This window comes from Amphiura filiformis, unplaced genomic scaffold, assembly GCF_039555335.1.
Source record: "Amphiura filiformis unplaced genomic scaffold, Afil_fr2py scaffold_25, whole genome shotgun sequence".
NCBI classification, from domain to species: Eukaryota; Metazoa; Echinodermata; class Ophiuroidea; order Amphilepidida; family Amphiuridae; genus Amphiura; species Amphiura filiformis.
The window spans coordinates 597,985-742,163 of NW_027305489.1; the positions used below are offsets into that span (position 1 = coordinate 597,985).

Sequence of the window (144,179 nt, forward strand, 5' to 3'; positions counted from 1 at the left end):
AAGAAATGGAAAATCGCGCCAGAAAAATTGAAATCGTGTCAGACCATGGTCAAACACTGTCTGATTTCGTTTCGACTGGGAGGCGGCGAACCGGACGCGCAATACCTAACATGGACAAGATATGCGTGTTTTTAACAATGTTATGATCATTTTAGGATATTATATAAAAGTTGATATACACTAAGGCATTGTCGGACATGCCCGGCGGACATGATATCATCGGACATGAAACTTGGCGGATTATTTCAATGAAAAATGTTTGTGAACGGGTCGATGCGCCGCCCTGTTCAACCCACCCCCTACTTCGAAAAAAAAGAGCGAAGTTGAAATTGCCGCCTTTTGTTTGCTCAAATATGGATAAATTCTGATTTCTGTTGTTAAATTCATCAAAATATAACAATTTGATGCGCTAATGACGTTCGCGTAGGCCTACTCTTTTTTTAAATAATGAAAATAACTGCTTGAATATTTTAACTTGATCTTCAGTAGATAGTAAAATGCATTAAATTTAAGCTATCTTCGGTAGATAGCAAATGCTCATGAATTCATTGTAACAGGAAAAGCTCAAAAATATCAAATTTCAAGTGTTGAGATAATTAGAATCATGTTATTGGTGTGGTATCTTCTGAAGATCAAATTAAAAGTGTTGCGACATTTTGTTCTGGTTTAATTTTAAATTGATTTTGATTGCTACGCGTTATGGGTGCATCCGTTACGCTTATGACGTTCCCGTAAGCCTACTCTTTTTTTTTTTTTAAATAATGTAAATAACTGCTTGAATACGGTATTTTAACTTGATCTTCAGTAGATATCACTATACTGGAGACAAGAATTACACCATCAATTTTAATTTAAGCTATCTTCAGTAGATAGTAAAAACACGAACCTACCAGAAGGTTATACCAAAGAAACAAACATCGCAAGACATGCCGTAATTTACTCTATTCTGGTACCAGTGTCTGTAAAGCTCTTGCAATGATTTACATGGTGAATGTATAATTGAAATATTTCAAGAACGTAATACCGACAACGCTGGAACAAACTTTGAATAAAACCTTCACATTTCTCTATCTGTTTATTTCATTTGGCATGTTTGGTGTATGTTGAATTCGTGTGTTTTTGCTATCAATTGCAGATAGCTTAAATTGAAATGTCTGTTGGTTGTCATTTTTGCCTGCTGAGCAAGATAAATCGATAATTTATAAAGCCATTATTGGTGTGCTATCTACTGAAGTCAAGTTAAAATTCCATGTGTTTTCTTTCTACTGAAGATAGCTCAAATAAATTGCAGGCCTAATATGTTGTCATTTTGTCTCCTGCGCGAGATAGATTGATATTTTAGAATAAAATTAGGCCTACTGGTACTACATCAAATTAAAATTTCAAGCAGTGATGACTTGCTTTAAACATGTTTACTCTTTGCTTTTAGAATGTTTGTTTTTGAACACCATGTCTTTGACATCAGCAGCAAGCACGGTAATTGCTAAACAGGCATTTAATTTGAGTTATTTTCAGTAGATAGGAAAAACACGTGGATTCAACATAATTATATAAGCTTACTAAAAGAACATACTGCACTTTAATACCTTTAATAGACATTGATATAGCACCACTATCACAATTCTGAAAACATCAATCTATTTCGTTCAAGCGATAAAAATAACAAAATGCATTAAATTTAAGCTATCTTCGGTAGATAGCAAATGCGCATGAATTCATTATAACAGGAAAAGCCCCATGCTATATGCAAGCACATTTCATGCAGAAATATTTTGATAGAATGATATTATTATTAGGCCTCCTATTGCTATATCTGTACTGCAAATCAACTTAAAATATCAAGTGTTGTGACATTTCGTTCTGGTTTAAATTCGTATTATATTTCCTTTCTATATAATACTGAAGATAGCTCAAATAAAATACAGGCCTGTGTTATCATTTTTGTCTCCTGAGCGAGATAGATGGATATTTTAAAATCGAATTAGTCTGACTGCATGGGGCTACATCTACTGAAGATCAAAGTTAAAAGTGTAAAAGTTAAAATTTTAAACTTGCTTTATACATGTTTATTTACTGCTTGCTTTTAATATTTGACAGCCATATCGTATAGGCCTATATTACTTTGTCTTCAGTAGATAGCACCACCAATACGGATCTAAAATAATAAGCTATCTCGTTGAGGAGAAAAAATGACAAAATGCAAATTTGAGTAATCTTCAGTAGATGTGACATGCACGTTGATTCAACATAATATAGGCTTACCAAAAGAAAATATGGGAACACTTAGAAATTCTAATTTGATTATATCATATTACATTATTCTAAAAACATCGATATATTTCGTTCAAAAGATAAAAATAACAAAATGCATTAAATTTAAGCTATCTTCGGTAGATAGCAAATGCGCATTATAACATGAAAATTTTAAAAATATTAAATTAAAAGTTCCAAGTGTTGCGACGTTTTTGTTAATGATATAATTTTAAATTTATGTGTTTTCTTATCCTCCGAAGATAACTCATTAGATATCATTATTGACATAATAATTATCTAAGGGGTTAGCAACCTTTTTGAAGCAACATCGGTTTTCGTGATACTGATAGCCTACTTAGCAGGTTATCAGTATTCCGGGGGTATTATGATAGTCGGCGGAATTGGTAAATAATACAAAAGATGATAGAATAGACGGTATAGCTATTTTGCAATCCCTTTTAATTGTAGGCCCCCTAATTGTCTTCTGTCAATGAAGGCCGTATAAAATTAATGTTTTGGTTCTCGTCCAGAGGATTTTCATGAATTGATGAAGGGGGGATTTTTTTTCAATGTAAAATTAGCATTGTAAGTAGTTTTCAGTCTTTTCCAACAGTGCTAGAGGAAAGAAGGGTCTTTTTTCTTTTATGTGAGATGCGAGGATAAACCCCTCGAGTACCACAAAAAGTCTTGGAAATGATTTTTGAGAAAAATGGGGGGGATGATGCTGTGGATCACAAAATGCCCTTTTAAGTATTCGAAAGTCTAAAAAAATTGAAAAAAAACATTAATTTTATACAGCTTTACCGCCACTAGTGCCGATGTCGTGGGCGGCACTTATTATTATGATTTTTTATTGAATTGACAACATTTGATTGAAGTCATGCATATCTCATTACTACATACATGTAGGCCTTCAAGAAGGTTAAGGTCAGCTGGCAGCACATAATATATATCTATATTATATATTTTACCAGTTGTTTACCAGGCATATGCATGTGCCATGACTGCGGAGATTCCTCGTCGAATAATTGTACTTGTGGCTTCATTTTGTTCATTTTTGATATGCACTGGTTCGCTTCAAACCTTTGGCGTTTACATGCCATCATTTATACAGGAGTTTGATGACGGATTTGCTGTTTTGGGATGGATTTCTAGTTCTGGATTTGCTATTATGAATTTAGCAGGTAATTGGTATAGGCCTAGATTTATTTAGCCTTATCATGATAATGTTAATGTAGCCGTAACCTTAAGGTAACGTAGTGAAGTTCCGAGCATCATAAAACATAGAGATTAATATGATTAATAGTATATAGGCCTAGGGCAAAGTACACTTAGTATGCCTTACATTCGGTTTTCAGAATAATCAATTTATATTTTCTTTCTATTGTTTTATCAATAAATGTGCTAATATGTGGTAAAAGCCCATCAATATGTAATTTTTGGCTATATTTTGCTAAAAATCAATGCATAAATGTTCAGGGTATTTGGAGAATTTTGACTTGGAAGTGTTTCTAATCACAGTGGTTTCTAATAATGCTGCTAGCTGCCATCTAATTTTGCTCATTTGCATAATTAATGAGCTAATTTGCATTAATGTTAATTAATTATGTAAATTAATGCAGCTAGCTAATTGATTATGCATAAATTATCTGGAACACTTTGACCAACCAAAAAGGTTATGACCAAAATATATGAACGTTTTATATCAATTTATATCAAGTTTTATATCCATTGTTGAAGCTATACATGTTCAAAGAATTCCATGAGATAAAGAATGAGCCTATATATTGTTGGAATATCTTTTGTTGATTTAGAATGACTGTCAAGAAGTCATAAATTTTATTAGGTCGAATTCCAAAAACCCAAAACAAAACATTGCGACGCAGATATTTCCCCGGATATGTAATTTCATCATCGTAAGACTATCGTATCAGTGTCTTCATTATTTGTTTGAGACCTTCTCCAAACGTTCGTGCTATTTATTTCGTAAAACGGCCATTTCATGTTTACAAAATGTGATTTCTATGTAAACAGAGATTGTGTTTTTACACTCGTCTCCTTCCGACCTTCCATGCAACTGCTTCCGTGGTTGGATTTTGGATATATGTTCTTATTTAAGCATCAAGCGGCAAGTTCACGTAAAAGCTGGCAACTAAATTATTTTGGTTAATTCAAAATTTTGACTGCCAAGCTGTATTCGAACCCTGTAGTGACCCTAAAAAGACCCCCCCCAAAAAAAAAACAACACCCCTACATGATCATACAAAGGGCAAAAATTAAACATGCTCCAAATTCACTAAGAAACATGTCAAATTATTTGTCTGGGCCTAAGGATTACAAAAATGTAACATATTCGCACGTAGGACATATTATATTTACCAAGTTATGAGGCTCAATAGGTCCAAGGTCAATTTGCATGTTGTACAGGAGTGAAATATAAAAGTTGCTCCAATGTTCGTAAAAATGGAGGCAAACTGTTCCTCAAGGGATTCAAGAAAAGAATAGTTTCTACTATCTGCGATGTGATGTTCACAAGATAGATGATAAATAAGTACAAAAGCCATAGAATCCTATGGAATCCTACATATCTTTTAACTCTTTGCTGTGTAACATACTAACTAGACATCGCAGATAGTGCAAACTATTCTTTTTCTGAAACCTCTAAGCTAGGCGAACGATTTGCCTCAACTTTTACGAAAATTGGAGCAACTTTGACTTTTGACCCATACACAACAAGGAAAATAAACTTTAGACCTTTTGTGCCCCATAACTTCTTAACTATCCGTGGGGCAAGACGAATAATTTGACATGTTTGAATGTGTTATGAATAAAATTATTTTTCCCCCTATACGATAGGCCTACTACAGGGTAATTAAGGGGTATTTTTGAAGGACACAGTCTCAAAATACTGCTTGGCAGACAACATATTCCAGTTCAGCATACCCAAATTAACCAAAATTAGCTGGTTGCCAACTTTTAATGAGCGTTATTGGGTATAGCAAATTGTTACAAATGATTGCTTCTATATATCAAAAACAAAACAACAACATAGCTTAGGCCTAAATTGTATATTTATGGGTTACCATATGCCTATTATAATAGCATCATAGCATGTCATTACATATCACCGGGGCGACAGGTGAAAGAGCTTTAACAAGCTGAAAAGACTACCAGAAAGGTTTGCAAGGCATGTCATCTGAGAAGAAGGAAAGCCATACTCTTACAATATTAAAATGATGAATCCCTACATGTAGGTTGTGCTCTGAATGAGCTCACTCACATGACAGTAAATATTTGCATGTTAAAAGGGCATTTCGTGATCCACAGCCTCATCCCCCCACTTTTCTCAAAAAAAGTTGAGATTTTTATATCACTGGAAACCTCTGGCTACATAATGTTTATGTACAAAATATTTCTTGCAGATTAATTCGTTTAGCAAAGATATTGTGAAATTTGAATTTCGTTCTGATGTACCAGAACGAAATTACAACGTATTGTCTATGGAGCAGTGTAAACTAATACACATAATCATGCATAACTCTCAAACGCAAAATCGGAATCAACTGAAATTTTGGGAATATGCTTTTTCGTGGATATGTACTGAAAAATGTCATAAAAAGAGGATGCTAGGATCACGAAATACTCCTTTAAGCCAGCTAAATTTTGTTTCACTTTCATCTTACAGGACCATTTGCCAGCATATTTGTGAATAAGTTTGGATGTCGGATAACGACGTTGATGGGAGGGTTGCTTCTCTCTACTGGTATGATGCTAGCATCTTTTGCAAACTCAACCACTGTCTTGTTTCTATTTCTAGGTGTTTTGACAGGTAAGGGACTGTGTAATAACATTATGTTCCTCGCGTAAAATTGCCAAGTGATGTGCCAAAAATTGCTTGTCCTCCCTCAGTGTAAAAAACAAACAAACAAACAAATGGGATTATAACCCTTCTCGATGTACCAAAGAAATCCCTGCAGATATTGGTGATCTAGATAGCTGTTGAGAAAGTTTTATTGTGTGGTATTAACAAATTCTTGACCCCTCCCCAAAATTGCTTGTCCTCCACTTTTTTGGCTTGCCATAAATAGCTTTCTCCTGCCCCACTTTTACCCCACCCTGGACATAAATTGTAATGCCGCCCTTTTAAGGACTCTGGTAGGAACGTTTGGACAGTATTTTTGTGGGACCTGAGAGCACATCAGACACACCAAATTGCATTCTGATTATGGGAATATCCTTCTGATATCAAATAATTTAGATTTTTTTTTAAATTCGCAATTATAGGCCTGATACAAAATTTATGAAAAATTATTAGAAAAATTATATTTTTAACATTTAACAGTCCTCAAAGTAAACTTTATAAATCTAATGATATCTACTTAAAGGAGTATTTCGTGATCCTAGCATCCTCTATTTATGTCATTTTTCATTAGATATCCACGAAAAAACCTCTTCCCAAAATTTCAGTTGATTCCGATTTTGCGTTCGCGAGTTATGCATGATTATGTGTATTACACTGCTCCATAGACAATGCGTTGTAATTTCGTTCTGGTGCACCAGAACGAAATTCAAATTTCACAATATCTTTGCTAAACGAATTAATCTGCAAGAAATATTTTGTACATAAACATTATGTAGCCAGAGGTTTCCAGTGATATAAAAATCTCAACTTTTTTGAGAAAAGTGGGGGATGAGGCTGTGGATCACGAAATGCCCTTTTAAACTGTATGTAACTGGGATGAAAAGCTGTCCATCATATGAAAATTTTGACCTTTCGTATTGAAATGTATATTTTTTCCCAAAGAGACTTCAAATATTTAGGTGTTTGGGGGAAATGTGTATCTTTAATACAAAACGTCAACATTTTCATAATGAACGTCTTTTCCTCCCAGTTACAAACACTTTTTAAAAGTATATATTATTTTTATTAAATTTACTTAAACTTAAGAACTGTTAAATATATAAAATGTCAATTTTTAATATTTTGCCATAAAATTCGTATTATATCACAAATTTCAAAAAATGAAGAGTTATTTGATATCGGAAGGACATTCCTCGTATTCGGAATGCAATTTGATGTGTCTAAAGTGCTCTCATGTCCCACAAAAAATACTGTGCATGGGGGTGTCCAAGTGGAACGGTGTTCATGGGGTGTGCTGGTGAAGCTGGAATGGTTTGTATTTTCAGGTTCTCACTCAGGTATAAGATGGGTTACAAAATTAGTAGAACAATGGTTTAGGGAAAGTGTGTTTACAAAAAATATTCTCCAAGAATCTGACAAATTTGCTCATTTAATATTCTTGAAAATGATCATGCAAAATTTAATTATAAGTTTCTGACAATTATTAGTTGACTTTCATAGGATTTATTGATTTCATATAACCTGAGTGACCATCAAATGCACTTGCATTCCATGGATGGTTCCCTAGCTGGAGTAAACAAAATTGGGTCATTCATTTTTTGCTTGAAATATAATTCTTTTATGGATTTCTCAAATAACAAAAACCGAAATGCGGTAAAATTGCTCCAAAATTTTCCTAATTGTTTCCTTTTTCCTCAGGTATTGGTGCATCATTGGTATTCTTATCAGTACCAATAATCCTGTCACAACACTTCACTAAACATTACAGTACCGCAGTTGGCATAGCCTACACAGGATGCAGCATAGGGGTGTCAGTATTCCCACTTCTGACGACCAAGTTGATATCTGTGTATGGCTGGAATGGTGCTATCTTACTTCAGGGTGCACTTTCTTTAAATATTGTACTTATGGGTATGCTGTTCAAACATAAACCACCGAAACACCAAAGGAAAACAGTATCAGACACTAAGAAGTGTGAAAATATGGAAATCAATGAGTTTCAGAGTAGCTTCCAACCTCTGCATAATAATGACATACATAGATCAAGAACTGCTTCTGATCAAGATTGCAACATCCAAATGGTTGTAAAATCTGATCTGGAACGATCCAATTCAAATCATCCAAATTCTAAGCATCTAGATGTTGATGAGGATGATGAGGTTCATATAACTTCCAAATCCAGATTGAAACCACAATGTACAAAATGCCCTGGTGTACTCCTACTATGCACAACTCCCATCATACTCTTTGCTTATATAACAACTTTTCTTGTCAGCATATCATATGCTGCCGCTTTAACACATATTACCAATCAAGTTGTTTTAATGGGATTTCCTAGTCAGAAAGCAGCCTTAGTGTTATCATCTCTTGGTATTGGCGGTGCATTTGGACGTGCCTTTCATGGATGGTTTGTAGACCATAATCTCTTGTCAGCATCAACTTTGTACGAGTGTGCTCTTTTAGTTGCTTCTGCTGGGACATTGATGAATCCAGTCCTGAACAGGTACTTTGGTTGCGTCATCTCTGCTGTAACTATAGGTAATAATCTATTAATTTTTATTTCATCTTGGCCAAAAAAAATGGTTGTTTTTTGTCCACATCGCTTCAACGCTAAAGTCTTGAAGAAAACTTTTTACAAAAGAGTACCGACCCCAATTTTGGAAATTCTCAATATTTCCCCTTCAGAATTTTCCCATCCTGAATAATAACACATTTCAAAATATTTCTTCACACTTACAAAACATGACAAAATGAACTTGAAGTGATGAAGCGCTGAAATAGTGCATATTTCAATCCAAACCTATTCGCCTATGCAGGTTTTGGTTACGATGTTTCAAAACAACAAAAGAGTGGCCCTAACACTCTTTTCAACAACTCTTCCTATACCTTTGTACATGAGCCAACCGTTGTTAATCCGTGATGAATCCACAGTTCAGTAGCGTTACGCATGAGCGCGTAAAATTCGTCATGCCTAGAACGTATGCGTAAACATGAACTCTCTCATGTTAGCGGTAGCAGCGCAGCTAAATATTACCGCTTTATTCTTTAGTTTTATTGCTGATATCAACAGAGAAATACCGCGATCTTTTTGTAAGGTTGAGTGGCAATGACTAACGGACATTCCGAATGAAAGAATCATGTGAATTATACATCTTTAGCTTGTTTCGTTGTTGAAAAGGATTCAATCATGTTTCACCGTTGTTCATCACCGATTAACAACTCGCGTCCAGCGCGTCTACATGGTTTACTTCGCTCGGGCAGTTTAGCTGCCCTCGTGAAGTAAACCACTTAGACGACGCGGACGCATCGTTGTTAATCGGTGATGAACAACGGTGAAACATGATTGAATCCCTAAATGTATTTGAGAGGTAGAATGGACACATTTTCTTCTTCTCCAAATAAATAATTATTTCTAGGCTCTGCATTTGCTGCTTGCCTGATGAAAATTTGAGTTGTAAAAATGTCAGTTTTACTTACATAGTCTTCTTGATGACTTATGACGCAGGTCAGTGAATATATTTTCATTACATTATTCAGGCGTCACAGTTGGTATTCTCTATCCATTATTTTATACCATAATGAAACAGATGTTAGGATTACATCAATTTGTTACTGCATCTGGGTTGGCACATTTCTTTGATGGATGCGGTGTTATGACTGGAGCTTACATGGCAGGTATGTGCCGGTCAGAATTTTTTGTTCTCAAGTAACCCGTCTTTTTTGTGACTTCCCTATGCATAAATCAAATATTTTCTCACCTTGTATGCTCCTAAATTGAGTACATCTTTCTTCTCTCTCTTTTCAGGTTTGATTCATGACAAATCAGGCAGCTACCAGACTGGAATTTACATTTTTGCTGCATTGTTTTTCTTGGCAGCTTGTGTTTTTATACCAGTAGTTATTATGCTACGTAGACAAAAGGTACAATGAACAAGTAAAGCCCATAACATAATAACCGCCCCTATGTATTATTCACTCTACTATAGATTGGTCTTAGGGTGCGATCACATAGAAGTATACGGTATACTCACTATACGCTCATTCGATCAGGCTGAGTTCACATAGGAGCATACTATGTGAACTCAGCCTGATCGAATGAGCGTATTTCGTATAGCGAATACCGTATACTTCTATGTGATCGCAGCCTAATGGACGAATGGTGCAATAAAGGAAATTCATATTCTACACAGGAGTCTCACATAATTTTCGGAGACCTTGGTTAAATCTAGTTTTGTTTGGGAGGTAAACTACATGTAGAGATTACATTTCTCCTTTTCTCTTGACCCACTTCGGGTAAGGGATGGAGGGGGTCAGCTATGAAATTCAACTACTTACATTTCGTTACTGGGCGGGAAAAACCTCATATGTACTTTTGGCCCTTGAACATGGATAAAGCCATGTAGGTGTAGACTTTGTATTAAAGATGTTGCTTCATCCATGTTCAAGGGCCAAAAGTACATGCAGGGAATACCTCGTATTTACTTGTGGCCCTTGAACATGGATAAAGCATTTTAGGTGTAGACTTTATATTGAATGGTTTGCTTCATCCATGTTCAAGGGCAAAAAGTACATAATGGTTTTTCCCGCCCAGTGACGATTTATAGGATGTCCTCAATCTTTTGGATTATTCCCTAAGCCATAAATTGATTTTCAGTACATTCACCCCTTGCATGGTTCCACCATAATGGGTAGAGCCTCAAACTGGCCACAAACATGAAAGGAAGAATTATAAACATCTCAAAAAAAGTAACTAACCCTTAAATAATGGCCATTATTCAAAAAATCAAATCTGTAAAATGTGTTGAAAGCAGAATTTATTTCTGCACATTTTGACCCCTCATTTATAGCTATTGTCTCATTTGTAACAACATACATTTAAATCAATGTAACCCAAGATTTGAAAGTTGCAGTAAATTCTATTGATTTGTATTCAGTATAATGGAAGGAAATCTGTGTAATGATATCCGAGTGTTTTTGTATTGTTGTAAGTGCAACTTTTAAATCTGGACCTCACTACATTAAATTGACCGATGTTTTATTGTTTTCTGAGCTATCGTATCAAATGAGGTGTCAAAATGCGCAGAAATAAATTCTGCTTCAACACATTTTACAGATTTGTAATAGCCCGTTTTTTAATAATGGCCTTTAAGGGGAGTTAGTTACTTTTTTTTGAGATCTTTAGAATTTTACAGAATGTTAAACAACTGGTTCCGTTCCCAATTCATGTATACTTTCAGTTTGAGGTTCCGCCCTCAAACGTGACCATGCAAGGAGCAAATAGTGATACCAAACCTGTGTTTGACACAATCAATTCCTTACTTGATCGAAGTCAAAATCATTCCATAAGGGAAAAATGGTTGTTGCCCTTACATTGGCTGACAATGAAAAATCAATGTTTTCAATTTTCTATTGAAGTTGGTTTCACCAACAATTAAATACCGTAACCGTTCGCCTAATGGCGCACCTGGGCTACTTTCTTTGCCTTGGTGTAAATTTCATGTACAAATAGAGAGCCCCCTCCTCTAAAAATCCCAACAAGAATTAAGGGTATGTGCCCTTATTAGCTGGTGGGATTTTTATGGAAGGGCACTTTTAGTTTGTGTCTAAAATTCCAGTTATGTCAAGGGATCACATAGCGCCATTAGGCAAACGTTTACGGTATTAGATGAGATTTTGACATTTGAGACATGATCGATGTGAATGAGCCACATGACGATCCTGGTTGAAAATGAGTTTTACATTAATTTTAGAGCTTTCAGAAGCTGAAAACCCCATGTTGATACAACTTTTCTTTGTGAATTACATTAATTTAAAAACAATCGCTGAAAACAATACAAAACAAAAGAATTTTAACATATCTCAAAATCAATGTTGGCAACATCTGACTCATTTCCCTTGATCGTGTCACATTTAAGCAAAGGAAGTGATGCCTCTATCAGAAAAAAAGAAGAAATAAACAGCCATGATTTTGCCAAAATTGGGTCTGTCTGGTAATGACAACACAACAATTTGTTTGCCTAATAATCACACATAGACATCGTTTGTTAAGTTTGATATTCTGGTAACCAGTAATATTTTGCCTAATAATCACACATAGACATCGTTTGTTAAGTTTGATATTCTGGTAACCAGTAATATTTTGCCTAATAATCACACATAGACATCGTTTGTTAAGTTTGATATTCTGGTAACCAGTAATATTTTAATGCTGCATCATCCATGGAAAGCATAGTGAACAATTAACAGGAGAAATATGTTTCACACATACAGTCATTCAATTCAAATTTATGATTCAATTTTACCATATCACCTGTATATAACTCGATTGATCGCCAAACAAAATAAAATAACACAAACGTCTCGCTCGGGGATTGATTGACCAACATTTGTTTTGAAGATGATATCATCTACACATTATTCTGCTGCTGTTTTTTTTATAATAAATGTTTTAATTTATAATAATAATGATAATTTCAAGACACAATCTAATTTTCATTTTTTACTATATCTAATGAAGACTCAAAGTAAGGGGGGTTTTCTTCCGAAATAAAATGATCCTCTAATATGTTACTCACCAAACAGACAAAACCCCCTCTTGCTAATAAAATCGTACCTAATTGATGGCAGCAAATTTGGGTTACGAAATCCAGCCAATCACACTGCTGGTTTGATCAAACTAGCAAACTCATGGCCCAATCACAGCATGTTTTACATTTCATTACCTTCATATACACCCAATGAGAGCTCATGTTAGAATTTTTAATCAAAAGGTGTTTGCCACCAATCAACTGACCTTATCCAATACCTTTTCAATTTTGTGTATTACATCATCGTTGTCGTCGTCATTTTGTTTCATCTCTTTGGGGGCGCTCTATAGTCTCAATCACACACAAGACAAAAGGAATGGAAGGCAGTACTAGTACATGTGATTATAACATTGAGTATACATAATCTATCTTTCCATACGCCAGCAGACATTTTTTTAATAATGCTTCTCATAAGTATAATAAGGGCATACAGGTTACAATAAGAGTGAATAATAGGGGGGTACATACTACAGGACATTTCCGCTGCATCGAGGAAGGGAACAAAGAAGGGGAGAGGGAGTAGTAATGAACTGTTCAACACATAGAACTCGGCAGCTAGGCAACATCGCTGCAAGTTTTAGACTACATAGCTGATTGGCTCCAAACACCCCACATCATCTGAAATAAATAAATAAGAGAGTAACAGTTGAGTAACCAGGCACAAACAATATTCAACGTTTACAGGGAACAAAGCAAAAGATCGATGAAGCTCTATGAACATAACTATTTCGTTGAGGGCATAATATATCATACTAACAATCGCAGCATGCGATTCAACTAGTGATCAAACGCTGGTAGTATTTTTACAATCGCTAAAGTATGCAACGGTTGGGGAATCAAAGTTGCCTGGCAGTCAACTGGCTTGTGACGTAACGCTTTGGTATGCTAGTGGCTTATCAATTAGATATAGGCGTCACTCTGCCAATCAGCAACGGAAGTGACATCGTAAAAAATGCTACACAGAGCGATTGCTTCATATGATATACCCTTGAGCATGTTTAGAGAGAGCAATGTTGACAATTCCAAATGTTCCACTTCCAAATTTCTTCACAGATGGGTAAAGGGGTCAGTTTCTAATGAAACTATTTGTGTTTCTATGGCTTCACTGATCTTAAATTTCAGTCCCTTAATCTGTACATTATCCCTAGGGAGTGTACTCAAGTTAAGTTTGGGTAGGATGTGCTGCCAAGAATTTGGCCTAGAAATAGGGGTCATTGATATACCAAATGGCCAAAAGTGCTTATTTTTTTCTATACCCAAAAGGTAGGGAATTATCAAATTGTACTTGGGAGCAGACTGGTAAAAACATTTCCCAAAAAGTAATAAGGCAAAGGACACTGCTATGGTCAACCCAGGTGGATTATTTGTAGTGTTTAATGCTAAAATCCAGATGAAAATGTTGAATACCGTTTTTTGGTTTTCCTTCAAATGTTGAAATACAGTTGGGTTTTCCATGACCTTTCCCTAAAAACTTCAAAAAATTCCATGACAAATATTTTCACATTACCACGTTTGTATCAGGGTGTGGACTGTTTCAAAACTTAAAGATGGAGAATTCTTTCCAAAAGTAGGAAATATGAATTCAGTTTACCACTGGTTGGTTGCAGTACAGTTTGGAATTATGTGTTCTATGCAAGACCCGTGAATGTCAAAATGACAAGAAAAAGGTTTTCCCTGATTTTGGCTGTTTTTATCAAATTCCCTTACTTTTCCTGACTGGAAAAATGGATTTCTATACTCCAAGTGGCTGGGAACCCTGACTTATGTTTGACTAAATTTCGGCTCCATTTGGGAAATTTTAACTGGAATTCAAAAAATGACCACTCCTTTTCCATATTTTGACAACAGCTTTTGGATCTGGAATGGCTCAAACTGTTGAATTTAGGTTGGAATAGTTTTCAAATAGAATAGCCCAATTTCATTCTTGCTCTTACCTGATTTGGATCTACCCCCTCTGGAGCAGCATTCATGGTGCTGTTCCACATACCATCTCCCATAGCCATTTGAGCCTCGTTAGGTAGCCCTAGTGTAGGAGGGGGTAGACTACTGGGCATGACATCTGGACCATCTCTCCCATAAGGTGACTGTCAGGGTGAAAAAAAAACATCAAATTAACTTTAAATTTCCACCTCTTCTAAGGGCTGATACCTTTTTCAAAAGAAAATTTGGATGGGCAAGCTGGTTATTGATAGAAATGAAACGGAAGACTCAAGGAGAGGACTTTTTGATAGATGACAAAAAATAGTTATCTACATATTTTTCACTTCTTTGATTTTTCATGATGCAAACTCTACCCTGGGATTAGGTATAGGGGTAAAATGACAAATTGAACGGTTTGAACTACTGTCTGTTCAATTAGCTTAGATTCTTGTATTTTGAAGATATTTGAAAAAATACAAAAATTTGGTCAAAGTCATCAAAGGAAAGTGTTAGCACAGCCTTAGACCCAATGTGATTTAAACTTTTCAAATTCCAAAGTTCAATTTAAAACCCCATTTCTTTTCAATTTTGCCTCATTTTCGGCAGTTACTTGGGTCCACCAAAAGGGTTCGCGACCTTTTCACAGATCGAGTGGGACGGTCCATTCTCAACTTAGGGCATAGACCCTATCCAATTTAGCAAAACAAGCTGTCCACCAATCTGTCCTGCCATTTCAATTGTAGTTCCGTTCCGGTTATTGGTTAGGATCTATATAGTTGATGACGGTCCACCGGTTTTTGTTGCACGAACTTATATGCGTGATTACGTTTTATGCATAACATTATGCTGCGCATTATTTTTTTCCTAAAACAATGACATTAAAATTATGGATTTCGTTCTTATTTCAACTGGTTTACAATGTGAATTGAGTTTTGTTTAACATGTTTAATACCATCATTCCTTTCCAAGAATATCAGCATTCGCTGGACATTTTCAGATACAGTGCCTTTACAAGAATTGTTTTCTGTAACCTCACTGTTTTAAATTAGATTTTCTTGTACAAAAATTCTTTTGTTTCCAAATGTCCTTCACATAGTTTGTACTCAACAAACAAAACGAAATAACAAATCGAAAATAAATGTGTAGTTTTATAATAGGCCTATAGGCCTACACTTTCACAGACCCATTCACAAAATAAATAAATAAATAAATAAACATATATGTAAATACGCAAGGAATGTATTTATATAAGCTGGGCCTATTCTGGAAATCCTTAGTTCATCTTCACATTTTTATAATAACGTAATGTTTCAACAGTAGGGTTTCAACACAAATTAGGCCTTCTGGCAAATATAGCTATTTTGCCTGACAATATTTCCTGATGCGGATAGTCGAATAAATACTATCTCAGCGCATGTAATTATTATGACATTCGTCCCCATTGCACTAAATGGATTGATTCAAAAAAGTTTATGGTACCCGACGTTCTCTGGCTTTTTATAAAAATATCGCGGGAAAAGACAAAAATTGAAAAGAAATGGGGTTTCAAATTGAACTTTGGAATTTGAAAAGTATAAATCACGTTGGGTCTAAGGCTGTGCTAACACTTTTCTTTGATGACTTTGACCACAATGTTTTATTTTTTCAAATATCTTAAAAATACAAGAATCTAAGCTAATTGAACAGACAGTAATTCATAACTTGTGAATATACTGACAGTACCAAATGATCGTTGCACTGTAACTTCTTCAACAAAATTGATCTTTCAGAATGCAATAAGCAAATGGTCAAATAGCTATTCCACTATCATGTAGTAAGTAGGGTTGTATGACTTTAGCTTTCTAGTAGTCGACTAGGTAACAAAAAATAGTCCCAATTATGACGAATATGACAATTATTTTGAAGTCAAAATCCGAATCAAATCAAAGTAACTTAGTTGTACACAAAATGTTGAAGGTTTGATCAAAAGAACAGATGGTGTAAACAACATCAAACTAACCCAAAATGTACTCATCAAAAATATCAACATGCATTATGAGGACACAATAGATTGTTGACTAAACCCAAAAGTTTGTATTATGGTGGTTATCTCTTACCATGTTCATATGTGATGGTAGATGAAAGCCATCATCCATGGGTGGTGGCTGCTGGTGTGTCATCGCTGACGGATGGTGTGACAGCTGATGAGCAGATGGATGAGTCTGCTGTTGCTGCTGCTGTTGTTGCTGCTGCATGGAAAGCTGTTGGGATGACATGTCTTGATACTGTGAGAACCCAGATGTGGTACCACCTGTTGCCACCATAAAGTCTGGTGTTCCTGCTGTCATGTCCTCCATCCAATCACCACTACTATCACCACCTGGTTATCAAAAAAAATAACATGTACACAATTACAAAAGTCAAAAACTCACTGTGAATCGTGAACCAAAAGTACTACAGTGGAAACTCATTATAACGGTTGTCGGGGACTGAGAAATTAGTTCTTTATATCCAAATTTCGTTATATCAGGGTTGTAAAACAATCAATAACAAAAAGAATTTTGTATCTTGGTTCTGGAAAATACTTCTTTGTAACAGGGTTTTTCTTATATCAGATTTCGCTATAATGAGGTTTTACTGTATATAGTGCTGTGTTGTCCCAAATATACTTAGTGACATGCTAAGCCCCAAAATAAGTCCAAAATACATCGTAACTTGAACATAGTCCAGAACAAATTTGATTGCATGCCCCTTCATATCATAACATGTTTACTGAATGCACCATTGTATACACACCAGTCATAATACACAGCACACATGGGTGAATTTCATTGTGTTCCACTTCAAATCGTAAAATGTTAAATCGAAAAGCTGTTATTCACACAGCAGATGATGTTCAGATATGAGTGTGGGGGAATTTAATGACATCTCTTTAGAACCTCAAGGTAGTAAATTGTGATTGTATTTCCAAAACGTACCAAAAATGTTATTTTGAGCGGTATGGGCACATTTACAAAATTAAATTTTAATTGTTTATACATTTTGTTGGTGCCAATTTAGGGAGGGTGAGTTTCAAATGGAGCTGTTAATGTGATCATTCCATTTGAAATTCATACTCCCCTGTGCAAGATATTTCCAAAATCCTCCACAAGGGGAGTTTGGATTTTAGATGGAATAGCCCAATATATGACTTTGATAACCTTTCTGTTAGTCACATTTTCAAGAACCACCTAATCTAGAAGAAATCTGTAATAACTCACCAGGATTATAAGTCCAGATGCTACCCATAGGATTCACCATATCACTGCCGATGCTAGGAAACCCAACTGGTGTCTTCCTCTGTTGTCCACGAGATGTCCTCTCATTGCCGATTGGTCTAGGCAGACGCCGGTCTTGGCCGATGGCAGGGGGAGGATCAGACGTCAAGGCCACTGGACTCGGGGTGGTAGTGCCCGAGCGTGGTGAGGTGCCTGGGGATATCGGGGAGCTGCTTGTAGACATGACAGTGGTGGGCGGTGTTGGTGGTTGGGCGTGCGATGTTGGAGTGGGGATGGGATTGTACTGGGCGTTGGCATTTAGGGAACCAAGCGAAGATGGGTAATCAGGTTGGTCTTGGATGCCGCTGTTGATGTTCATGTTGTACGGTTGCGATGCCGTGAAATTAGAGCCCGGTGCCCCATAACCAGCGTTGAGAAATGCCGCGTTGACCGAGGGTTGAATCTGAGCTTGTATGGTGCTGCCGATGCTACTGCGTTTATACCCCGGAGCTTTGGCCATTTCTGGTGCCGAGAAATTCACTTCTCCGTTAGTCTCCATCCGTGGCATCTGCTGTTGGTTCCTCTGCTGAACAGCTGTTCCCCAGAAACCCATGCTGTGCGAGTTTGAAGGCTGGTTGAAGAGACTGAAACCTGTTGGGTTGGAAACGGACGTGGCACTTGTCGGAACTGGCTGCTGGGATAGCTGCTGCGCCGAATTCATGGACTGCACAGGTGAGAGAGTTGACTGCGACTGATTACCGGCAGATGCAAGCGGAATTTGCACTTGAGGATTCTGCTTCTGGCTCACTGGTTTGCTCTCCACTATCTTTGATGCAAAGGTTGGAGGGTTGCCTGTGCTTCCTGCATTACTTGTTGGCACCATGCTAGCCGTCTTATTATTTCCTACTGGTACTGAATTGATTGTTGGAGACTGCTGTTTCCCCTGAGGGAATAACTGCCTCACAGCACCTGCTGACCTTGGGGACTTGCTGTTAGTTACCAGCACCTGTGCAGACGGTGATGTCATGGACGTTGTTGTTATTGTCGACGTAGCATTTGAAGTGCTTGTGTTAGCTCCATGTCTCGATGCCGCAGCCAATGCAGCTGCTGCCGCGGCGTTTTGTCGCTTCTGCGCTGCTGCCGTGGCTGTCGCTGGATGGACCGCCCTGACTTGAAAGCTTCCCCAACCTGTAGTCGGCACGGTGGCTGCCTGCGGGAAATTAGGTGTGAACTGCGTCAGCGGGATACCCGTAGGTCTGAACTGTGGGATGGCATTAGGAAAGACAGCCTGCGCCAATGAAGGGGCATAGGTTGCACTGAGTGGTACACTCTGCGGTGCTACAGCTTTCAGAAGCCCCTGATTTCCTTTGGAAATGACATTCTTTATACCCGACATGGCAGTTCCAGAGCCTTTGGAAGTGGTCGAATTGCTCTTTGAAGGAGGGTGGTTGCTGGACGAGGCGTTGTTGTTTGTAGACGCATGATGACCAATGCTTGAGCTGGAGTGAGAGTAGGTTTTCTTGAGCTTGCCGACAATGTCAGCGATATCCTTATCAGGATCTTTGATGAGCTCCATTATTAGTTGATGCGCTTGACGGGTGGAATCGGCAGAACCCCTGAAAGTAAAAAGAACGTGTTGGACACATTGATTAGTTCTGGTAAGTTTTAACGAGATGCACTTCACAAATTTCTCCAATGTACCATAAAGACAATTACCTGGAAACAAGTCAGATTCAATATCAGTATGTAATTATGGCTTATGAATGAAAAATTTGAACTTTAAGTGACTTTATTTCTCATCTCAAAAATGTTTCAAAACAGTTGGGTCCCTTATATTTGGAAAGGTTCAAAATTGGTTCAACATCATCTGTGATTCTGGAGCGATTTGAACCCTCCATATCAAGCATTAATTTACACATCCCCCACCCCTACGAACACACCCCTACTTATAAACACCTGCAAACGAGGACCTACAACTTTTTCCTACCTAACTGTTAACCATGCACACTCAAAGTTCAGCCCCAAACTGTGGATCATTCCAACTGAGACATGACCCTACAGCTAAAAAGACATGGCCATATGCATTTTTACATTGTTTGTAATATGTTGGTATGTAGTGGGAACCGCTGACGTCCTCGGTTGCAGGGTGTCCTCAGTTGCTCTCCTATTTTAGTGTGTGTGTCCTTGTTTGAAGATCTTTACAAACTTACCCACACACACCCCTACTTGTAAAACGTGCTAAACGGGGATGTGTGTGTAACTATCCAACCGAAACTATGTTACTATGTTGCAATACATATGTGGATTATCCCCACTTTGCTGGAAAAAATCATGTGTGTGTATCCCCAGTTAGATAGTATTGAGTAAGATTGGTCGGATTATGTACTATGCAATAAGGGATCTCACCCCTTATGCAGGCCCTATGCCAAACTAATGTGTTTAGCGCACTCTAGGGGTTGTATAGTCCTATTAGTGTGAAAAGTAAAGCAGGGATATCCCCAGTTTAGAATCGGAAATGTATCCCCGTTTTACGCACACACACCCACAAAACCACCCCTATGTAGAGACAAGAATGGTTGTAGGTAATTATCAACTTGATAGGCTAAGAAGACTCGACTTACTTGATATTGATGGTCCTCTCTCCTCCTTTATTCTGCCTGTCTACATCAATATGTGCCCCGGTAGATTCTCTGATAGCATTGATGTTACATCCTCCTCTTCCAATCACTCTGCTGATAGCTGAGGCTGGAACGCTAACCTTCTTGGACCTAAGAGACACAAAGGTAAACGATACCACAATGAATACGTCTAGTGGAAAGAGTGATGCTGTTTATTCTTTTTACACATACTGTGCACATTTCTTTAAGATATGAACAATAAACAAGAAAACAAGTTTTACTGATACATTTGTGATGTCTCATGTCAAAAGCAGACACTTTTGGGCAGGATCGTAAATGGAGAAATAGCCAAAAATCTGCCCGGGTGTTTTTTCACAATTTGTGTTTGTTGCGTATTTGTGATGTTATCAATGTTAAAAATATTGTCTGATAGTTTCAGACCGAATATAACTGCCATCTTGTATTTTTTGAGCCATTTTTCAAGGAAATTCCTATTCTCAACATTGGCAATAATATTTTTAAAGGCCAATATCTCAATTTCCAATCTTATAATACCATAACTTACAAACTCAATATCTTCGCTTAGGAATGTCCGATTTCATAGGGGAAAATGGCATTGTGGAGCAAAATAATCTCTATATTTAAGATATGTAAAAACCTCAAAATTGATAACCTGCTCAAAAGTGTCTGCTTTTGACACGTCACATTTATTCTGTATAAATCAATACCTTACTGTCACCAAAATCCTTCAATTAATGAATTTTCCATTTGAATGACAGGAGAGGAAATCCAAAAATGACAATATTGACTTTTTCTCAAACACAGCAATAATGAACATAGCGTCTGTAACTGTCACACCACAAGAAGTTGAATTCAAATGGGTTGAAAATCACCATGCAGGAGTGATTAGCTGATTTTGTCATTTTTTATATCTTCCCTTTTATTCATACGAGAACCATTATCATTTTGGATATCCATTGTGAATTTCATCAAAAAATTGCCCCTCATTTGTAAAACGAACGAAGTTATGATGTGCAAAATTATGCTTTTGCACAATTCTATTAACAGAACAGGCACAAAATAGTTTATTAAAATGTTCCCAGAAATGCTAATGACTATGAATCGGACACTTTCATTGTAATAGCCCATGTGTTTCCATAAACACAATGCAAGTAAACCCCTTTCCTTCTGACAACTATCCATTATCTCTCATCTATCCTCTTTCAAGGCTTGCCACAGTGATATGATAGGGTTATTACATGAGGGATGATTACCCTACTATTTTGAAACTCAGAAGTGTATGTATGCATCATTCTTTTGATAGTCCCCATTGAATAACTAGGCAGCATAATTCCTTTTACAAAATTCACAGGTATACTTGAAGCAACCAGCGCATAATTACACAGTGCTGCTACTTGGATGCTCACTCCATCTGCCAATTACAATCGACAACAATATTAAGCCCCTCCCACTTTGCAAAATGACAGTGCACACTCCCTGTAAAAGGAGTCCTGCTTCCTACTAGTACTTCAGAAGATAATTCAAGGAGCCCTTTATTGGAACTCACTTCCCCAGTCTATCAAATCTTGTAGTTCAGTACCATCTTTCAAATCCAACTCTAAAAAAATCCTCATCAGCACATATGTACAACACTGATTAGCCTACACCTGCAGTTGTTGTTTTTGGTGTGTTTTTTTTTCTCTTCTCATTTGTCAGGATCTACTTTCATAAAATTAATTCAGTATATATTTTCCACATCATATCGGACCCGTTTGTCTGTCTGTTTGTATTGTTCCAGTCTTTAGTTATTAGTATTATTATTATTTTGTTACATTAAAAATATGCTATTTGATCAATTTTGTCAACTCGCTTGGCCTTGTATGCAGACTATCACTTTTTAATTGTTTTTTTGCTCTGCAGAACTATACACCATTTACCATGTTAATTTATCATTGCATTGAATATCTTGGTGTAGATTTAATTTAAAAAATATTACATTAAATAGTTACCTGCTATGTAAGTTATAACTTAGCTCATTATTTAGACTCGTTGCAAGTGCACGTGCAATCATGTGCTTATGCTTTCACCCGGGCTAAATACATTTTTGTTATTATTGTACCGTAATACTGTAATGCCATGCCTGAACTGTTTTATATTATAATGGGATTTTACAACCCCTTTACACCTACTGTGTAGGTTTGGTTGTTATTTTCACCATCATTACTCATTGATTTATAATTGAAAGCTTAGCTCTTGTGATAATAAGTTTAATATACCTAAACCACAAGGCATATATCTTGCTATTGTATTTATTATTATTCTAAAATTTTGTTTATCATAATTATTTAATGCTAACTTTTGTAAAGGGTGCCACAACAACACGCGCTGCGTTCAGTGGCATCCTCATCATTTTCACCATATTATACGATGTTTGTAAAAGCTTTTTTATATTGTAATTATTTAATGGATGGAATTTGATGAAATAAAACTGAACTGAACTGAACTGAACTGAATCTAACTAAATTGCTATAATTGTTAACCCCTTACCTTCTAACAACCTCCTTCCAGCCATCATCCCTCTTCTGTCCTCTCTTAGGGCTTTGTGCAGTGATAGGGTTATTCTTAACACTACCTCCTTCAGACTTATGACTGCAACCATGGTGATGGTGATGATGGTCAGACCTACAAAAAGAACACAAACCAATAACAATCAAGTTCAGAGTCTTTGGTCCTGCCACCGCCTACCAAGTTATGGCACTGTTCCCCATACGGCTCTCCAGATATTGGGAAAAAAAAACACCTAACCAAATTAGAAAATACACACACCCGGAAGGAATACACTATCGCAAAATCCACCCTTCATTGCTAAAGTCAGGGGCATAAAAATTGGCAAAATGTGGATTTTTAAATTTTTACAAAACTTACATGGAATGCTCCCCAATCTTGTCCTTGACTTTCTTCTTCTGCCTGTCTTTGTCCTTCATTCTCTCCTTCCTGTCCATCAATGATGATGACGACCCCACCAGCTTGGACACCTCAATCTCTTGTTTCTTGCGAGTTGTTGACGGATGCTGATCGCTGATCACCTTGCCCTTTGGTTTATCGATGCTTACGACGTTACTGCTGCTGCTGTTGCTGCTACTGCTGCTGTTATCTTTGGTGGTAGTGGTAGCTGTTATCTGCATCGCTGATACAGTGGTCTTGACTTTGTTGATGGATGTTGTCGTCCTGATGTTCTTACCCTTCTTGGCGCTACCGTTAGCCATGGTGGTTGTAGGCTGGCTGGTGGTCAGCACCTGACCGATAGTGGTGGTTGTGGTGGCTGTGGGAGGCTCCATGGGCACTGGTTCTTCAACTGTGAACAAGAGATAAAATCATATTTTATTTGTGCAAGAACAATGTATCTACATTTTTACAGCTACTATCATTGAAATAAGGTGAAACCGTACAAGTTGGCATGTCTGCTACCTGCACTTGTAGGAGGGTTTGTCCGGGGAAACTGCTGCAAGGTATCACCCCTCCTAAGAAAGATTTTTTTGCTCTTTTCATGATAAATTATCATCAACCAATTCCGGAAATGCAAAACACTTTTTTTTTTCACATTTCCGGATTTTTTGTTTTGCCAAATTTTTGGAATTCTGGCAATTTCAGGAGGATTTACATCCCTGTACACAGAATGATAGCTTTTAACTTGTGATGTTACAATTTTTTTATAAATTTGACATTAGTTTATTTGTTCTTTAACTAATCAATGCCATTCTGAATTCAATCCTTTCACACAGTAACTCATCTTGAATGACTACTCACTCTGTGGCGTCGGACTCGGTGACTTGTCTTCCTGCTGCGCATCCTGGTCTTGTGAAGGATTAGTTGTGACCTCCTTCATCTGCTTTTCTTTCTTCTTTCTTCTTCTTTTCTCGTCATTACGGCTGCAGCCTTCGACTCTCTTCTCGAGACTGAAAAAAATAAACCAGGGTAATGGTTTTATTATGTTTGATGTGGGATGAGACGTAACAAAATCATTATCTTATTCGCTGGCATAGTGCATGTTCGAATATGACCGTTGCTAGGTCAACTGGCTCACGCTTTCTTTGTTATGAACCACTGATCAAAATGATCACAACACAAAGCCTATGGCATGTCATAATTCAGAATAGGTGTGTGAGCCAAGGCTTGAACAAGTAACCAATGGATACTAACATGCACTATGTCAGCGAATTTCTCTTATTTTGGATTTTGGTTGTGTTTCAATGCTTGCGCAAAACACCATAAATATCAAAATTACAACATTCACTTTACTTCCACGAGGGTGTCAAGTTTGATGTATTATATAAAAAAAAGTTTGATGTATTATCTTATGAAATCCCTATCTATTATGATACCAAAATCATGTTGAAAGTCCCTAAAAGGTATCAATTATTCAAATTATTTCTGTAAGAGTCATAGATATGTTTAGGAATAATACTTTGGGTCCTGCAAAGGGGTGATTTTCATCACTTTTTTTAGCCATTTAAGGTCATTTTTGACACCCCTTGCACAAACAAAGCCATTTATCAAAGATTCAAGAACCTCCCTATGGATAGACCAAGGTGTAGACTGCTCACCTTTTCAGACTCTAACTCCTCCAGTAGGATACTAGCATTCTTGTTAGCCTCAGCTGCTTGCCTGTCTTTGGCTGCCACGATGATCTCCATACATTGATGGCACTTCTTTAACAACTCCTACAAAAACACAAGAGTATATAAACTTGGTTAAAATTTATAAAATTGCAAACAAAATGTATCACAGTTTATAAACTCAAGTTTATAAACTGTACAGTGTTTTTCCTGCTAAAACACACAGTTATATAAAGGGTAGGTTCAAATGTCAAATCAAATATGTAATATGGTTAAGGGGGTACTACACCCCTGGCCAATTTTATGCCTATTTTTGCATTTTTCTCAAAATTTATAGCACATTGGTGACAAGTAAGATATTTATATTATAGGGACAAGGACTACAACTACTGTGCTGAAAATTCAGCAACTCAAAGCAAGTGGTTATTGATTTATTGATCAAATATTGGTTTTCCCTCATTTTTGACTGTAACCCCACAACTGTTGTCTGTGCTGAAATAAAATTTACAGTGCAGTAGTTGTAGTCCTTGCCCCTATAATATACATATCTTACTTGTCCCCAATGCGCTATAATTTTTAAGAAAAATGCAAAAATGGGCACAAATTTGGGCAGGGGTGTAGTACCCCCTTAATAGTTTCTGAAATTCAAGTGGAGCCCTGGAAGGATGCAATGGGCTATTCCAGTTGCAATTCATATACACCCCTACGGAAGACATGATCTTAATCTCCCACACAGGGAGTGTAGATTTTAAATGGAGTCACCCATTTAGGTAACCCCATTTAAAATTCATATTCCCTGGAAGATTAAGGTCATGTCTTCCACATAGGGTGTATGGATTTCAACTGTAATAGCCCAATTACCCACTTTTTCATCAGCATTAGCAAAAAAAATGTTACTTGAACAAAAGCAGACTGAACGTCAAAGGGTTTGGGTCCCCCATCCGCAGGAAGTTTAAATTGTCACATAAAATTCCAGAGAGTCTCTACCTGTACTCAAACCCCTGCCATGTATGGCTTTCTAACTTGTATCTGTATCAATTGTTATTCCCCTTCTTCAAAAGTTAAAAGAAACATGCTTTGGTTATTTATCCTTATGACATGCTGTGCCAAAGTTGTAGACTCATCAATGAATTTCACAGATTCAAATGTGAAAGAAATAGATGTTTATTTCCCATTTCACAGGAAAATGGCAAGAGAGTAACATGAGTTGGTGTAGTCTTACAATTAGGGAATGCTTTCCCCCTAAGCCACCCATTTTGCCCTACAAAAGGCTACATAGTAGGACTACAACTGGTCAGTTAGGACTCTCACTTCCACATGTTTTTTCATGTGATGGCTTTAAACTCAAGACAAACCAGACAAACTTCTTGATACAGTGCCAATTACCTACACATAATTGCTACTTCATTCCACTTGACATAACATTTATATTAGAGTATACAGCAATCATCACTTTTTGTATGAACACTTTACTTACCTTGTCTGAGATGGTAGCAATAAATCTCATACACTCAGTATCAGACGGGAACTGATTGACATGTTTCACCATCCAACGTACCACCTTCACATGACCCTGTCAAATTTAAACAAAGTGTGTTAAGTTTTGTTTTCCAGCACAACCGTTAATTTTTGTGGATACAAGTCTTTCAAACAAATTTTAGATCAACATATCATGCAATATTTTATCATTTTATATAAATAAGTAATATATAACATGAATTCCTATATAATTTGTTCAGATTTAATTTCTCCAAAATGTGTTTCTCTTAAATTTGCATTAATAACATGACTGGTAGTTTCCGATTAGTCATGCAGCAGGTGCGGAAATGCATGGTGCTGTCTGGTTTGGCAGTTACATTAATAAACTAAGATCAGATCTTAATATAGTGTCTCATCTCAAGGTAACACCATGTTGGATTTCAAAGTGGCAGTTTAGAACCACGCACTAGCCTAAACACACAGGGCATATACACACATGTAGAAGAGTAATTTGTCCACACTGATGGCACGCTGAGCCACTCTCAACAGCTCTCAACTTGAGACAAGACACAGTATGGGCACGACTCATAACATCGTGGATTGATTTAGATTGACATACACACAGCTGGGGGCAGCATCTACGCCAACTCGCCCAACTGCCCTTTGAATTACTGATGCACGCTTTGTGAATTTCCGCGGCCATAAGTTGGGACTTTATTGACGCGGCAGTAACAAAAGCCAAATAATTCTCACCTATTACGCGCTGATCATAGTATACATATCTCAGATATTTTTCCTTACCTTTCTAAAGGCTGCCATAAGACAAGACACTTTCCTGTTATCTTGGCTATCAATATCAGCACCAGCATGAACTAGTAGCTGCACCACATCAAGATGACCACCTGTTGAAAAGTCAACAACAAAATAATCATTTGGTACAGTGGTTACTTACTGCATTAACTGAGTAAAATAAAAACTCCCCACAAAAATAATGACAAATTGAACCATAAAATTTTTATCTGAGAGGAATAATTGAAGTCATTATATGTTCAACTCGATTAAAAAGGTTTTGTTGATTCTGTCAGGCATGAGACTGCACTTTCCTAAAAAAACTGAAAATGCTTGCGTGAAATTGGGCAAAAGTACCAAAAACAGGCTGAAATTAAATAAAGTTGCGGAAATTTTGACTATAAAAAAAACTGAATTCAGTTTTTAAACTGAAAATTCTCATGCCTGTTCTGTGAGTTCTTCCTGTTCACACTTTTTATTATACAAAATAAAAATTTTATATGAAATAAAATTCATGTGACCAAGCTTCTGTCATTCCTTTTCACCCTGGCGATACTGGGGATAAGTGGTGTTGTTGTTAGAAAGTAATGTTTGCCCATCATTTTAATAATATTGCTCATCATAAATTTTACCCCAAAAATATTAACCAGCCTTTATCAGCCTACCAACGATTCAACTGGTCCTATTACCTTCATTTCTAAATTTAATTTAATTTAGATTTCCATAAACTAAATAAACAGCTGCTATTACAATTTAAACATTCAAAGGCATTCATTATGCACATTTCCTCAAAACAAAAACTGCCTGGTGGACATGTGGCCCCAAGACATCTGGAAACCCTAAGATTATTTCTTCTCATTGGACATCCATCCTTTAACACACCGAGAACTACTGCCTTTCTTACAGCGTGGTTGGTTATTTATGTAATATATTCATATGAATGACCAATTAAAATACAGCTTCTAAATATTTAAGCCCAACCCTCTTCAACCCTCCCACCATTCTAACCATGTTACTGATTGGCTCAATAAATCATAATAGTCTACTTGTAACCAATCAGCAGTCAGTGAAACATAACATATAAGAGCAAATAAAAGTCCTTACCATTGCAAGCTAGCCACAGCGGTGAGTTGCCCTTCTTGTTCTTCACATCAACAGCTGCACCATGAGACAATAGCAGCTCCACAAATCGGTAGTGACCCTTGTCTGCCGCGATGGTCAGCGCCGTGTCACGCGACGATGGGACAGGAGGTGCGTTCACGTCTGCACCCTTCTCGATGAGAACTCGTCCGACGTCGGCGTAACCACCAGATGCGGCTTCCATGAGTGGGGTTAAACCAGTCTGAAAATGTAAGGTATTGAGTAGCACATGGTTCAATTACGAATCAAGTTATCAAACCAACAAATACAAGCATTATTGCATTATTATTTATCTGCATTCTGATGGACTGCCTTTTGGAATTTGCAGGAGAGCATTAAATAGCTCTTCTGGAGCCTTCAAGGAGAGCTGTTTAGATCATTTATCATACAGAAAGAATGGTCAACTAAGGAGAGCTAAAAATCACTCTCCTTTATCAGATTTAAGGAGAACAGTAGAAAGTGATTGCTCTAGCTCTCCTTAAAAAGGCAGTCCCTGCATTCTTTAGCAGTTTGAATCTAAGGTAAATGTTTACAGACCACTCAAGTTGCTCTTTCAAAGCAACATGGGGCATCTGAATCTTATTGGCAGTTTTAAACTAAAGGTAAAGTTTCACAGGCCAGACTGCTCATCTCTCCTTTGAATATGCTGTTGGGGAATCTGTTTAAGATGATGGTGCTACACGGGTTTGAACCTGCAACCTTATGGTCACGAGTTGGAACCTGCACTCCTGCCTTCTCAATAGACACATCATAAGTTGGTTACCATATCATCAATTTATAATATAAGCTTTAGACAAGTTTACAATATTTTTGTTAAAATGATCTTAAGTTAATTCTTATTTTGTGAGATGATGCAATAGATTATAAATGGACCTTGCATTGGATAAGTTTTCTAATGTGTCCAATGTTTACTTAAATTCTTCTACCTCATCAAATAATTTATTATACTTATGCATCCCTGCACTAAATGTTATACACTTCAATTAACACTCATACCTTTGCCCGATGTTCCACATTAGCCCTACGATCTACCAATAGACTAACCACCTCGGTCCTGCCTTGGAAACAGGCTAACGTGAGGGCGGTATTGCGATTGGTCTCAATTTGTGCGTTGATGTCACTGCCCATGTCCAGCAGAAGTTTCACTGCTGCTGTATGGCCGTTCATCGCCGCTAGCATGAGTGGGGAGATGCCGAGTTTACTACCAGTTCTGAAAGGGAAATGATGAGTTAACGAACTTTAGAAAATATCCGATCCTCTATGATTGGTAACATTCCACAGTATTTTCCTTCCTAAATCTTGTTATTATTTTTGCACCACCATTTGATAAGCTGATATATGATAAAGTTTTTGGTGAACCACAACGTACACAGAAAATCCTAAATTTAGAATTGAACCCATTCCCTCTGAGTAAGTGGACATTTTTATGTAATCACCTTTTGACAGGGTATCTTTTGCATATATTTTTTTAATATGATACTGGGACTTTTGCCAGTATTTTAAATTACAATATTAGCCTGAAGGAGATTTGGGTAACACACAAAAAAAATGCAAATATTCGAAATGTGTTGAATCAACTGAGCTAGGAAAAATATTGGGAGAGGTTTATTTTCTTTGGTTATCGAAGAATATATGTGATGCGATCAAGCAAAATCAGTCGAAACTCGCAAATATTGATTTTGAGATATAGCCAAACAAAGGAAATTATCCCCTTTTGTTTCCTGTTGTTTTGGAAACTCTTTGATTACTCATATCTTTGGAACTGGTTGTTCAATTTCAATTGGGTTTTCTGCAAAATGCAGCATTGTGAATGATTTTAACCATACTATAAGAAACTGAAAATTTAATATTTCTTGAGTTCCGACTGATTTTGCTTGATCGCATCACATATATAGAAAAGAGGCTTAGATCAAAAAATGCACATTTAATACTAGTACCCTTGATCGCATCACATATATAGAAAAGAGGCATAGATCAAAAAATGCACATTTAATACTAGTACCCTTGTGCACATACAAATATAATGTTACAATGAGTATTCAGCATGTGGGTACATTATGTACATATCCTACATAAAAGTGACAAAGGAAATATTTCCCAGGTTAATATTAATCCTTCATTCTCAAGTTTACGCAAAATAATAAGATATCAACTGATTAAGTTGCCCCATATTGTGTTCACAAATTTGATTAATTGAGAAATTAAATAATCTCAATTTTTCAGAAGTAACACTTTTTGTAATGATTTGCTTATTCGTTAAGGGATCTGGAATGAGCGTTTTGAGCGTTTCGACAGTATTTTTTGTTGGACATGAGAGCACATCAGACATATCGAATTGCATTCTGAATACGAAGAATGTCTTTCTGATATCAAATGATTTTCATTTTTGAAATTCACGATATAATACAAATTTTATGACAAATTATTAAAATTTGATATTTTTTCACATTTTTGATATATAACAGTCCTCGAAGTAAATTTTATAAATCTAATGATATATTCTTAAAGTGTATGTAGCTGGGAGGAAAAGCCGACGATCAATTGAAAATTTTGACCTTTCATATTGAAGATATGGATTTTTTCCCAAAAGACCTAATTTGTTTTGGTGTTTTGGGAAAAAATTTCGTATCTTCAATACGAAAGGTCAAAATTTTCAATTGATCGTCGGCTTTTCATCCCACCTACATACACTTTTTGTATGAATCATCAGATTTATAAAGTTTACTTCGAGTACGGTTAAATATCAAAAATATCAATTTTTATTCATTTGCCATAAAATGTGCATTACATTGTGAATTTCAAAAAATCAAAATTATTTGATATCAGAAGGACAGTCTTCGTATTCAGAATGCAATTCGATATGTCTCATGTTCTCTAATGTCCCACAATAAATACTGTCCAAACGTTCATACCCCAGCCCTTAAGATCATCAAGCCAATCAATTTTTTTTATCCAAATTGCAATCCTTACCTTGAATTGATCTCAGCATCGTATCTTAAGAGTAGTTTGATGATGTTGACATATCCACCAGATGCTGCAAGACTAAGAGGGTGTAATCTGACACATTGCGATGTTCCTTATTGGCACCACGGGACAACAAGAGGTCTACCACCTATTCCAGGAAAAGAAAAAAAGAATATATTGTAAGAAGCTGACACAAGAAACACATAATGTTGCAATGGAAATTTACAAAACATGGTAAATGATTTGATATGATTTAGCTAGAATTTTGCCTTAAATCCAGGATTCTTGTGAACAGATTTGTAAAATGAGTAAGATTTGATCTTTCCCTGAGAAGTCCTTTTCAGAGGGCTGAGCTTTCGAACTCTAGCAAGTGCCATCTTCAGAGCAACTAAATAAACATGATGATGCGCGTTATATACACTATAGGGTATTTAATCCTTCCTAGTATGACTCAAAGTATGTATGCTATTACAGCAGTACCAATGTACCAACAAACATTGTCTACTTACATCATATCTGCCACCAGAACAGGCCAATGAGAGGGGAGTATCCTTGGTACGCTCTGACTGTGCCTCAATGTCCGCCCCATGATTCAGGAGGATCTCTACTGTCTTGTAATGACCTGCTGTAGCTGCCAGGATTAGCGGCGTAAAACCTAACAACAAACAGAAACACAGGTATGATTAGATGAACTCCTATAATCATTCATTACTTTGGTTGTCAAAAGCTCAATCATTAAGATGTAATTTCTCTTTACAATTGTGATTTTTATTATCGTATTTATTTCAATTTTATGTTGTTAGAACTAAGATCCTTGAATCTGTCTAATTAGATGAATTCTCTTTTGCAAGGACAAGACTTATTATTCACATTATATCCAAATTATAAATGATTTTGTAAAATTCAAAGACACAATCCTGATGCAATAGTCTACTCTGAAGAAAGTAGACATTCTTGTTTCAGAGTTAGGCAAATTTAATCAAATCATTTTGTGCAAATGAAGGATAATAGACAAACCCACATTCCAGCTTGGTCTGTTTAACAAGATGCACATTTTCATTGGCATGGAGGACAAATAATTTATTTTAAGCTCATTGTGTAACACCACAACATTTCTCCATTCCAAATTGGCTTGTATTAAACGGGTCCGTTATGGGGGAACCAAAAGAGTATACATTCATTTTTTTCTGTACAGGTCAAAATTGATCAATATCAGTATCTTAAAAAACAGCATGTTATTAAAAAAAAGTGTGCTAAAGGATCAAGGATGTAATTGGCAGTACAATGCATAATAATCTTAACACTTGGACAAGTAAATACTCAAAACACAGTATACAAGATACATGTTAAAACAATCCAGGGGTACGCTATTGAGCTATTCCAGTTGAAATCAATACACTCCCTATGGAAGACATGACCTTATTCTCCCACACAGTGGGTGTAGATTTCAAATGGAGTCATCCATTCAGATAGCCACATTTGAAATTCACACTCCCTGTGTGAGAGATTAAAGGTATGTCTTCCATAGGGGTGTATGGTTTTCAACTGGAATAGCCTCCCTCCGTTAAATCAGCAAAATGCAAACATGGGTGTCTGTATTCTCCATTTTAATTCAATTATTGTCTTACCTTTCTTATCCCTATGCTCCATATTAGCTCCCTTGTCCAGCAGCATTTGTACCAGCTCATCATGTCCACCGGCGCACGCAATGGTCAACGCAGTGTCGTGGTTACTCTCCGTCTGCGCATCAATCTCCACGGGAGGGTGAGGCATAAACGGAGCAGCGTCAAACCCTGCCCCTGGAGAGGCCGGGTCCGACAGGTGACTGGAGGGGGATTGATGGGAGGTGGTGAGGGGGAGGGGGGAAGACACTCTACAGGGTATGGATGGTGAATCACACTGCGTGCCTACGGATTGAGTTTGAGGGGCAGGTTTCTTGTTCTCGGCTGTATGGTTGTCTTCTGTAATGCAAAATGCACATGATACCGATTAGTTTCCCGCCAGTCAATTTATTACAATTAGAACTTTAGAAAGTTTCTTTCATGACCTCCCAAGTTTTCAAGTTTTTGTTTCACATATCTATTATACACAAACAAAATGCTTATCCAGACTTTTTTTTTCTTTTTCATTCTGCACTTAAATTTCGTAAGAATCACATTACGATGCATGATTCACAGTATAGTATTGGTTAATGTTCTTAAACTTGATTTCAAGTTGAATTTTTGTCTAAACCAGTATTCAAAACAAACATCTTGGTTTTCTTCAACCATAACCTACCTCGTTCTCCAGTGTCATGCAGTGAACAAGCTGGTGCTGCCACCATCAACCCTGCATCCACATCAGTGCCATCTCCCTCTTCATCCTTTTTACCTTTCTTCTTCACTACCTCTACCTCCTCCTCCTCATAGTCTACATCATCGCCTCGCCATCAATTAGACCAAGATCTGAAGGTGGTTCCATTGTTCCCAGTAAGGTCTGCATGTCTGGTAGTGGAGTGGCAGCTGCCATTTCTGCAATTCGTTGAAGGTTTGCCACATCTTCCGCACTGAAGCTGACCTGGTTGCCAGCGTCAGCCATCTCGGATGCGGTTTGTCTGAGTAGCTCCGCATCGCTGGTCGAAATGCCGTTCGGGAGGGAATCAGAGCGGGTAGGTGGGACCTCTGCACCAGGCGGTGTTGTATCTTCTAAGACAGTATCGATGCCTCCATGTTCCATGGCTGTACCTACATCATGACTTTGAGAGCTGAGATCTTCTTGGGAGCTGGCACTGGTACTGACGTCTTCCTCTGGTGTGGTTTGGTTTACATGGTTGAGCTTTATCTCGCGCATATCCAATGCAGAATCATCGATATCCTCTTCTGCACCATCGCCAATTCTTGGACTAACTGTTCCCACAGAGTTTGCTAGCCTTGTTGTTGTTTGCTTCAGACCCGCTTTTGCCCTCTTGCGTTGTTGACACTTGGCCTTGACCCATAATGACATCGCCTGCAAGGCGGGAGGAAACGTTGAAGTCGTGCGTTTGCTGCCCTCTTGAGGCTGCAGCTGCTAGCGCTTCTTGACTCAAGTCCGTCAGCGACTGAACTTTAGTCACATCCATCCTCTGCTGCAGTTCTCGTTCCACCTTCTGCAGCTCAGCAATGATCTGCTGCTTTTCAAGAATCTGCTCTTCGGCAGACTTGGAGCGTTTGCCGTGTGGTTTACCGATCTTCATGTCCGGTAAGGATTTGGCCGCTCGTTCGAGGATGGATGTTGGGAAGTTAGTTGGGAGCACAGAAGCAGCTATCTCAGCATCGAGGTCTTCCGTTGAGGAGGAGGAGGTGGGTTTTCTTTGGCTCAAGTCATCAGTATTGGTTGGGGAGGTATGAGTAGCTGCTGATGAATCAATGGAAGAATCTGTGAGAGTAAAATATCAAGAAGACAAAATCATGACCAATGTTTACATCTTTCAATTTCAATGTAATGAGATTGACAAACGTTTGTTGTAATTACTTCAGGGAAGTTCAGTCTGCCACACAACAAATAGAATTAAGATTTTCAGAAAATTACCAAGTTGAAATGTCCAAAGATTTGACCAAAGTCATAATATGCTTCACCTCCTTACACAACCTCATGATGCTCATTGTTTGACCCATTACAGCTAAAGGTATCTTACTGGTAATATTTTGAAAGTGGAGATTTAATGCTAATTTTGCAAATAATAAAATTCCCATTGTGACGATATGAAGAAAAAATAAGTTAATTTTTCTTATCATTTTCTTCACATTTTGCAAATTTTAATCACCAATATCTAAGAACTAATCTGGCTAACATAAGGTAACTTTAAAAAAAAAAAAATTCTCTTGGTCAGGCTGACATTATACACAAGGGGAATGGTGCCGAGAAAGCAGTGAGCATGTGTGTCTGGCTGCATGTCTTCTTTGCTGACCAGGTTGCTTTGTGCTTACCCTGAAATTTAATCTAAAGGGTCAACATGCCTGGGTGTCAAGTTTTTTGATGTCTATTTTCTTATGCTTGGTTAAATTTTATGATTGCCAAATCCATAAAATACTCACTAATTTTAGACTTTCGCCATCTCGGCTGATGGCTTCTTCAGAAATGACCATTGGGATCCACTTTTCCCATGCGGTTTTGGCCGCTGCTTTTCTCATCTCTCGGAGGCTTGGTTCTTATAAGTGGATCGTATACATGGTCTAGAGAGTAGCTGCCGATGTCCCTGTTGACTGTTTTGTCCCCCCGCCTTCTAATCCAAATCGCTTCTCTGATGAGTCTTGTTTGCTGGTTCCCGTCTTTTTCAAGTAGCTTAGGCTCCTCCCAATTGATGACATGGTTCTCAATGGCAATGTGGTCGGTTATGGCAGATTTATTTAATTCCGAAGTTGAAACAGTTCTATTTTTTCTGGTGTATTTTCTGTTTGCGACTTTTTCCGCATCAGTTAAAATATTTTTTGATGAAGTGGGTGTTGTGAATCGAAATTCAAATATTGGTCGGTATGTGTTTTCTTTCTATATACCAGAAGCTTAACTGTACCATCTTCCTTTCTCACAATCAGTGTGTCTAGAAACGGGATCTTGCCATCACACTCTTCCTCATAGGTAAACTTGATGTTTCCTGTTGTGTCTACCGTGTTTAGGTGCTCAGTTAGCTGTTCTGTAGTGTCTTTCTTTATAATTTCCAGGACGTCATCGACGTAACGACGCCATAGCCGGGGTTTACATTCTAACGGAGCGGTGGCGATGGCCTTCTTCTCCAACCACTCCATGAAAAGGTTTGCGATTATCGCACTGACTGGCCTTCCCATTGCTGCGCCGAATCTTTGTCGGTAGATCACCCCTCTGAATGTGAAGTAGGTAGTAGTCAAGATGAACTCTAGTAAGCCCATAATGTCGCTGGCAGTTAAATTAGTCCTATTTGATAATGTTGTGTCTTCTTCTAGTCTCTCTCTTATGATTTCCATTGTCTCCTGAATTGGTGTGTTGGTGAATAAAGCGACCACGTCGTGGCTATTAAAAATCTCTCCCTCTTCCACGAGAACGCCAGACAGCTCCTCTGCGAGGTGCTTTGAGTTGATGACATGATGTTCTGATTTACCCATGATAGGAGACAAAATTTCCGCCAATGCTTTTGAGGTCTGATATCCAATACTGCCCATGTAGTCCACTATGGGGCGGATGGGGTTACCCTCCTTGTGTATCTTAGTAGTACAATACAGCCTGGGTATTGTTTCCGAAGTAGGATACAAAAGTCTGTATTGGTTTTCCTCAATCTTCTTTTCGCTTTTCAGTTTTTGGAGCAAACCTAGAAGTTTCCTCTTATAAACTGGTGTGGGATCTGGGAGAAAATCACCGGAAGCAGCGGCCAAAACCGCGGGAAAAGTGGATCCCAATGGTCATTTCTGAAGAAGCCATCAGCCGAGATGGCGAAAGTCTAAAATTAGTGAGTATTTTATGGATTTGGCAATCATAAAATTTAACCAAGTTCAATTTCTACAATCCTACAAATGCATCTATTTCATATTTTCTTATGTATTTTATTGTTTTTTACTCCATATTTTTACCTTTATTTCAGTTTCAAATTTGCCGCCTTTGGCCCCCATGGACCAGAACGTGTCACATATGGTAAATTCTTTGCAATAATTGAAATATTTATATGATCTGTTTGTATAACATCAGGCATTTGTAATGCTCCCTAAGAGGAACTTTTGTACAAACAGATTTAGTGTAATAAGTTTACTGACCTTGTTGCCTAGCCTCTTGAGTTTCTTCAGGATGCTTATCGGGTTCCTGTGGAGGGACCACCGTATGAAGGGCTTGGGTTGGCACTCGAGGGATCTAGAAAAAAATTGTATTACAATTGATATAGATGTATCAAAGTGCTTGACTATCATTTCTGTTATAAAACCATCTTGTGAATGGAGGAGTAACAATTTAACTTCAACAAAAATGAGATTAATATGTTGCAGGTGTCTTTTGCAAACACAGTTTATAGCACTCACAGGAGGATGGTCCAAATTCACCAAAAAAAAAGAAAAGAAATGTGGTTGAATAACTTTGAGGCTCTAACCACCACTTGCATTTTCATGCTGGTTTTCAATCCATATTTATGAGAGACAAAACGGCCCATTTGAAGGTCCTATAATAAGATTACTAAGTGAATAATTAATAGGTAAACGTTTTGATTTAATGCCAAAATCTCCTTTTTTTTTTTTTTTTTTTCGGGTGAGGCTGTTTATCAGGTCATGTGATTACTTACCTCTCCACTTTCAGGCGTTGGAGGAGTGAGTGTTCCTTCCAATGGACCCGATGAAACTAGATTGTGTGGGTAGCCCAACACTAAGGCCATCACACCAGAATGCCCACCCTTAGATGCTTCGATTAGACAAGTTGAGTTGTCCTGTATAATGAATAAAAGTAAAACACAATGACAATGATGATTACAACTTATCAAAACTGACAGGAAAATAAAAGCATCCTACATCTTGATTCGCTTTATATTTAAAGCCATATTATAACATTTTCATAAGAAATAGAATTGTATTTTTTCGTATAAAATGTTAGTTTTCACTGTCAGATATGTCCTCTTTTAATTTGGGCCCAAACAGACGAGGCAATACAAACAAAATCACTATTTAATACCAGCGCATATGTCACCAATGCGAGCCACTCACTCGAACATGAGAATTACTTGTTTTTTATTACTGTGCATATCAATCAAGTCCCAACTTACGCTTGCATAAATTCACAAAAGCGTGCACCAGTCACACAATATGCAAAACATGGTTCACGTAGGTGGTGCGCCAAGCTGTTTGTACGCTATGATATATCAATCTACGATGTTATGAGTCCCACCGATTACGAGCTGATCAGAGTATAGTCAGATACTGAGTCACCTCAGCCTGATTGTTGGCAACGCTTTTCAGAAATTTCAATACGGGCTATTACAGATACAATCACACACTCCCTATGGAAGATGATTTTAATCATCCACACAGTGTGAATTTCAAATGGGGTTACCTGAATGGGTGACTCCATTTGAAATCTACACCCCTGTGTGAGAGATTAAGGCTACGTCTTCAACATGGAGTGTATGGATTTCAACTAGAATAGCCCTATAGCATTTTCAACTCAACTGGTCTTGTGGTTCCTGTGACATGGGTCTTTTTTTTACATATTGTTTTAGAAATGAGACAAATCAATGAACTTGCACTCAATTTTGATACTAATCCAATGCCCTTGCCCCTATGTTCACTGGATGCATCAACATCTCAGCGCACACTGATTTGCATTCCTCTTTTAACAAGTAACATTTAAAACTTTACCTTGAGTTTATGCGAGGGATCAGCTCCATGAGCCAGCAGTAGTTCCACCACAGGTAGATGACCACCTGCACAGGCTAGAGACAACACGGTGTGGTCGTTGTTGGACGTGGCACGATTCACCTCCGCTCCCCTGCTGATTAGGTATTGAACGGTACAGAGGTGGCCTGCCCTGGCAGCCTTCATCAGTGGCGTTCTGCCACCTTCAGATTCATGCTCCTAAACAAACAAACAAACAAACAAACAAACAAGAAGAATCAACTTATAGGCTTCATACTGCTTGATTATTTAATGCACTTCAGAATACAACTACACAAAGCGATAGCAACATCAAACATCCCATGTGATTTGATTGCATAATCATTTGAAATCAGATATACACACAAACTTTTTGACTGGGCAATGTTCACACTCAGTGGTTCAAAACTGGGGAGGAGAAAACAACATTTCTCTTCATTTTCTTCCTTCCTCCTTTCCTTTCCCTTCTCCAAAAAGAAGATAGGTATTTAGAGTTAAAGGATATCTAGATTTGTCTTCAAGACAAGGTCTTACAAAACAAACATTAAGGAAACCCTACATAAACCAAAATCTGCTAGTGAATAGAACTGTATCCACCGCCATTGATTCATAATGAAATATCCTTTTAAATGTCATTGTATGAATGCTGACTTACCAGGTCAGCACCAGAAGCCAAGAGTACATCTGCCACATCGGTGTGCCCATTCTCACAGGCGTAAGTGAGGGCGGTATCCCCAGTTGCAGTCGTAGCATGCACATCAGCATCTACACACACAAGGGAAAAACAGAGGAATACATATTATTGCTATGATTCATTTTAAAATCTTCACAACTCTCTCCTTTTTCCATTTCAATCCTATAGCAATTTAACATGAGAAATCAGGGCTTAAATTACATGGGCTATTCGAGATTAACCCACAACTTTCACAAAAATGCTCCTGTGAAAAGTACATAAAAGTGCTACCTTTTATAGAATCTGTTCAACTAGCCCTCATAATCAGAAATGTACTTTTCACTATGAGAAATCACAGATAATCAGCTGAGATTTATAGCATTACAGAATGGTTTAAATCCACCAGAACTTGAACAAGAGTTTTAAAACACTTAGGAATGCTGTGAAACTTCCCAATTTCAAGAAATTTCCCACTTTTAAAATGGAACAGGATAAGCAATTTGTGATGTTTGTATGCAGGTTTGATCTCTGAATTGATATAAAAATTCTTTTTTATAGGTTTTACTTTAAAAACCATGAGTAAGGAGAGAATTTCAAACCATTTTTTGAGAGAATAACTTACAATTAAAAAAAATAGCATAAAACACAGAAATATTTGTTAATTAAAAGGGAAAAAAATTGAAAAGTTTAACAAACTACCTAAAAATTTGTTCTTGTCCGAGCAACTTGTTAAAAGGCACATGTGCTTATTATCAAATATTTAGTATAGAGTCAACATACCTTTGCTGAGGAGGAATTTGACCAGTTCAACATGACCTTCCTGGGCAGCTTCCATGAGAGGTGTGGAACAGCCGAGCTCAATGTCTGCTCCTACCTCAATAAGAAACTTGGCCACTTCTAAGAAACCACCGCAGCAGGCTAACGTCAGGGCAGTCTCCTGGGTTTCCTCCGTTTGCGCATCAATGTTGGCACCTGAAAAACGTATACGTAAAGAAGAAGTTAAATAATTGATTATGGGGAATGATTAATGCACAGAAAGTTGGAAGATTCCATTTGCTACCTACAATCCAGGAAAGAAATAGTTGGCACACTTGCACTAAACAATGGAAATGTGTGCCCTATCAAAATTGGAGAGGTGAGTGAAACATGCATGCAATATATGTGAAGTACAGACTCCCCCTCTATATCTCACCCTTCCCCACTAACCATCTTTCAATGTTGGAGGGTCTCACGGACCTGTTGACAACATGGCTTAGTCCAACATTGAATTGAGGGGAGCGGGGGCAGAGATATGCCAAAAGACAGGCAAAGTGTGCCAACCTTTTTTTCCTGGATCTATTATCATACCCTATGGATCCTATAGAAATTGCAACTTGACACTGGGTTTGTTGTGGATGGACACAATGCAATCTGTGTTCCCATAAAAACAATTGTGCTCCCCATCCCCTCTCTCCTGGTATAAACTTTGATAAGTCCTTTACCTTGGGCTAGTAGGAGTGCTACCATCTCTTCATGGCCTTCTCTGGCTGCTTCCATCAGAGGGGTGTAGCCTTCATCATTGACCTCCTCTATATTGGCTCCTCGCTCTATCAATAGAGCAGCCAATTTCACATGGCCACCACAGGCGGCAAGGGTCAGGGGAGATTCAAAGCTGTCAGCCGGCATGTTCACCTGCAGTGAAAAATACAAACAAAACAATTCATGGTAATGTTGTAACTTGAGTAAATCGTAAAGCATATCACAATAATCCAAATTACAACTTTCAAATGTGAGCGTTTAGTCTAGTGTAAAACTCAATTTTGCAGCAAATTTAAAAAAGTTTGATGGCTCATTGTGAAGTGTTGGTTAAAAATTTATCTCAATATTTACTATTTTTACATAAGCCCTTGCTAGTACGAGGAAAATTATAAGTTGCAACAATTGAAGGCAGGTTATTTAGTAAATATATTGACAAAAGTGTCTTTCGGTAACAAGTGTTACACTCTATGAGAGTACCTCAAACTAAGTATTGACACAAGTGTAAATTGAATTTTACTTATTGTTTCTGAAAAACTTATTTCCCACACTGCATATATACATTGTAGGCCTATTTTTTTATAAGATTGATCCCAACTCTAAAAATAGAGCCAATTGGTAAAATTAAAAACATAGAACACATGACTTTTTCCCCCATTCAAAGCACACTATCGGAAAAGTAGACTTTTTCACAGTAAACAATATCCTAACAGGTTAATAATTTTTTCCCTGACACTTGCATGTGTTTGGAATGATATAAAAATAAAAAATGCAGTACTGGAGCAATTTCATTTTTTTTAGATATGTCGAATCTTTCATGGAATTGCCCATTTTAGAAACTCAACAAATGAATACTGCTGTATTTAGAAACTTATCATTTTATAGGGTATAACAATAGAGTAACTACAAAAGAAACTATTAAACTGTCAATTTTTAAGAAGAATTGTGTCAATTATCAGCTATCGCCAATTCAGCCAAATGGCCTATTCCTACTGTTCACATTTTAAAGTGTTTTATGGTTTTATGTTGCTAGTCCGAAGAGTCAATAACTTGGTTAGAAACCCTAATCATTACCCTAATAAACTTAACCCTAGCCCATAACCTAAGCCCTAATCCTAAAATTAAACCTAGCCCTAACCCTGACACTTAATCCTAACTCTGACCCTAAATCCACAGATGTACAACACAACTAACCTGAGCGCCATGGTCTAGAAGTAGCCTCGCGACTTCTACGTGTCCATCCATGGAAGCTTCCATGAGGGCGGTGTGCATCTCGTCAGTCTTGTGCTCGTGGTCTGCACCTGCTTCTAACAGGAACTTCACCATCTCAAGGTGGCCTATAAAATACACAGAAACAGATTAGACATAAAATGCACCATGGTGGAGTTTAAAAATTGTTTGCTTGCCCTCAAATGAATTTTAACAATTGGATCGGTTGGTCGGGAATTCTAACGTGCACTACGACAGCGAATAGAAAAGAAAAACTTTTTTCTGATTTCCAAAATTAGGGTCTGTTGGTTGAGGAAAGCAAACATCTTTTTGGGGGCTATATAAGTATAAACATGTGCTTCAACAACATTTTCTAACAATAAGTGCCTATTATTACAGTAAAGTTGAACCACACAAACTCGATTTTGAACAAAAACGAAAGAGTAGCATGGCAGTGGTTAAAGATTTTGTATATATAATGATATGATTCATGTTTTCATTCAAAAGTAGAGGCAAATTCTCTCCATAATTTCGTATTTTTAATAGAGGTACGACTGAAAATTGAGTTTAGTTACCTTTATAGCAAGCTAGCGTGAGGGCGCTTTCCTTGAATTCATTGGAGTGGGTGTTGATGCCAGCACCTCTATCCAGCAGTACTTTGGCAATCCCAACATGACCACTGCTGGCAGCTTCCATCAGCGGCGTGTGCCCGTTCTCATTGTGGTCTTCAATGTTGGCGCCGCTATCCAGTAGGACTTTGACGACTTCTTCGTGACCACCGCTACAGGCGTACATCAGAGGGGTGTTGCCTGAAGGAAAATGAAAAACAAAAAAATTTAATTATGTTCACTGATCTTCACCAAGTATAAATGACATATGGCACTGAAAATGTGCCCAGTTACCAGGTCACAAAGTTCACCCTATTTGAAGCTGAGGAGCAATATTTGTTAGAAAATGGAATTACAAAATGCAATAGAATGCTTATTTATTAAAGGTTGTGTCGCAATTTGCACTCCACTTTTGCAACAGGCAAATTTAGGAGACAGCAATGCAACACAGCTTAATTTGAGGTCTTGCAGTTATAAACAAGTCTTACTTTTAATATACTGACACTATCTGGCCAAAGGAGGCATTTTTGAAATGTGAGTTACTTGAATTAGTACCTTATACAAACATTAGGCTACCATATAGTGAAAACACCAAAGGTCTAGCATACTTGGTTCTAAAGTTATTAAGTTTTGTGATGTCTATTTTCTTGTGTATTTTATTGGGGTTTTTTTACTCCATATTTCTGCCTTTATCTCAATTTCAAATTTGCTGCTTTTGACCTCCATGGACCAGATTGTGTCACATATATAATTGAAGAGAAAGAAATGAAAAGATACATCATGGGGGAAAATTCAATTCAAAAACAAAAAGTTTCTTGGTATTCAAATCTTCCTTATTCAATGTTAATAGTATGGCATAGTTGGATACAAAAAAATTGTCAACCTTAGCCATCCTGGTTTTCAAAGCACTGCATTTGTTCCAAGAAATCTTCCCATAGCCTTCCTGTTTTCCTTGAATTGTTCTTCATAACCAGGCACGAGTGCATTGTTATGAATTGCTTAAATATGTATACATAGGCAATTGTTTTAAATCATAATACTGTGAGTGGAACTTTTAACATTGAAAATCCTCTTTCTAGCCTAGCAACTTCAGACTTGTCATAAAACTTCAAAATTTTGCAACACACATGCATGATCCAAAATTAAAATTCCATAACTTTCCATGTTTGAACTGATTTTTAAAATGTGTGTGAAATATTAAATAACAATATTAAAGTATACCAATGTGTTTCCCCCCTTTTTACAAAACACCCCTAATAAAACAAGTTTCAAACTATCAACAAAAAGTCACTCCCTAAACAAGAATATTATAGACTACATATTGCCACCAAGCAAGTTTTTGGCCACCAAAACCCCAACATTATTTGATGCAATTTACGAATGCTTTGGAAAAAAGTAAGTTGACCAGGTTTAGAAACTTAAGGCACTCACTAATTCCCAGGTACCTGATTTCCCGCCCGTCCTTCAATAGAAATGGTCTTTTCAACCTTGAATAAAAAGTAATTTTAGGGTCTACAACTTCTTCAATTTTTGTAGCAAAGACATTTTTATTAAATTTTTTTGATGTGTTTTTTCAGGTACCTGGATTCCCGCCCAAAAATTCAACCGGGTACGCGAGTACATAATTACCTGTTAGGTGAGAGCCTTGGAAAAAATACCCTTTTTTTTTTTTAAATCAGTCTTTTTAACACCTGTTCACATCATGCAAGTTACTTGCCTTGTTAAAAAAAAAAAAATCAAGAGATTTTTTTGGTCATACATGTGTACAGTGTCTTTCTTGAGTGGCATGTTTCTTAGATTTTCACCACTTGGATCCCAAAAATTTAACTTCAAGTAGTAAAGACCCTATGGACACCTCCCTGGACCCCCAAGTTTTAGAGGCTAGTCAGGCCTTATATTAAGTATGCCTGGACCAGGAGCTAAAATGATTATTGAAATCTCCCTGTGTTAATCTGAAATCGGCTGGTGAACGCTCCTTTCATTTCGCTGCTCCGGCTGTTTGGAATTTGCTTCCAAACAGCCTCAGTAACAAACATTCGCTTACTCAGTTCAAAAAGCAACTTAAAACTCATCTTTTTCGTCGTGCTTTTCCGGATTCACGTATGTAACTTGTTTGTCTTTATTGTTTGTGCGCCTTGAGTTCTTTTGAAGATTGTGCACCTACTAAGAACCCTCCATTATTATTATTATTATTAAAATGAGCTCCTGGTCCCAAAGATGGCTTCTGGTCCTGTAGCTTGTAGTGTAAAATATTGGATACACCAGGAGCCAAAACTGGGCAACTATGGGGTAAAAAAAGCCTGGGTGTCTGGTTAATATAAGCCTTGAGGCTAGTACTGCCCCATGATGTATGAATTACTTACCTGCAGCAGATGTTGCATTGATATCAGCCCCATACTCCAGTAGTAGTTTGACAACACCTACATGGCCAGCACTAGCTGCTTCCATCAGTGGGGTACAATCCCCCTTATGACCCCTGTCTTCCACATTGGCGCTCATCTTTAATAGCACCTAGAAAATATATAAATCATGTTTAGAATCATATCAACACTTCTTTTTTTTTTTTTTTACCTGTGATTTTTGTTGTTGCCACTTCCTCTAAACATTGAGAATTTGAGATGTCATGTTACCACAAACCTATGACTGTAGCAGTCAAGTTAGCTCAATCGATAAGGCGTTCGACTATGGTGCGAGAGGTTGCGAGTTCGAACCCTGGTGGTGCCTAGTATGCTCTCGTGGAAAAATTGAGTTAGCTTGAAATTCCCTTGGACAAGGAACTCATTGCTAATTTGTCTCGTTGTAACCCCTACGAAACTCGGGAAGCTGATCCTGGTTGCGATGGTTATTTGTGGAATGTCCAGGGTGTGCACTCTTGAAGCAGCAAAGTCCCTGAATTGTTGTTTAATGGTTTATGGAATGATGTGGGGCCATAGTGGTCAGCGACAACCTGTAAAGTGTGCTGAGGCTTGTGGATCAACGTCTAGGCGTTGTGCCTGTGCGTAGCGCACTATAAATCACTGCGCTTTTTTTTTTTTTTTTTTTTATATGAAAGGAACAAGCCAAGAGATGGACGAAGTCCTGTACGAGGGAGGCAGTAAAATGTTGAATATCGCTGACAATATGATTTGATTCTCACAGAATTTTATTGCCGAGTACTACTACAAGTAGAACTAAAGTGTGAAAACTGTAGTCTTAAACAAACTGCTCTTAAAAAGTGCTCTTACGTTAACTTTCTATCTCAAAATCTACCTTACCTGTGCTAATTCGTAGTATCCGCCTGAGCAAGCAAGCGAAAGTAGGCTCTCTCCTTCTTCTGTATTCTCATGGAGAGCTTTATCGTCAGGCCCTCGCTTCAAATTTCCAGCTTCGTCTATGACCCCGGCTTCAAAGAATGCAGCTCTGAAAGAAATTTCATAAAATAAAGATTTGCCAAACACCCACGATATCGTACATTTTTCATTTCAAGGAATTTAAAGAATTTGTTACTATGCAATTGATTGACTAGACCATAAAAGATGACAACTCATTTAAATAAACAAGATTAATGCACATCTTTGTCAGAATCAATATGTTGACATATTAACGCGGCTGTGTACTCTAGCCATTGTTTCTTTCTCAAAATTGAGTTTTTATGATATGTTTGTACCTTGTTATGTTTTTTATAAATACAAGGAATGAAAATCCAGATTTGTAAACTCCAACTGCAATATTTTAAGGATTTTATTTCACTATTCCACTCGTGTTTGAAATTGAAAAGGAAAGAAAATCTTTGTTGTACCAGCAAGGTACACGCGCGCAACAACTCATCGCGTTAGCATCGCGCAATTTGTTAACGCTACAAATACGCTGACGCATACGCTGACGCTTATCTGCATGCGCGCGCATCTTATGGAAACACCACGGAAGCACTGATTTCACAAAAACCTAGTGGTCAAATGGCTCCGCTTTTAGCTGATAAAATGTGGGTTTTTTCAAGTTCTTTCCCCGATTTAAATATCAAGTTATGAATGGATTTCGCTCAAACTTCTCAAGGGGCTGTGGATTTACCCGATGTTCACGTAATATAAGTTACAAAAACTGTCGCATTCTCCTGTGAGATTCGATGAAAGTGCAAAATGTGACCACTTTAAACTTCAACGGCCATTATTTCAATGTTCATTTTCTCGGTAAAATGACGATTTAGGTACACGATAACTCAATAAATACAGCATCTATAGGTAAGCAAATATGATCATCGTAAAAAGCATGATCGACTCAAGAAACGGTTTTCTCATTTTTTTATATTTTGGCCTATTTCCGATTTTGGGCATCATTTTGTGCAAATAGGCGTAAAAAAAAAAAAAAAAGTTCATTTTGATGCCTTATATGGTCAATATCTCAAAAATAAGGCCAATATCAAAAAAATAAAAAAAACGTTTTTGGAATGGAGCCTCCAGATTGAGCTAAAAACAAAATAAAATATTTTGGAAAGAGTGTTTTTTTGTTTTGTTTTACCTAACAAATATTGCCAAAAACTAATTTTTTTGTGATTTTCTTCAAAATTGTTGTTTTTACCCCAAATCTGTATTTATATTAAGATTTATTGATGTCTTGCCTTCATAAAAATGTATACTTTTATATGTTTTTCGCGAATAATTACAAAGTTATTGCACTTTTACTACATGCATGTCTGAGAGTACACAGCCACCTTAAAATACTTTGAATTGAATATACCGTAGAATTCTGTCTTAAAGCATACATGCCTCTAAATAAGGTTTTTTTGACCAGAGACAAAAGGCGGACATCCTCCACAAAAAACATTAAGTGGAGTTTGAGCAACTTATTACTGATACAGGTGGCTGTACAAAAATGCATTATTGTAAAACCAATCTATTGTACTGTTTTTGTGGAGGATGTCTGCCTTTTTGTTTTATGAGGATGTCTGCTTTTAGTCTCTTCATAAATAAAACGTTCCTAAAGAGGCATATGTGGTGTGATCAAGCAAAATCAGTCTGAAGTCGGGCATATTCAATTATTAGTTTTTTACATGATTGTATACAGCATTTGCAAAGCTACATTTTGCAGAAAACCATTGAAATTGAACAGTTCCAAAGATATGAACAGTTGAAGTGTTTCCAAAACAATGCAACAACAGAAATTATTGTCTTTGTTTGGCTATACCTGAATATCTGATTTTGCTTGATCGCATTATATTTATGCTTGTACATGGAATTCTACTGCCGCAACGCTGTATAAGCCGCACTGACTTTTGACAGCTCCAAAAATTAAAGTATAAGCTGTGGCTTATATTCTAGAATTTACGGTAGAAGAAGAAGAAAGAAGAAGAAAATGGCAAGAAAGAAATAACACAATTACAGAAAACACTGAACTAGCTTGTATGCTGCCAATTATGTAAAACATTGTGACAAATTTTGGTCTCATTATTTAAAATTTGATGAAATTGTCAATAAGTGCCATACTTGCCACACTTTCTACACAGAATTGTAAAAAAACCTTATTTTAATCTAAATACTGTTACATCCACATGGTGAGTGATGTTTTTGGTTTGTTTATTTGTTTGTTTGTTTGTTAATCTTGGCATGTCCTAATCTCTAGTATGGTTTTGTGAGCATGCATGGAGATTAATGAGACAGAACTGATATTTATTATTAAAGTGTAAACTGAATTCATACTGGTATATAATAAATGAGAATGTGCAGCTCTATACCAATATCCATTCAGCATACTGGATACCAATTAATTGAACATCCGCATATAGCACATTATTATATGATTATAATATCTACAGAAAATATTATGGCCATGTTCACTGCCTCTTGCTGTGAACTGGAGAAAACATACAATCTTTTGTTATGACAGATTGCTATTTTTCTGCTCATTCTAGTTGTCATCCATTTATACAAAATGTATAATTGTGGGTGGTAAAAATACTTGCTTTATCTTAATTGTATTTTACAAAGTATCCTGAACACCACCAACGCAACTTTGCACACAATTCTAAATTCATGTACATCCTGTATTACACAATTTCCCCCTGTAATTTATAAACAGTGATTGCAGGAAGCTTTCAAATAGTCCACTTTCTTTTTTAAATAAATTAAAGGTGGTTCATCAGATTTTTTCATATGCTGTTTTCCATCTTATATTGAGACCTACCATTAAAACAATCTGTCCTTAAATTGTACTGCTTGAGCAGTTTTGATATGAGAAGCAAAAAACGTGCATAACAATGCCCACACAATAGTACATACTTCAGGTGGTGGTTACCCCTTTTACCACATTTATTCAAATCATCTGAATGAAACATATCTTATGCGCATTAAATTGGGCCAATGAGAAAAATACAAGCTTTCTTCTGATAACAAAATCTCAGTTTTTATTTAAGCCATATTTAAGCCATAAACCATAATCTAAATATAGATTTCTATTTCTTTTTCACAAAATGTTAGTTTTCAATATCAGATGTCCCCTTTTAATTTTGAGCCAAACAACTGAGATAAAGTAAAGAAAATCACAATTTAATTCCAACGCTAATGTCGCCAATGCGCGCACTCCTTAGATCATGACTCAGTTGGTCCTTTTGATGCGTTATGCCCATTAATGTACATTCTATTACCTCCACGACCCATTATTCAAAATTGCGCACTGTGATTTGTTGAAACGCATCACGTGAAAGACCATTAATTAACAATAAAGTGGCCAGGGCAACAAACTATATCATATGTTCTTCTCGCATCACAGCGCACAGCAAAGCGTGATGCACTATATTAGCGCTGTTACGCACTCTCCGCAAAGCATTACGCTTGGTTACGTGTTCAATAATTCTGCAATACTCGCTATCACTTACGCTTTGGCTACGCGTAGGCGCTCCACCTTGAGGTAAACAACTTCAAATATTTGCGCAAAAAAAATGGATATTTTCTCTTTAAAATGCACTATATTTGTGGTAATAGAATAGAAATAAAAGGTGCAGCATTATCCTCTACACACAAATAATGTGTCCTCACCCATTATTAACGTTTTACTGCCTTGGACACATTATTTGCATGCAAAGGATAATGCATTACCCTTTATTTCTTATTACAATCATGTAAAAACAGAATTTTGACCAAATTGAGGGTGTCCTCCTCAGCAAATGTTACAATATGGCTTTGACAGAAAATGGGAGATGAGGCTGCCGAATAAGCCACACACCTTTAAAACTAGAGGGAGGAAAATAGGGGGATACCTACCCTTCAGCTCCTTGGCCTACAAATGAGCCAGCATTCTCTGCTCTCATGCGAAATAGAGCTGCTTCCGCCTCATCAAGGGCTGAACTCACCGATGAGGTCAGTCGCCCAAGAATCTCAGGGTCTGTGAGGGCTTTACCGTCAGCTGTGGTCAGTTTATCAATACCTATTATAAGAAATGACAAAACAAAAGGAATGGTGGTTAGAGATGGCTATATTCTTTATGTTATTTGACGTCATAGTGTGACTTCAAATTTGATCTTTATCAGGTCAACTGGTTTATGGTATCTGTTCGGAACCACAATCAAAATGATCACAACACAAAGTCAATGAGTTGCTAACAGGTGTGCAAACCAAGGATGAACCAGTAACTAAGATATGACATAATCTGTATAAACCACTACGATGATGAACAGGCCTATTTATGATTGGGAATGGATAGAACAAGAATGGCCTGTGGCATTAATTTTTTTTTAAACAATGATTACATTGAATTTCAAGAGGGCACTTAAACACATTATTTTAAAATATCTTAACAATGGGATATCATATTTTCATAAAAATATGGAGTAAAAAACAATAAAATACATAAGAAAATTGATATAAAAAAACTACATAACTTTAGAACCAAGTACGCTAGATCTTTAAGGGGTTTTCAGTAAATGATACCATGTTGTATGTATAATGTAATAATTACAGTAACTCAATTTTCAAAAATGCCTCCTTTGGCTTGGCCCCCATGGACCAGATTGTGTCACATTTGCAGCCCTCGAATTAAGGATCTGAAGGGGCACGGCAACTTTTTAGGGCAAGTTGATAATTGCCGTGGATTTTCATTGAAAAGGCAAGGCAGCACGGCAATTTGTAATATTTCAAAAGGGCATCAAGGCAACTGTTAACAATTTGAGAAGGGCACCAAGGCAATTTTTCAAAAGCGAATAGATGCATTACCGTCAGCTGAATTCAACACCAAAGTAAAATTCGACTCTCAACTTTACACTAAAACTAACCTGATTGCTTAAAAAACCTGCTTTATAATACAGTTTAATTTACTTAAATTTTGAGATCCCTAGTTCTGAGCTGCAAAACTGACTCGAAATGTAGCGATGAAACAGCTGTAACTTTGGTAATAATATTGATCAAATTCGCCGGGATAAAAACTATTTCGTGCAAGTGCAAAACATATCTAGAGATGGGCTCACATGTACAAGATAAGACGATACTGGAAGGGTATCGCCATCGGTTTGCAATGGGAAGTCAATGTTTGATAATCGAGAGAACAATTGATTTGCCCAGCGCTCAGATTTTGTTCACAACACGAGGTCGAGGAAGCTATAGTTACTAACAGCGTTTCTGATTGGTCGATAGTACGTTGAAGGTATTTCTCTGACCAATCGAGAAAATGAAGTCAGATTTCTAGTAACCAGATAATGTATAAGCCGATGTGATTGGCTGAATATGTAAGCTTACGTAGGGGTAATGAATATTAATTCACAACAAACTACTGTGTATACTGTGATTGATAGCTGGGTTACGATGCTCAAAATAGCGATCGTGTTCAAGATTTTCGATTTAATTTTCCACAATTTTGCTGGGATTTAACCAGTACTTGTTAATGATTTTATAATGAAGGGGCAGGGCTGGCGGCTAGGGCACCCACGGCAACTTCATTTAGGGCACGACAAGTGACTGCCGTCGTAAAGGACATATTTTGAGGGCATTGCGGCAATGGGGTGGGCACCCACGGCAATATGCCGTCGGTGCCGTGGGTTAATTCGAGGGCTGCACATTTGCAGATGATCTTATTAATACCCCTTTGACTGGTTCAAAATTGGACACAATATTCATTTTGGCCAATCGGCAGGTAGTTCTTATGGGGTTAAAACTATAGGCCTACATTGTCTTCTTCTTCTGCTTCTGCTTAGATACCCCAACACTACAATTGCAACCAGATTAGGAGGAAACTTAACCCTAAAGTTAAAACCTCAGCTGCAGTCTGGTTTTACCATCTTGTTTAGTCAACTACTTTTGAATCTTTTCCACATGAGAGTTTATTACATACATGTACCACTTGCTTCCAAAAACTATCAAAATGTCACACATTTCTTTCTTTCGTTGCACCTGAATCCAAACTGTTTGATATCTACATTCAATATGCAGCCTATACTTGCCATAGCTAATGAATGCACACACCTCATATGTAGGGCTTGGGTCATCCGTTCACTACACATAATGAATGCATAGTCATACAACAATCGCAATTGTTCCCTTTTGCATGGGCAGATTATGCTCTGCAATGACCATCCAACCATATATTTGATTAAAATAGCAGGACGGATACACCTTACCACTTTATTTTTTAATTTTTAAATGCTGTTTTTTATGTCTTCAATTTCACTTCATTTGTGCCTCGTTAGAATGGCCTACATTATAATAATGGGCATGACAGGCAGATTTGTCAATACAGTATGTGAAAGACGATAGATTTGCCTGGATAGCCTAGCTAACTCATCCGACATACAACCAGGCCAGCCACTTAGCACACGAAAGATTACAATTGAACCGTCTCCGAGAGTCTGAGTATGGTTTCACATATTGAACGGTATACAATTTGGGTCAACTCCATGGCTTTGTACCGGTACGATACTGATATACATTGTAGGGTCTATTACATCATTCTTAAATTCTGTTGGAGTAAACAGGCTTAAATAAACCAAATACTTAAACAAACCAAATACTGCATGAAGCTTCAAAATGATCAAATACATTGCTACAATTCCATTTTAGTATACGTATGTACTTTTGGTTGTATGGTCATTTTCACGGTGAAGGGGGTAACTTTGGATTTTTAACACTTTGATCCGTAGTGGTCTAATAAAGCTATGATTTTTGGCCACATTTTAATAGTCATCTAGTTAGCAGCAGTGGCGTAACTACCGGGGGGCAGGGAGGGGCAACGTGCCCCGGGCGCTACCCTTCGGGGGGGGTGCCAAATTGACCAATTCAGCATCGATTCTGCGCCCTCCAGCGATGAAGGTCAAAATTTTCGCACGATTTCAGCACAAAATCAATTGAAATAACATTTTAAGACCGATTTTCAACTTCTAGTAACCACAATTAATTAGTGGTAGGCCTTATTTATCCAAAATTTTGCGCGCTCAGCGCGCAATTGTTTCAAGAATGGGGAAGTGGGAGGCGCTACAACACTGCCCGCGTCTAAGATATTCTCGGGTGTGGGGGTAGGGGCGGCAATTTGGTTTCTTGCCCCGGGCGCTACCAACCCTAGTTACGCCACTGGTTAGCAGCTACCTTGGGTAGCATAATCATCTTTGGGAGTTACTGCGTCAGTTTTGCAGGCTAAAATGTCCATAAATGGTCATGTTTTTTTAAACTGGGACCCTAAAAAAGGTGGTGCTGTCACATTTTGCTAAATCATTTTGTCTTCTTATTCCTATATTTTTGCTAAAATTCATCATGAACAAATGGTTTTGGTCTTATTTTGAAGATAAATTATTAATCTAATGAATTAATAACAAATATAATTAAACAAATGTAGTAATTAATTACAACAGCTTAATTAAGTTAATTAGTCAGGGGTGGTGCCGGAAGTGGAGGAGCTCTGTGTAATTCCAATGGGAAGTTGGTGTTCATTAATAAAATTTATGCACTTTGTTGCCTAGTAGAAGTGAAAATGCATTTGCATAATGTTAATCTTATTTTTTAACTTTCTATAACTATAATTGCCTAGTTAATCTTAATAAACTTAGTACCGGTAATTAAGGATTTAATAAGCTTTTAATTAATGAAGTGGAATGTGGGTCATGCAATAAAATGGGCTTTAAATTTTGCATGCATATGAAATAAATTTCAATATTGTTTTATATTTGAAATATAAAATAAATCTTCTCAAAGGAGATTATTAATTACAGTCAAAGGATTTAATCTGATGACATATTGATCTCTGGTTATTGTTAAAAGTTTATTGATGTAGGCTATTTGTGCATGTATATGCCTACGTGTACATGTACCTTTGTTACTAATTATTCACTGTATATTGATTTTTGGAACACCCTATACTTTAATTGGATATTTAAATTTGATATTATAGCAATTCTTTAAACTATATTGAATATATTTTCCAAATTTAATGGCACTTAGGGAAATTTTACATAAATTAAAAAATTTAAAATACAACTTTTTTCACACCCTGTATAACACAATGGGCTTAACAAATATAGTGCAAACTATATATTTAATGAAAGGACTAACTGTGTACATTGCAAATATCAAGTTCATTTTCCAATTTAATATACTATGTAGAAATATTGAAGTGGTAAAGAAATTAAATTTTTCTGTATTTTCAATGGAATCACCCTGTATATTTTTTTGGTATTTCCTGTATATCCACTCAAACTTTACAGATTTGCAATCATGACAATATATGCTTTCTAAAAATGTATACTTTTACTAGTTTGGGTGAAAAGTTTTTGAAATATAATCAGAAATACAAAAAGGAGTTCATTTTGACAAATTGCAAGATGTGACACAATTGGGTCCCACCTCAAAAACATGACCAAATATGACCTTTTTGATATGTACTACAAAATTAGTAACATTTTTGTAAAGCCCTGTGTTTTCTTCAGTTAGTTCATGGATAATTTTTCTTATGCTGAAAATGTAGTCATATGCTCAGTAAAAACTGCCACATCAGTTTTAATTGTGAACAGTCCTGTATTTTTGAGAACCGGACTTCGATATTTGTCGTTTCGGAGGCTTAATTTTCCATTAACAATTGTTAACAAACTTTGTGGGTATAGCTTTGGTTCATAATTCTTTGTTATTTCTTCATTTCTACTTGATTCATAACATTATTTTTTTCAATTTTTTGCTTGCTTCAACCAAAATTATCTCTTCTACCCTTAAATGCTCATTTTACATGCATACAGCTAAAAACAATTATTTCACATGCATTACAGCTAAAAAAATCCCCAAAACGCACAAATCTGGGTCAGTTGGGACTATAGAACTGTAAATTGTACTTAGAATCCAATTTTAGAATGCACTTTAAAAAAAATAGATATACATGAAAACTGATATACATCTATAGGCCCTACTGTTATCAGCTTGTAACCTGGCACACATTTGTACCAATGTAAAATGGTAAAATCCCATCTTACTGAGAAGAATATGGAAAGAATGAGGTATCACTATCAAATGTATTTTGGCTACATATTAATTTCACAAATATTTCCAATGAAACCCACATACATTGCACTTGCACACTATATTAAAGCATTTTTTTGCTACACAAAATCCCCAATTATACTTTGTAACTAACAAATATGTATACATGTTCTCTTAAGCAGCAAATTAACTTTATGAATTTTATTTAATAGTTTCACCGTTTTATGACCTCTGCAAATAAGTAAATTAACCTCAATTTTATTTTGCAAATTGAGACCATTGTGGAAGTTGCCAAAATGAACAATTGATATATGTCCTTGCAGTTTCCTATACTTACAACATACTGGGGAAAGTGACTAAAATTTTGCATAATTTATACCAAAAAAAAAACCAGCAGTTTTCAGAGGACTTGAACCACAAGCTAACATTTCACTAATCTCTGATAGCATACAATTTCTGATGGCATGGTAAACAATTTTGAAATTGTCTGAATTTCCATTGTCTTTGTATAGTAATATACTATGAGTAGATAGATCAAAGGTCACTGATTCAACAAATGTATCATGTATTATATGGCCACAAAACCAGGAATTTGGTTACATTTCAAAATAGGTTTCTTATTCATAAATATCAGATTTTTCAAATTCTGTTTTCTATATTATTTTGAGGCCTACCAATCAAATAATCTGTTTTGCTCCAGCAGTTTTGATATGAGATGCCAAAATATAACAATATCTCACAGGATACTACTATACACTTCTGATGTGGTTACCACAATTCACCACATTTTGTTCATATAAACTAAACTGATCAGTGATCACAAGTGTTAAATTTGACCCGTGTAGAGGAAAAATATGAACTTTCTTTTGATACCAAATACTCAGTTTTGATGCGAAAAATCGGGAAATGAAGCTGTCTATCTGGTCACACACCATCTTAAAATAAGGGGACATGTTTGTCCCATGCATAGAAATAGTTGTGTCTGACTCAGGTCATTTTCATGAATGTTGTTTTAGGTAAAATGCATGTAGCAAAGCAATCGTCCTGGTTCAATCACAAAGCAGTTGAATGCCCAGTTCAGTATTCAGCCAATGAAAGCAGGCCATATAAAATTCCTGTTTGCTTTGGATCGCTTCAGATTCAATCAAATTTGGATCAAGAACATTTTACAATTGTAAACATCTGCAAGGAAAATATTGTACCGAATATAGCAGTGTAATGTATGATACATATAAATACATACACATTGATCAATGTACAACTGGGCTATTCCAAATGAAAGTCATACTCCCTCTATGGAGGACATGACCTTTAATCTTCCACACAAGGACTGTGAAATTCAAATGGGGTTACCTGAATGGGTGACTCCATTTGAAATCTACACCCCCTGTGTGGGAGATTAAGATCATGTCTTCTATAGGGGTGCATGGATTTCAACTGGAATAGCCCATTATGCAAACATGAGATGTCCAAGGTCACAATTGAACATCCTGTAATCAGACACACAATTGTGATTTTCTTCCCTAAATTATAATTTTCAATTTAATTTCTTGCCGATTGTGTGTGTACAAATCTGGATGTTAATATGCTGCTGTAAACACCCTCACTGGGGGCAGAGTGGACACAACTGCTGTTTTTGATGTGATGGGTCTCATACATACTGCATATCTGCATGCATTGTGTAGAGAAATTATCCAAAATATTACTATTTTAAATTATTTTTTTTACAGGAAGCTGCAACTGAAAAAGGAAAAACACTAGTTATTTTGGTCTTTTCCTCTAAATATAATACAATAATAGCATCTATATCATTTGGATCTGTTCTGTACAACAGATTGTAAGTTTGAGATGAAATCAACCAATCTTAAATCTGAGCAGATATACATTTAATCATGTCTTAGTTTTATACCGGTACTTGAAATTATTTTACCCCTTTATATTTTTGCTGCTTGTGTTTCATTATTGCAGCTACTTTTACATGAACATGTAACCATTTTTGTGCTAAATACAGTTAAAAACCCTTAAAAACTAAGCAAACAAATTATACACACAAACTGAAACAATGTTTTTCCCTTTCTCCCGGAGGGGGGGAAGACCAGCGCATTTACACTTGCTGGTCAGGAAAGAATATGGAATCAAGGCAAAACCAGGTACATTGCCTTTTGAAATTTGCAAGAGAGCATTAAATAGCTCTTCTGGAGCCTTCAAGGAGAGCTGTTTAGAGCATTTACAATAGAATATAAGGAGAGAATGGTCAAATATACTATGATGAGCTCATAATAGGCGAGAATTATTCGGTTTTTGTTACTACACGAGACAACAAAGACCCAACTTTCGCCCGCGTAAACTCACAAAAACGTGCATCAGTCACACAATTTGCAAAGCGCAGTTCGTGTAAGTGCTGCGCACAGCTGTATGTACACCATTCTTTATCAATCCATAATGTTATAAGGCCCGCCTGTTACGAGCTAATCAGAGTATAAGGAGAGCTAAAAAAATCACTCTCCTATATCAGATTTAAGGCGAGTAGTAGAGTAATTGCTCTCACTCTCCTCAAAAGGCAGTCCCAGCAAAACCATTAGAAATTTCAAAAGCCATGTGAAATGAGTAGTGATATAAAAGCACTACAAAGACACACTGCCCTCTAGAGAACTCATGTTACAAATGACCAATTGATATAGATCTCAAAAAAAATGTTTGTGTTTTAACACAGAGGAACATTTCAACTTGATTTCTACATTCTATTGTTTACATGATTCACAACTATTTTGTGGGGTGTTTAAAATTCCCATCAGTTCTTTGGTGCACAAAAGCACAAATTTATTGCACCAAAGATGTGTCCTCCATAATAAACAGTAACCCATGGATGTGTTCTTTTCATTACAATGTTATGTCCAGTATAATTTCACTGCAAGTAATTTTTTTATTTATTTTTCCAATTTTAATGTTCTTCTTTCCAGGAGCCATATTATGTACTAACTGCCACTAGTGATAGCATACTTGGCGCTTGGCTTGTTTTGGTTTTCAACTTGGTCCTCTAACTCTACCTTAAAATCTACCTCTAACCATACCTTACCCTGGCCAACTTACTCTAACCCTAAAACTTGAAACAACCCTAATTCTGCTCCCTATTATATAACCTTACTTTGACTGCTAACACTTTCATTGTAACTAAGGCTGTGGACAAATTACGAGAAGAGGGTACAATGTACGACCTAGCTGTTTGGCACTGTTTGAGCCTGTCAAATATTGAGAAAAAAGAGAGGCGATCCCAAGGCTTGATATAACTTGGACCATTTTTGCCTCATGAAAGATTTTTCTCGGTAGGAGAAAAGTGCTCAAAACTTTTGTTTCGATATATATTATTGGCCTTAACTGAAGAACCGAGAGACCTAGATGGAAATATAAATGCGATCATTGCGATTACTGGCTTACTTGACTCATTTCCTTTGAGCTCAAAGATTTATAACTAAGAAGTACACTGTAGTTTGTTTTATGGCCAAAACTGGGAAAACTCCTGCCATCCCTCTCGTCTATTGGGGCATCCATACATGTAGGACAAAAGAGTAAACATGTACTGTAGTAATAGTATACAAGTAAATAACAAAACAAATACTGTATGTGCCATAGGCGTAGATCCGGGGATAAATTCCCCAATACTTTGCCAGGGAGGATGCTCCATACAATCATCCCTCCCCAATGTTGATACCTGAATATAGGCTTCTGACCAAATTAACCTCATATTTGCCCATTTTAGTCCCAAAAGTGCAAATTTTCGGCGCATTTATTCCGCTTTTTGCACCGTATTTCATCAGTTTAGCTTCAAAATAGCACAAATGTTCGCGCATTTCGCACGCATTTGTACCATAAACTTATTCTGTCGCCAAAAGGTGCTGGATTCACTATACTTCAAGTATTTTTTTCCAACCCCATCCACCCCCCAATGTCAAAAAGAAATCTATGCCACTGGTATGCCCTCCAAATGTCATGCTCAAACAGACTCACAGGACTATGCCTGTGTGCCAAAAACAAAAAGGTTTTACCATTCTCATTGACATCAATATTACCCTTACCAGCAGCTTCAAAGAGGGCTTCTAATGTTTCAGGATCGACTGCCCTCAAGTCCGGGTTTCCGGCGTTATCAAATTGTAGTAACTTAGATGCGGTGTCTAATATTGGAGCTCCTTCGAGCTCTTCTTGGTCTAGAATGAAGGATTCAACCTGCAATGGGAAAAATAGGATACAGACGACAAAGGTTTAGTGTGTGTTATCCAAAAGATATACATGTAATAGTACAAGTAGATGTAATGCCACTTGTTTGTACAAATGACTGAGACCTGTACAATAACAACTTCAACAGGAGACATAGACTGAATTTATACTTAATCACTTTTGCAGAAAAACGAATCGCATGCATGCTGCGGGTTTATTTTTGTTTTCAGAGTGTTGAGCTGATCGAATGGTAACACATCACTTTGCAAAAAGGGATATCGCTTTTACGAGAAGAAAAAACTGTCTACCACTACCAGCGGATTTATTATTTTGCTAATTAATTTATTTTTAATCATCAACATTCGGAAGTGAAAAATTGAACAAATTATCAACATCAATGGATGTATAAATTAGTGGTATTTTGAATATTTTAATTGTCTGCAAATGTGATCACCATTATTGGTATACATATTTTGTGATATTATGCAAAAGCAATGCATCATAAAAATAAGTGATTGCCCATCGCTTTTCAAAACGGTAAAATCAGCAATTCAAGTGTAAAAATGAGTGTAAATTCAGCTATAACTTTAAAAGGACTCAAATGCATTTTTATTGTTTTGTTAGCCCTTGCCTTTTTAAAAGCTGTGTTCACTCCTTACTTTTGTCGGGAGTAAATCGTCGGAAGTACACCCGGCGGAACTTGGTCGGCGCCAAGTTGCTAGGAGTAGTCGTAGGCACTGCCAGGAGTAGCAGCATTGTGAACGATGGTCAGCTTAAGTTCCACCAAGAGTACATCCGACAATTCACTCCTGACAAAATTTAGGAGTGGTACGGTAAGCTACATGTAATCTCTACCTGGCGCCTGGAGTACATGTATGTTTTACCTTTTTTGGGTCGGAACTAAGAAATTACATTTCATGTGGTTGATCACAGAAACACCGAAGTGATAGCTGATGTTTACGCCATGGAACTGGGCGCCGGCATAGTGCAAGAAGTACGGTAGGCTAGGAGTGGACACGCTGTAGGAGGAGTAGGGAAAATATTTGTGGAATATTATTCAATGTTACGCCGGGTTAACTCAAAATGTGAACACAACTTAACAAAGAGAAATGTGTGGAACGTCATATGATCCAAGGTTGGAACTTGGACACAAGTCCCAGGTTGCAGGTCAAAATCTGTTTTTGTCTTCATTTGACGTGCAATCATATTCACTCACACACACATCCCCCAACACACCTCCACCTACCACCCCCTACACACACACCCCCACACAACATAAACACAAGCACCTAAACACACACTTGCATACTGTCTTCAGACTTTCCATCCATCCACTCATTCATTCATTGGGTCTTATGACCTTTCTACTAATTCAATTTGACAAGGAGACTTTCAATGCAATGACATTGCATAATTGGTAAGGCAGTCAGGCATCCTCAGTGACAGCACTTTCCTTAGCTGCTGCAAATTGCAATTCAATAATTCTGACACTCACTGCTGACAAAGATGAGCTACACATTGATTACATTGTTTTCACCATTGATTTATAAATTGCCATTCACAAATTATCATCTTAGAAAATTTCAATCACTCTTCCTTAAAAGCTTAGTAGCAAATTAAAAATTTTGAACAATGTGAAGTGATCAGAATATTAAGGAAATATATTGCATGCACACTACAACAGAATACTGTTTCAGCCAGACAGTATTTCATACAATGCATGTCAGAAGATTTGCAGGTATCTGTGCATGGGGAGATGTATGTTGGGAGTGGATGTGTGTCTGTGGTTGTGTTTTCATGCAAACTTACAAGGGGGTGGGTCAATGAGCGACTACATCAAAAGCAGAAAAAACTGTGAAGAGCTAGCATAAACAGGTGAAACTTTGATGAAAGGTCCTATGTACATGCAGGACCTTAAATACATTGTACTTAGTACAAAACAGGTGTACAGAACTTCTACAGAAGTGAGAAACATTTGATGCATTTTTAACCTACTCACTCCCTAACAAAACTATTGAGTTTGTTCCTCACCAATTGAGTCTTTCCTGAACTTCAACCATAACAACAACATTCTTTCTCCAATGTATGGTACTAACCAGGCCCGTCGGAACCGCTACGGCCAGTACAGCCATGGCCGTACCACTTTTCAGCCTAAAAAAATTTTTAAAAGAAAAAGGAGAGAGAGAGAGAAAAGAAAGAAAGAGAAAAGAAAGAAAGAAGTATGCATGCACCAAATCGCTAATTGAGTTCAGAAATGCAAAATGTCCTAAGCAAAGGGACGCTGCCCCTTCAACACCCTGGACTCCCCCTGTGGTCGACTAACTTTACAGCAGACACGGTTTAGGGGGCGGACTCTCCTCCAACAAAAAAGAGGAAATGAAGAGAAAGAAGAAAAAAGCTTTAAAAAAGGAGTGAAAAAGTCAAATTGAGTAGGTCCCGTGCCTAAAAAACGCACAGTCGGGTCGAACGGCAGTAGCCCCTATCATGATAATATAGGCATGCAATTATTTTAAGCATTGCTTGAAGGCGTGTCATCGTACAAAAAGCATGTGAAAATTACTGGGGCCGCCGATATGCAGGGCCCCATTTTGTCACCAAAGTCACTAGACGACAATAATAGGGAAAACTTGTCCGGAAAGGCTTCATGGACGGGCCACGCCGTCATTCACAAAATTTTCAGCTTTTTCAAACTAAAATTGTACATACTAATAGGCCTAGTGCCAAAATGGTCCACCAAATCGCTTCCATTAGGTCTTCATTTTGCAAAATTTCCAACTTCTGAGGGGGGAGCACCCATGTTTAAAACAATAATTTATAGGCCTACAACAATAGGGAAACCAAAGGCTTCATGACCAGTCATTTCACAAATTTTCGGCTTTTTCAAACTAAAATTGTACAATACATAGGCCTACTATAGTAGTGACAAATTATTGGTCCACCAAATCGCTTAAAGTAAGTCTTCATTTTGCAAAATTCCAAATTCTGAGGGGGGGGCATCCCCCTTCAGACACCCCTTGCATAGTGCATAAACAACTAAAACAAGTGGTCATTTTCGCTCCTGCTTCCAACATTTGCCAATTTATGTTTAAAACAATTTATAGGCCTAAAACAATAGGGAAACGAAAGGCTCCATGGCCCCTCATTTCACAAATTTTCAGCTTTTTCAAACTAAAATTTTACACACTAATAGTGACAAAATGGTCCACCAAATCGCTTCAATTAGGTCTTCATTTTGCAAAAGTTTCTTATTTCTGAGGGGCCAAGAGGGGAAGCAGTCCTGGATCTACCGTTGAAATCGGATCAATTATAAATATGATAACTTTATAACTTCGGTGATTTTTGAATGGCTGATTTTACATTTTATTTTATTTTTTTGAGGTGCGACTTACGAATTATATCATGTATACTGCATATTGGTAACATGTTTTATGGTTGATCATTTTATTTTGAATGTCGTAGTTTTTAAGTTTAGTCCAATTAACTTACCGTTGAAATTGTGCTTTTCATTTTCAAAAGTGCTGGGGCTTCCCCCTGAACCCCCATGAGGTGCTCTCCCCCTTCAAACCCCGCTGGGGGGTTCACCCCCAGACCCCCAAAGTGGGCCGTACCACTTTTAATTTGCTTCCGACGGGCCTGGTACTAACATAATATGCTTGGCAGTATTACTACATTTCCTTCAGTTGTGGGAAAATAGCAGCCACCACTTCATGTTCACTTGACACAAGATGAGTGAACTCACCACATAGGGCTTGAGATTTATACATGAATGCGATGCAGCATTAGCAGTGGTGGGAAATGTATAGAAAGGGTTCAAGCAATGGGTACTAAGATTATGATTCATGCATTGGTGTAAATCCCACTTGCCCTTCAGGGTCAATGAACATTACAACCTATTATTTTTGCGAGCTTCAAAAATATTCACAATCTACTATGTAAAAGTGTGAATGTTTGTACAGTCAACACTCAACAGTCCAACTTCTTGCGATTATCTGGCTTGATGGGACATAAGTGAACAATCTGGATTGAATGTCTAAAAAGTGTTGAAATGAAATTATGAAAATAAGAAATTATTTTATAATGGATATTGAAAAGATCTATGGATATAGTGCTGTAGTTTAGGCCTACACTAAAAACTTAAAAGAGATTTCATTTTTAAACAATGAAATGTAACTTTATCTACTAAGCATAATTAATCATGGAAGTCAAACTAGACATTTTCCTGATTGCTAAATTTCAGTGATTATTATTTCTTGGGGAGCCAAAAACATATTTCAACCATGCTATTATGACCTACATGTAAACATACTATTGGACATGTTGAAACTAATGAAAATTCAATGAGTTCCGTTCCATGCTGTGTTTCAACCACATACAATGTTGTATTGCAAATTATACCTGAGCCACAACTCTTTTGTAAATTCCCATAGACTACATGTTAACATGAGACTTTTATAAATAGTATTGTAGTAACAATGGATTGAATGTGAGCATTGTCATGTTCACAGTGTTGCCATGTGCAAGAAATACTACACAATTGGCTTCTTTCAACAACCTTTTAAATTTTAATGTATTTTGGGTAATGTGGGATCACACACAAGAATCACAATAATATGATATAGCAGGGTCTGACTGGATCTCCAATTCCAATCTCTTTTATCTATATAATAATACTGGTAGTCTGTCTGTCTGTGACTCTGTCTGTCTGACCGCCTATTTTCTCGGAGACTAGGGGTGCATACGTTCCTCAAACTTGGTGGGTGGGTGCAGCTTGACCTGACCCAAAACAAGTTTGTATTGGTTAGTGGGTCAAGGTCACCCAAGGTCATCCAGGGTCAAATTAGTAAAAACTGTTTTTCTCAGGGACTGGGGGTCGCCCGGTCCTCAAACTTGACGGGTGGGTGCGTCTTGACCCGGGACAGAACAAGTTTGTATTGGTTAGTGGGTCAAGGTCACCAGAGGTCATCTAAGGGTCAAATTAGTAAAACTGTCATATGGGCATGCAACTTAGTGGGTAGGTGCATCTTGACCTAAGACGGAACAAGTTTGTATTGGTTAGTGGGTCAAGGTCACCCAGGGGGCATCTGAGGTCAAATTAGTAAAAACTGTTTTCCGCCTATTTTCTCGGAGACTAGGGGTAGCACGTTCCTCAAACTTGGTGGGTGGGTGCATCTGGACCTCAGACAGAACAAGTTTGTTTCGGTTAGTGGGCCAACATCACCCGAGGTCATTTAGGGGTCATCTGAGGTCAAATTAGTAAAAACTGTTGTATGGGCATGAAACTTGGTGGGTACAGTCAACTTTTAGAGTCAAATTTTTGGACGGTCATTTTGGGGTCATCCAAGGTCATATCACTACAAACTGTCATGTGGGCATGAAACGTGGTGGGTACAGTCAACATTTAGAGCCAAATTTTGGAAGGTCATTTCAAGGTCACAAGGGGTCATCTGATTATCTGTAATGTCATTCCAATTATTTAAATTTGTAGCAACAGTTCTTATGATGGATACAGTAGGTCTAGTATACAAATATTTTTGAACTACTGTATTCAATATGTGACTCCTCGCCACCAGGGTTCCCGTTAAGGTTTTAAAAATGTGCGTCCGTAATGACGCAAGTTTGCTGACGAGGTTGCAAAAACTTGCGTCCAGACAGATTTTTGTGCGTCCATCTGAAATTCACGATTATGACGATACACACGTACCACGGGTCTACACCTCATCAAATGTTGATTGTTAAAAAAAATAAAAGTGCATTTTCGCTGTGATATTCCATCTCCATTCGCTACGATAATTTGTCTCATTTCTGTGTCAGTTTTGGGCCGCAACGTGGTCAAAAACAGGTGCAAAAACATGAGCAAAGTCTGTCAATCTTGAGCAATTTTCGTTCAGATTTCACTTCCGCGTTTCTATTTTTAAATTAACGTGCTGTTGATGCTACAAAAACTAAAACACGCGCTGCCACAAATAATACGAAAAAGGGTTATCATTTGGATTTTGTCTTTAAAATTGCTTTTATTCATCGTAACAATAATTAATAAAGGAAACCTAGATTATTTATGAGAAAATAAACTTAAAATATTAAAAATTGAATATTGTCAGGTTGTGATAAATATTTTAAATAAACACCGCACATTAGCGGCACGTGCTTGCTTGTAAACAAATCACTCGGGACTTCCCCAGGCCATGTGATCAAACAGCTGTACAGCGATCGCTCGAAAGCATGCAAAAAAGTGCACGATTTTCTGACGTTGCATTTACAAATATTGCAGAATTTACTTCAATTCTCAGCAGGTGGGTCAAAATTTTGGGGCTTTTATTATCTTAAAAATATAAAAGAATAAAAATTTCTTATTTTTATCATCAATTAATGATAAAATTTCGAAGTTTTGTCTGCGTCCAAATGCATGTGACATGGACGCAAAATACTTGATTAGCCATGTGAATTTGCGTCCAAATTTGTAAAATACGCGTCTGGACGCAATGACGCACACTAACGGGAAGCCTGCTCGCCACAACTGAGCCCGGATGTCGCCAGTGCCACTATTGAGATATGCTCCATCGAACTTAACAATAAACAATAGGAAAGAAAGGATTTATTGACTGTTTTATTGATTTTTCACTACTTAAATGTCAAGTACTATAGACATGATATACATCATTTTAAAGCTAATTTCAAGCAGAATATTTTGGTTGAATATCTCAAAAATGATGATTGGCGTACATCCGGCTCAGTTGTGGCGAGGAGTCACATATTTCAAAGAATCATGGATATAAATTAATGCATATATATCTATGTACATGTGCAACGTAAGTTGACACACTGTTCCATGTTGTCAGTTCATCCCATTATATACGCTGTCGAAGTTACGTAATAAATCGGATTAACTACCATAGTAATAGGTGAAAACAATTTTGAATATATCGCGCTGCACTACAAGCAGATTGAACTCATCACCTGTGGATGTCTGCAATCGTAGATTGAATACAATACCGGTCTTTTCAAAGCTACAGGTGCGATTTTCAGCATGACATGGTTCAATGCAGAGGTACCGCGTGAACGTACCAGTGCAGCGTGGTATATTCAAAAATTGTTTTCACTTATTGCTATGGTAGTTAATCCGATTATTACATAACTTCGCCAGCGTATTTTGGCGATGCCCAAACAAAAAAGGTCAAAGAACTTGCAGTTACAATACTGACTACAATTTCAATCTGAATTCTGAAGCATGCTTTTATATGTATGTAGGCCTACAGGTTTACAGTACTTTCAGGAAGTCACCTGTGGTTTTAAGAAACATACACACATGAGCATGGCCAAGTATGTATGCCACATGTGGTACCAGAGTTATAAGCCATCTAGCATTTCATAATATTGAAAACTGATAACAGTTGACTTTCAATTACAATGTACTAGGAAATGAACTCAAGTTCAAAGGATTTTAATTCATCTGTGTACAGACTGTATTTCCAAACTGTAATGTCAATTGGGTTGATTACTTCTTTTCAAGCTTTATTTTTTGCTAAACACTCTGAGTTCAGCTATTGTATTATTAGGAGACATAATTTCAGTAATTCAGATGTCATAACTCATAAGGCATTTGTTAGTAAAAGCTGATTTACCTAGTATTACTTTGGACCTACTGAATCCAAAACTGGCGAGCAAGCATTATTTTGAGTTTGAGTATGTGACCCCCAAAATGACCCCATGTAGAGTTATACAGGTTTCAAAAATAAAACATTTTTTTAATGTTTTTAAAAACAAATAATTTTTTCATCATAAAAAGAGCAACAAAAAATAGGAGGGGATGCTTGGGACTTCCTGAAAGTACTGTTATTATTATTATTATTTATTCTTTCTTTATTGAGGGTTATACTGCTTCAGTGACAAGCACTGCTTTTCAAGCAGGCCCTCACTGTAATTTTTCAATGAAAAAATGGATAAAAACATAACATTTTCCACCATGCCATACCATAAGTGATGATTGCTAAATTCCATGAACAAAACCTATTATGACTCGAAGTTCCATCCACTTCATTGCCCAAGGGGTTGTGCAATAAATATGAGCCGGGGGGGGGGGGGGGGCCTTCTTTGGTATGCGCTTAAGGGGGGGGTTTCGGACCCCACGTTTGTGGTGTGCGCAGCCAGTCTCGTGTGGAAACATCAACTTCAGAGAGTCCCTTGGCTCCATTTGTGGGTCCATGAAGGTGACAAGCTTTGATGATGTGGTCTGCTGTCTGTTCTTCCTTTCCGCACTCACAAAGTGGGCTTTGGGTGAGGCCCCATCTATGCATACTGACCCTGAAGCGACTTACTCCTATTTGCAGGCAATTGAGTTTCACCCATGCATGGCATTGCAAATCCAAACCAGGGCTGGATTTCGACGTATCTGGGATATAGCTCTTCAGGGGCGAAGATGACAAATTGCCATATCTGCTGCCATTCATTGCCAGTCCAGTGAGCCAATGTAAATGGGTGCCGCCACTTCAGACGAGGTTGCTGAACGTCTCTGTTGACCACTTTATGGAGAAGATGGCCTGGGTTCAAAGCACGCCAAGTCAGGGCCATGGTCTGTGACTTCCTCCTCAGATCGGCCGGTGGAATACCTGCTAGTACTGGCAGCTGTTCTGCTGGGGTTGGGTGAAGGCAACCACTTATGGTGCGGAGAGAGTTGTTGAAACTTGTGTCCACTAGGTGTGCGTGGGCACTCCTACTCCATACAGGTATGCATTATTCGGCAGGGGCATAAACCAAAGGCAGGGTAGCAGTGCGTAGAGTGGAAACGCTGGCTCCACAAACCTGTTCCTGACAGGCGTCGAATAAGTGCTCCCCGTGCTGTGACTTTGTCGCGGAGGCCTGCCAGGTGTTGTCGGTAGATAGCGATCTGTCACGTTTCACTCCAAGGTAGGTAGGGGTAGCTTGACCATGATGTTTAGCTCCCGCTTAGCTTCCTTGTTGTTCAGGTGGAAAGCTGCTGAAACTGTTTTCCCTTCACTGAGCTTCAGGCGCCATTTCCTCAGGTATGTTGATAGGGTATCCATGTATTGCTGAGGACCTTCTCGATGTTTGACCATTTCCTGTGCGTTGCCAGGATGGCTATGTCATCTGCGTAGCCTTACTTCTTTGATGTTGTCTCAGGCAGGTCATGGAAGTAGATGTTGAATAGCAAAGGAGCTGAGGAACCCCGTTGTTAAGGCCAGTGTAATGGGAGAGAACATGGACCTTTTCGAGCATCATTATTTCTGAATTGTATGTCAAAAGTATATAAAACTATACATTTTTGGAAAGGAAATGAGTCAAGGAATCCCATGGTGACGTCAGATTTGTTCAAAAGTTTTTGAAAAAATCACAAAAATTCACTTTTTTACTCCAATTTTTTTGTGACAACTTAGAAAAAAATCTGTTTGTAGTAAAAAAAATTCAGTTAGCTTTTCATAAAGAAGAGACATGAACTTAGGGAAGGTTTTTTTATTTTTTTGAAATTCGTCTCTTTTTTTAAATATTGAAAAAAAAACATGTGAAAAAAGCAATTTTGTCACTCTATTAAGTTAAAAATTGTACAGAATGGTGTATATTTTTGTTTAAAACAAATATTTTGAAAAAATGAGAAAACCTGGCTTTGAACTCTAAACGAAAGTTTTACCTTTTGCTTGCATATTTTTCGAAGTTATCTTGTCACAAAAATCGTGCAATATTGTAAAAAGTGAACTCTGAGAAATCGATGTTTTAGTAAAAAAATGTCAAAATTATGCACAAAACGTCCTTATATTTTAAAACGGTAAGACTTTCACGCTTGTAAAAGCTGTATCTGGTGCATGGTCTAAATATGCATCTTTTTGCACCAATAAATCTATAATGTCTGCTTTCAGTGCGCCAAAATTCAAAATAATTAAAAAATCTAAGTGGCATTTTGACTGCAAATTTTTGTTTTGTTTACACCACATTTGCTGGCGTGAACAACAAACCGAATGCGCCTAGACTGCGTTGGACATACGCGCGAGAGTTGCGCCACACGCTAAGCGAATCGCCAGCGTAATCAAAATATTTCGCATTTGCATTTCTGACTCATTATTTCCGCCAATTTACTAAGCTGTCTTGAGCCATGTGACTTTTTAGAGTTGAAAAGAGTGAAACAAATCAAGGGAAAAATACGAGTAAATATTAGCAAGTTGTATTTTATCAGTTTCAAGTGAAAGAACACATCTTAGTGTTGATAAATATCAAGAAATCTCAAATTCGGGCGTGAACGAATGTGTCTTCCATTACTGTGGCCTTAAGATGGAGAAGTCTGCTTTGCTGTCTGTCACTGTTCTTCAGTACGAAGCTCCGGTTTGAGATTAGGTTCAGAATATAATGAACCATGTGTCTCTCCGGTATCATGCGAAGTAGCTTTGCAGTGAATCCCCTGTGCCATACGGTGTCATAGGCAGCAGGTAAACAGGGATTGAGTTTTAAATGCGTCGAGAAAAGCGATTCGCCACGCGCCTGCGCCTGAAAATACGCCGAGGGTGCGATTTTTCGCACACCTAAAAAAAAAAAAAGTTTTTTTTTTTTTTTTTTTTTTTGTTTTTTTTTGGATTTAGAATGTCCCTGGAACTTAAGAATGTCCCTGGAAATATTTTAAAATTAAAAAAAAAAAAATTACAAAAAGATTTAAAAAAATTATAAATTCATGTTCAAAATAGGCAAATTTATAATTGATGTTCACATTACAACCTATTTGTGAAGTAAAGAAGCATACAAAACAAATGCATTTTAAAATCATTCATAGATTATTATGTGAACATAAGTTACAAATTTGCCCATTTTAAACAAGAATTTATAATTTTTAAATCTTTTGTAATTTTTTTTTTTTTTTAATTTATAAAAAAATCCAGGGACATTCTAAAGTTCCAGGGACATTCTAAGGACATTCTAAATCCAAAACAAAAAAAAAACCTTAAAAAAAAATTAATTAATTACAAATGACACTAGCAATAAGTCCAAAGTCCAGGGACATCTATGCAGTATACACCATTCATTACCCCAGAGCTTAACCATGGCCAGTTAAAAAAGGACATGTATGTTGTCACAAAATTTTGCTAAGTTTTAGCTGAAAATGAAATCATAGTCATACACCAGTTTTGAAAAAAGCACACCTTGGTTTATTTAGGTGTGCGATTTGCAGCACACCTAAAAGCACACCTCGGGTTATCCAGGCGTGCGATTTACAGCACACCTGTCACATTGCAAAACTCAATGCCTGGGTAAATCCACAAAGACAGCCCTGCCTTCTCCTGGTTCTAAAATGTATCTTCAATGTCCTGCGTAAGGAGGGTCACTTGATCCGCAGTTGACTTACCCTGGCGGAAGCCAGCTTGCTCATGGGGCAGCTGAGGGTCAATGATGGGGTTGACCTGTGCATGGATTAGATGCTCAAGAAGTTTGTGGAACTTTTAATATACCGGGGTACTGGTATGCAAATTTTCCTGCTCGCTACACTTGCAATTGCCAATAAATATGGACCCTACATGTATTTATGTACATCCATATCAAAAGCGATGCACTTATCACTGCTTCGTGTGTCTCATTTCACATAATAGGTAGAAATGTACATGTTGTAGGCTTAGAAAGAAAATGCAATCATACTTTTCATGCTGTGAATCTTGCTTTTCACGCTTTTAAAAACTGTTTCTGTGCTGCATGTACATGCAAAATTCAACAACCATTATCATTGTAAAAGCTTACATTTGACTTGATTTTCCAGCCTGAGTTTGCAAAACAGTCCATTTTCTGGCACATCTAAACAACATTGCAAGTGATATTCTTTATTTAATACACAAATCATTCAGTAATATTGACCTTGTAAGTTATAAGCCGATTTTAAAGTGATTTATAATGAATAAATACTTGTATTTTTGGCCAGTCCGGCATCAGATCGACTCATGCAAAGCATTAATAAAATTAAGTCCACAGAGGGCAGTATTTTTGTATTAAATTTTTTCTATTTATAAAATTGTGGGTGTTTTTTCACTAAGCCTAATCCTGAATAAATGCCAGACTCATCTCATCTCAAGCAGAGGTCACAGGGGTAGAAATAAGGGACCATTTCCTGATAGCCATCCGGGCTATCTAGCCATTTTTTCTGATAGCCCTGAAGGAAATTCAATAGCCCTGAAAAAAGACATTGTTTTTGCGCAATTCAAACCAATCGTTTGTTCAAATATTCAGTTATTAGTGAGTAACCCTTACCCCCATAATCAGGGGTAGCACTAGGTTTTAAAACCAGGGGTTCTCAGAACCCCTGAAAGTGTTAAAAATATGCGCTCAAATCCTAAAATGAAGGGTTCTTAATCTCGAATCTGTCAAGTATTACCGTTTTAATTAATTGGTATCAGATTTTGTGATTTTGGTTACAATGATGTGTTACCGGTATAGATTCATGGTATGAATAGTTAGCCCGGCAAAAATTGTGATCTCGCTTTTCACGCCACTATTCTCGCCTGTATAAACCAACTATCTCGCTTTTTAAGAAACTTCCCAAGCAGTTTACTTACTATAAAAGTGTTGCTTTATGCCATAAAAGTTCGCGAATTCCACAAAATGCAGTGAACTTCGGCAAAGTGCAGAATTCAACACCATTGGCACCACATGGAACCCATGCATTTCTCAATAAAAAATGACATTTCATTGCAAATGAGTTCAAGTTTTGGCCAAATATTATGATATCTATTGAATTACTGGAGTATGATGACTATAAAACATAATTCAAGGGCAACTTTTTGTCACTTTTTTCTTCTACGGCCGATCATTGTGTCGTATTTCACCGATGGCATATCTCCACACACCACCCACAAAGCATTTCTTTCCGATCCCTAGAATTAGAAAATTTTCCAACTCATGTACGTGTCATCATTCAGCACTGCAATAACTTAGCAGCAGTGGTTCTAGACAATATCGCAATCTGTGTAATTATGCCGGAGGAGTGTATTTTATTTCTATTTTTAAATTATGTTACAATGCTACGGTGACGTCACTTCAACAAATGTCGTTACATTGCATTTTATGTTACATAATTTCTGGACAGGCCGTAAATATTGGAGATCGAAGCTTTTATTTTTCTTTCACATGTTTTCATTTTTCTGCCCGCATGAAAACCCCTGTAGCCCGACGGGCTACATGGAGATAAAACCCAATAGCCCGACAGAAAACCTAATAGCCATGGCTATCGGGCTATCGCTTATTTCGACCCCTGAGGTCACTTCAAATCATCCAAAGTCACATGGTTAAGGAATGTTCTCTGTATTCCTAAACCATGTGACTTGGGGATGATTTAAAGTGACCTCCACTTAACCGATATGATTGGAGCTTTTACCTCTAATCCACTGCCAATCCGATGCCCAATGTTTTTTCTTTGCATCGGCCGATACTGCACAAACTCTAGTGAAAGTACTCCTTTTTTCCCGACATGATGACATTCAAAACCTGTCATAATTGGTGTTTGTATTGCTTTTTCCTTACAAGAATTACAAGAAATTTATGTAAAAGGTTGTTTTTACAGAAGCTTTACGTCCCTACATAGGACCAGGATCCTGTGACCAGCCTAACCTGTAATGGAACTAACACACATCAAGATGTTCCAGCATTGCAAGTCCTGCCCTGCAGATCCATGACAAAGGGTTTGCTTGGTATACTAACTAAGGGGTGATGGCTTGGCATGTTGGTTTCAACACCTTATACCAAAAGTTCCTGGTATGCAAGAAGGGAGTAGCCACTACTGTTACACTGTGATTCCCTGATGTCAAAAGTTGCTGCACTGTAGCGGGAGGGTTCCCGGGACCAAAGCGTTCAACCCACCACTGCCTGTCCCAAGTCAGGGGCTGTGCAGCAGAATGTTAGATTGACGGAACAGGATTTATAAGATCTCTACCTGGGCTTGATACAGCAAACAACAACTTGCTTTATCTGTAGACGTCCTAAAAAAACGTCAATTACAGATCAAGCCAGGAAGCAGCCACTCCACTGTCTCCACGGCTATGGAATTTCACTCTTAACCTTGGCCACGGACAGGAGCTTTAAAGCTCCCGTGGTTTCAGAGCTCCCACGGTTAAGGCACAGGTCTTGACTTTGTAAACCTGAGGTCCTGGGTTCTATTCCAAGAAGGATCACTTTTTCTGCTCGTCTCCTTTCTAATTTCTGATGGCAAACTGGGTGAAAAATTATGTTTATTTATTCTTTTCTTTTAGACTACCCGAGCTTTATAAGATTAAAATTACAAATTTATGAAGTTTTAACTTTTGCATCAAAGTTTAAGTTTAAGATAAGCTATATAAACATACCGTATTTCACAAATAAGCATGCAGGCGTTGCCGTTATTTTCCCAAGGGGGGGCAGGCGTTTATTCAAGGTCAATTTTAGAACGATAATTCCCGTTAAAATCATTAGGTAAACTAAAAACACACGCTAAAATGACGAACTATGAACTAGAAACACTGACTTCTGGCTCACTTCCGGGTTTCTGATCCAGATTTTCGCCAATTATTGACGCTATTATCCAGTGTCCGATTTACAAATTTTTTCCTACCTGCACTGGTGCATGTAGCCCAAAATTTCTACATGCACAGCAAAAAGTGTGCATGCACCAAAATTAAAGCAAACATAAAATCACATTGAATCACGATCATTGTCAGTTAAGCTTGTAATAATATTCCCGGCTCCACTGTCATTGTCATTTTTATGCCGATCACTCGCCGATTTCTTAGCCAAAACACTGGATGCTGTGGCTTCATCTGTTCTAGAACTAGTCGCCCGACGAGGTGCACGATTTCCAGAATGATGCAAGTGTTTTTGAGCTATTTCCTTTTGCTGGACATTATTATGATTATTTTCCGTGACGTAAACAAATATTTCCCACGGTTTAAATTCGGTTCTTTTTTTTTTCAATGAAATGAAAATGACAGTTTCTACATGTGCGAGGGTATCAGGAATTGGTGGATGACGTCACATTTTACGCTAGCCCCTCTAAGGGAAGTCATAGTCTCGGACCAGACTGTATGTGGCTATCTCGAATGTTCGTTAGGATCGACAAGTATCAGACCGACGCAAACTGGCTGTGTAGGAGACTAGGGAAGTCAATGAAAAAAAGTGACAGTTCTCACGTGATAGGGGTATCGGGAATTGTCAATTGCGCGATTTGCGCCAGCCCTTCTAATGAAGTCAGGATATTGCGCTAAAAATAGATTGGGTTTTTCCAAATCTGACTGTTTGTTTACTTTTGTATATTGCCTTGTCATACATGCACGCGTGCAGGCAGGTAGTGAAAAGCTGCATGCACAGAGGGAATGTTACATGCACTGGTGCAGGTATGCAGGTGGTAAATCGAACACTGCTATTATCGACCATGTGCGCAACTTGGTAAGCTTACTAAAGAAGATAGCATGGAAATATCGGCATTTTTGAAACATCTTGGTTGAAAAAAGTGGTGGGGGCGTTTATTTGAGGGGGGGAGGGACTACTTGACGAAATACGGTATCGTTTATTTTGAAACATATTTTCGAGCCCTAATGGTGTATATGATGTACAATGCCCGGGGTACTATACCTGTGGATTTTCTGAATATGCGCAAGGGCAGATGAAGTAACCCAGATTGAAATGCTATGTACATACATGTATTCTTGTATGGAAAATTCCCTCAGACTTTGTAAACTCCTACAGGCCCACTCCACATACATTGTATAATTAGCCTTTTTGACAAATGGCAGACAGAATAGGCATTATTTCACTTGAGTAAAAATCTTAACTCACTTATGGGACTTGTCGTAACTCGCCGACGGGACTTGCTGTTTAAATTTTACTTGCCGACGGGACTTGCCGTAAAAAATCCTAACTCGCCAGCAAGACTTGACATTACAATGACGTAAAAATCGTAACTAGGCGGTGGGACTTGCTGTAAAAACCTTAACTCGCCGGCAGGACTTGCCGTATTCTCAGCAGGGTTCACTCTTTAATCTCTGCAGAGGGTAACAAAATCTAACTTGCCATTCTAACTCGCCTTTCATCTAACGCTTTTCATTTTTAACTCGCCATTTACCTGTCCCCACTAAGTTGGACATGGGCAACTACACTCATCAAACAACAACATCATTTTTGCAAAACCAAGGCAGTGATGGTCATCATCAGCAAATCAACAATTGATGTCAATCTTTCATGAATGATCAATACCGGTAAGCAATTGTCAAATTAATGGTGATGCATATGAATGGGGATGGCGCCGATGACACTCTATGAAAACTGAAAACAGAAGTTTTATTAGAAGCGTAGGCCTACAGTCAGTGGATCACTTTTCTGCAAAAGCGATCCAGTTAACTTTGATTGAGACGTCTAGCCACAAGTTTGCTCACCGAAAGCTTCACATTCGAGCCTTTGAGGCAAGAGACCATTGCATTCAAAATCTAGTCAGATTTGCTGAAGCATGACACCATGTAAAGCAATGGAAGTTCATAAAGTAAACACAACCAATCACAATGAGCAATCACATCGAAAATGTTACTAAAATTACACTTCCTTCAACAAAATTTTAGGTTGTTCAAAACTCCGAGATATACAGTTGACTCATCGAAATAACTTTCATTCAAATTTCAACATTAACAGAATCATGGAATAAATTACATCCGTTGCAAAACAATATCAACGCTGTCCAACCAAACAACGATAGCAACATATACTTACTCTAGCATTGAATGTGTACCGGTAGTTATCGTGTGTAAATACAAAGCTGGAGATCTTGATTGATCTCGAGTAAAGTTATTAACTGTATCACTCAGGCATTTCTGATTTCAGCTAAGTTATGATACCCCTGTTCATACATCAAGTGCTATATAACGGCGCGCGTGATTGGTCGAGAGCCACACATAAACATTAAACAACGTTCATGCCTGGCTACTTCAGCATGACGATTTCGGTACAGAAAAAAACCGCAGGAAAATCATGTTTTTAAAAATACATTATTTTTTGTTATTATTTGATGAAAAACAATCACTGAATGTTTGGGAATGTATGAACGGGGTTCATTCATTGCGGGCATGATCGTTGTTTATGCCCTCAATTCTAATTCTATGAATGAACCCCTAATTCACATGCATCATGTGCATGTTGTTCATGATGTCTTGACATGCTTGATGATGTTCATTTGGATGTGGGAACACGTCACCGGGGCTAATTGTGGAGCAGTACATCAGCATCAGTGGCAGTGCAGTACCACTGCGCCTGCATGATACTGCATTGCCATGACTGAGTGAGTGCCAGCCCTGGTGCCAGTCATTCACATGTTCAACAATCAACATGTTCTTTTCATGCGTTCCAACATGTTCAACTTCATTTACTACAACACACGTTCATTGCACAGAAGTCACAACAAATCGTACTGTGTTTTCATTCCATTTTGACGCTTTTCTCCCCACAAATCTACATCAGCTAACCACGGAATATATAAGAATACTTTCATCATCATGTAACTTACTTCAGATACTTCTCCTTCTTCACTTCCAGACAATTCTGCCATCAAATCTTGTTGGATTGAAGCTAGCAGCTGCGCTTTTTCTAACGTTTTCAATGCAGAGGCTGCGACAGGGTGAACTTTAGGAGTCTCGTTAAATTTGCCTTCCTGGTTGATGCCTTCGGTCCTTTTCTGCCCACCATCCTGCATTTTCTGATAACCTACTTACATTTGAAGTCTTTGGGGAAATTTAAAGCGCAATATAGTGAAAACTAACGGGGAAAATCGTGTATCTTTGGAATCAGCTGTATCTCATACGTCGCCCGCCAGTGTAGCAGTCGGCCATTTCTATATTGTTGCCCGGATGTAGAATTCGCGATTTGATGATCGTTTATCGAACTATTGCCAAATACCGATATAATGTGCACTGATCGATGCATTGGCTGTAATCGATATGACATGAAAAATCCTTGTTTTTATGCTTCAAATTAATTGTACAGACCGAATGACTATGAAAATACAGCGAGCAGAGTATGTACGTAAAGAAAGACCAACATGTAGAATATTCTGACGACATGTTAAGGGTGTTAATTTGGTGTGAATCTGGATTTATGATTTGGCCTTATCGATAAATCCAAAGCACGTGATCCACATTACACACGTGTTTGATAACTCAATAGGAAATCAAAACATTGGTAAAATAAATGCACAAGTACTGAAATTGTGGAAAAAAGTAGACTTGGCTGTCGCCAAAAGGTGCAAAAAAGACATACATAAAATATCTTTCACAAATGATGAAGATAGAGTAGGAAAAAGAATAGCCCCCTGAGAGATTTGAACTCTCGACCCCTGGTTTACAAGACCAGTGCTCTAACCACTGAGCTAAGGAGGCGATTGATGTCGGAATGAAATTTTGATATAACTTATAGTAAATTACTTTATTTTAATCAGTCAGAATCATTATTTTAAAACTAAAACTGTTTAAAATATTTCTGTAGCTTACAAGCAAATATGAAATCATTCATTCTAATCAATCGCAACGAAATTATTTTCAAACGATAACATGATCATCGTAAAATATATGGAATACTTTTTTGGAAACGGTATCAAATATCCGGTTATTGTGTAGTAGAGCAGACAATGACAAAAATTTTGTACATTGTGATAGAGTTGTAAATCCCAGAAAGCCCTACCCCTCTGTGATATTGATATTATCAAAGCATGTATAGGGGAGTGCCCAAGTGGACCACTCAATATAGGGCCCTTACACAGTAGTTCAATATAATTAACATGATGGCTACACTGGGCTATTTTTCTGATATTTTTTCACATTGATTATTTTAAGGCATCTCCCTAGCCCACTTAAAGGAGGATTTCGTGATCCTAGCATCCTCTTTTATGACATTTTTCAGTAGATATCCACGAAAAAGCTTATTTCCAAAATTTCAGTTGATTCCGATTTTGCGTTTGCGAGTTATGCATGATTATGTGTATTACACTGCTCCATAGACAATGTGTTGTAATTTCGTTCTGGTGCACCAGAACGAAATTCAAATTTAACGATATTTTGCTAAACGAATTAATCTGCAAGAAATATTTGGTACATAAACATTATGTAGCCAGAGGTATCCAGTGGTGTAAAAATTTCAATTTTTTTTGGGAAAAGTAGGGGGATGAGCCCGTGGATCACGAAATGCCCCTTTAAGTCATGAACAAACTCGAATATGATCAAATTTTCCTGAGTTCTGTTATCAAAATATTAAATTATTTACACTTGGGTACTTTGTGTTCAAATTGGGGTGCCGGTAGGCCTACTCAGTGCTGCACGTAGCCACTAGTGGTGTTCAAATTGGGCTACCAAGCTCAATGTGCTTGTATAGGGTTAGGCCTATTATAGTATTAATTATTTTTAACTGTTGTAATTTGGTAGTTCACAGAATCTTACGAATGGTAGTGAGCTTTGGCAAAACTACATTGCTCAATTCATAGCGAGCGTGTAGATAACTTTTGCCCGATAACATTTTAACTATGGGCCTATTACATCACAGATAGTGAAATCTTAGTTCTCATAGCATGAAGCGAGACATTGGTACAATTTTTTATAAATCGGAGCAAGTTCAATTTTTGACCACTGTAGGCCTACACGTTCAAAATTCGACCCTTTTTGGCACATAACTCCGTAACCACACGCATAAAATTTATACTATTGTGATCACACCCAGGCAAATAAGCTCAAATAATTGATTTCATGCTCAGAGTGAAATCCGGAGCATGTTGGATTTTTGACCCATGTATAACCCTATGGGGTCATTTCTGAGGTAATTTTGAGTGTCATAGACTGAAATAATGCATGCTCGCCGCTTTTTTTCCTTTTTTTTTATTTGATCATCAGGCATACTGCAGTTACTGTCCGTTTTCCTATACACAATACACAGTGCTCTTTCCCATTGACGCGTGACCTCTACAAATAGCCTACGTTAAAAGTATGGGGATATGCCTAGTTAACGTCGCTGTGTGAAAAATAACCGGCCAATATTAAAAGTACTCTTCTAAAGTTCTAGAAAAATAGTTTTGTAACATGTCCTAAATTTTTAGCTAATTTAGATGTTTGGAAATATGCGTATACTTTGGTGTTTTAGGAAGGATATGTAAACGACAGATAACACCAAAAAATATGAAGAAATTATTTCCAAACCGTGTTAAGTCTGCAAACCACCATGTTTCTCATTTTCAAGAACGCTGGTTAACAATAAGCACGTATTGTCTCATTTCGTAAACAAAGACCACACAGAATTGTTCTCTAGCGCTCGCTTTATAATCGTTCACCCAACTGAAAGTATAATCCCAGCTCATTGCTCCATTGTACGTGTAAAGCAGACACATATGTTGTGTGTATTTAACCAGAGAAGATATGATTTAATCAGTTGAGCTGTTTTCAATGAGTGTTATCTTGGTTTAATAGCTTTTAATGGGGTTTAAGTCCTGCAAAGGTCGAGTTGAATTCTACTGTAGACATGACTGCATCATGGATGTCCAAATTAGTAAAGATCATATAGGTTATCAACTTTTACTAACAAATGCCTTACGAAACCTGAATTTTTGAAGTTACTAATTTGAGGAAATAGTATGAAAAGTTGACCGTCACTTAATACCCCCATAGACCACTTACCCCACTCCCCGGTCCATAGTCTTCAACTTTTAGTTTGTTATACTTGGCGACGCTGTTCCATTAAGGTTTCTGTCCATTTCCAGCCACAAACGATTGAAACCCCATATGCTGGCTATTGAGTTGGAGTCTTTGCTCGGTCAGTCGGTTGACCTACTCCCTATTCCAGACAAATACAACACTAATTGTTTTAATTTAAAAAATATTTTCTTGTTTTGTCAAATGAAACGCAGTTAAATCCTTATCATTAAGTCTAACTGGCAATTAATTAAGTTAACTTTTAATATTTGGTCAATTTTTGGAAGTAAGGGCCAAAAACGTGCATTTTAGGGTGTTTTTTTGTATGCTGTGGCAATCAAGCCCAAAGACTAATTTTAAGTCCCGTTATAAATTGTGGTGGTGTTATTCTCTGCCCCACGCCAAATTTTGGCATGAACTGTATAGTTCTGCAATCATTTTGTCATTTCTGCTCTACTATTATTATTAATCCTTCAGTCTTACAATTATACGCATAGCGCTATACTGCGTTATATTCTTTGTGTGATAGCTTGTGAGAGAGTAGACACAGCTTCTTTTGAACAGTGGGGAGCAGACCCTGAGTGGGCGACCGGGATCATTTGTTAGTAGGCTACACAGTGAAATTCAACATCAGTAGTGTCTTATTTTCATTAAATTCAAGGATCCGCATCATCATCATCCAATTAACTTGATTTTTTTGTATATTTGTACAATATTAATTCAAATGAGTTAAATTTTACACTTATCTTTAATTTACACCGTCCAAAAATATTCAATGGGTGAAATCTTGATCACAAAAAAAACACACGATATTTTCACCCATAAATCAAATGTAGTTCAAACGAAGTGATGATTTTGTTCATAGATTAAATATCCATGCATGTATTCTGCACCGGGATTCTGCATACCGTCAAAATATGAGGTTTCTGTTCCATTTTTAGCTATTTTTAGTTTCAAAGAAGACATTAAGGGCCAAAATACTGAGCCTAAATCAAGTGATCTTTGCCATGGAAACGGAACATGTTTGACAGCATAGCAGAAAACATTCTCTAGATTCTTTTGAACATTTTGATATATGATTTGTCCATCGACGCGAAAATGTCATGGGGCTGGCCTCTATATAGCCTACTGGTGTCAGAAGTGGGATTGTAGTGTTACAACTTGACCAGATATGTTTAGTATGCATTACCTATAATATGTTGGGAACAGTTAAAGATGGGAAAAGCAGAAGTAGGAACAGGCATCGGAGAACTTGTACTGAGGAGTCGTGATGTGAGGACTTTGATTGAGGAAAGAGATCATGAACTAAAGTATATTGAGGACAATTTAGGCGTGTGAGTTGATGATGGAGGATAACTTTGGGCTATCATGAGAGAGTAAATCAAACGGTATATTGCTGGTAGAAGTTGCCACCAGAAGTAGATGAGAGCTTTGAGCGTTATTCCGGAGCGCAGTATGGGAAAGATAGTGGCAATAACCCAGTGGACACGTCAGCAAAATGATACAACGACGGAACGTTGTATAATGGTGATGATATATGAAAGTTTTCTTGCCGTAAATTGGTTGCTTTAAAGTTGTATGATAACATAATTTTACGACCGTGGGCAAATTTTGTTATTACGTTAAACCAACCAAAATATGCCCAAGTTCGATCGTAAAATTATGTTATTACAACGTTAACCAACCAATTTACGTCAAAAACTTTCATATATACAACCATTATACAACGTTCCGACGTTGTATTAACGTCAATTTTCTGATGTACCTACTGGTGAAACTATCTTTATAATGGAGGATGAACCAGGTAATTATATGGAGATATGGCGAGAGAAGAAGGAGGACGAACCATGGGAGAACCAGGCCATAATAGACGAAGAGGTGTACCTGGGAGATGGCAGTGACTCTGTGAGTGAGAGCAGTAAATAGGACGGAAAATGATGACTTTGGCACTGAATACGAGTGCAGCTGCTGATTAATTTGAATTGGATGGAAGGGCATTAAATGACGATGAGAACCCATATTTTGCTATTTGAGATTAGTGATCGATGAATATGATGGATCTGGAGTAAACAGGGAGATGAATTTAGCTGGCCGGAAGTATGAGGGAGCTCGAGGAATGTCATGGTAGCTAATGGAAGAATACCTTGAAGGAGAGTGGCTAGTGTCATGGAGAAGAGTGACTAATGACATGGAGGAGAGTGGCTAATGTCATGTAGGAGAGTGGCTAATATCATGGAGGAGAATGACTAATGTCATGGAGGAGAGTGGCTGTCATGGAGGAGAGTGGCTAATGTCATGGAGGAGGCGAAAATAGCAGTGACAGGGAGGCTTGAAAATGAGAAGCAGCGATTGTCGTTTGGGACAGAGAAGTGCAGGTATAGACCCAGTGTATGGGAGAAGATAACGGGCAGAGAATTAGAACAACTGGAGATAGATAACTAGAGGGGAGAGCCGTTTAGTTGAGTGGTGAGGCAACTAAGGTCCAGAAACAACGTCCGATGTTTGAGGCTGAGAAAAAAAATGGGAAGCAGAGCTGTCAAGAGAGCGGGGGTAAGAGATTTTGAAATCAAATAGATGAGAGATGCAAATGTAAAGGCGTGTCATACTGCAGTTACTGTCCGTTTTCATATACACAATACACAGTGCTCTCACCATTGACGCGTGACCTCTACAAACAGTGTATGTTATAGGTATATGGGCATTGCCTAGTTAACATCACTGTGTGAAAAATAACCAGCCAATATTTAAACTATTCTCCAAACTTCTAGCAAATATATTTCTCTAACATGACCTAAAATTACAGCTAGGTTAGATGTTCAGAAGGGGTCGCACTTTCGTAGAATATGAGTGAGGGCAAAGCATAGCTAGCCAACTCCCCGTGTTAATTGAATGGAGATTTGACCGAAAATATTGAGCTATATTGGTAACGGACCGCTCCGTTCTGAAGGATGCCACAAAAAACGGTACAAGCTACATTTAAACTATTCTACGAAATTCTAGAAAATATAGTTTTGTAACATGTCCTAAATTTTTAGCTAATTTAGGTGTTTGGAGAGGGTCGCACTTTTGTGTTTTAGGCAGGGCGTAGCCAGCTTTCTTGGTCAGGGGGGCAAACTAAAATTTTGGGGCACAGACGAAAAATTGCAGTTGCATCATACAATACATAGAGACTGTATGTCTTCTAGCTTCCCGAAAAGGGCCTTATTGGGATGATGTGCGCGTAGCGCGAAAAAAAAAATGGTATTTTACACTATTTTCGCCCATTATCCGGCTAAAAAGGGCTTTATTGTTACAATGTGTGCGCGTAGCGCGGAAAATTTTGTATTTTACACTATTTTGGCCCTGAATTTTGCTAGAAAAGGGCTCCTTGCCCTTTTTTTTTTCCTTTGCCCTCCTTATTTTCTCTTTCATTTTTTGTCAGAGGGGCCCTTTTTTCTTTCGTTTTTGTTCAGGGGGGCACTCTGCCCCCCCCCCCCCCCCTGCTGGCTACGCTACTGCTTTTAGGAAGGATATGTAAACGACAGATAACACCAAAAATATGAAGAAATTATTTCAAAACCGTGTTAAGTCAACAATCATTATGTTGCTCATTTTCAAGAATGCTGGTTTACAAAAAGCAGGCCATTGTCTCATTTCGTGAACAAAGGTACACATACCATTGTTTCCTTTCGTTTCCTTTATAATCGGTTACCAACTGAAGCTATAATACCAGCTTTATTGCGATATCGCACATGTAAAACAGACACTTGTGCACAACCAGAGAAGATCCGATTTAATCAGTTGAGCTGTTTCAATGAGTGTTATCTTGGTTTAATAGCTTTTAATGGGGTTTAAGTCCTGCAAAGGTCGAGATGAATTCTACTGTAGACATGACTGCATCATGTATTAATATCAGTGGACATAGAAGACTGTCAGGTACCAAATCTTTACACGCAGCATGTAAAGATGACACCTTAACTACTTTGAGTGTTTGGTGTCATATGACTGAGGTGGTTGGTGAGAGTCAAGGTTGCGAAGGAGGGTATGGCTGTAGGGAAAGAGGAAGATGTGGAAGAAGCCGTTGTCGGGACATTGGGTTGCGGGCGCAGGGTAAAATTTAGTGATGGATGAGGTGCGTGGTGTTGGGGAGATTGATTGCGAAGGAGGCGACAGTTGATGCTGGGGTTCAGACGGAGAGCGATGTGCGGAGAGAAAAGCAGGACAACGAGGGGAGGAATGGTGGGAGAAAATAGCAGAGACAGGGAGGCTAAGGTTGAAAGAGAATCACCACAAGTATGGGAAGAAGCTAAGCAGGAACTAAACGGGAGAGGTGCATATAGCGTGAATCACTGAAATTGAGAAACAGCGATTGTCGTTTGAACGTAGGGGAGGAATGGGAAAGAGTATGGGCCTGGGGTATGGGAGAAAACAACGAGCAGAGAATATGAGTAAAACAACTGGAGATATAGAGAACTAGAACGGAGGGCCGTTTAGTTGAGTGGTGAGGCAACTAAGGTCCAGAGACAACGTCCGATGTTTGAGGCTGAGAAGAAAACCTACGAGCAAAGTGTTAAGAGTTCATGGAATGAGAGCGAAGAGTAAGAGACTTTGAAACGAAATAGATGAGAGATGCAAATGTAAAGGCGTGTATTAAATAATCAGTGGACAGAGAAAATTGTCAAATACCAAGAGGAAGATGTGGAAGAAGCCGTTGTCGGGACATTGGGTTGCGGGCGCAGGGTAAAATTTAGTGATGGTGGAGGTGCGTGAGGTGTTGGGGAGATTGAGGAGACAGTTGGTGATGGGGTTCAGACGAAGAGCGATGTGCGGAGAAAAAGGCAGGACAACGAGGGAAGGAATGGAGGTAGAAAATAGCAGAGACAGGGAGGCTAAGGTTGAAAGAGAATCACAAGTATGGGAAGAAGCTCAAACTAAACAGGAGAAGCGCATAGCGTGAATCACTGAAATTCAGAAGCAGCGATTGTCGTTTGAACGTAAGGGAGGAATGGGAAAGAGTATGGGCCCGGGGTATGGGAGAAGACAACGAGCAGAGAATATGAGTATTAAAACAACTGGAGATAGATAACTAGAGCGGAGAGCCGTTTAGTTGAGTGGTGAGGCAACTAAGGTCCAGAGACAACGTCCGATGTTTGAGGCTGAGAAGAAAACCTACGAGCAAAGTGTTAAGAGTGAGGCAGACAGAGTTAACATGGGAAGCAGAACTGGAAATGAGCTGGAAAGAGAGGGGGGTAAGAGATTTTGAAACCAAATAGATGAGAGATGCAAAAGGAAAGGCGTGTATTAATAATCAGTGGACAGAGAAGACTGTCAGGTACAAAATCTTTACCTGCAGCATGTAAAGATGACACCTAAACTACTTTGAGTGTTTGGTGTCATATGACTGAGGTACTAGGTGGTTGGTGAGAGTCAAGGTTGCGAAGGAGGGTATGGGTGTAGGGATAAAGAGGAAGATGTGGAAGAAGCTGTTGTCGGGACATTGGGTTGCGGGCGCAGGGTAAAATTTAGTGATGGATGAGGTGCGTGAGGTGTTGGGGAGATTGAAGAGACAGTTGATGCTGGGGTTCAGACGGAGAGCGATGTGCGGAGAAAAAAGCAGGACACCGAGGGAAGGAATGGCGGGAGAAAATAGCCGAGACAGGGAGGCTAAGGTTGAAAGAGAATCACAAGTACGGGAAGAAGCTCAAACTAAACAGTAGAAGTGCATAGCGTGAATCACTGAAATTCGTTTGAACGTAAGGGAGGAATGGGAAAGAGTATAGGGCCCGGGGTATTGGAGAAGACAACGAGCAGAGAATATGAGTATTAAAACAACTGGAGATAGATAACTAGAGGGGAGAGCCGTTTAGTTGAGTGGTGAGGCAACTAAGGTCCAGAGACAACGTCCGATGTTTGAGGCTGAGAAAAAAACCTACGAGCAAAGTGTTAAGAGTGAGGCAGACAGAGTTAAAGGACACATGTGATGATGTGAAGCAGAGCTGGAAAGAGAGCGGGGTAAATTGAAACCAAATAGATGAGAGATGCAAATATAAAGGCGTGTAATAATCAATGGACAGAGAAGACTGTCAGGTACCAAATCTCTACCTGCAGCATGTAAAGATGACACCTAAACTACTTTGAGTGTTTGGTGTCATATGACTGAGGTACTAGGTGGTTGGTGAGAGTCAAGGTTGCGAAGGAGGGTATGGGTGTAGAGAAAGAGGAAGATGTGGAAGAAGCCGTTGTCGGGACATTGGGTTGCGGGCGCAGGGGTAAAATTTAGTGATGGATGAGGTGGGTGAGGTGTTAGGGAGATTGATTGCGAAGGAGGCGACAGTTGGTGATGGGGTTCAGACGGAGAGAGATGTGCTGAGAAACTTAAAGCGCAGGACAACGAGGGAAGGAATTGAGGGAGAAATAGCAGTGACAGGGAGGCTAAGGTTGAAAGAGAATCACAAGTATGGGAAGAAGCTCAAACTAAACAGGAGAAGTGCATAGCGTGAATTACTGAAATTCAGAAGCAACGATCGTCGTTTGAACGTAAGGGAGAAATGGGAAAGAGTATGGGAGAAGACAACGAGCAGAGAATAGGAGTATTAAAACAACTGGAGATAGATAACTAGAGGGGAGAGCCGTTTAGTTGAGTGGTGAGGCAACTAAGGTCCAGAGACAACGTACGAGCAAAGTGTTAAGAGTGACGCAGACAGAGTTAAAGGAATGGGAAGCAGAGATGATGGAAAGAGAGCAGGAGTATCAATAAGAGATATTGAAACCAAATAGATGAGAGATGCAAATGTAAAGGCGTGTATTAATAATCAATGGACAGTGAAGACTGTCGGGTACAAAATCTTTAATACCCAAACTACTTTGAGTGCTTGGTGTCATCATATGACCGAGGTGGTTGGTGAGAGTAAAGGTTGCGAAGGAGGGTATGGCTGTAGGGAAAGAGGAAGATGTGGAAGAAGCCGTTGTCGGGACATTGGGTTGCAGGGCGCAGGGTAAAATTTAGTGATGGATGAGGTGCGTGAGGTGTTGGGGAGATTGATTGCGAAGGAGGAACCAGTTGATGCTGGGGTTCAGACATAGGGAGATATGCGGAGAGAAAATCGGGACTGGGGACGGAGGCGTTCGTGGAGTTGGAGGATTGATAATTTTGGAGAGCATTATAGGGCATGCAGCTGCAAGACGGTAATTGGTCCTATTCTGAGGTGGAAAATAGATGGTAGAAAATCGTTGTGGGAAGTAGTGTGATTTTCTACTGGGACTCGGGCGTACATGAGACAGTTGGAAATATCGAGGGTGAAGGAATGTGTTTTGGCAAGGAGATGGGAGAGTGGTGGTCATGGTGATGGCAAGTCGGTAAAGTATCTGATTGTATTACCACGGGGCTATAGGTGCAATGGACGATTGAGAAGGAGGGTACCTTGGTTAAGATGAGAGAGAGTTATTATTGTGTGGGAACGAGTATTCACATTAGGTTGTTCACAATTACCTGCAATGTCGGTTTGCAGGAGATCTACTATTTTCTACTGGGACTCGGGCGTACATGAGACAGTTGGAAATATCAAGTGTGAAGGAATGTGTTTTGGCAAGGAGATGGGAGAGTGGTGATCATGGTGATGGCAAGTCGGTAAAGTGGCTGCTTGTATTACAAAGGGGCTTGAGGCGCAAGTGTAGGAAGAGTTATGTGTGCTAGAGGTCAATGGACGATTGAGAAGGAGGGTACCTTTTGTGTGGGGACGTATTAGGATGTTCAAAATTAACTGCGGTGTCGGTTTGCAGGGAGATCTCATGGCCAACGTGGAGCGGGATGATGGTACGACCAAGGCGATCGAAGTACATTATTGGTAGCCGGAAGAGTTTGTATGTGTATGGGGCGATCCACCAGGGAGAGATGGCGGAGGACCTGGAGTATGTTGGCAGGGCCGGCCATCAGGTGTTGAGTCAGCTGCCAGGAGATAGTAGTACGCGCAAGAGTATATATAGGTGATGTAGGGGAGATTACTGATCACTGATGTTTTCGTCGGTACCCGTCACAAGTTGTCATAGGCGTAGATCCCGGGGTGGGGGAGGTGGGGGGAGGGGGTAACCCTCCCACTATTTTTTGTCACGGGGTGGTCCCGGTAATGGTCCATACAATTACCCCCCGCCTGAATATGGGTTTCTGACTAAATTAACCTCATATTTGCCCATTTTAGCCCCAAAAGTGCAAACTTTCGCGCGCTTCAGACATTTTATTCCACTTTTGCGCCATATTTCATCAGTTTAGCTTCAAAGTAGCAAACTTTTTCGCGCGCTTCGTGATTATATACCTTAAACTTATCAGGTCGCCAAAAGAAGCTGGACTCACTATACTTCAAGAATTTTTTCCAACCCCATCCCACCCCAATGTCAAAAAGAAATCTACGCCACTGCAAGCCGTGCTCCATTTACTGAAAACCTGGTTACGCCACTGGTACGGTTACCCAGCAAACACAAAAACGTTTTAAAACGTTTTAAATAAGTTATATTTTGGCTTTTGGTTTAGGTAAAAACGTTTTAATAACATTAAAATGTCGGGTTATATAAAGGTCATGATAACGTTTTAAAACGTTTTGTATGAAAAACACACTACAACAATTTTTTTAATGTTTTCAAAAAATGTTATTGTAAACTATTTTTGCAAACATTTTTGCCAAATATTTTGTCAATAGTTAAATAACATTATGTTAAAATATTTGAACCAGCAAACACAGAAATGTTATTAAAATGTTTTTTTTATACCTTTTTAATAACATTTAAATGTCGGGTTTTATAAAGGTCATGAAAATGTTTTTAAAACGTTATTGCAAATGTTTTGGGCAAACATTTTTCGCAAAATATTTTTTCAACCCCAAAATAACATTCTGTTTAGAATGTTTTGTATAAAGTGTTCAAGAATGTTTTTGGAATGTTATTAAAACGTGTTTATACCCTTTATATAAATAACCCGACATTTAAACGTTTTCTGTAAAACATTTTTTGTTTGCTGAGCAGTAGATTATCAAAAATGTTTTTAAGGTTATGAAAACGTTTTATACTCTTAATATACCCTTTATATAACCCGACATTTAAACGTTTTCTGACAACCTTTTATAACCTTTTTGCGAATGATGTCGAAAACGTTTTGTGTTTGCTGGGTAGCTACTACATGTAGCTGATGTATGATAGCCTACTTCATACATCGACAACAGAATATGGACGTGCGCGCGTGCCAATTCATATCAATATTATTGATGGTGAATAAATGCCGATTTCTTTCAAACGACATTTGCCCGAACATTATTTTGAATATTTTATTTTTATTTCGGGTTTAGTTAATTAAGTAATTCTTAACTTGCCATATAGTATGATTTCAGAGCTTATTCCAAACATTTACCTCTTAATTATCACATACGAGGGGTATCCAAAGTTTTGACATCACCCAGAAGGAAAAGAGCTATATTGATGAAATTTTGTCAGTGTAATTACTGGTCCTTATGTACATTATGGTCCAAAAATGGTCTCATAAGTATGTTTACTTTCTTTTACAGGTGGCGCTATGATGGGCAGTAGGCGCATAACCTTTTCATGATAAGATCCTCCACAGACTTGAGTTTCTTCACCACTGTTCACTGTGGCCGGTCCCCTTCTTGGCTCATCTGTGAGGGACATGTGGCCAGTTCAGTTGGAAAGTCCCTTTTCAAAAAGCAACAGTGCCATATGATGGGCAATCATCCCCGTAGATAGCTTTCATTTCATCATAGATTTTCTGAGCAATGTAGGCCTAACCCTTCAAATGCAATCACGCTGCGTGCCTCAATTTTCACCATCTTGCATGTTATGCGCCTACTGCCCATCTAGCGCCACCTGTAAAGAAAGTAAACATACTTAGGAGACCATTTTTGGACCATAATGTGCATAAGGACCAGTAATTACACTGACAAAATTTCATAGATACAGCTCCTTCACCTATGGGTGATTTCAAAAACCTTTGGATACCCCGTGATTTTACCATGCCCTCCTTAGCATGTTTAGGGCATGATTCAATCACAGATCTGTGATTCAATTGATACCCACCACAAATCAAGTTTATTTCCCAAATCTCGTTGATTTTGGACTTTGAATTTGCCATTCCGAATGCTCAGTGCCAGAAGTGATTATGAGCAATAGCTGCCTCGTGAACATTTGGCAATTTACACACAGTATAATGTACTCATCTAAACATGGCAGCTACATATGGCAGCTATTGCATTTACCACTTCTGGCACAGAGCAGTCGATTTTGATGGGGTACGGTATATCGTGTCCGGCCTACATTCCAAGTTATAGAGTATAGTGTAGTGTAATTTAAGGTGTCGATGACCAAAAACCGGTTGTCGCACGTACCCTCGGGGGTACGCCACCTCAACTTTTCAGGCCTTGATATTGTCATCTTTGGTCTATGTCATTCAATTTTAGCTGGTATTCTCTTATTCTGTATCTGGAATACATTTTCTTCCGATAACGAGTACCAACATTCCCAGTCCTTGTACACATCCTAATGTGACGAACCCATAGGAATAATATCCTGACGATGAATATATCCAACCTGTGTAAGGAAAAATAACAATGGCAAATTAAAATTGGGATAATATCATCATCATCATCATAAATATATAAACTTCATCATCATCAATATCATCATCATCATCTTGATCAATTATCATCATCACGTTAATATCAATATCATCATCATCATCATTGTCTCCATTATCATCTTCATCTTTAGCTTTATTATCATCAACATCATCATCATCACCATTATCAATATCATCATCATTATTATTATCTTCATCATCATCATCATCATCATCATCATCTTTATCATCATTTTATCATCATTTTCATCAACACATCATCATCATCGACATCATCTTCATAATACCTTCATCATACTATCATAATATTCTATCTTCACCATGTCCACAACGGAACTATTATTCCGAAGAAACGTTATTCAGAAGGGTCGTTATTCTGAAGGTTCATTAGGCCGAAGGGTCATTTCTCCAATTAACCACAAAGTTTGTTATTCCGATGGGGTCGATGTTCGTTACTCCGAAGTGTGATTACTCTGAAATTCTGAGTGAGGCCTAATAACCCTTCGGAGTTACGAATCTCGTTCTAAATTCGGAGTATTTACCCTTCAAAATAACCTTGTTGTAAATTTAGAGTAATGACCCTTCGGAGTAATGAGCTTTCGGATTGATGATTAGCCTTCAGAATAATGACCCTTCGGAATAACGGTCCTTCATAATAATGAGGCGCAACACTTCACACCATCAACACCGTGCCACACACCATCATCAGTATCCATACCTACAACAAATCCTCCCAGCACACGTGCCATGCCAGAGAAGAATCTTATCCATCCCATTACATTAACTAGTCTTTCCGTCCCAAAGATATCCTTAAGTACCACATTATTCAACGAGAGACTCATTCCCATTCCAAGACTTTGAAAAAATCCAAGTACCAACATGCCCTTAAAGCTTGAAGTCACCATAAAGTCCATTATCAGGCTTATGGACAATATCGTCATTCCACAAATCCATAGTGCGCTACTGTTCAGAAGTTCTCTCCATAGTGTGACGCCAGAAATAATCTTGCCTGTCGCGTCCCCTACTCCTCCCACCGCTGCCACCAGTGTAGCGTACAAAGGAGCGATACCTTTATTTTCGACATTAGGCACTAGATAAATCACCCAACCCATATGAGTGAATCGAACTGTACTACTAACTACAATTATCACATAGAATCTAGGTTCCTTGAATATCGGTAAGTGCAGAAAATCTAATGTGGCTGAAAAGCATTTTGTAAAAGTTGAACTAGTTGTTTCAGCTTCCATGTCATCCAAAATCTGTGGGTCTCGAAGTGAAAGATATCCAAAAGTTTCGGGTGCTTCATATTCTGGTGGTTTTAAAAGAGCACCAAACATTGTCATGTGGAAGAAGATACATGCCAGTAATAAAACTGCTCCACTCCATCCGTAGATTTCAATTAAGATTTGAGTTAAAGTACTGAAGAATATCAGTGCTATCGAGGAACCAAGGAACGCAAAGGAATTAGCTGCTCCATAATTCTTAGTGAAATACATCGCGAGAATAGCAAATGGCGTGTCGCTGATTAAACCGATCGCAGGACCTGCAAAGAAAGGTGACAGACGGGTTTTATACACCTAAATGCATGAGTAAGCTGATGGTTTATCAACAGCGCAGTAATTGAACCAACTTTGTCTTTATGTTAGCTTTAATTTAAGACAACTAAAGTGAAAATCATATTTTATGGTCACTTAAATTTGGTCTTCTTTGTAGATAAAATGTGAGATTTTCACCATTTCCGAATCCGATTTCATTTTAACTTCGCTTTAATACAACAAACGGGAAAATATATTAAAACAAATTTTTCTCAGAAGAGCTAGGTAAGACCTAGGTTACAATCATGAAAAATATGAAAGGGCTACAAAATGCAGAAGCGGGATACGATGCATGGTGAGGTATAGAACTTTTTGAATAACCCTCGTAGTGTCTCACAATTAGCAATTAGATACGTTTATGGTATGAACGTTTGAGAGCACATCAGACATAAGAGGAATGTCCTTCTGATATCAAATAATTTTGGGGGTTTTTTTTCGCGATATAATATAAATTTTATGACTTGTTATTAAAATTTGATATTTTAAAACATTTTGATATTTAACAAAAGTAAACTTTCTAAATCTAATGATATGTACTTAAATGTATGTAGCTGGGATGAAAAAACATTTTATCCCAAAAAGATATAATTTCTTTTGGTGTTTGGGGGAAAAATCCATCTCTTCAATACGAAAGGTAAAAATTTCAATTGATCAATTTTCATCCCAGCTACATACACTTTAAGTACATATCATTAGATTTAGAAAGTTTACTTCGAGGACTGTTAAAATATCAAAAATATCAATTTTTAATCATTTGCCATAAAACTTGTATTATATCGCGAATTTCAAAATTCAAAATTATTTGATATCAGAAGGACATTCTTCGTATTCAGAATGCAATTCGATGTGTCTAATAATCCGCAAAAATACTGTCCAAACGTTCATACCCCAGCTAACGCTTAAAAGCAGTCTTTACCGTACATGGTAAAATAATGTCTTATCAATATTGACTTGAATTGGGATATTCCATTTAAAATCCACACTACCCTCTGTGGAAGATTTTGGAAATATCTTCCACAGGGGAGTATGTTTTCAAATGGAATGAGCACGATTAGGGCAGCTCCATTTGAATATCATACACTCTCTGAGAAAGATTCAATCTGAATCTTCCACAGTGGGAGGATGAGTTTCAAATGAAGCTGCCTAATGTGCTAATTCCATTTAAAATTCATACTCCCCCTGTGGAAGATATTTCCAAAATCTTCCACAGGGGTAGTGTCGATTTGAAATGAAATATCCCATTTCAACAATAGATCATAAGAAACAGAATCAAGTGTCCTGTCCGAAACACAATATTAGACACGTCATAATGAAGGCGATTTTGATACTCTTTTCCAGTGAGACACAAACAGTGGCGTAGCGTCATAGGGACACGGGGTCACGTGCCCCCCTGATTTTAAAAAATCCCATAGGAAAATGGCCGAAAATCGGCTTGTGCCCCCCAATCAGACCCGGTGACCCCAATCGGATGACCCACGCTACGCCACTGGACACAAAGTCACATCTCTATACGCACAACATCTACCACTAAAACATCTATATACCACTCATTTAACACTCCAAGTCATGCAAGACATATATATTTAAAATGTAAAGGTGAATTTATACACAATCACTGAGCGACGAGCGATTAGTATTTACCAATGAGGTAGCTGGATAGAAACCAATCGCTCGTTGTCAAGCCCGGTGACTCTGATTTGGGACATGTCTTGATTTTGCGTCTTTTGGTTTGACATGATTTAAAGCATGCTTTGTCTTGTAGCTTGTGATTGCCCTAAATTTTCAAATGTACACACACTTTTAGCAAAGACACTAATTGTAGGCCTACACCGAGTGGAAAAAGAGTGAGAGAGTGAAATGGAAAAATGTCACTGCAAAGGATTGAAAAAAGTAGTCTATATAGGCCTACTCTCAAAGGAGTGAATATTGCCTAAAGAAAATGTAGGCCTGCTTTCTTTCATTTTAGAGTGTTTTCCACTCAAAAATGGGTTGTCCTTCGTCCAACTCCTTCAAAGAGTGGAAATTCTCTTGAATAACGATGTACTTATAGACCATTCTTATAATAGAGGTTATCCGTGTTCTATAAGCTGCATATCCTATCAGCGACTGCTATACCTTGTTTAGGACTTTCAAAAGAAGTACCTGCATGTGTAACCATGACTGTTTCAAAATAGCCCGCCAAAGTCATGCAGGTAACTCCGAGGTCGTGTATTGAATTCCTTTGAATGAGGAATACTACGGAATCAGCGCCTTTTGTTAGAAGTCACACATGAGTGAAGTGGATAACCTCTATTGGCACTTTCTTGCCGTTGATGGGGTAAACATCAATATCACGCACCTGCATAATATAAAATAACGAAAGCGAGGACATAAGAAGTATCACGTAAATATAAGATAACGTAAGCGAAGTCAAGAAGGGCGTGATATCAATGTTCCCCCATCAACGACAGGAAAGTGCCAATTATAGGAATGGTCTTTACCACAGAATAGCACCAGACAAGTAGCAAGATGGAAGACATTGTCCATCTGTGATGCCAGAGCCATTCCTAGACACATCAGGGTACCTCCTGCCATCGCCATTGCACGATATGAAAATCGCCGAGCAAACGCACCGATGATCGGACCTGTTGGGCAAACAGAGAGCAATGGTAAAACGATTTACAATATTCTCTATGGTAAATATGGACTCATTATGATTAGTATATGATTCTTACGAAGATTGCTCGAAATCACTTTTCTGTAGCCGTAGTCTACGCAAGCATGTTGGGCCAGGTTCAAGTAGTGGTGTAGATTTCTTTTTGACATTGGGGTGGGGTTTTCTTGAAGCATAGTGAATATAGCACCTTTTGGCCACAGAAAAAAACTTGGTACAAATGCACGCGAAAAAAAAGAATTGCCATGTATTGAAGCTAAACTGTACTGGTGAAATAGTGCCAAAGTGGAATAAATGCGGTTACCCCCGGATCTACGCCTATGGGTCAAGCGTTTGTTCCTGGCCCTGCCTCAAAGTAGGTCTTAGGTAATAACCTTTGATCTATTTCAATTTGTAAATGGCATAAACTGTAATGCAAAGGGTTTTTTTAAATATATAGTAGGCCTAATGTAAAGTTTTTCTTTCACATTTTTGAGAACAGATGTTGCTATTCATTTAACATAATTATCATGATTAAAGTAGACCTAAGTGTTCAATTTAATTGAACATTGTAATCATTTTTTTTTCGTTCATGATTTTTGAGAAACAGCTGTTATTTTTCAATTAATATAATTAACATGATTAGTATAAGTGTGTGTACGATTTAGGTGAACAATGTAACATACTTAGGGTCTTTTTATCTTTTCAGTTTCCGTAAGTCTTTTGTTCAGATACGAAAACGCAAGGGATTCAGTAAGTTACTGTAATCTGACTTCATTGTTAACTCTGAAGTACCAATCATCTTATTTCAATAGAGGTGATTGCTTATGTCAATAAAATCTGGAGAGACAACACCGCTGTTTTTAATGGCCTAGCGCCCTCTCGTCTTTGATGCATGCCAATCCGAATGACAAAGTCCACTTTTTTCTGTAAAAACGTTGAAAATAAGCTCTAAAATCACAAAAGGCCCGCTTATGAGCATATCGCACCCCAATGCACTTGTGCAGGGCCACAGTGTCGCCCTTCCCTCGTATCAATGTCTATCGCCCTATTTTGCTTCCTCCTGCCCCCCCCACCCCCATGATCAGTCTCCCCACTCCCTCCCCGGTCCCTCGGTCCCTACTCTCTCCTCTCGAGTTCTTCTCTTTCTAGTCTGTCCGTCTCTCCCTCTCCTCTCTTTCTTCCTCACCCCCTCCCACTCTCGCTTGTTCAGTCTCAACTTAAGTATCTCCCTCCCTCCCTCCCCCTCGCGAAATTTATGACTGAAAATAAGCTCTGCAAAAATAAACATTTAAAATAAACCCAAGTCTTGCATATAGGCCCAACCAATTATCAGATTAGCTTGCCATGAATAGAATAAATTATCTTTGCTCCAATGCAATTCTTTTTGTATTGCATTTCAATATAAAACATGTTTACTAAATCACCACTTGTACGCGCCTCATTGGGAGATATTTGACTATTTTAGACGCTCGTTTCATCGCCAATATGAAAGACTTTTGCTTATAACTTGGCAACATGGTTAGTATATATTTCAATGCAAGACTTTTTTTACGAATCACTTACGTCTAGGCGTAAGTGCATATACACCAAACACATGTCAATTGAAGCCGTACAATTTACCGCGAATTTAGGACCGTAAAATTTAGACTCTTCTTTTGTCTAGATTGGCACCCAACCGCACATCTCAAGGTTTTATGTAAAAATCAATATAACTTACCAAAACGAAAACTGAAATTCACGAGCTTCAAATTTTCAGTAACTAACAAAAGGCTAGAATAAAAGATTGGTCTTCTCTGGTCATACCTGGGAGACTACCACTTCAGAATAACAATGACTTACAAAAACTATTACGGATACGGAAACAGAAACTGAAAAGATAAAACGACGGTTAGTTAAACCATGGAAATAACTATATTTCCATAGTTGAACAAATGTTTCGTTGCTATCATAGGGCTTATTCATTTTGAATGATGTGTTACAATAATATTTTGCCTATAATATTATTTTGGGCATTAATTTCATACATGGACGTATGGGACATAATTTGTAAAAATATATTAAATATCTGATAAGACGTGAAACAGCATAATTATAAAATATAGATACAGCTATAGCTTTTCATATTATGTATTATGCGTATCATTATCATCTTTACTATAATGCCAACAACACTGTCTTCTAAAATGATAATATAAATCGTCAGAGGACATTTTATTTCAATAAGGCCATAGAATGATTGTATAGATAAGAGTTTTCCTGTTTCCTTCATTGTCGTCTGCGATAGAAGAGAGGGAGACGACAATGACAATGTTAGATTCATACTGCAGTTACTGTCCGTTTTCCTATACACAATACACAGAGCTCTCGCAATTGACGCGTGACCTTTACAAGTAGTGTATGTTAGAAGTATAGGCAATTGCCTAGTTAACGTCACTGTGTGAAAAATAACCGGTCAATATTTAAAGTATTCTCTGAAATTCTAGAAAATATAGTTTTGTAACATGTCCTAAATTTTTAGCTAATTTAGGTGTTTGGAAATATTCGCACTTTGGTGTTTTAGTGTATGTTATAGCTAATAGGACATTACCTAGTTAACGTCACTGTGTGAAAAATATCAGCCAATATTTAAAGTATTCTCTGAAATTCTAGAAAATATAGTTTTGTAACATGTCCTAAATTTTTAGCTAATTTAGGTGTTTGGAAATATTCGCACTTTTGTGTGTTTTAGGAAGGATATGTAAACGACAGATAACACCAAAAATATGAAGAAATTATTTCCAAACCGTGTTAAGTCTGCAAACCATTATGCTTCTCATTTTCAAGAACGCTGGTTAACAATAAGCACACTATTGTCTCATTTCGTAAACAAAAGCCTACACAGTATTGTTTTTATAATCGTTCACCCAACTGAAACTATAATACCAGCTCATTGCACAGGTAAAACAGAAACATGTGTAGTGTGGATTTAACCAGAGAAGATCTGATTTAATCAGTTGAGCTGTTTTCAATGAGTGTCTATCTATCTTGCGGACGCATCCGAGAAAGAGTTTACAATTCTTTTCCAGGAATCTCTATCAGCCATCAGATTTGGGAGGTCATTAATTTCTTGATTGACGTCCCTTGCCACACAGTCGATGTAGTTGAATGGTCTTCTTCCTCTACATGTTCGTGGGAAGCCTCATACAGATGACATCTGAAATTATTTGGTCTTTTGCACGGTAGCAGTGGCCTGCAAATCTGGCTCGCCGTTGAGCAACGATGGAGGACACCTGTGGAACACCATCATAGATCTCTGCTTTGGTTGTATGTTCACGCCAGGATATATTTCGAACCTCATCAACAGCCGGGTGTAGGTACCATCAAGACGGTCCTGAAGATCTTTATTCATTGTCCAGGTCTCACTTCCATATAAGAGGATACTCTCTATGCAGGCTCTAAAGAAGGCAAGCTTGGTATTTCTTGATATGTTGGACTGCCAGATGGTGTGCAGTTTGTTGCAAGCTTTCCATGCTTGAGCTTTGCGAGTCAGAAAGTCTTTCTTGCTGTCGGCAACAAATGAACCAAGATATTTAAAGTCCGACACCTCCTTGAGTTGTGTGCCATCCCGAGAAAGGATTGGAGTTGGGTTCTATCTCCATTAATACACATATATTCTGTCTTCTTGGAATTGAGAAAGAGGCCAACTTTGGCGGAAGCATCTTCTAAAGATGACAGAAGATCTTGGGCATCTTGTGATAACGTAGCTGTTAAAGCGATGTCGTCTGCGTAGTCAAGATCGGTTAAATACTTGTTCTTCTCTCTGCTCGTCTTATTGGGCATGATGTCAATCCTTTGGACTTGTCAGTGTCTATCGACTGTCTGAGGAGATAGTCTACCACTATCACAAAGAGGTAAGGGCCAAGGTGTCGCCCTGCAGGATTCCAGCAGTAGAGAGAAACTCTTCAGTTGGTCCATCACCTGTTTGTACAAAACTTGAAGGATTATCATACATTATTGCAATAGCATTGAGTGTTATCTTGCTTTAATAGCTTTTAATGGGGTTTAAGTCCTGCAAAGGTCGTGGTGAATTCTACTGTAGACATGACTGCGTCATGTAACAAATAATTAAAATAAAGATAAATTTACAAAGGAGAAGTATGTTAATATTGTACTGAAACGGCTAAGTTCCATGCGATATGATGACATGGCGATTTGGACTTAGACGCTTCCGTAGTAATGATTAAAATGATATGATTATGTCAAAAATATATGTATGATATGTATAAAACAAATATAGACTGCTCTTTATTCGGGAGATGGTAAGAAATGTTTCCCCGTGGTGATCTTGAGACCATGGGTATCCCTCGGCCACAGCGGGTTAGTATGTAACACCTAGTCTGCTAGTGGGGACATATTTACATTGGGTCCTGTAACATGATATGTATAAGGTAATAATCGGTATAAGGCGACGAAAAAAGGAAACCCTGTTCTACGGGCGGGCGGACCTTTCAAGTAGGGTCGGTCGGTCGGCCCTTTTTTTTTTTTTTTTAAATAACCCAAAAAATCACAAAAATCTGTAAATAATTTGCAATTTGAGAAAATAAAAATAAAATTGTTCCTGAAATTTCCGAAATTTGGGTCGGCATTCATTTGTACAGGAAAAAATGTTTTCCCAATTTGTTCAAACTCTGGGTCGGTCGGGCCCGTAGAACAGGGTTTTCTTTTTCGTCGCCTAATGCAAAATACGCAATAACACATGATGCTTTTGATATAGGCCTAAAATACAATTTGCAATTATTGAGGCATTATTGAATGGCAATATGTCACGAGATTCTCAAATCTATTCAGCATGCCTGGTAGTTTGATCGGATAGCGACGTTTTCACGCATATTTTGTGGGACCTGAGAGCACATCAGACATATCAAATTGCATTTTGAATACGAGGAATGTCCTGATGATATCAACAAAATTAGATTTTTTGGAAATTTGCGATATAATACTGTATGGCAAATGATTAAAAATTGATAAATTTGATTATATTTAACAGTCCTCGAAGTAAATTGTCTACATCTAATGATATGTACTTAAAGTGTATGTAGCTGGGATTAAAAGCCGACGATTTAACCTTTCGTATTGAACATAATAGATTTCCCCCAAAAACACCAAAATAATAGGTCTTTTGGGGAAAAATACAGGCTTGTTTTTTTCAAAATTTTCAAATGATCGTCGACTTTTCACGCCTACACATTCCATAGGGGTAGATGGCTCATATGTTACAAGTAGTTTATCAATGCCTATACATCAGAGGTAGGCCCTATATAGCGCACATATTACAAGTAGTTTATCAATGCCTATATCATGGGTACATAGCTCACATATTACAAGTAGTTTGTTTATCAATGGCTATATCATTGGTAGATAGCTCACATCATCACATGCTACAAGTAGTTTATCAATGGCTACATCAGAGTTTACAAGTAGTTTATCAATGCATATATCATATCTCACATATTGCAAGAAGTTTATCAATGCCTACATCAGCGGTAGATATCTCACATATTGCAAGTAGTTTATCAATGGCTATATCAGGGGTAGATAGCTCACATGTTACAAGTAGTTTATCAATGGCTATTATCAGGGGTAGATAGCTCACATGTTAAAAGTAGTTTATCAATGCCTACATCAGGGGTAGATAGCTTACATGTTACAAGTAGTTTATCAATGCCTATATCAGGGGTAGATAGCACACATCATCACATGCTACAAGTAGTTTATCAATGGCTACATCAGAGTTTACAAGTAGTTTATCAATGCCTACATCAGGGGTAGATAGCTCCAGGGGTAGATATGTTACAAGTAGTTTATCAATGCCTACATCAGAGGTAGATATCTCACATATTGCAAGTAGTTTACCAATGCCTACATCAGGGGTAGATATCTCACATGCTACAAGTAGTTTATCAATGGCTACATCAGGGTACAGATAGGTATCACAAACATACGTGATTCAAACGTCGTTATCCGAGCCTTTAAATCTACCTACCTAAGAAGTCTCCTACAGCACAAACGATAGCAACGATCGAGCCAAGTAGCCAAATTTCACTATCAAATTGTCTTTGTACATAGCTCACATATTACAAGTAGTTTGTTTATCAATGGCTATATCAGGGTAGATAGCTCACATCATCACATGCTACAAGTAGTTTATCAATGGCTACATCAGAGTTTACAAGTAGTTTATCAATGCATATATCATATCTCACATATTGCAAGAAGTTTATCAATGCCTACATCAGCGGTAGATATCTCACATATTGCAAGTAGTTTATCAATGGCTACATCAGCGGTAGATATCTCACATATTGCAAGTAGTTTATCAATGGCTATTATCAGGGGTAGATAGCTCACATGTTAAAAGTAGTTTATCAATGCCTACATCAGGGGTAGATAGCTTACATGTTACAAGTAGTTTATCAATGCCTATATCAGGGGTAGATAGCACACATCATCACATGCTACAAGTAGTTTATCAATGGCTACATCAGAGTTTACAAGTAGTTTATCAATGCCTTTATCATATCTCACATATTGCAAGTAGTTTATCAATGGCTATATCAGGGGTAGATATGTTACAAGTAGTTTATCAATGCCTACATCAGAGGTAGATATCTCACATATTGCAAGTAGTTTACCAATGCCTACATCAGGGGTAAATATCTCACATGCTACAAGTAGTTTATCAATGGCTACATCAGGGTACAGATAGGTATCACAAACATACGTGATTCAAACGTCGTTATCCGAGCCTTTAAATCTACCTACCTAAGAAGTCTCCTACAGCACAAACGATAGCAACGATCGAGCCAAGTAGCCAAATTTCACTATCAAATTGTCTTTGTAGAGTCGGTAATAGAACACCAAAAGATTTGCGGATACCTTGTGCAAACACCTTAGCAAAGAAGCAGCTGATGAGGACCAGCCATCGCCATGGATCTTCATTAGCGGGATGCAGCGCGTCGGACGGCGTGGCCATAATATGAGATGAAATCCAAAACACCTATAACCATGATTATATGATTGAGTTGAGTCTTACTCCTGAGCCTTGCCCTTGCGTTTTACCAATAAATTTCTACTGATCATAAGCTGCAGCTGTGGTCTGACTTTTTTTTTTTTCACTTATTAGGCCTAATATGTGCTCAGTAAATGCAATAAAATAGACATCTGACTCACACCACGTCTCCTCTGTGAGAGTAACAGCAGAGGTTAATGACATAGATGGCGCTATAAAATGCTACTTATGGCTGTTTACCATGTTTACAAAATAATAATACAATGAAGCTTAGCACACACGTCTGTAGCCAAAATAATTGCGGAGGTGCGGAATTTTCTTTTTCCTAAACAAATTCACACAAGGCGGTTCTCGAACCGCGAGTCTCGCCTGCTTTCGCGACCGCCTGCTTTCGTGATTACTTTTAGTGATAGAAGTAAATGAACCCGTGCAACAACCCATGGTGACCCCATGAAATGACCTTCCAAAAATTTGACTCTAAATGTGTACTCACATAGTTTCATGCCCATACAAGTCTTCAGTAATTTGACCTCAGATGACCCCTGGGTGACCATGGATGACCTTGAAATGACCTTACAAAAATCTGGCTCTAAATGTTTACTGTACCCACCAAGTTTCATGCCCATACAACACTTTTTAGTAATTTGACCTCAGATGATCCCTGGGTGACCTCGGATGACCCTGAAATGACCTTACAAAAATTTGGCTGTAAATGTTGACTGTACCCACCAAGTTTCATGCCCATATGACAGTTTTTAGAAATTTGACCTCAGATGACCTTTGGGTGACCTCGGATGACCCAAAATGACCGTCCAAAAATTGACTCTAACTGTTGACCGTACCCACCAAGTTTCATGTCCATATGACAATAATTGTTAGCAATTTGACCTCAGATGACCCCTTGGTGACCTCGGATGACCCCGAAATGGCCGTTCAAAATTTTGACTCTAAGTGTTGACTGTACACACCAAGTTTCATGCCCATATAATAGTTTTTAGTAATTTGACCTCAGATGACCACTGGGTGACCTCGGATGACCCCAAAATGACCTTCCAAAATGTGACTCTAACTGTTGATTGTACCCACCAAATTTCGTGTCCATAAGACAGGTTTTAGTAATTTGACCTCAGATGACCCTGGGTGACCCAGGATGATCCCATAATGACCTGACAATCTAATCAGGTCGAGAAGATCTGGTCGCGCTACCCCCACCTAGTTATGTCACTGTACCCCATACGGATCTCCAGATATTTTTTCACAGGGTAGTTTGCATATTATCTTCTGCCTTCCTCCCCACCCCGTACTGCCCATCATACCCTCCCGCACTTTCTCCCATCACTGCGCAGCTCGACACACTTGCCCCTATCACTGTTCAAAATTGCAGCTTAATACATCAAAGCATGGCGAAATACATAGCCTGAGAGCAACTTGATCCAAATTTCGAGAAAACATTTGACCTCAAATGACCTATGGTGACCTTGAAATGACCTTGAAATTATGTGACACAACTTCATAACATAAAGAATTTCATACTTCACCTATGGCCCAAGTTTCCTTGTAATATGATTTGAACTGTTCAACTGAGAGCATTTAATCAAAACTTTAACCAAATTGTCACATACACACCCCACCCCTACTTACATACACACATACGGAAAGTGATTAAATAGTCTCCTGCCTTGTCAATCGAGACAAAAACAACCTGCAATGTTTTTCGGGCTAACAAGAATAATATCATGCGGTATCGCCAATGATCCCTTCTATCACATTTTCCGCAGCTACAAAGGTCGAGAAGAAGAACAAAGTCTTGAACAAAGGTAATCATGTCAGGATATCACAGTCGAGAACCGATTATGTAATCTGTGGGCTATCTGTACCCTGGCATGTTACAAGTAGTTTATCAATGCCTACATCAGAGGTAGAAAGCTCACGTGTTAAAAGTGGTTTATCAATGCCTACATCAGAGGTAGATAGCTCATGTTACATAGTTTATCAATGCCTACATCAGAGGTAGATACGTGTTACAAGTAGTTTATCAATGCCTACATCAGAGGTAGATAGCTCGTATGTTACAAGTAGCTTATCAATGCCTACATCAGAGGTAGATAGCTCGCATGTTACAAGTAGTTTATCAATGCCTACATCAGAGGTAGATAGCTTCGCATGTTACAAGTGTTTATCAATGCCTACATCAGAGGTAGATATCGCATGTTACAAGTGGTTGTGCCTATATCACTCACGTGAAAGTGGTTTATAAACTACTTGTACATGTGAACTCATCTACCCTGATGTGGGCATTGATAAATTATTTACAAGTGAGTTTATCACCCTGATATAGGGTATGATAAACACATTTAACATGTGAGCTATCTACCGCAGATGTACACATTGATAAACTACTTGTGACATGTGAGCTATTACATCTGACGTAGGCATTGATAAACTACTTGTGGCATGTGAGCTATCTACCCTGATATAGCCATCGATAAACTCATTTGCAACATGTGAGCTATCTACCGCAGATGTACACATTGATAAACTACTTGTGGCATGTGAGCTATCTAGTATCTACCCCTGAGATAGCCATCGATAAACTAGTTGTAACATGTGAGCTATCTACCGCAGATGTACACATGGATAAACTACTTGTGGCATGTGAGCTATCTACCCTGATATAGCCATCGATAAACTACTTGCAACATGTGAGCTATCTACCGCAGATGTACACATTGATAAACTACTTGTGGCATGTGAGCTATCTACCCCTGATATAGCCATCGATAAACTACTTGCAACATGTGAGCTATCTACCGCAGATGTACACATTGATAAACTACTTGTGGCATGTGAGCTATCTACCCTTGATATAGCCATCGATAAACTACTTGCAACATGTGAGCTATCTACCGCAGATGTACACATTGATAAACTACTTGTGGCATGTGAGCTATCTACCCCTGATATAGCCATCGATAAACTACTTGCAACATGTGAGCTATCTACCGCAGATGTACACATTGATAAACTACATGTGGCATGTGAGCTATCTACCCCTGATATAGCCATCGATAAACTACTTGCAACATGTGAGCTATCTACCGCAGATGTACACATTGATAAACTACTTGTAACATGTGAGCTATCTACCCCTGATATAGCCATCGATAAACTACTTGCAACATGTGAGCTATCTACCGCAGATGTACACATTGATAAACTACTTGTGACATGTGAGCTATCTACCTCTGACGTAGGCATTGATAAACTACTTGTGGCATGTGAGCTATCTACCCCTGATATAGCCATCGATAAACTACTTGCAACATGTGAGCTATCTACCGCAGATGTACACATTGATAAACTACTTGTGGCATGTGAGCTATCTACCCCGGAGATAGCCATCGCTAAACTACTTGCAACATGTGAGCTATCTACCGCAGATGTACACATTGATAAACTACTTGTGGCATGTGAGCTATCTACCCCTGATATAGCCATCGATAAACTACTTGCAACATGTGAGCTATCTACCGCAGATGTACACATTGATAAACTACTTGTGGCATGTGAGCTATCTACCCTGATATAGCCATCGATAAACTACTTGCAACATGTGAGCTATCTACCGCAGATGTACACATTGATAAACTACTTGTGGCATGTGAGCTATCTACCCTGATATAGCCATCGATAAACTACTTGCAACATGTGAGCTATCTACCGCAGATGTACACATTGATAAACTACTTGTGGCATGTGAGCTATCTACCCCTGATATAGCCATCGATAAACTACTTGCAACATGTGAGCTATCTACCGAGATGTACACATTGATAAACTACTTGTGGCATGTGAGCTATCTAGTATCCCCGGATTTAGCCATCGATAAACTACTTGCAACATGTGAGCTATCTACCGCAGATGTACACATTGATAAACTACTTGTGGCATGTGAGCTATCTACCCCTGATATAGCCATCGATAAACTACTTGCAACATGTGAGCTATCTACCGCAGATGTACACATTGATAAACTACATGTGGCATGTGAGCTATCTACCCCTGATATAGCCATCGATAAACTACTTGCAACATGTGAGCTATCTACCGCAGATGTACACATTGATAAACTACTTGTGGCATGTGAGCTATCTACCCCTGATATAGCCATCGATAAACTACTTGCAACATGTGAGCTATCTACCGCAGATGTACACATTGATAAACTACTTGTGGCATGTGAGCTATCTACCCCTGATGTAGGCATTGATAAACTACTTGTAACATGTTAGCTATCTACCCCTGATGTAGGCATTGATAAACTACTAGTATCATGTGAGCTATCTACCCCTGATATAGGCATTAATAAACTACTTGTAACATGTAAGCTATCTACCCCCGATATAGCCATTGATAAACTACTTGTAACATGTGAGCTATCTACCCCTGATATAGCCATTGATAAACTACTTGTGACATGTAAGCTATCTACCCCTGATGTAGACATTGATAAACTACTTGTAACATGTGAGCCATCTACCCCTGATGTAGGCATTGATAAACTACTAGTATCATGTGAGCTATCTACCCTGATATAGGCATTAATAAACTACTTGTAACATGTAAGCTATCTACCCCCGATATAGCCATTGATAAACTACTTGTAACATGTGAGCTATCTACCCGGCCCTGATATAGGCATTGATAAACTACTTGTAACATGTAAGCTACCTATCCCTGATGTAGCCATTGATAAACTACTTGTAACATGTGAGCTATCTATTCCTGATATAGGCATTGATAAACTACTTGTGACATGTGAGCTATCTACTCCTGATATAGGCATTGATAAACTACTTGTGACATGTGAGCTATCTACCTCTGACGTAGGCATTGATGAACTACTTGTTATAATTATGTGAGCTATCTACCCCTGATGTAGGCATTATTAACTACCTGTGACATGTGAGCTATCCACTCCTGATATAGGCATAGATAAACTACCTGTGACATGTGAGGTATCTACCCCTGATATAACAATTGACAAACTACTTGTAACATGTGAGCTATCTACCCCTGATGTAGGCATTGATAAACTACTTGTGATATGTGAGCTATCAACCCCTGATATAGGCATTGATAAACTACTTGTAACATGTGAGCTATCAACCCCTGATGTAGGCATTGATAAACTACTTGTAACATGTGAGCTATCTACCCCTGATGTAGGCATTGATAAATTACTTGTGATATGAGCTACAGTCTGTCCACTTAGAAGTACAAACCAAATCTGTGGCATCGGGGTCAATGCTTTGCGTCACACGCGAGCGCGACACGACGCATAAAGAGTGCGGTGCACAAATCGCGCAGCAGTTGGCGCGTCAAAGAAGCATTGCACTGAAACATTTATTCTCATACCTCCAGTTTCGGAGGTCTATTTACTTTGTACTTCTATGTGGACAGACTCTATCTACCCCTGATATAGGCATTGATAACTTGTAACATGTGAGCTATCTACCCCTGATATAGGCATTGATTAACTTCTTGTAATATGTGAACTATCTACCCCTCATATGTTATATTGACTGCTAGTAACATGTCAGCTACATTCTGATGAGATTGGTAAACTACTAACATTTGAGCCATCTAACCCTTGATGAAGGCACTAATAAACTAACATGAATATATTTACTAGCTACCCTGGACTGATAAACATATTAGAATAATGTTACCAATCTAATAAACACCACAAACGTCACCAAGTAAAGAAAAGTGCTACCAACAATTTTTCACTTTCTTTAAATATTGTCTTTTATTATTTGGCTGCATAATTGGTTTCATAACCATGTCTCTGAAAACATAAAATCCTGTTTTTACAAATTTTGTTCACCCACATATCACATATTTGGATAGTTCATCAATTCATCGTTGTAATACAATAGCTGTCTTTCTTTGTAAAGTTGTAATACTGCTTTGCTAGTAGTGTTAATGTCACTATTTTGAGCATCTATTCTCTAAACAGGGATAAACATCTGACAGCCAGCATTTGAGGTAACATATATTTTGAGGAATTGACTGAACTGCCCTTGATAATTGTGCCATCTAAAAATGTTCACACAATTTGTTTGAAAGAATTACTAAATTCAAGATAATGGAGGCAAAGTTTCACAAGTATCAGCTTATTATTTCCAGGGTGAGATCTTTGCATCACTCTCAATGTTTCTGAGCTCACTGCAAGTAGATCCTACATGGAGGCCCTTAATTTACACATCTCCCAGCTACAGGGCCGGATATACTTTTTTGGAAGCACTGGGCCAGGCAAAATTTGAGGCCCCAAACTCACTGTGAGGAAGGCATGTGCACTCAAGTGGCTAAGTTTTGGTTTACAAATAGGGAGCGATCGACAGTAGCCGCGGACGCATTACATAATAGAGCTAGGAACGAGCATATTTTATTTTAATAGGACATTTCTGCTGGCGCGTGTAAAAATGTCAATTGCAGACAATTTTAGCCCAAAATGAAGGTTAATTTTGCTGTGCAAGGGGCCAGCGCGCACAAAATTGAGCTATTTTTAATATCATATTTTGGTCAAAATATGGTGTTTACGGTCTAAAAGGAACATGCAAATAACAATTTGGGGGCATCTGGCCCAATGGTCAATCCGCCCTGCCCAGCTATTACAAGAAAACATATCAGAACTCGTAATTGAATGGACAATACTTTTGATAAATTTTGTAAATATGCACAGAAATAAGTATGACGTTTACCATACAAGGGCCGGTCGCAGACCAGATTGTTTTTAACTGAACATGTAAATATTGCACAGCAAAATCATCCCGTACACTAGTCCAATGTTGCTGATTACTCCAAATTAGTGCATCATTACCAATACGCACTCCGGCATTGTGCACTCGGGTTACAGAAACTGAGCTAGCAATGCACATTATTATGTTTGGTCATTTATGTTGATTGGACATTTCCTTTGCAGATTAATCAAATTCTGTATTCCTGATTGCACTTTTTTAAATGCTTTAATTAATGGCTTTTATTATCACCAAATTGCCCACCTGCAAATATATACCAGTAAAATCACACCACTCTACAATAAAACAAATGTGACTAAAATATCATTGAAATGTTCTTAACTGCTAATAGAAAGCTTGCGATTTCCAAACATATTTATCATACGCATGCAATCTATTCAAATTCACTCTCATGTGACAGGATTTTGAATAGATGCACGGGCGCATGATATGTATCGCTTGAAATCGTAAGCTTCTCTATTATCTGTGTGGTCAGCTTGAATTCAATACTCAGGAACAGGGATATTTTTTGGATATATTTGCACCACCCAAGGGTCATGAACTCAATACAACTGATATAGGATTCTAGCAATAAGTTACCATGCCAGTGGCGTAGCAGGGTTTTTGTTCTTTGGGGGGTGGGGGGGGGGGTGGGGGACAGGCCAGGGCAAGTCCACACAGCCAAGGTTTATCCAACTACTTTTTGGATGCAAAAGTCACACAAAACAGCTCTAAAACGTCTACAAGGAATGCCAATTGTCCTACTCCACTGTACCGGATGACATCTATAAATGGTACTTTATAATAATATGATTAAAATAAGTATAATGATTATTTCAGAGACATCTTGGGTCTGGTAGATGGAAGTATTGAATTTGTAACGAAGAGTTTAGTTAGGCTTGGCCATGTAGGATGCATTTCAGCTCTTTGTGAAGCCGGGCCTATTTGGAGGTCAAGAACTGCACTAAGTTTGCATAGTACATGAAGTATTATCGCACACACAAAAAGAAAAAGTAAGTTGCATTGTAACAATTAAAGGCGGGTGGGATGGCAGAAGTCATATATTTCCAGACGTAGCCATTTAACTTCATATTACCAGTCTAATGTCCACTATTTTGTCCTCCATGAGCCACACACAAACATGGCCAAGTCTGGACTCTTTTAAGAGTCCAGACTTAAAAAGCCTAATCTATTATGGAATACAAATAATCTTGTCACAAATATATTGACTTTTAACAATATTGCAAAGAAATTATCTTACAAAAGAAGGATGATGTGCAGTTAATTGTCAACATCTTGATCCCCACTCAGGGTTGTCACTTCATTTATTGGTGCCGCCCTCCCCTCACGGTCCCGTAGTAACCAGCACTTACGCTGACCAACCAGCACTCTTCCGTAGTAACCAGCATTCATGCTGACCAACCGGCACTTGGAGGAATATGAGGACTTTCCAGTTGATGCTGAAACTGTACTCCTTGCCCTTCAAAGCAGCTGGACATCAAAGCAGCTGGACAGCTGGACCCATGAGAGTATTTTGGACACATAACATAAAAATCTAGCTGGCACTCAATTCAGTCCAGTGACAACCCTGTCCACACTGAGGTTACTTTCTTTCTGAGGTAGTTATTACAGGTCATACATATGCCTCATACCACCAGTGAAATTTGGCAAAACAATTTCCCAGAAATTAATTGGAATACCGTAATGTTCCCATAATTTTTGTGACATGGATTGGAGTGGTCAGTACAGTGGCATGCACAGGGTTTTTTTTTTTTTGTTAGGGGTGGGGGGTGCAGGGCCTGAAATATTGGTAGCCCATCCCACCCGCCCCAACTGACTGACATAAGTGGGGCATACACCCTCCTGCGTTGTGCACGCCGGGTAAGCTGTAGACTGAAAACAATTTGCAAAAATATTTATACTGCCGAGGTAAAACCATTAAGTACCAAACCTCGAAATAAGCCGATCTGGACCAGTAGCCACACATTTATAAAGCGGCTCCTGGTCCCGTGATTATCTGGCGAACCAGGACCCAGGCGTGTAGCAAGCGGGGGGACAGGGTGGACGAAGTCCATGGGCCCCCGAGGGCTCAGGGGCCCCAAGCAAAAGAGAAAATGGAATAAGCGCTGATTAAGGAGATGCTAAAAGGCAGGGCCGAATTTATCTGGGCCCCAAATCCAAAATTTGCAGGCATCAAACTCACCGTGAGGAAAGCATGTACACTCAAGACGCCAAGTTTGGTTTACAAATTGGGGGCCTATTATAAGATTGACGGTGGTGGCAGAAGCATTGCAAATTAGAGGGAGATGAGCATATTATTTTGTTCCGATCTTACCAGGACATTTGCGCACGAAATAGATTTTTAATGTTAGACCATTTTAGCCCAAAATGAAGGTGCATTTTGCTATGTGAAGGGCTAGTATGATAAGCGCGAAGCGTGCAAAATTTTCCAATTTTTACCATATTTTGGTCCAAAACATGTATCTAAGAGGAACATGCACAGGGCAATTTTGGGTAAATCCGCCCTGCTAAAAAGGCCCCTTACTATTTCTTGTCCATGGGCCCCCGAGGCTCTTGCTACGCCCCTGCAGGGTAAGCTGTAGATTGAAAACAATTTGCAAAAATATTTATACTGCCGAAGTAAAACCATTAAGTACCAAACCTCGAAATAAGCAGATGTGGACCAGTAGCCACACATTTATAAAAAGCGGCTCCTGGTCCTGTGATTATCTAGCGACCCAGGAGCCATTTTAATGTTAATTGTACACATTAAATACAAAAACCGCTTTAACTTCCAGGCTCTATTTTAATAAAAACATGTAGAGCCTGGTTCACATGATTTTGGTGTGGACCAGGAGCCAAAATGTTATGACCATTGGGTAAATGGCTCCTGGGTGCCTGCTTATTTCAAGGCTTGTTCAGTACATTAATTTAGAGAAACCTTCAGCATGGCTTTGCTTTTTTTTTAGTCAAGTTTATACCTTTGCAGATGTACACAATATTGAAATACTTAGTGTTAAAAACAATAATATTAATAATACTAATATCGAAGTGCAATTAAAACAAAATATTGTAATAAATAAATGATTTTTTTTATATAATAAGTTTCCTTTCATATATATTTATTAAACTTCAGGAAAGTACATGTATAATTTAATAATATGGCTTTAATATTCCAGGAATTGTTCAAATACAGCTGCACAACTATTGAATGCAATGCTCATCCTCATCTGGTTCAGTTCGAACAAAATCTTGAGTACAAGTATTTTATACACATTTCTCCTGAGACTATTCCAGTTGAAATCCAAACACCCCAGAGTCTGAATTTCAAATGGCGTTACCTGAATTCCATTTGAAATCTACAACCCCGGTGTAGGAGATTAAGGTCATGTCTTCCATAGGGGGTATGAATTTCAACTGGAATAACCCATTCTATCTTCAAGATATACACAAGTGTTGGCATTAACCAGCCTGCTTAGTGATGACAAACATGTTGTCTTTCGATGTATAATACTAGCATAATCCATTAAGCATACACTGATTAACTGACTGCCACACCCAAGATACAGATGTATGTGCAGGATGTACATTTTGCCATAACTAAACATGTCCAAGCTGTTACTATGGCTGCAGCTTTTGAACTTTGACCTCAAAAATCCCTTTGCTCACATACTTGCATGTGTACAATGTAACACTTTAGACCATAATTTTATTAAACATATTAGTCCTGGCAATCCATCATATATGTGACCCACTGATAAAACAGGAACAAGTTACATTTCTGGCATTTCATGATTTTAGACAATAATCTTTAAAATGAATACCAAAACTATATAAATAGCATGTATATTTTTCAAAATAAGGGTAATTAAAAAAATTATGATACCTTGATATTTTTGCCTCATTGGGTTTTAATGTAGTTCAACCGTTAATAATTGATTAAATGCGCCTCTTCTCTCAAGGATTTTTTGTTATGGGGAATGTCATGTTTACAAGCCTATGATTCAAAAATATGTCGATACCATTTTCCACCTTGATGTGGCAGTGACGTCAGTGCTAATTTCATTGGGCGCAACAATAAAGCGTGTGTTCACACAAAGCGCTGGCATACACACCTACGCACATGTTTAAAGACGCCGCATAGATGCATGTGCGAAATAATTGCCACAACGCTTTGACATCACTGCCACATCAGGTTGAAGAAAATGTCTAACTACTCGTTCCCGAGATTTGTGGGAGTGGATCACATGTGTCACCTGTGTGTTACATTCTGTCAGTCATAGTCATTATTGCCTTGGTTGCTCTATTCATCTTCTACACTCCATTTGGCTTCCTTGCAAGAGTGGTGTCAGTGTGTGCTCCAGAGTGAGTAGTATTAAATCTCACTCGTTGACTCAAAAACCTGGCTTGTTTACACATATTCAAAGATGGTACATCTGTACACATGCAAAGTAACCCAGAGATGCCAGTCAGTGTTGTCAAAAATCCTGAAATGGCAAAAAAAATTTCCTATAAAATGTACTTTGCCTGTACATTTGTACAGGATCATCCAAGTAAATTTCCTGAAATCAGGATATTTCTTGAAGACTGGCAACACTGGTAACCAACGATGTACTGATGTCACTCTCTTGAGAAAGCCAAGTGGACTACGTTATATAATAAATTTGTCATTGCAGACTTGGGTTGAGTCACTTGGAAGAATAAAATAAACCCTAGTGGCACTTTAATCTGCAATAGGCAAAGGCATCAGTTCCGACACTTCTTTGTCAAAATAAGATATGACAATGCTATTGCATTCACTCTGGACACCAGCATATCATCAGTCTGAACAACAAAAGAATATGCTCAAAATGGGCTAAGCTTATAAACATACAATCCATGTCTACAACCTTCACAAGGTATTTGCTTAATATAAAATAACGCTTTGTGGTGTTATGCCACGCGGACCAATAGAATGGTCCAGATACGCCGACGGCACAATAGTCAAGCGTTTCATTGGTTGGACCTGGTCCATGACAGGCATTACACAACAATTAAATTTACTAAATAGAATATGGATTGCCAGGTCAAAGTTGACAAACCTCCATTTAGCATTGCATAAAGGGCTGTAGCCTACATTGTAAGAGAAAGTAATGGAGACAAAACTACTTTTGAAACTTGAAAGTAGCCTATAATTATATAATATCATGATTATAAATTAAAACTATCATGGGCTATTCAAGTTGAAATCCATACTCCCTCCATGGAAGACACAACCTTAATCTTCCACAGGAGTGTAAATTTTGTGTGGTTACACGGAATGGTGACTCCATTTAAAATCTACACCCCCTGTGTTGGAGATTAAGGTCCTGTCTTCCATACAGGGTGTATGGATATCAACTGGCATAGCACACTTCGGGTATATGATCCCTGAATTGTACAGCACTAATATATATAGTGTCATGATCTTGGAAAGTTTGTAAAAAAAGAAGAAGTTTTGTGTTGTGGGGTAACACACTGAAAAATATGTGATATCTGGGTGAAAATGAAAATGTGGGTTTAGAAATAAAACTTACAGAATAAAATAAGACTACCATGTCTTCAATATGCAGATCAGCTGTTCCTGGTAATAGTTCAAATATTTAATGTCCATCATTTCAAATTCTTTTTTTGTACTTGTTCAAGTTGTGGAGAATAAAATACAATTCTTTTTGATACAAATATTAATAATCCTCCACAATTTTTTATGGAAGCAAAACCAAATAAAACAAAAAAAAAAAAAAAAATAAATGAAAAAAAAAAGTAATAATACAAAGAGAAATGTTCCTGACTTTGTTTTTGTCACAGTTTGCTGTCTTTAAAGTCACTTATTGCACCGAAGTTACAAAATTCTATCCCTGCCAAAGACCATTAATAGTACGGGAACACATCCTTTTCCTGTCTGGCACTGAATTTCATGTAGCGACTTTCAGTCATTTTAATTTTGTAGTAGGACGGCCAGGGTTTTATTTGTTAAAATCCTCCCCCGCTGTGTTTTCTTTTATTTTATAATAACAACGATACACACCACATCGATGATGTTGTGTAGATGTGAAGAAACCTCTTCAAATGTCCATCTCAAACTGTGGTTCTTCAGCATCTGCAGAAAAAAGAAACAAGATAAGATTCAGAATAAGAATAATGAAATTTAAAGGATTGGCCTACTAAAATAAAAGTACATTTTTAGTGTCATATTCTTTACACCCAAATGTGTCTGAGACAGTATTTTATTTTTACTAGAGAGGACACATTATTTGGGTGTTAATAAGGCAGCAACCTTTATTTTTACTATTTATTTATTTACAAATAGTGCGGTTTAAAGAGAAAACATCACCTTTTTTGCCCAGATATTTTACGTTGTTCACATGAAGGTAAGGCGCGTAATCCTCATATCAACGGGTATCGCTCATAAATTGTACACAACCGTAGAACGTGTACGTTTTACTGTATTTCAAAATTGATCAGGGTATATTACTTCAAACGCATTTGGATACATCAGTGTGTGATTTTGAATAATGGACGGTATAATAACTCTTTAACACATTTCCACACTTGAGAAACTTTGATTGTAATTTCACTAGTTAACATATATATATTTTATATGAGACGATAATGCTGCTGAACATGCAATGGTGCATAGTCTGTGCTACAGACCATGTACCTATATTACCCATAGGGAGATAAACTACTGGGAACCACACAGGCACACACTCTTGGAAACCATAGTGGGTACTCGGTCCGCTTGCTGCTCGCTCTGCTCACTATTCATGGGGCATACGGTTTGTGACTCGCGGCTTGTGTCCCCCTAAATAGCGAGTAGTCTTTGACAAAGACTAAATGGGGCACTGCTTCATTAGCACAATTTCTCAAACCAATTGGAAGCAATACTGACAACTTGACCGATAGCCTGCCCTTTGTTTCTCACATACTATTGTTAAGTGCCCTGTTGCAAACGCAGTTCTCCGCTGTAATCTTTAGTTCTCTCTGCACTGTGATTCGATTAATGACAATAAGTGTAGCACAGCACCAATTTTGTTGGTGCATTTGTCGCGATGGCAAACCAATGGCAATGGTGCACACAAAGCTTCCCTCTTTGCATGTGCCAAGGGGGCGGGGGTGCACCGCTCAGTCCGACACGCCGCTAGTCCAACAACACAAATTCCCTATACTTAGAGGTGCGTCAGTCTGATAATGAAAGCATGGCACTAGTCCGAAAAAAAGCATGTGCTAGTCCGAAAATGAAAACCACTGCAACAGTCTGACACTCCGCTAGTCGAATCCGAAATACACTGCGCTAGTCCGAATTGGGAAAACACTAGTCCGAAACTGAAAACTACGGCGCTATTCCGAAACTGAAAACTACAGCGCTAGTTCGAATCTGAAAAACACTGCGCTAGTCCGAATCTGAAAAACACTGCACTAGTCCGAATAACAGACCAGCGCAGTGTTTCCCCCAATTCAAATTCAGACTAGCGCAATATTTTTCAAATTCGGACTGGCGCAATGGTTTTCAGTTTCGGACTAACGCAGTGTTTTTTTAGATTCGGGCTAGCGCAGTGTCGGACTGAAGGAGCGTTTTTTCAGATTTGGACTAGTGCAGTGGTTTTCATTTTCGGACTAGCGGCGTGTCGGACTGGCAGAGTGTATTTTAGATTCGGACTAGCGGTGTGTCGGACTGGTCCAGTGCATTTCAGATTCGGACTAGCGGCGTGTCGGACTAGCGGCGTGTCGGACTAACGCCCTGTACCGAGGGGGGCTGGGGACCATGCCACCTCCCCACCCTACTTTTGTCAGTCAGTGGGGGAAAATGCATCCAGTTGGGGAGAATTATGACTCTACCAATTACAACGAGCAAAGTGAGCCGCAAGTTTTTTGAGCAGTCAAGGGAATCAAGACCTGTCTGTAGCCCCACTTTTGAAAACCTGCATCGAAGTGACATAATTGGACTAATTAACATAGCAATAGATGAATACAATTTTTGAATAACTCACCCCAGCACTACAATGCTCACGCAGTAGTATGTATGCATTGAACCATACATGTACATGTCAAAGAAATGCTGATCACTTACACCAAAGGTTAGTATCTTTGAAAAAGCGGTATTGTATTCAATCTTTGATTGTAGACATACACAGGCGATGAGTGCAACCTGCTTGTAGTGCAGCACAAATTGTATTCATCTATTACTATGGTGGTTAATCTGATTATTACATCACTTCGACGGCAAATACATACATTGGAAAAGAGAACAAAAAGTTTTATGTATGGTACTTAAGGGGGTACTGCACCCCTGTCTAATTTTGTGGCTATTTTTGCATTTTTCTCAAAAATTATAGCGCATTGTTGACAAGTAAGTTAATTGTCACCAATGCGCTATAATTTTTGAGTGAAATGCAAAAATAGGCACAAAATTGGCCAGGGGTGTAGTACCCCTGAAAGCTGAGCTTTTACTTACCAGCACCTTTTTCATTATGCTCCCTGTTTGGGTGTTTGTTTTGTACGTCCCCGTTGGTCTTTGGCTGTCCCCCCGTCGTCGCCGTCCCTGTTGTAACACCAGGAATTGAAGGAAGGTTTTTGGGTGGTGTCCTTGCTAATGGCGGATTTCGCATTTGTAGTAGGAAGTTCCGCTCATAAATGATGCGAGTTCCTGGAGGACAGAAAGAAAGAAACTAAAGATTGTCATGAAGTTCAATAAATTAATGTATATTCACTTTCTGATCCTGGTATCAGAATGGAATATAATACAGACTACCCTTTTCACTCGGAGTCCTAAATTATCATTAAATTGAAATTATGCACTTATCATACCACCGAAATTCCTCTACACTGCCTTTGTCATTTCAGTTTGTGTAGAGTATGGGATTCTTAAGTACTAATAGTCATTATTCGCAACAACAATTTCTGAAATTCACTGTGGCCCACTAATTTTGGGGGTGGGGTGGTATTAAAATAAAATTAATAAAATAGGCCTAAACAAAAATTTGTCTCTTTTCATGCAAAGGGTATTTTCAATTTGCTAAAGGGTACCATTAATGTTTAAGTGACAGATAGATGGAGGACTGCACATCCTGTGTAAACTTGTACTACTAAAAGTCAATATTTTCGCGAGAAGATATTTTCGTGATTTTGAAGATTTTGTCAATTGCGCAAGAATTAAATTTTGCGGTTTTGATATTGATACAATAGAAACCTAATGCAAAAGGTTATTTTCGCAAGTTTATATTTTCACCATTTTATGTCCACTCGCGAAATTCGTGAAAATAAAAACCTCGCAAAAATTTCTACTTTTACAGTAATACATTTTCAACATCAGAAAAGCTACTAGAACGTGTCAGGACCCTTTTATAACATACATAAATTTGTCTCTAATAAACGCCCCTCACGAACAATTAGGTAAACCGAGTAAAAAATAAGCGCCCACCCAAAATGACTTTGTTAAGTGCCCTGGGCGCTTATTGGAATGAATACAGCAGTTACTTTTTTTAAGACTAGTGCACCTGCAGCTGTGAGAGTCCTGATGCTCAGAGCACTGGCATGATAGCATTTCTGTTTGACCCCAGATGACCTTGGTGTAATTTTTTTCATGCCCCCCTCATACAAAGGATTCCACCTATCAAGTTTAAGCCCAATAGGACAAAGTTTAAATTTAGCCCCTACATGACCTTTGACCTCAGTTGACCTCAATTTTGTTTTATGCATATATTCCCTCAGTATCAAGGATTGCACCCACCAAGTTTGAACCCGATAGGACAAAGTTTGAAATCCATGACCTTTGACCTCGGATGACCTCCATATAATGTTTTTCATGCTCCCCTCATACAAAGGTTTCGACCCACCAAGTTTGAGCCCGATCGGACAAAGTTTGAAATTTGACCCCTCCGTAATGACCTTATTGACTTAATGACTTTATTTTGGGCATATATTCCCCTCGTATCAAGGATCCCACCCACCAAGTTTGGGCCCGATCGGACAAAGTTTGAAATTTTGACCTTTGACATTGACCTCCAATGACCTTCAAAACCACGCGGTCAATATGCTTTTCCCGGCACCTACCCATGGCGCAAATATCAGAGTGATGCGTCGAAGTGCTGTGAGAGTTACTGATAGCGATGCTATTTGACCCCTGATGACCCCTTTTGAATTTTGTACATGTTCCCGTCATTCTTTTTACTGACCCCATACTGGGCATACTGACCCCATTTGACCTTCGCCCTCGAGTGACCTCGGTTTGATTTTGTTCATGCTCCCGTGATATTAAAATGTAGCCCCTGAATGAGGATGACCTCGATTATATTCTTTACATGTTCCCCTCATATCGAAGATTCCACCCACCAAGTTTGAGCCTGATCGGACAAAAATTGAAATTTGAACCCTCCGTGATGACCTTTGACCTCGGTTGACCGCGATTTTATTTCACGCATATATTCCCCTCGTATCAAGGATTCTACCCACCAAGTTTGAGCCCGATCGGACAAAGTTTGAAATTTGAACCCTCCGTAATGACCTTTGACCTCGATTTTATTTCGGGCATATATTCCTCTTGTATCAAGGATTCCACCCACCAAGTTTGAGCCCGATCGGGCAAAGTTTGAAATTTTACCCCTCCGTAATGACCTTTGACCTCGGGCTGACTGCGATTTTATTTCGGGCATACACAGGGTTCGGTTTTTGCCGGCAAAAACCTGTTTTTGCCGTTGCCAGTGGCAAAAACGGGCAAAACCCTGTTTTTGCCAGTTTTTGCCTGGTTTAAACCGGCAAAAATGAAAAAAATGGCAAAAACTCACATATAGTCACTGAAATATTAAAAGTTAATGCAGAAAGCTCATAAACAGCAGCATACAACTTTTAATGAATCATTCAACATAATTTTTAACTCATCAAGTCCTTAAAATGAAAAAGTTTTGAATCTGATATATGCCACATTTCGGTTAAATGCACTTGAGCAATGAAAACACATGCCTTTAAAATAAAATATGTTACTTATAAAATACAAAATCTGGCCTTGTTACACTCAGGAAATTATTTTTGTAACTTAATAATTTGTTTTGAGATGAAAAACTGAACTATAACCGCTTTTTTAGTTTTTGCCATTTTTGCCGGCAAAAACTGGCAAAAATTGTTTTTGCCAAGCGGTTAAAACCATGGTTAAAACCGCGGTTTTTTCCACCTGTGGCAAAAACCTGCGAACCCTGGGCATACATTCCCCTCGTATCAAGGATTCCACCCACCAAGTTTGGGCCCGATCGGACAAAGTTTGAAATTTTGACCTTTGACCTTGACCTCCGATGACCTTCAAAACCACCTGGTCAACATGCTTTTCCCGATACCTATCCATATCCGAAATATCGGATCGATGCGTCGAAGCGCGGCGAAACGCATAGCCGGACACACAGACAGACAGACTTCGCTGGTTATTTTAGTATAGACCTTTTTCTCAGACGTCACCAATCAATCGATATTGGGGTCCAGAATTGAGTCATCAGCACCCAACGCAAATACCGGCGCCGGCGCGATCAACTTTATGCCACGCTAGGCGTCCTGCGCTGAATTGCCAGCTCGCAGTACGCGTTTAGTTCGCCACGGTGTAAAAAGTAAACAAAATTGTGAAACAAAACAAAGATTTAATTTTAAATAGCATCGCGGTTTTCCGTATCTTTTGTATTTTATGGCATCAAAACAAACTGGAACAATGGTAACTAGTATACAGAGTCCGTTTAAACAAATATTTTATGGAAGCTAAAGTGAAATATGACAAAACAGATGAGAAAATACGCAGTATTTGGTGTTTTTACACCGCGGACACGTGAGAAACGCACGTGTTGTTTGTTTACATCTCAGACCCCAATATCGATTAGGTGACGTCATCAGAAAAAGGTCTATAGTAGACTAGTGCACCTGCTGCTGTGAGAGCCCTGATGCTGTGAGAGCACTGGTTGACCTCTATTTTGTTTTGCGCATATATTCCCCTCGTATCAAGGATTCCACGCACCAACTTTGAGCCCGATAGGACAAAGTTTGAAATCCATGACCTTTGACCTTTAACCTCGGATGACCTCCATATAATGTTTTTCATGCTCCCCTCGTACGAAGGATTCGACCCACCAAGTTTGAGCCCGATCGGACAAAGTTTGAAATTTGACCCCTCCGTAATGACCTTTGACCTCGATCGACCTCGATTTTATTTCGGGCATATATTCCCCTCGTATCAAGGATCCCACCCACCAAGTTTGGGCCCGATCGGACAAAGTTTGAAATTTTGACCTTTGACCTTGACCTCCGATGACCTTCAAAACCACATGGTCAACATGCTTTTCCCAATACCTATCCATATCCGAAATTTCGCTCGATCGTCCTAGCGGCGGCGAAACGCATAGCCGGACAGACAGACAGACAGAGACCGCTTATTATTTTAGTAGTACTAGTGCACCTGCAGCTGTGAGAGCCCTGGCATGATAGCGATACTGTTTGACCCCAGATGACCTTTGACCTCGGAAGGATTCCACCTATCAAGTTTAAGCCCAATAGGGCAAAGTTTAAATTTAGCCCCTACATGACCTTTGACCTCGGTTGACCTCAATTTTGTTTTATGCATATATTCCCCTCAGTATCAAGGATTCCACCCACCAAATTTGAGCCCGATAGGACAAAGTTTGAAATCCATGACCTTTGACCTTTAACCTTGGATGACCTCCATATAATGTTTTCATGCTCCCCTCATACGAAGGTTTCGACCCACCAAGTTTGAGCCCGATCGGACAAAGTTTGAAATTTGACCCCTCCGTAATGACCTTTGACCTCGATTTTATTTCGGGCATATATTCCCCTCGTATCAAGGATCCCACCCACCAAGTTTGGGCACGATCGGACAAAGTTTGAAATTTTGACCTTTGACCTTGACCTCCGATGACATTCGAAACTACCCGGTAAACATTGCCTGCCCGGTTCCCATCTATGGCTGCAATATCGGAACGATGCGTCGAAGCGCGGCGAAACGTATAGCCGGACAGACACACAGACGGACAGACAGAGCTTATGATTATTATAGTACTAGTGCACCTGCGGCTGTGAGAGCCCTTAGCCCCTACATGACCTTTGACCGCGGTTGACCTCAATTTTGTTTTGCGCATATATTCCCCTCATCAGGGTTCCCGTTAAGGGGCGCAACACTAAATAAGCGTCCCATAGGATAACGTGTGATTTTGGCCTACTTGAAAGCCATTCCTGGCGTCCCTGCAATACTTGGCAAAATAAATTTGGTATCAAATTAAAGCTCTGTTTCTGTAGATTCCAAAACTTTTGTCGGCATATATTGATGACCGTTGACTTTTTTCGCTATTTCGCGGTGCAAAAAATATGGCCTAAAAATATACTAAATTCACAACTCACATTTCAAAATCGGAAGTTGTCTTCATCCGCCACAGAGGATTGCTTTTGAGATAAAATGTCCGTTTTTTTCTGCATGTTATCATTGAAGACACTTGTCAATTCATATGAGCTGATATTGAGTGATTTATAGTGAACATGACGGTAGCCACCGTCGCTAACACCCTTTCCCCACTCTGCGCTCTTTTAGTCGACTTTCCGTCATGCTAAGAATGCGTAGTGATTTAGTGTTGCGCCCCTTATAAGGATTTAAAAGTTTTCAAAATCCACATTTGTCACTTATTAATTAAATTAGAGAAAATTTGTAGCTCAACACCGAAAATTTCATGTCTCTGCGACATTTCGTTCAAGAGATATGTTGTTTTAAAGATCAGAGCCGAAACGCGGAAAATCGAATATTTCGACTTTTCCTCCAATATGCGAGAGTTTGCACAAAACTCACTAAAACTAGTGACAGACAACAATTGAAGCACGTCTTTGAACCAAGTTTAATTTCTTTTCTAGATTATCTGTCTTGCCATTTTGTTTTGGAAAGCACTTGTTAATAAGTGTGAAGTACAAACCCCCCCTGTTTCAGTAGTAACAATTATGATCTTTTTGCATAGGCCTACTGAATATGCAGCAAAACGGCTTCGTGCAGATTAACAATGCCTATTAACTTTAAAACCCATTTTTGAGCCTTTTTGAAGATTTTTGGATACAATTTCTAGACTTTGCAGGCGCCTGCTCGCCAATAAAGCATTTTTCCCAATTATAATTCATCAGGGTGACTTTTCGTAATTCTTGTTTATCATCATGATTGAAATAGAACACATTTCATGACGCGCATTTCTTATTTTACGCGAAGAATGTAAAAAGAACGCGTTCATAATGACGGCCGTTACAAGGGGCGCAACACTAAATAAGCGTCCCATAGGATAACGTGTGATTTTGGCCTACTTGAGCGCCATTCCTGGCGTCCCTGCAATACTTGGCAAAATAAATTTGGTATCAAATTAAAGCTCTGTTTCTGTAGATTCCAAAACTTTTGTCGGCATATATTGATGACCGTTGACTTTTTTCGCTATTTCGCGGTGCAAAAAATATGGCCTAAAAATATACTAAATTCACAACTCACATTTCAAAATCGGAAGTTGTCTTCATCCGCCACAGAGGATTGCTTTTGAGATAAAATGTCCGGTTTTTTCTGCATGTTATCATTGAAGACACTTGTCGAATTCATATGAGCTGATATTGAGTGATTTAAAGTGAACATGTCGGTAGATATGGTCGCTACAATCTCATACTCACTATGGACTATATTAGCGAATTTCGTTCTTACATAAAATGCGAGTGATTTAGTGTTAAGCCCCTTATAAGGATTTAAAAGTTTTCAAAATCCACATTTGTCACTTATTAATTAAATTAGAGAAAATTTGTAGCTCAACACCGAAAATTTCATGTCTCTGCGACATTTCGTTCAAGAGATATGTTGTTTTAAAGATCAGTGCCGAAACGCGGAATCGAATATTTCGACTTTTCCTCCAATATGCGAGAGTTTGCACAAAACTCACTAAAACTAGTGACAGACAACAATTGAAGCACGTCTTTGAACCAAGTTTAATTTCTTTTCTAGATTATCTGTCTTGCCATTTTGTTTTGGAAAGCACTTGTTAATAAGTGTGAAGTACAAACACCCCCCTGTTTCAGTAGTAACAATTATGATCTTTTTGCATAGGCCTACTGAATATGCAGCAAAACGGCTTCGTGCAGATTAACAATGCCTATTAACTTTAAAACACGTTTTTGAGCCTTTTTGAAGATTTTGGATACAATTTCTAGACTTTGCAGGCGCCTGCTCGCCAATAAAGCATTTTTCCCAATTATAATTCATCAGGGTGACTTTTCGTAATTCTTGTTTATCATCACGATTGAAATAGAACACATTTCATGACGCGCATTTCTTATTTTACGCGAAGAATGTAAAAAGAACGCGTTCATAATGACGGCCGTTACAAGGGGGGCGCAACACTAAATAAGCCTCCCATATGACAACCTGTGTTTTTGGCCTACTACGAGCGCCATTCCTGGCGTCCCTGCAATACTTGGCAAAATAAATTTGGTATCAAATTAAAGCTCTGTTTCAGTAGACGGCAAAACTTTTGTCGGCATATATTGATGACCGTTGACTTTTTTCGCTATTTCGCGGTGCAAAAAATATGGCCTAAAAATATACTAAATTCACAACTCACATTTCAAAATCGGAAGTTGTCTTCATCCGGCACAGAGGATTGCTTTTGAGATAAAATGTCCGGTTTTTTCTGCATGTTATCATTGAAGACACTTGTCGAATTCATATGAGCTGATATTGAGTGATTTAAAGTGAACATGTCGGTAGATATGGTCGCTACAATCTCATACTCACTATGGACTATATTAGCCGAATTTCGTTCTTACATAAAATGCGTAGTGATTTAGTGTTAAGCCTCTTATAGGATTTAAAAGTTTTCAAAATCCACATTTGTCACTTATTAATTAAATTAGAGAAAATTTGTAGCTCAACACCGAAAATTTCATGTCTCTGCGACATTTCGTTCAAGAGATATGTTGTTTTAAAGATCAGTGCCGAAACGCGGAAAATCGAATATTTCGACTTTTCCTCCAATATGCGAGAGTTTGCACAAAACTCACTAAAACTAGTGACAGACAACAATTGAAGCACGTCTTTGAACCAAGTTTAATTTCTTTTCTAGATTATCTGTCTTGCCATTTTGTTTTGGAAAGCACTTGTTAATAAGTGTGAAGTACAAACACCCCCCTGTTTCAGTAGTAACAATTATGATCTTTTGCATAGGCCTACTGAATATGCAGCAAAAGCGGCTTCGTGCAGATTAACAATGCCTATTAACTTTAAAACCCATTTTTGAGCCTTTTTGAAGATTTTTGGATACAATTTCTAGACTTTGCAGGCGCCTGCTCGGCCAATAAAGCATTTTTCCCAATTATAATTCATCAGGGTGACTTTTCGTAATTCTTGTTTATCATCATGATTGAAATAGAACACATTTCATGACGCGCATTTCTTATTTTACGCTAAGAATGTAAAAAGAACGCGTTCATAATGACGGCCGTTACAAGGGGGGCGCAACACTAAATAAGCGTCCCATAGGATAACGTGTGATTTTGGCCTACTTCGGCGCCATTCCTGGCGTCCCTGCAATACTTGGCAAAATAAATTTGGTATCAAATTAAAGCTCTGTTTCTGTAGATTCCAAAACTTTTGTCGGCATATATTGATGACCGTTGACTTTTTTCGCTATTTCGCGGTGCAAAAAAAATATGGCCTAAAAATATACTAAATTCACAACTCACATTTCAAAATCGGAAGTTGTCTTCATCCGCCACAGAGGATTGCTTTTGAGATAAAATGTCCGTTTTTTCTGCATGTTATCATTGAAGACACTTGTCGAATTCATATGAGCTGATATTGAGTGATTTAAAGTGAACATGTCGGTAGATATGGTCGCTACAATCTCATACTCACTATGGACTATATTAGCAATTTCGTTCTTACATAAAATGCGTAGTGATTTAGTGTTGCGCCCCTTATAAGGATTTAAAAGTTTTCAAAATCCACATTTGTCACTTATTAATTAAATTAGAGAAAATTTGTAGCTCAACACCGAAAATTTCATGTCTCTCATGACATTTCGCTCAAGAGATATGTTGTTTTAAAGATCAGTGCCGAAACGCGGAAAATCGAATATTTCGACTTTTCCTCCAATATGCTTGAGAGTTTGCACAAAACTCACTAAAACTAGTGACAGACAACAATTGAAGCACGCCTTTGAACCAAGTTTAATTTCTGTTCTAGTTTTATCTGTCTTGCCATTTTGTTTTGGAAAGCACTTGTTAATAAGTGTGAAGTACAAACCCCCCCTGTTTCAGTAGTAACAATTATGATCTTTTTGCATAGGCCTACTGAATATGCAGCAAAACGGCTTCATGCAGATTAACAATGCCTATTAACTTTAAAACCCATTTTTGAGCCTTTTTGAAGATTTTTGGATACAATTTCTAGACTTTGCAGGCGCCTGCTCGGCCAATAAAGCATTTTTCCCAATTATAATTCATCAGGGTGACTTTTCGTAATTCTTGTTTATCATCATGATTGAAATAGAACACATTTCATGACGCGCATTTCTTATTTTACGCTGAAGAATGTAAAAAGAACGCTGCTCATAATGACGCCCCGTTACAAGGGGGCGCAACACTAAATAAGCGTCCCATAGGATAACGTGTGATTTTAGTCTAATTCGAGCGCCATTCCTGGCGTCCCTGCAATACTTGGCAAAATAAATTTGGTATCAAATTAAAGCTCTGTTTCTGTAGATTCAAAACTTTTGTCGGCATATATTGATGACCGTTGACTTTTTTTCGCTATTTCAAGGTGCAAAAAATATGGCCTAAAATATACTAAATTCACAACTCACATTTCAAAATCGGAAGTTGTCTTCATCCGCCACAGAGGATTGCTTTTGAGATAAAATGTCCGGTTTTTTCTGCATGTTATCATTGAAGACACTTGTCGAATTCATATGAGCTGATATTGAGTGATTTAAAGTGAACATGTCGGTAGATATGGTCGCTACAATCTCATACTCTCTATGGACTATATTAGCCTAATTTCGTTCTTACATAAAATGCGTAGTGATTTAGTGTTGCGCCCCCTTATAAGGATTTAAAAGTTTTCAAAATCCACATTTGTCACTTATTAATTAAATTAGAGAAAATTTGTAGCTCAACACCGAAAATTTCATGTCTCTGCGACATTTCGTTCAAGAGATATGTTGTTTTAAAGATCAGAGCAAACGCGGAAAATCGAATATTTCGACTTTTCCTCCAATATGCGAGAGTTTGCACAAAACTCACTAAAACTAGTGACAGACAACAATTGAAGCACGTCTTTGAACCAAGTTTAATTTCTTTTCTAGATTATCTGTCTTGCCATTTTGTTTTGGAAAGCACTTGTTAATAAGTGTGAAGTACAAACACCCCCCCCCCCTGTTTCAGTAGTAACAATTATGATCTTTTTGCATAGGCCTACTGAATATGCAGCAAAACGGCTTCGTGCAGATTAACAATGCCTATTAACTTTAAAACCCATTTTTGAGCCTTTTTGAAGATTTTTGGATACAATTTCTAGACTTTGCAGGCGCCTGCTCGGCCAATAAAGCATTTTTCCCAATTATAATTCATCAGGGTGACTTTTCGTAATTCTTGTTTATCATCATGATTGAAATAGAACACATTTCATGACGCGCATTTCTTATTTTACGCTTGAAGAATGTAAAAAGAACGCGTTCATAATGACGCCGTTACAAGGGGCAACACTAAATAAGCGTCCCATAGGATAACGTGTGATTTTGGCCTACTTCGAGCGCCATTCCTGGCGTCCCTGCAATACTTGGCAAAATAAATTTGGTATCAAATTAAAGCTCTGTTTCTGTAGATTCCAAAACTTTTGTCGGCATATATTGATGACCGTTGACTTTTTTTTCGCTTTTTCGCGGTGCAAAAAATATGGCCTAAAAATATACTAAATTCACCACTCACATTTCAAAATCGGAAGTTGTCTTCATCCGCCACAGAGAATTGCTTTTGAGATAAAATGTCCGGTTTTTTCTGCATGTTATCATTGAAGACACTTGTCAATTCATATGAGCTGATATTGAGTGATTTAAAGTGAACATGTCGGTAGATATGGTCGCTACAATCTCATACTCACTATGGACTATATTAGCAATTTCGTTCTTACATAAAATGCGTAGTGATTTAGTGTTGCGCCTTTATAGGATTTAAAAGTTTTCAAAATCCACATTTGTCACTTATTAATTAAATTAGAGAAAATTTGTAGCTCAACACCGAAAATTTCATGTCTCTGCGACATTTCTTTCAAGAGATATGTTGTTTTAAAGATCAGAGTCAAACGCTGAAAATCGAATATTTCGACTTTTCCTCCAATATGCTAGAGTTTGCACAAAACTCACTAAAACTAGTGACAGACAACAATTGAAGCACGCCTTTGAACCAAGTTTAATTTCTTTTCTAGATTATCTGTCTTGCCATTTTGTTTTGGAAAGCACTTGTTAATAAGTGTGAAGTACAAACACCCCCCCCCCCTGTTTCAGTAGTAACAATTATGATCTTTTTGCATAGGCCTACTGAATATGCAGCAAAATGGCTTCGTGCAGATTAACAATGCCTATTAACTTTAAAACCCATTTTTGAGCCTTTTTTTTTTTTTTTTGATACAATTTCTAGACTTTGCAGGCGCCTGCTCGGCCAATAAAGCATTTTTCCCAATTATAATTCATCAAGGTGACTTTTCGTAATTCTTGTTTATCATCATGATTGAAAAAGAACACATTTCATGACGCGCATTTCTTATTTTACGCGCAGAATGTAAAAAGAACGCGCTCATAATGACGGCCGTGACAAGGGGGGCGCAACACTAAATAAGCGTCCCATAGGATAACGTGTGATTTTGGCCTACTTGAGCGCCATTCCTGGCGCCCCTGCAATACTTGGCAAAATAAATTTGGTATCAAATTAAAGCTCTGTTTCTGTAGATTCCAAAACTTTTGTCGGCATATATTGATGACTGTTGACTTTTTTCGCTATTTCGCGGTGCAAAAAATATGGCCTAAAAATATACTAAATTCACAACTCACATTTCAAAATCGGAAGTTGTCTTCTTCATCCGCCACAGAGGATTGCTTTTGAGATAAAATGTCCGGTTTTTTCTGCATGTTATCATTGAAGACACTTGTCGAATTCATATGAGCTGATATTGAGTGATTTAAAGTGAACATGTCGGTAGATATGGTCGCTACAATCTCATACTCACTATGGACTATATTAGCCGAATTTCGTTCTTACATAAAATGCGTAGTGATTTAGTGTTGCGCCCCTTAAGGTTTTAAAATGTGCGTCCGTAATGACGCAAGTTTGCTGACGAGGTTGCAAAAACTTGCGTCCAGACAGATTTTTGTGCGTCCATCTGAAATTCACGATTATGACGATACACACGTACCCCGGGTCTACACCTCATCAAATGTTGATTGTTAAAAAAATAAAAGTGCATTTTCGCCGTGATATTCCATCTCCATTCGCTATGATAATTTTTCTCATTTCTGTGTCAGTTTTGGTCCGAAACGTGGTCAAAAACAGGTGCAAAAACATGAGCAAAGTCTGTCAATCTTGAGCAATTTTCGTTCGTACTTTCACTTCCGCATTTTCTATTTTTAAATTAACGGGTTGTTGATGCTACAAAAACTAAAACACGCGCTGCCACAAATAATACGAAAAAGGGTTATCATTTGGATTTTGTCTTTAAAATTACTTTTATTCATCGTAACAATAATACTAATTAAAGGAAACCTAGATTATTTATGAGAAAATAAACTTAAAATATTAAAAATTGAATATTGTCAGGTTGTGATAAATAATTAAATAAACACCGCACGCTAGCGGCACGTGCTTGCTTGTAAACAAATCACTCGGGACTTCCCCAGGCCATGTGATCAAACAGCTGTACAGCGATCGTTCGGAAAGCATGCAAAAAGTGCACGATTTCCTGACGTTGCATTTACAAATATTGCAGAATTTACTTCAATTCTCAGCAGGTGGGTCAAAATTTTGGGGCTTTTATTATCTTAAAAATATAAAAGAATAAAATTTCTTATTTTTATCATCAATTAATGATAAAATTTCGAAGTTTTGTCTGCGTCCAAATGCATGTGACATGGACGCAAAATACTTGATTAGCCATGTGAATTTGCGTCCAAATTTGTAAAATACGCGTCTGGACGCAATGACGCACACTAACGGGAAGCCTGCCCCTCATACGACGGATTCCACCTATCAAGTTTAAGCCCAATAGGGCAAAGTTTAAATTTAGCCCCTACATGACCTTTGACCTCGTTTGACCTCAATTTTGTTTTGCCCATATATTCCCCTCGCATCAAGGATTCCACCCACCAATTTTGAGCCCGATAGGACAAAGTTTGAAATCCATGACCTTTGACCTTTGACCTCAGATGACCTCCATATAATGTTTTTCATGCTCCCCTCGTGCGAAGGTTTCGACCCACCAAGTTTGAGCCCGATCGGACAAAGTTTGAAATTTGACCCCTCCGTAATGACCTTTGACCTCGGTTGACCTCGATTTTATTTCGCGCATTATATTCCCCTCGTATCAAGGATGCCACCCACCAAATTTGGGCCCGATCGGACAAAGTTTGAAATTTTGACCTTTGACCTTGACCTCCGATGACCCTCAAAACCACATGGCCAACATGCTTTCCCCAATACCTACCTATATCCAAAATTTCAGCACGATGCGTCGAAGTGCGGCTTTGCTATCCAGTTGGGGTATTTTCCCCCTAGATGACCTTTGACCTCGAGGGGCCCTTCAAAACCACCGGTTAACTTGCTTTTCCCGTCACCTATCCATATCCGAAATTTCGGCTCGATGCGTCGAAGCGCTGCGGAACGCATAGCCGGACAGACAGACAGACAGATACACAGATAGAGACCGCTTATTATTTTATTAGTATAGACTAGTGCACCTGCGGCTATGAGAGCTCAGATGCTGTGAGAGCACTGGCATGATAGCGATACTGTTTGACCCCAGATGACCTTTGAACTTGGATGACCTTGGTGCAATTTTTTTCATGCTCCCCTCCGTCATACGAAGGATTCCACCTATCAAGTTTAAGCCCAATATGGCAAAGTTTAAATTTAGCCCCTACATGACCTTTGACCTCGGTTGACCTCGATTTTATTTCGCGCATTATATTCCCCTCCTATCAAGGATCCCACCCACCAAGTTTGGGCCCGATAGGACAAAGTTTGAAATTTTGACCTTTGACCTTGACCTCCGATGACCTTTAAAACCACATGGGCAACATGCTTTTCCCGATACCTATCCATATCCGAAATTTCGGCTCGATGCGTCGAAGCGCGGCGAAACACATAGCCGGACAGACAGACAGACAGATAGACAGAGACCGCTTATTATTTTAGTAGTATAGACTAGTGCACCTGCGGCTGTGAGAGCCCCGATGCTGTGAGAGCACTGGCATGATAGCGATACTGTTTAACCCCAGATGACCTTTGACCTCTGATGGAATCGGTGTAATTTTTTTCATGCTCCCCTCATACGAAGGATTCCACCTATCAAGTTTAATCCCAATAGGGCAAAGTTTAAATTTAGCCCCTTCATGACCTTTGACCTCGGTTGACCTCAATTTTGTTTTATGCATATATTCCCTCAGTATCAAGGATTCCACTCACCAAGTTTGAGCCCGAAAGGACAAAGTTTGAAATCCATGACCTTTGACCTCGGATGACCTCCATATAATGTTTTTCATGCTCCCCTCATACGAAGGTTTCGACCCACCAAGTTTGAGCCCGATCGGGCAAAGTTTGAAATTTGACCCCTCCGTAATGACCTTTGACCTTGGTTGACCTCGATTTTATTTCGCGCATTACATTCCTCTCCTATCAAGGATTCCACCCACCAAGTTTGGGCCCGATCGGACAAAGTTTGAAATTTTGACCTTTGACCTTGACCTCCGATGACCTTCAAAACCACATGGCCAACATGCTTTTCCCAATACCTATCTATATCCCAAATTTCAGCACGATGCGTCGAAGTGCGGCGAAACGCATAGCCGGACAGACAGACAGACAGATAGATAGATAGACAGATAGACAGATAGAGACCGCTTATTATTTTATTAGTATAGATAGATAGATGTTTATTTAAGGGGGTACTACACCCCTGACCAATTTTGTGCCTATTTTTGCATTTTTCTCAAAAATTATAGCGCATTGGTGACAAGTAAGATATATATATTATACTGGCAAGGACTACAACTACTGCACTGCAAATTCAGCAACTCAAGGCAAGTATAGTTATTGTTTTATTAATCAAATATTGGGTTTCCCTCATATTTGACTGTAACTCCACAACTGTATCTGTGCTGAAATAAAATTTCCAGTACAAGTTGTAGTTCTTCTTATGTACATATCTTACTTGTCCCCAATGCGCTATAATTTTTGAGAAAAATGCAAAAATAGGCACAAGATTGGCCAGGGGTGTAGTACCCCCTTAAGCACTAGACAATATTTTAAGTTTCAAAATGATACCAAAATTATATAAATAACATCAATACTTTTCAAGATATGAATATAATTTTGTAAATTTAATTCCTTGATATTTTCGGCAAATTGCTATTAGTAATGGGCTAATTAATTTCCCGCCTTCCCCAGCAGGTTTTTTGTATTACTATAAATACTATGTATTTTAATTATTATTTCATTTGGATCAAGAATAACAAAATTAAAATTTGATGGAAATCGTACATTATGGCTTTTAATAATAATTTTGATGAAATATTTTTTCAGAGCTTTCATTAAATGAAATACTAGTGTTGTCAACCCCTTGGCATGTATCCAGGCCCAGTTCACTGACACGCCAACAAAACAAAATGTAAACAAAACATCACGTGATATATACCATGGCATGCATGACGCAACCAGGGGCCTTCCCAGGGACTTTCTCAGTTGACCAACATTTATTGATTTAATTAATTTCGACCTGATAACATTGTACTTTTAATATCACAACCCTCGGAATTTAGATTACCAATACTATGTGTATTGTGCTGCTTGTACCAGAGAAGATGTAATAAAGAGGAGGGTCAACGGAATTATATCCTTGAGATAATCCCGTAGGTAATCCTGTCGCATCTATTCATAGTCCTTTATTCTCAAGTAGTTAGACATCCACTTGAAATATCCTATGATGTTATGTGTGTGACCGCCCATGGTTGACCAATTTTCACTTCAGAATTGAAAATATTTCCAATGTTTCTATAGAGAATTTGTTAAAAAATATGAAACGCGTGTGTTAAGGGCCTGCTGCTTGGATGGGATACCACATGTGGATAATACAAGAAAGAAATCAAGTGCTGTAAAATTTCCCCCCAAATCCACCGTTTTTTGTAAATATATAAATTTCTAAAGAAGAAATTTTTAGGATTTTTTAGAGAGGTGATGATTGTTGATCATTTCTATTTTATTATTTTATGTATTTTCCTGTCATTTCCTGCCAACCTAATAAAGATATTCTGATAATTGATAACATTCTTTATCATAAATAATAGAGTCTGAAAGTGGCAACAAGTAGCAAAAGTTATAATTTGCCATGGAACTTCAGTCATATTTTATCTGAAATCTGACAAGATGACAGGGTCTGCATGCATGGTGTGTATGGCATGATGACATGCACACACTGACCTATCCCTAAAAGCAGTTAGCTGCAACTTGTGTATCACACCCATCCCGGGTTCAAACCCTATTGTGGTATTCTATTGTAAAGCAGCTAAATAGGGTGATTCATCATTTAGTTTGAGTGAGCGGTCTCACACATATTTTGTTTGAGGATAGCTTGATCAACCTCCTCTTTATTACATCTTCTCTGCTTGTACAAAGCTGTTGAAATTCACACGAAGTCGCAAAATAATTCTGCAATGGAAGTCGCGAAACTCTGCACGTCACGCACGTGGAATTTAAATTCACATATAAATTCAATGCAGTGACGCAGCAAGACTGATGCATGAAAGAAAGTCAAATGTTGCATCTTATACGACATCAAATCCAACATTCTATCTGCTTTATCGTTTATTTAACAATTTAGCTTGCTAATGAACAGATATTTAACTTCTTAGGTAGTATTTTAAGAATAAATCTGGCCTACCTCCTGGTGTAGTGCCGAAACAGGTGCCCCCTGGCGTTGTACTGTAATCATCAGGCAGTTCGTTTACTACGACCCTTCTTGATGGAATTTCACGACTAGTGCTCAATTGTCGCTCTGTTTCTGGACCCGACATAATGCAGAAAAGTATAAATAATGCTTTTACGGTGGAAGTAACGTGAAAGGTGCATGGATTGAGGACAAAAATGAGTAATTATTCAGCTAGCGAAAATGTTCCTGGTCTTATCACGTCACGGGACGAACGGAGGGAAGGCAACAGCAGTAATGAGATGCACGACGTCACAGCTAATATACGAACATACACAAGTTCACGTGTCTACCATAAATACCTTGTTGTGTTTGTTAGTATTTAGTTCATGCACTAATTGATTGGTGACGACAGGTGGATTTTTAAAAGGATGTGAAATGCAAATTTTGTGCTAATTGCTCATAATCTTATCTAAACAAAATATTGCGAAGAAGTAAAATAGTTTTGCCAATTAGCCAATTATATTTTATATGAAATTTAAATAAGTCAAAAAATTGAAAAGAAAAGGTGTCTGGTACATGAGTCATAAATTATGGGTCAGTCATGCCAGTGAAGGATCGAATGGAAACAGCCCAAGCAACAGGCAGTATACTAGTGATAGGGCATTGACATTAAAATATAAATTCATGAATTATATAATTTATAAAAGTTAACAAAAAGTGAATGATCGTTGATACGTGGTTGATACTATGGCTGCCCGGGAAGTTGTTGAAGTGCTAAATAGATGCGAAAGTGCGTTGGAAACAAGGAATTTAGGTAAGCTTATAAAACTAGCACCCCTAGAATCAATAAGTAGGAGGGGCGAAAGTAGCCCGAAACATCATGGCCCTGTTCCTTCCTCACTTCGTACGGAGAATGACAGTGGAAATCGTAGTTACGGAGGTGTGAGTACCTCGGGCTAGGGCGAAAGATTTTTTGGCAAGCCGAAAGGGGGGCAGGCAATGTTTGGCAAGGGGGAGGGGGATCATACATTACAACAACAACAACAACAACATATTTAATTATGGGGCACCTATAAAAGGTTTAGGAAAACACTACAGAAATGTTAAAATATGCAAAATTTCCTGCTCGCAACCCGGGCTCGCAACGCTCGCATCATTATATGTACCATTTAAAGTTTGCACGTCATTGGGAACTAAAAAATTTAGGGGGTAAAGATTTTTTGGTATATGCCAAGAGGGAAGGAGGCAAGCAATTTTTGGTGGGCCGAGAGGGGGGAACGATTTTTGGCAAGCAATTTGAAATTTTTTTTGGGGGGCATGTATAAAATATTGTTGCACAGCCATCGTTGGAAATTAGCTGGTCGCGTAACAATTTGCTACACAATTTTATAAATTTGCTACACACAATTTAGGGAGTTGAGTAGCATTTTTATGCCATAGACTTACAAACTAATTACATGTGAATGTACCAAGAGCAAATTTTGCTACACTTAAAAAAAATGCTTAATTCCAACACTGTGCACAGCCACTATATTGAGCCACACACTAGTTTAACATTTTTAAAAACGTTTTGGATCAGAATGTTTGTCAAACGTTTTGTTTGAATCAGCTTTTTATTTGTTTTAAAAATGCTTGCCAAGCATTTTGAAATTTAATTTATGATTTTTGGCCAAAACATGATTTAAAAAAAAATTTTTTTGGTGAAAATGAGATTCTTTTTTGAAACATTAAAAATGGGATATTTGGTCATTTCTAACCAAAAATGTTATTCTTGGTCATTAAATGTGATTTTAGTCAAACTCAAAATGTGATTTTTAGTCAAAAATATGACTTTTGGTCAAAAATATGATTTTTGGTCAAAATTTGATGAAAATTTACAAACATCAATTTGATGATTTTCTTGACAAAACGTAAGATAAATGTTTCAAAAACAGTTTCTACAAATTATTAACAAAACATATTTATTAGTTGTTTGCTAAACATTTATTTAATTCATTTAAAAGGGCATTTCGTGATCCACAGCCTCATCCCCCCACTTTTTTTTTTCAAAAAAGTTGAGATTTTTATACCACTGGAGACTCTGGCTACATATTGTTTATGTACCAAAAATTTCTTCTTGCATATTAATTCGTTTAGCAAAAATATCATCAAATTTGAATTTTGGTACACCAGAACGAAATTACACACAGTGGCCTAAGGAGCAGTGTTATACACATAATCATGCATATCTTGCAAACGCAAAATCGGAATCAAATTGAAATTTTGGGAATGGGCTTTTTTTGTGAATATCTACTGTTAAAAGAGGATGCTAGGATCACGAAATCCTCCTTTAATAACCATTGCTAATAAAACGTTTGTCAAACAATTTCCGATCACAATGTTTGTCAAACATTTATAGTCAAACGGTTTATAAATGGATAAGGAGCCAAAAGGTTTGTTAAACATTTTCGTAAATGTGTGACAAACGTTTGTGATCACTAAATGGCTGACTATGTTTAATTATTACCTTCCAGATTTATCCCATTGTGGTCTTGCATATATAGCACAAGCTGTGTACCATATTGTGAAGGAGGTGGAGCTTGCAACATGTAATATATCCAACAATGATATAAAGAAAATACCAGTCAAGTTTTCTAGGGAATTTCCCAAAATAACAGGTATTGTATCCGCCACTTATATTTTGTTGTTACCACCCTATTTACAAGGTGTCCCTTAAGGGGATACTACACCCCTCGATAAATTTGTGTCTATTTTTGCATTTTTCTCAGTGAATTTCAGTGACCCAAGACAAACGGATCGCTATATTTATAAGAAATAAGGTACCGCTAGGATATAGGCCTACCTCATTTCCAATCATATATACTGAACCGCTTGTCTTGGGTCACTGAAATTTCAGTGTAGTAATTTGATTCCTTGCCCCAATAATATACTTAACTTTTGTTACCAGTGTGTTATTATTTTTTGAGAAAAATGCAAAAATAGTCACAAATTTACCACAGGGGTGTAGTACCCCTTAAAGAACTGTATCATTGTAAACATTTATTGTTTGGGTATTTTAACACCATAACTTAACATAACTAAATAACTGGTTGGTTGAGGAGAAAATCAGCTATATACTTTTTGAATTTTGATGGTAATCAAGTACCTAAATTTGGGCCAAAAAACCTGTTTGGGGGATTTTCTCCAAAACTGAGCATTTTTGCCCAAATTTGGCCTCACAGATGGATTCATCAAGTCATTTCCATTCTAAATATGTATACTTTTACATACTTTAGACCAACAATTTAGAGGTTATGAGATCCCAAAGTTTCCATAATTCCAGGGTTAAGATCACCCTTAACTTGGTGGGGAGCAGCGCAGCTAGAAGTTCTCGACCTGATTAGATTTTCAGTGCAAAATATGCTAAATCGCAAGGTCATTTTGGGTCATCCAGGTTCAAATCGCCATACATTTTGTAGATTGTTGCAGGTTCATGAAATGTAATGGGGATGACCACCGAAACAAGACAAAAAATGTCAAGGTCATGTTTGGTTCATCCTGGGTCAAATCGCCTAATTTATTACCACTGCCAGCATATTTTTTACTTTTAATTAATCCCATTAATTGATACAGCAGTTTTCACATAAAATTGACATTGCTAGCAAAGTCACATCTTCAAGTACTTAATTAGTAGATCCCCTGGGTATGAATTAGATGAAAACTCATTTCAAAGTAAATTTAGGTAGACAAATCCAGTAAATTACTCACGTCTTTAGCTTTCGCCATCTCGGATGATGGCTTTCTCAAAAGTGACTTGGTTCACTGCTTCTCCCATGGAAAGCGGCTGTAGCCTCATTCCCAGAGTGTGATGGTGCAAGCAGTGAGTCATATACGTGATCTAGAGTGTATGAGCCTATGTCCCGGTTCATGGTGGCGGCCCCTTTCTCCTGATCCATATGGCCTCCCTGACTTTTCTTTTGAACTGATTTGCTTCCTTGTCAAGTATTGTAGCTCCCTCCCAATCTATAACATGGTTGTCGGCAGCGACATGGTCCGTAATTGCTGATTTGTTGAATTCTGTGGTAGATTCTTTCCGTCTTGCGCGGGTGTACTTCTTGTTTTCCGCTTTCTCTGCATCTTTCTGGTGCTCTTTCAACCGTGTGCCAAACGCTCTCCCTGTTTCACCTATGTATGATTTTTCACAACCCTTGCAGTCGATGTTATAGACCACCTCGCACATCTGGTTGGTTTCTCTCTTGTCTTTAGGGTGCACTAATAAGCTCTTAATAGTGTTATGAGGTTTCATGGCTGTTGCGATTTTGTGCTTCCAAAAGATGCGCTTGAGCTTCTCTGAGAGGCCTGCAACGTCGGTAAAACTACCATACCCTTTGACGGGTTATCATCGGTGCTCTTCTTTGAACTGTTACTCTTGATCTTGCTTGTTGACATTTGCTGCTTAACACGGTCCATTGCCCACCTTGGAGTGCACAGTTTTGAAGTGCGGTTCTGATCTTCTGTTCTTCTTCCTTTTTATCTTCCTCCTCTGTCACTATGCTATCCATTCTGTCAAACAGTGTACGAATGACCCCGAGTTTCTGATGTAGGGGATGTTGTGAGTCAAAGTTCAAATATTGATCCGTGTGGGTTTTCTTTCTGTATATGAGAAGCTTTATGCTGCCATCTTGTTTACGGACCACTAATGTGTCAAGGAACGGTATGCTACAATCCTTCTCCTCCTCGTGACGTGAATTTAATATTCCCGTTCGTCCACCTTGTTTAGATGTTCAGTTAGTTTCTCTGTGGTGTCCTTTTGATGACCTCAAGCACGTCATCCATGTAACAGCGCCAGTATTTTGGTGCACAATCGAGTGGTGCCGTGGCAATCGCTTGCTGTTCGAGCCATTCCATGTATAGGTTTGCCACAATCGCACTAACAGGACTACCCATAGCTGCTCCAAACTTCTGGCAGTAGATGTTACCTCTGAAGGAGAAGTATGTCGTCGTGAGAATAAATTCTAAAAGCTCCATGATGTCGGTAGCATTCAGTCGTGTGCGTTCGGGTAACGTTGTGTCTTTAGTAAGCCGGTCTCTTATGATCTCTAAAGTCTTGTCTATTGGTGTGTTTGTGAATAGTGAGACCACATATTGAGGCTGTAGCCTCACTCTGGGAATGAGGCTACAGCCGCTTTCCGCGGGAGAAGCAGTGAACCAAGTCACTTTTGAGAAAGCCATCATCCGAGATGGCGAAAGCTAAAGACGTGAGTAATTTACTGGATTTGTCTACCTAAATTTACTTTGATAACCAAACCAATCCTACAGATGAAACTGTTCAGTGAAAACTCATTTGTTTTAATCTGAATTTGTATTTTTGCTTTGTATTATATTTCATGTGGTATTGTTTGTTGTATTTTGTATGGCGCCTTGATAATACTGGATATTGCGCCTTATAAGAAATTAATGTATGTATGTAGATCTAGAAAGTAGAAACCTGCTTGCAAATGAATCAAGGACACACATGAGTTAATGATAATTTTTTTCTTCTGAATTGTGTCTTGACAGAACTGAATTTATCACACAACAAAATAGTTAGTCTTCCAACTGAGTTCAATGAACTGAGTGAGCTTGTCCATGCAGACCTATCACACAATCAGCTGGTGGAATTCCCAGAAGGGATGTATGAATTGGCAAATCTTAAGAAACTTGTTCTATGCAGTAATAATATTGTAGGTGAGTATGTGTGTGTTACATGAATACACTGGTAGGGAGGGGGTACTTATAAAAGTATTAAGCCAAAAAAAGAGCAAGTTTGTTTCCTGTAGCGCGCACGCATTTCATTTTTGATGGCTTATTGTGCACATTTGAAGGTTTTTTTCACTTACAAGAAAAAAAGAAAAAAAAAACCCGGAAAAATCGCAAAAAATAATATATAACGCTACTGGAGTAAACATTACATTACACAACAAATGAGCATAGTGAAAAACTACTGCAGGTTGAAAAGGGGTCATAGATATTCTTAAATATGAAGAAATGGGATTTTTTTTGTGTGTCGGAGAAACCCACTGTAAATTCCCATTCCAATTTGCAGCGAAAAGGGTATTTTTTTCCATTTCAAAACATGTTGGTTTTTTTTTCCTTATGTCTTGTCGAAAATATGTAATAAGTTGCTTCAGAAAATGATGCTCTACAACAAGGAATACTATTATTTATAGCCTTCCCAACATTTATTAGAACTAAGGCGCTCAGGTCATAGGGGTGTATGGATTTCAACTGTAATTAGCACATTCAGGAAAGTGTCAGTAAGAGAACTCAACTCCCCATGGCATGGATGATGGATGGTACATTCATGAATGGACGACATGAAAGATGCCCATTTTCCACACAAACATTGTAAATGTTATACCCTTATTGAGCATCTGCAAAGATCAGCAAACTCTAAGCAGTGGCGTCCGCAGGTTTTCAAAAGTGGGGGACCACAGGACTCGATTCCCTCGACTGTTCACAAATTTTTGGCTCGCTTCTCTTGCATAGGTTAACCCCCAGATTTCCCCTGAATTAGTGCTTTTGCCCTGCAGTCCCTCGACTATTTAGCAATAGTGGGGTGCAGATGGCCCTTCTTTGTGCATGCCACTGACTTCTAAGTCACACACATACAATTATTTCACATTCATGTTTCACTTTGTTTCTTCTTATCCAGATATAGATGTAGAAAGACTATGCAATTTACAACTAGAAGAATTAGATGTAACAGATAATCCTCTGTCATCAGAGACGTGGGGCAAATTGGAAAAAGTAACTACAATCAATGTCAAGATGGATCCTCTCAAAGATAACCTAAATGAAATGGACTGATGTGATATCGGCACACCGCTTATTTTTGGCTTGTGTGTGATTGATTGTAGAACTGAGAACACTCTGAAGTCCCATTGAACACTCTCTGCAAGAACATGGATCTTGTTCTAATCTCCTAAAATTTGTGACCCGGCAGCACAAATGAGCCGTAAATTCCCTAAATTGTATTCTGAGTTACGGTGTAAAATGTGTACGAAGGTCATATTCATCGGTAACTTAAGCTGACCCGACATCCGTCTTATTTCGATAGTCAAAAACTAATCAATAATCCTATTGTTGAAGTGGATAATAAGCTTCTACCTTAGATGGCTATAGAACTTTTAATAGCTCTGGTCTTTGTTTGCTTATATTGCTAAATCCTGTTCAAGTGGTGGGTTACCAGGCATTGTATTTTGTACAGGTATGCATAACCAACAATTAACAATGAGAGAACTTTCTTAAACCTCGTTGACTTGGGGATGATTTGAAATGACCGCCAATTATGACTGTTTGATATTTATTGCCAACAATGTGGAAAAAGAGACACATGTAAAAATGCAAAAAGCTATAATTTTGTTGAAGGAGCAAAGTTTAACAAACCATAACCCCGCTTCTGGATATCATTTGAAGTCAAATGATATACCATTTTTAAGTTTATGATGTTTATTTTTTAAACACGAAATAAAACAAAATTGACCGGGGGAGGAGTTTACGGCTCATTCGCCGTGGACGGTCACATTTGTGCTTTAATCTGTATTTGGTCACATGATAAAGATAAAGGAGGCTCTGGTAAGATTCCAATTACTGCATCTGCTGGGGTTAAGGGGATGATGTGACTAAGGCCCTGGTTTCTGGATGCACAAAATTGGCAAACCAAGCACATTTTCAAGGAAAAGGAAAAAAAGTTTGTCTTTGGAGAAAATGGAAAAAAAAAAGAAGTCAGGATTTTTTCACAGTATGTCATTTTCCAAACCAAGTCAGTGATTCTTATCTGAGGGTAACTTTGTCTAAAAAACTTGGGACTTAATTACCGTTGCTTCTATTGAACAGCCAGTGATGCATTGAAGTAGCATGCATTGCTAGCTTTTTAATAGAAGCAATTTCATTTAAACATACAACTTTATCCAGCTTTGAAAAAAAAAAATCAGAATTTAGATTTTTGTTCTTTCGATTTTTTTTAAGAGCAGTGGTTCTCCAGTTCCAAGCTTGAATAACAAGTAATTAAGGTCTATAACTTCTTCTTTAAAAAACAAACAAAAACATTTATTTTGTGCATTTTTTTTCGGAAATCATGGTGTTTTTTGCGGTTTTGGAAAATCAGGGTGCGTTTTTTGGCTTCCAAAATCATGTTTTCCTCCTGTGCTTCACATTTGCTGTAGAAGTGATGTAATAACCAGATTAACTACCATAGCAATAGGTTCAAATAATTTTTGATTATATCCTGCTGCACTACAAGCAAGTGCACTCATCACCTGTGCATGTCTGCAATCATAGATTGAATACAAAACCGCTTTTTCAATGGTACTAATCTTACAGGTGCAAGTGATCAGCATGATCTGAATATTTTACAGAATTACGATCGAGGTCTTTATCGCTACTCTTTGACATCTATGGTTCAATGCAGAGGTACCGTGTGAATGTACTAGTGCAGCACGATATAATCAAAAATTGTTTGAACGTATTACTATGGTAGTTAATCTGATTATTACATCACTTCTACAGCGAATAGATCTAAAGTTGAGTCGCTCACTGAGCCCTGAGCAAACTAGATGCAGTACTTCAAGCAGCAGCTGACATAGATTCATCTCGGAGTGTTTATATTTTCAAAGCATTTCTGTAAAGAGTATTACATTGAAATGTTGTATTTTACATAAATCAAGGTTTGCAAAAAGATATTTCTTTTTATTTATCATTTTATTTGTTATATAGATGTTTCTAGTATACTTTTGCATGTAGAAGAATTTTTTAATGGACAGTTTAAAGCAGCTTATTTTTGTACTTTGTAGAAACAATATTCTCCTGCATGTGGAGGTGTTATAAGAAAAACTAGTTTAATATCATAATATTTTTTAGATATTTTTATCAAGAATATAATGCATGTATTTATATTTTATTTGTATTAGGAACAATGCATGGTAACTGCAATAACTCCTACGGTGCTTAATTGGAATTTGCATAACAAAATATATGTTCAATTTGTGTAAATTTGCAGTGATCATTGGTGAGAGGTATGAAATTACTGTTGATCATATTAATAGATATAAAATGTCGGAAATAAGAATCTTATTTAAGTCGTAATTTAATATTTTAATCTATACTGTTATAATTGTTATTTACAGGTAGGTGATCTAAGTTGTTCATATCGAGAGGTCAGAGCCAAAAGGCCCTAAGTGCAAAATGTAAAGCTCTAAAAAGTGCAAAACCATGCATGAAATGTGTAAGAGCCAGAAGGCCCTAATTACAAAAACGCTTGTATCATTACATGTCGTTTTTGTACTCAAGGCCGTTTGACTCTGAACTCTCGATTTGATGTTTTGTATATGACATTGAAGCATATCATATAACCAAAGCTATCAGATTCCAAATTTTGAGTTCAATTCCTGGGGTTCTATTCTGTGGTCCCGTGCATGAACCTGATATCCCACACAGACACTAAACTGAGGAAAATCAATTTGAAGTTTTTACTCGGTGGCAGTGCATGACCCTATATGAGGAAAATAATACTGCCTTCTATAGATAAAAGGTTTGGTTATGCAGGCTGTTGGTTTTTTTAAGCAAAGATGGTGTTCCTCTACACGTCCATGACTATAACTCAAAAATTGTTTAATTGTGGGATATGAGGTTCATGCATGGGGCCACAGAATTGCTCCAGGAGTAGGGATATTATAAGCCAAAACATGCATCACAATAACCCATAGAACAGTATGGGTAGTCAGCTGTAACATTTTACTAGGATTATGAGACACTCGTGAGCTTGAATTTCAAGTTCAAGTGTATTTGTTTTCATCTCAGTTCACATCAATGTTATAAAATGGTTGGGGTGAGGCTGTCAATTGGATCACTTGCCTTTAAATATTATAATTCTAATTCTCATTTACAAGAGAAAAACAAAACCAATATAATTATTTTCTTTAAGGGTTCATACCACTAAATAGCTTTCCATAGACTTTACATACAAAATAGGGTTGTGTGTCCGGCCAGTACATTTCATATCTTATTAATCAGAACAGAACAGCTTAACATTTACTTTTCAAATTCAAAAGTTCTAGTAAAACATGATTTTCAATGCTAAAATTGCTATTGTAGCAATTTGTCACAATATTTGTGCAATGTTGACACTATGGCATGGGTGTGATAAACTTTATCTTGAAGCCGCTCTTACATGCTGATTTAGTGGTTTGA

The 144,179-nt window shown here is 38.1% G+C and overlaps 4 protein-coding genes and 1 non-coding gene across 5 annotated transcripts; 2 read left to right on the top strand and 3 right to left on the bottom strand.

Moving 5' to 3' along the window:
* The first annotated feature begins 3,335 nt into the window (after positions 1-3,335).
* On the top strand, positions 3,336-10,045 carry LOC140143633 (monocarboxylate transporter 13-like). The gene is made up of 5 exons (XM_072165448.1): positions 3,336-3,437; positions 5,939-6,082; positions 7,814-8,653; positions 9,653-9,790; positions 9,921-10,045. Exons 1-5 carry the CDS (start codon positions 3,350-3,352, stop codon positions 10,043-10,045), a joined length of 1,335 nt encoding a protein of 444 aa, XP_072021549.1. The 5' UTR covers positions 3,336-3,349.
* Positions 10,046-12,281: 2,236 nt separating this feature from the next.
* Positions 12,282-77,258, bottom strand: LOC140143634 (ankyrin repeat domain-containing protein 17-like). The gene is given in 33 exon segments (XM_072165449.1): positions 12,282-13,320; positions 14,637-14,786; positions 16,719-16,981; positions 17,862-19,474; positions 20,480-20,626; positions 23,024-23,158; positions 23,402-23,831; positions 24,284-24,405; positions 24,407-24,432; positions 25,081-25,197; positions 26,570-26,665; positions 27,373-27,473; positions 28,465-28,702; positions 29,497-29,710; positions 31,471-31,552; positions 31,555-31,612; positions 31,974-32,119; positions 33,093-33,425; positions 33,742-33,885; positions 34,351-34,857; positions 37,200-37,293; positions 37,715-37,855; positions 38,781-38,996; positions 39,451-39,560; positions 40,249-40,440; positions 40,950-41,139; positions 42,178-42,320; positions 42,768-43,001; positions 45,164-45,311; positions 46,055-46,199; positions 50,033-50,195; positions 59,287-59,434; positions 76,920-77,258. Coding segments are annotated over 33 exon segments (7,068 nt in total). The 5' UTR covers positions 77,106-77,258; the 3' UTR covers positions 12,282-13,284.
* Positions 77,259-77,714: 456 nt separating this feature from the next.
* Trnat-ugu (transfer RNA threonine (anticodon UGU)) lies at positions 77,715-77,787 on the bottom strand. The gene has a single exon. It is a non-coding gene; the product is annotated as a tRNA-Thr (tRNA).
* A 12,626-nt stretch (positions 77,788-90,413) lies between these two features.
* LOC140143684 (monocarboxylate transporter 13-like) lies at positions 90,414-134,282 on the bottom strand. Its single transcript, XM_072165500.1, has 4 exons — positions 133,983-134,282; positions 94,767-94,910; positions 91,410-92,234; positions 90,414-90,642 (listed from the first exon to the last, which is right to left on the bottom strand). The coding sequence occupies exons 1-4, from the start codon at positions 134,113-134,115 to the stop codon at positions 90,524-90,526; spliced, it is 1,221 nt and encodes a 406-aa protein (XP_072021601.1). The 5' UTR covers positions 134,116-134,282; the 3' UTR covers positions 90,414-90,523.
* Positions 134,283-134,473: 191 nt separating this feature from the next.
* Positions 134,474-141,435, top strand: LOC140143685 (uncharacterized). Its single transcript, XM_072165502.1, has 4 exons — positions 134,474-134,784; positions 136,484-136,627; positions 139,509-139,676; positions 140,644-141,435. The coding sequence occupies exons 1-4, from the start codon at positions 134,718-134,720 to the stop codon at positions 140,796-140,798; spliced, it is 534 nt and encodes a 177-aa protein (XP_072021603.1). The 5' UTR covers positions 134,474-134,717; the 3' UTR covers positions 140,799-141,435.
* Positions 141,436-144,179: the final 2,744 nt, after the last annotated feature.

Coding starts and splice junctions, on each gene's coding strand:
- LOC140143633 (XM_072165448.1), top strand. CDS start 3,350: ATGCCATCATTTATACAGGAGTTTGATGACGGATTTGCTGTTTTGGGA. Junction 6,083..7,813: donor ATTTCTAGGTGTTTTGACAG/GTAAGGGACTGT, acceptor CTTTTTCCTCAG/GTATTGGTGCATCATTGGTA. Junction 8,654..9,652: donor CATCTCTGCTGTAACTATAG/GTAATAATCTAT, acceptor TACATTATTCAG/GCGTCACAGTTGGTATTCTC.
- LOC140143684 (XM_072165500.1), bottom strand. CDS start 134,115: ATGTCGGGTCCAGAAACAGAGCGACAATTGAGCACTAGTCGTGAAATT. Junction 92,235..94,766: donor TTGTCTGGTGCTATTCTGTG/GTAAAGACCATT, acceptor CTTTCTTTGCAG/GTCCTGCGATCGGTTTAATC. Junction 90,643..91,409: donor GCTGGGAGGATTTGTTGTAG/GTATGGATACTG, acceptor TTCCTTACACAG/GTTGGATATATTCATCGTCA.
- LOC140143685 (XM_072165502.1), top strand. CDS start 134,718: ATGGCTGCCCGGGAAGTTGTTGAAGTGCTAAATAGATGCGAAAGTGCG. Junction 136,628..139,508: donor GGAATTTCCCAAAATAACAG/GTATTGTATCCG, acceptor GTGTCTTGACAG/AACTGAATTTATCACACAAC. Junction 139,677..140,643: donor ATGCAGTAATAATATTGTAG/GTGAGTATGTGT, acceptor CTTCTTATCCAG/ATATAGATGTAGAAAGACTA.